The sequence below is a fragment of the Watersipora subatra genome, chromosome 1, assembly GCF_963576615.1.
Source record: "Watersipora subatra chromosome 1, tzWatSuba1.1, whole genome shotgun sequence".
NCBI lineage: Eukaryota > Metazoa > Bryozoa > Gymnolaemata > Cheilostomatida > Watersiporidae > Watersipora > Watersipora subatra.
The window spans coordinates 2,202,760-2,311,808 of record NC_088708.1 but is presented as its reverse complement, the minus strand read 5'-3'; the positions used below and the strand labels follow the sequence as shown (position 1 = coordinate 2,311,808).

Sequence of the window (109,049 nt, the reverse complement as noted above, 5' to 3'; positions counted from 1 at the left end):
AACCATGTGTTTGAGCTATCCAAGGGCGAGTTATCCATGTTTGACTGTATATATATATATATATATATATATATATATATATATATATATATATATATATATATAATAGATAAGTGGTCAGGCCTACTGCTAACAGCACTCTACGCTCTAAAAAGTGCGGAGTGTTATAACTAACTAGAGTGTGGAATAGGTTAATTTTACTTATCTTTATTCCAGATTGATGTTTTATTCTGGGGTCACGACAGGTCTGTTTCGTTCTGGTGCACTCTTCAGGTGACTTGCGTTAAATTCAACGCAAGTCACCTGAAGAGTGCACCAGCACGAAACAGGCCTGTCGTGACCCCAGAATAAAACATCAATCTGGAATAAAGATAAGTAAAATTAACCTATTCCACACTCTAGTTAGTTATATATATATATATATATATATATATATATATATATATATATATATATATATATATATATATATACATGATTCTAGAACGTATATATAAAGCAACTATGTAAGTGTGTATATATGCTTCAATTATATATATACACTCAATGTACTAAAATGTTAAACAATCCGTTAGTCTATTCATTGTCTTCACTGCAGATGCACTGTCAATACCGTCACTCGTCATGACTTTGGCCGCATTTGTAAAAATATTCAATTGAAGAATTGTTGCGTATTGCTCTAGGTTCAGGACATAAATAGCAAAATGTACTAGGGCCCCAATCTGAAGGTCCCTTGACAGAAAAAAGGCCAAAGCAGCAAACTTCTAGATTGTTGCAAGCTCAAAAGCGATGAGGAGGCTTTGTGTTGGACCTAATTATTCTCAAGTCTTTCAAAATTACTTCTCATTCCAGAGCACTCTAGTGGAGCTCTTGTCCTGCCTGTTCCCAAGTTTCTCCTCTCCGCTCAATAATTATATTTAGGGTTAGGATAACGAGAAACCGTGAGAAACTGTGGACATGAGTGACTTTGCTACCTTCTGGGAGAGCCTTTGAGGAAAGTGAGTACATTAGACTAAACCTGGCAGGAATAGTCCTTGCCCAATAGAATCGCTGTTGATATGTAGTGACAATATATAATATAAGTGAAAATATATATGCAATTGATTGACTGAAATATTGGGCAGCAACATCTGGAAGAAGCGACTTGTAAGATGAAAACATGAAATCTACAGACCCAATAAGCCATGATTCTAGTTCAAATAAATTAAACCATTTTTTACTGATTATTAACAAAGACCAATGTCTGGGCATCCAGATAAAGAGAAGCAGATGACATCCCGTTGAAGAGCAAAAAGTGACAAATGCACTCAAATATTACAGAGGCACTTATCTGGCAGGCTAAGTGTATGTGACACTGACAGGCTAACCAAAACTGCCTGCATTAGCGGAAGAATAGCTCTTGCTTTCCATAATAACCATCTCTCCGCCTGTCAATCACCAACCACAACGCATTCATGACACTTACCCACAATGCATAGCTTGTATGCTAAATCTCCTATTGAGTGTATAGAAAGCTATTAGAATAGAGAGAGCTCCCAACCGATCGTATTCTATTACAATCACATAAGCTCCGCGGCTACGGACAATGAGAGGCAAGGTTGGAGAGTATCCCACTGAGAAGCAATCTAGTCTGACTGCTTGCATTGCCGTTACTGCTAGTGTCTTCTGCATTAGCTCCTAATACACTGCGTTTACTCTTTACAGTTGATATCATCTTTCTTCAATTTACTTGCATCAGCAACAATCGAGGTGAGAACATTTATAATAAAGCATTTCATTGCTGTCACACGTGTCTACAATTTGTTGTTGAGTTCGTCTCTCGGCTATATCAGAACTGATACAATGCTCTCGATATTCAATGCGTTCAGAAAAAGACTAATTTTGTATAGAGCAATTTAAAGCTTGCGTTAGAAGCTGGAACAGTTTCATATTATTCTGGTGTTGCTGGCGGCGTGGGTATTTCTGGCAGTGCAAGCATTGATGGCAGCCTGTGTATGACTAGCTGACTAGATACTGCTGGCGGCCCAGGTACTGCTGGCAGCCCAAATATTCCTGGCAGCCCAGGTATTGTTTGTAGCCTAGGTATTGCTGGCAGCCCAGGTATTGCTGGCAGCCCAGGTATTGTTCGTAGCCCAGGTATTGCTGGCAGCCCAGGTATTGCTGGCAGCCTAGGTATTGCTGGCAGCCCAGATATTGCTGGCAGCTTATGTATTGGTGGCCGCGCAAGTGTTACTGGCAGCCTAGGGAGGTATTGCGATAGCGCAGATATTGATGTAAACCTATATGTGGATAGCAGATACTGCTATAGTCCTGGTACAAGGATTGACCGTATCACTGGTAAAAATTAAAAACACTCATAATCTTCTACATTTGTTATTCTGTATGCGCTGATGTCGATGTAGCTTTATTCACAATTTGAAAACTGTTTCGAGAGAGATGAGATAGAAAAGTGAGGGGTGGAGCAAAACTAACCAATCATTAAGCGGAACCAGATGGACAGTGTCACAGCCTTCTTACCACGAGCTATACGTTACTGGTAATTTTGAAAGGGTAAACAGGTGCTTGGCTACTATTCCATTGTCAAGCATGGCAAGTTCTCAGTTGGATGGATCTAATTTCAGTGCAAGGGACAACTGCACTTATGGTACAGGACTGATAGATGTTGCAGCTGACAACTGATTATGCATCTCATCAGTAGTTAGACTCTGGTACCAGGACATCTACAGCCACAGTGTGTAGAGACAGCTAGTTATATACTCTGGTACCAGGACATCTACAGCCACAGTGTGTAGAGACAGCTAGTTAGATACTCTGGTACCAGGACATCTACAGTCACAGTGTGTAGAGAGACAGCTAGTTATATACTCTGGTACCAGGACATCTACAGCCACAGTGTGTAGAGAGACAGCTAGTTAGATACTCTGGCACCAGGACATCTACAGCCACAGTGTGTAGAGAGACAGCTAGTTAGACTCTGGTACCATAACATCTACAGCCACAGTATGTAGAGAGGCAGCTAATTAATAGTTGCTGTAGTCACTACTAAAACTTGCTCGTGCATATTAGGTTTGAGCCAAGAGAAGCAACGTAATTACTTGGATGTCACAAGCTAAAAGTTGTAATTAATTGTCTGCCGGGTTTGTTCTATTGTTTCTCAGGGCTAGCTTTAATAACGTTTGGAAATAGATTGAGGTGAGAGCATCTGAAGTATTAACGTTGATGTATGTTTTCGGGAAGTTCACTCTTACAGAAATGTGTGTTCGAGATGTGTTTTGGCAATTTAGACGTTTGTCATTAGCAAAGCAACTATAGCCTTTTTCGGTAGTTAAAGTTGTGAGAGGAATACATGCCATTAGAATAGCATTTTACTATAGTTATATTGTAGAAGCTAACTGTCGCAGGTGTGTCTTGTGTGTGATACAAATTGTATTGTGCCCTGAAGTTTGTTATAATGCGATATTTAAGTTTGGACTTAAATATTGATGAGTCTTGTTAGGTGGATCAATAATTGCACGTCTCAGTGAAGTAGGGAGAAACAAATGATATACTCGAATGAGTCGAGACTCACTGTCCACGCTGTCCACGCGCGTCCTAGCAATTAACCGTTATATTGTCAAGACTGCATATGTGACAATTTGCCCAACTCTCCCCAGTTCCACTGGGAGTTATCACAAACATGCCTTAGCCGCTAGTGCATTGCTGAGACATTTAGGTAAATGGCAATGCTCTAAAGCTGTCCGTATTTCCGATACCCTTTGTTACCAATACCAATTATTTTTTAAATGTTGTTCTTACATATGCAACACTCGTTTGTCCTTGTCTTCATTTGGTGCTGGCTGCAATTGTGTTTAGCGTACTAAGACCGCCTACACAAAAACCTCAAGGCCTTTGTGCTTTACCACCAAGGTAAAGCGAGCTGTGACGAGACCAAACTGTAGAGGGGATGAGCTATATGTAACTTTGTTTGGTAGGCAGACCTTGTTTGGACAAAGACTTCCACTAGCACAGATATCCTACAGATTGAAGTTGTTTCCCATGCTTGAGTGCTGCATGCGGAAACTCAAAATATATCCAACCTAAATAAAGAGTTACTTCCCTCAGATATGATAGTTGGATATTTGCGCTGTCACCTGGGCCAACTCGTCGCACTTCTGCTGGTCTTACACACATCAGGTAAGGTTTGAACCTGCGGGTTGTAGAAAATACATATTTAGTATTAAGAAGGTCTAGTTGCAAGCAACTGCGCGTGTAAGTTTGTTTGCTGGAGAACTTGGCATTGTTACTGAACTGTTGCAGACCACCGGCGGTGTGTCACGGCTTTGAAAACTCACAAATAAATCTACTGTTACCGTAAAAACGCTTTAGGCAAATATTTGGGAAGAGAAAGTGACACTAGGGTTAATATTTGCTGATGGCAAGTTAGGGCTTTAAGTGTAGCCAGGCAGTGTAGCCAGGCGTCAGCCCATCTCCTTGATTGAATAGAGCAAACCTCAATGGCATATCAGGTTCCAAAGGGACTACACATTCCTTACAATAAGGATTTTGAGTTTATCTTTAAATCAAGGCTGTTAGACTCGGCTTGCATTCTATGAGAAAGATTCTCAGTTTAGTTTCACTGACAAAAGTGTGAATATCTCTTGCACCGGACGATCTTTACGAGAGAAAGAGATAAGTTTGAGAGTGCGAGGAAGTGTGGTAGCACCAACGAGGACCTCTGGATATCTGTAGTCTAAACCCTGGCGGAGTGTGATAACCTCCTAGCCATTAGTTCTTATCATACTTGGCATGGCCAACCCTCGTGTGTATTTAATCAAGCCAAGAGTTTGATAAAAATTAATATTGAAAATTAACTTGGCCTGGTCAACAGCTTGTTATCGAGTCTTATTAATTATCAGGTGACTGCTAGCTTGTTGAAGCGAAAGTTTATCCGCATGCGCAGCCGTGTAGATTAGGGCAATCTATATTGCTTGCGTATCAACTGCCAGTCCGTGTTGGCTAAATACGCAAATATTTGCTCAGTTTTCATCAAATCATCAAATCAAGCCTGCGTGTCGTGTGAGCTGTGAGCAAATTTAGTGAGTGACTTTCGTCTTGTAATGAAGCTGATAAGTTGAGAGAGAGAGAGAGAAATGAAAGGAGAGCTGTAGTCACTCAGCATGCCTTATCCCAAGTAGCAATTAAGGGAAGGAAAGCCTATCCTCGTGTCAGCGGCAGATTATCAACCTTATCCAGAAGTCAATTCTCACCCAGACTAGGCATCAAGTATACCCCCTTCCAATGCTAAGATAAAAAGGCTCATAGAGGCCTCGTTCTAGTCAACAGTAGCTCAGGCTTTGCTCTAACTACACACGAGTTACTTGAACTCCCAGTAATAATACATAATCATGAACGGCCCGAGGCACTCTAGTCAATCCGTTTTAAGGACTATTGTAGAGTTGGGAAGCTGAATAGGGAAGATGTTATGAGACAGCTTAAGGAACAAGTTTAGTTTGTCGACATTATGTCTTGCAGAGCAGTCGCTACGGACACATGCAAACAAAACCTGCAGTCCATAAACAACTTCATTTTTATCCTCAGTGACTGAACAAACAAACAGGCTTAGGAAAAGCGTCGTCATTATCTTTTCCTTTTCATGGAGCAACTGCATTAAGTGAGAACAGAAATTTCATTCACGTGGCTATTTAAGTTGCATCGACTGTCGGATTTGTCCATCTTAATGCTAGAGTAGATCGTACTGGCAAAAGATCACTAGATTTCTCAGGAGGCTCTATCAGTACTCTTTTGTAAAAAGCAATAATATTCTTTTAGAATGCAGCCAGGAGAAGAGACCAAGCATCATTCAGAAGCGAGTTGGAGAGAATGTGACGATGAGATGCCCGCAGACAAAACCAAACAAGCTCATTCAGTGGGAAAAAGACTCATCGCCAGTTTTTGACTATGAAGCCATACAAATTAGACAAAATGGAGAGCTTCGCATCAGCAGCGTTCAACTGTTGGACCAGGGACTCTGGAGTTGCCGCTGGGTTGGTGGATTCGGAAGTCAACCGTGGACAAACTTCTCTCTTTTTGTTTACAGTGAGTTCGCCGAACCACGGGCCTTGTACTATATCTCTAATGCTCCCTGCTAATAGCCAACATTATTATGGCCCCTATAAAACCATTGATAGTCTGCCCACGGGTATGGCCGACATATGCGCCGACATATGCACCGCACCGGTATATCCTATCGTTGATGTACCCTAACACGTAAGACTTGATTTTGTAGGCTAGCGGCTCATCCATTACTTTGTGCCTTCCTGGTATTTTGAATAGAATCTAATGAGCGAGAATCAATGAAATAGAGATTTGCTGAGCTGAGCTAATATTGTTTCCTGCATCTGAGCCACCGCAAAATGAGGGTCAAGTCATAATTCATTTCTTTTTCAATTGCTTCATATAAAAAGTGGAAGAAGCTTTTGCTAAAACCTTGATATTACACGCCTGTCACTCTCGACGCTGGAATGTCTTGCTGGCGCAGTCACTCATGCCATCCCTAACTGATCGATTTTTAAAAGCATATGACCAAAAATAATGCCAATGGCTGGAGTACGAATCATCAGCATGCAAGGGATAATTTTTTATGTTTGAAATGCTATAACACTCATTGCTTATGAGTTTACAAGACTCTAGAGTTTGCTTGTTCATTCGGTTTTAGATGAGGACATCAGCACATTCCCAGCAAACCCAGTTCTGCCCACACGCACCGCTGAACCTAGTCGTAAGTGTCAGCTATATTCGGAGCTAACAGTTAGATTATGTTAGTTATGTTCATTATCAGCTCATGGTATAATATTTAAAACCTTGCTGCTCGTAAACATGCCATTGTCTCACTTAAACATGCCATTGTCTCACGCTGCTACACTGTCCAGAGCAATAAATCGAGAAGCGAATAAGACACTATCACGGTATGTAATTGTAAATTATATGAGGGTGAGAGCTGGCTAGGAAGGTCGAGATACAGAAAACTGATGCTGCACCCCTGCAGACATTGTTCACTCACCATTACATAGCATGAATAAGCGAAGATTTAGTTAGGCTCACGTTTCTTCTACCATCACCATGAGTGAAAGGAAAAAGATTACAAGCGCTAATAAGCGCTGAGCTTTGTCAACAAGCTGTTGCCATTGTGTAAACAAACTCCTTCGAGTCTACTAATGACTGCCTTTCATAACCCCTTTCTCCTTGGCCTTGTCTTATTTCATCACACAGTTATTCTTTCCTAAAGGCTGGTTCATACTATATCGCCGATTGTCAGCGTTTTCCTTTCGGCGTTCATCGTCGATTATGTGAATCGTGAACCGATATCATCGAAGAAGCAACGCGGAAGCGTCAGGAAAGTTGGCAGCTGTCAAACTTTTCTGATATTTTGCCGAGCGTCAACGACCGCAAATGTAAACCATTTCGGCAATAGTAATTCGCAGTCGCGGATAGTGTGATTTATTTCCGTTTATGATAGTTGCTGCAAGACTAGTGTTTATTTCCAGCAAGAGAACAGCGAGAACAAAGAGATTTTTTTCGCGAACATTTAAAAAGATAAATGGAACACTACATCACGGAGTATTTCCTGATACAAACGGGATGGGTTTGTGATAGCGTGAACACGGTTATCATCGACGATCACCGAAGTTTTGTGGCATCAACGCTGAGATACAGCGATATAGTGTGAAACAACCTTTAAACTCAGGCCAAACACTCGTGAGGCCAGCCAACCTGCCGTGTTCGCTGAGAGAGTCTTTGCTGAGAGAGTGTCTAATTAGTAAGAAGCACTTTGAAATGTACAAAGTAGTTTGCCCGCTGTTAAAATTGTTAATTGATGTCTAATGAAGGCTATTAGCTGATCTTGTCTCTGCCGCTGTCATTATCAACTGGCTGGCAGCCTAATCAAAGTGCAAATCAATGTGGATAGAAGAGAATAAGGAATAGCCAATACATTAGTGAAATAAACAACACAATTACTATCAGTGATAGCCAGAGTGTTGAACGTTTGTAGACAGTACAGGAGACAGCCAGATTTATAGAAAAGACAAGAAGTGTAGGTTTTTAGATGATACAATGGTAACGCTATCAATTTGCTGACCCGAACTTAGGGCGACTAAGAACACTCTGGTTTTTAGCGAATAAATAGCTAAACCTGCTTTTTTTATTTTTTCAAAGGAAGGAATATTCCGGAATAATTCTTTGTTGAATTGAAGATGCCAGACGTCACTTTAGCTTACACCAGAAGTTTGCCTTTTACCTATTTTACTTGGCCAGTTTAGAGAAAAACTGAATTTCAGCTGTCAAACATGACAGCATCATCATAGCTCAGTCTTCAAACCATGGCAGCATCATCATAGCTCAGTCTTCAAACCATGACAGCATCATCATAGCTCAGTCTTCAAACCATGGCAGCATCATCATAGCTCAGTCTTCAAACCATAACAGCATCATCATAGCTCAGTCTTCAAACCATAACAGCATCGGCATAGCTCAGTCTTCAAACCATGGCAGCATCATCGTAGCTCAGTCTTCAAACCATAACAGCATCATCATAGCTCAGTCTTCAAACCATGGCAGCATCATCATAACTCAGTCGTCGAACCATGACAGCATCATCATAGCTTAGTCGTCAAACCATGACAGCATCATCATAGCTCAGTTGTCTTCCCTTTCACAAAATCGCTGTTAAATGCCCTCATCTATCTTATGAAAATTAATAGAACTAACTTGTTTTTCAGTTTTGACCAGTCATAGTCAGTTCAAAGTGATAGCTTGTTGTATATTTGTGTAAATGAATAAAAGTTTCTCTGTATGGCACAGATTTTAATGCATACTAAAATAAATATGTGCAAAAAGCCATGACTCTGTTTAGGAGCTCCAAGGTTCATAGAAGACCCTCCAGGACAGCGAGAAATAGAGTTTGCGGAAGGAACGAGTCCCAAACTGAGATGTAGAGCCGACGCTGTTCCACAGGCTGAGATCGACTGGACGAAGGACGGTCACTATATCAATTATGACAGAGAGAACATCGTCAAAGAAGGCTTTTCCATAAAATTCCTCAACGTTATGTCAGAGAACGAGGGACGATACACGTGTAGAGTGTATAACGCTTTTGGTGAAATTTCCTTTACCTATACTCTCACTGTCACAGGTTAGCAGCTGGTATAGCCACACAAATATTCTTTGTTCTCCCTGCCAGGAGTCAACAGTCACTGTATTGAACCTTTAGTAGTCAGAGAATGTTTTCTAGAAACACTGTGTTGACCCGTCGGTTTGTGAGTGAAAAAGGCTGTCGCTAATCTGTGGGTTGAAGTGCCGAGAAAAGTTTAAGCAGGGATTAACAGTCTGACAGGAGAGGTCTTGTGGTCCAGCCCGGGATCTTTTGTATACTCACGATAGCCATTGTTTACGATTTGATTAGAAACACAAATATTATCTGCTGTAAACATTACTGTCTGTTTTCTATGACAAAAAACCGCTCGACTCATCCAGTGACCAGTATAATTTTAGCAATATGTGTATTTCTCATCTGATAAGGACATTGGCAACTCTGGGGATAAAATAGCAATAGTTGGCAGCTCTGGCAGCATGAGTTTGATTGTTGTTAGTTAAATCATAATGCATAGAGCTGCCTCGTCTTTGGCATTAGCTACACACTAGCTCGCTAGCAATTGATAATGAACCCGAACTACAAACCACAAAAATTCTTTAATACACAAAACATTCTTCTCAGTTTGCTGTTATTGCCTAAACTGAAAACCTTTCCTTGTATATCGCGCATGATCATTATAGATCCCAACTTACCAACAGCAAAGGTTATCCCCCCCTATCCACTAAACACATCAGTTAACTATGGATCAACAGCTTCCCTAGAATGTAAAGTAAGAAGCAACTCGCGCCCTACCATCATGGTAAGTAGCTGCTATACAGTGAATATTAATGTTTCTATAGAGCCACTCAGTTGTCCCGTACCATAATTGTAACTTTTCAAGTTTGGTGCTTTATTACATGTTTCATTAACCGATAACATTTCTATTGTCTTTACTGTACTCAAACTTGTAGAAAAGCGTTATTCGTATCATAATAATATAGAGTAGGCCTAAACCATAAAAACTGTCTCTAAAGAGTACTTAAAAAAGGTGTGACAATCTATGCATTTTCTGAGCAGACAGCTTCAGTTAGTTTAAGAGTAACTTACTTGTGAAACAATTTATAACCAAATGACAAGCTTGCCCTTTATCAGTAACAGAGGTCAATAAATAATGTCAAGTAGCTGACTCCCTTCTCAACTAACTTCACATGATTACCGTACCAATTTGTTGTCAGACGCTTTAGAAGAACATCATTCAAGATAGCCCAATAAAATACATGGGAACAAAGCTCAGCATTAGTGTGATTATGGATGTGCCATCATCTAATGTAATTCAGGTGTACTACGCGCCATTGATGACCAACAACTTTTTCAACAGAGTTAGACAAGTTACACATCTGTATAAAGTTGTTAAATTGAGAAAGGTACATAATAGTATTAATAATGATATTAAACTTTTATACAATCAGCAAGGTTCAAGTATGTTGCAAGCTTACAGCTAAATGAAAAGTTAAATTAATCAATTCAATTGATTCCTCAAATTATAGGATTTCATAAATTTGCGAAAGTCTATTACTCAAAATTGTAATAATGAAGTAATATCTTCAGAGCATTTTCATAGCTGTGTTGACTAGCTTGTCCAGGTGGAATATTGCGATGAATTTGTTTGCTGCTGAACAAATTATAAATAATCCACAACCTCACGCCTTTTTCCACCCTCCAAATATATTTACCCTATCAGTCTACATGAATACTTACTTTTTCTCCAGAAGCATTTATCTATGGAGAGGTATGGAAACCTATAGTAATTATTTGATGCAAACACCCCTTGGTAAAACCATCAAAATTTTATATACGGACTGTACCTTTTAAAAATTAGGAACAAATAGTATATTACCTAACTGTAGTTAATTTTTATTTATCTCTAGCTTCGTTGCCATAGTAATTCTTGCGCCTTCCATTAACATCATTATCAATCTTAGAACGCATAGCTACGGAATTAAAGCTATATATGTAATTATATAGTTATATACATACAATGAATTAGAGTTTATAGTAAATATTATATTAAACTAACAAAATGCGCAATAAATTTTCATTTTTGCTTACTTTTCACTAATTTTCGTTTCACTCACGCAATATCAAACATTCACGAAACTCGAAGAATGCTGAATTGAGAGAGCGCTCGAGCATCTTATTTTTTCAGGCGTTGTGGGAAGGATTTTGGCGAATATCATATCTTCATGATTCCAATGTATTCAGCACACCGACCACTAAATTTGAATTTTGAGATACATTTTGTTGTTGTATGGCAAAACATATTTTGTAATGAGGGGATGAAAAACAAGCTGCACATCGTAAGGCGAAAAATCTGTAAAACAGGTAAATTGTAACCCAGAGGTATACTGTATTTCAAAAACATGTCAGCAAAGATTGCTCTGTTCTTGCAAAACCACACTAGGCAGCCAACTTGGTTTTATGCAGATTAATTTGTTTGTTAAATAGATGTCAAATGAATAGACATGGTTAGCTCGTATCTGGATACAATAGCAAAGGATTAGTAGATACAGCAGTTTTATCACTGATCCGGTTGTGTGGGCTTCATAAAGGTTAATAGATGGCTGATTTTTTACAGTGGCTGAAACAAACCTATAGTGCACAGTACAGCGTTGAAATCCACAACAAAAAATACAACATCATAAAAAACGAAACGATGCGTGTCAAGGATGAAGGCATCTATCTCAATGTACTGCGGATTCCAAGTGTCAGAATGGATGACGCAGGTGTCTATGTCTGTCTGGGTATCAACACTGGCGGAGGGTCTGATAAGCGAGAAGCTGTACTTACTGTCATCAATGGCCCAAGTAAGTAAACTTTAAGCTTATAGCAACCGTGGTTTGGTTGACATCTTATACTCTCACCACTAAAACATTTTATAATCAATGACATGCTAGTAGCAAGAAAATGCAGACCAAATAGGCATTCTCATATCTGACTTGGGTCTTCAAACAAAAATTGGATGTTTGAGTATGACATACAAAAAGCAATCTCTAGATTTCAACGGTGATATTCATGGGCACCAATGCTGAAAAGGTAGGCGGGTGCATTAATGGTGGAAGACTAATTATGCATCATTACTTCAGATTGTCTTCGTGTCCATGTAACTTATAAACATTATAAACATCCCTTCAGAGCGAGATTTTGCAAGAGAAGCAGCATCAACTACGTTATGAAAGGATTATTCCTTCGAGATTCAAGCTACCCATTTGTATTTCGCTTTAGTAAATTGTGAGTGAGAAACGGTTGAGTAAACAAGCATGGGTGGAATTTAACATACATAATCTGATGGAATAACATTTGCACACATTATTCATCAATTACAATGATTATAATATATTTGCAATTGGCTGCTCAGCTGCCTTAGCCACAGCATTTTCTTTGGCTGCAAGTAAAATACCTCCACCTCTCTAGGCCTTCCGTTGTCAACCAAGGGCGGTGGTAAGCGCTAGAGTTGCCATCTTATTAATTTTTATTATGCTAATTTATTTTTTGCAGCCATGGCTACGACCATCCCCCTTCCTGTTACCACCGACGACTCTTGGGAATATATTTTTGGATCACCTTCGGCAACACTCGCCGTGCTCATAGCTATTCCAGTAATAATAATTCTCATTGTCACCATCGCTATAATATACGGACTGAATAAAAGGAAAAAAATGAAGAGAGGAATTCGTCGTCCTCCGTCCAATATGAGTGATCACGAGGTGGCTGCACCTCTCAACATGAATGTTAATAACGGCTGCTACTCCGGTCAACACGCCGGTGCGGGCACAGGAAGCTTTAATAAGATTCTACCACCTTCGAATGAGCCACGCTATATGGACAAAGGCTACCAGCCACCATCCTATAGGTCCAACACCCCTCAACAATATGCACAATATTTCCAGTCAGATGGCAGCTATAGGTCATCTCTGCATCAGCCACAACAGGCTCACCATCATCAACAAAGCTATTTGCAAGACATTCCAGACAGTGACAGTCACTTCTCCAGTGTTTCTCACACACGACCACAATACATGAACAACTCAAGAAACCCATACGATGATCGAGACATACATTCTGATCCAGCCGCTAGCAGAACGGGTGGCCATCACTGTCCCCCACCTCCTCCCAGCAGCTATTACAGTGAACAATGGTAAAGCTAGTCATGCGCCAAAGGACGCCTTTTCACAATCACTGAAACAAAACCACTTTTTTAGTCAATTTATAAGTTACACACATGACTTGTCATGTGACTCTCATGCTATATAATCACTCTTTCCAGGTCTAACAATCGCCGATGTATTTTTTTCTTTTATTGAGATGTATTTATGCTTGATTGTTGCCTAAAGCCAAAGAATATTAGTTAACATCGAACCACGCCGTTAGCAGGTTTGGTTTGATGATCTGGTTAGACAATGGACTAGCTTTAAAGCTACTGTTGCAATAAGTAAAAGGTCAACGAGTAAAAGGTCGAACACTCTGAATCGTCTGATAATAACTTCAATAAGACTGAAGATGCCTTTGGCAACAGCAAAGCATGATTATGACCTGCTGTTGGTTGTCTATGCTACTTTCATCTCTTTTACAATAGTCCATGTTAAATTTTTGTTGTACTGGTGATGTAAGCCATTGTACCTCCTTGCTTTCATCTTATTCTTTAATGTTAAGAGTTAAAAATAATTTTATGAATTAGAAAGCATGAACTCTCACAATCATGTAAATATAGAAGATATATCTGAATGGGCTAGAAAGACTTAGATGTCAATAAGTCGGAGATTACCCGCTGTTCAGGTAGAACTTATACAAGGAACCTGCTTAGACACAGCTAGAAGGTGAATTGAAAGTGGCAAAAATATTTCAATGAGAAACAAAGTCAAAAACTAGCAAAAAATACTTTGCAACAAATTGACAACATACTAAAAAACTCCAACTTAGGATATTTAGCTTGAGGACCAAAAGGAAGCTAATTAGAGGCAGCACAGAAAGTGGTACGGCAGCAGACACTAACAATCATTACTGATAATATGCTTAGGTAAATATGAGAGATGACATCTTGTCATTTTCATAAGATAATTTATTGTATTATCTTTCAATAACCTGTAAGCAACCTGTAAGCGTGTGACAGCTTCTTTACAGTCAGCTCTATGAGTCAGCCAAAGTATAAATAATCATTTCCTTCATCATTCCAAGCAATCGCTAGCTGACTCTGATTGCCTGCAAACATCAACCAGCAGTGACCTTTCTTCAAGTGAAACAACTTCTTGCGGCGGGCCCGATATCAAGTGAGCAGGGGTAGCAACTCCTCTATAATCAAGGTGGTGAACTCATCCGGCGACAATTTCTAAAATTAGAAGAGCCATAAATTATGGAGAAGAGAGCCACACCTATTGACATGAGTATTGTGTGACGAGCAATTAATCAGTAAGTCTCTGGCCGGGTGCTCGAGTCTATGTCCATGCCTTGTCAGACTCTATCACTCCTTCATCAATATGCATATATAGAGGTCTGCGAACAACGAAATACGTAGTCCAGCTTCCTTACAAAGGCCTCATATCAATCACCCCGTAGCCTCATCTCAAGCGCACTGACAAGTGCAAAAGTGAAAATTCATACACGTAAAACTTGAGCTCAAACCCTCGCTGAAAGTATTCCGCAATCGACATCCAGCCAACCATACTAGAAGAGAAATCTAGCGATTAATTTGCTAGTATTGAGGCTAGGATGTCAGTGGCAGTTATGACTGACATGAGTTTCCATCCCGGGTGCATAACCATTAGCTCATCACGCCTTCTCAAATCGGGCAGCCATGTGGCAGAAAGAAGAGGATGAAGGCAGTGGGCATGAAATGTATCGGCCATCTCTATTGTACAGTTACATAATGTCTTGCCATTGACCATGGAATGCGTGACACTGACAGCGCATGGCAATCAGCCAGCTACTCAAGAACTGCTCCATTCACTCCATCTGTTTGTATAGAAGAGTGGCTTCAGCTCAGACTCATTGAATGTGTCAAGCTAGCTACTGTCAAAAGTAATGCAATAGCTATTTAATTTTTAAGCCACCCGGTCACACAAAAAACTGACAGATTGAGTCAGTAGAGATTGGCCCATAATATGGTACTAGGTGAATGCCTGGCGTTACATGGGTAATAGAACGTCAACAGGTATCGTCAACTGTGCTAGTTATTAACCCTAAAAAGTACTTTAGATGTGAGTATCTTAACTAATGAAATGACTATTTGCCCAGTGCATAGCTCAATCATTAACTTCGCCGCCTCTAGAGCCGGAGGTACCTCTAGATCCGGAGTTACCTCTAGATCCGGAGGTACCGAGATCAAATCCAGTGCCGTGCGGATCTTTCATTGCTAGATTTTAATAGCTACAACTGGATACACTGTTTAAAAAAAGAAAAACAATAAGATTTTTATATATATTTATATATATATATATATATAGATTAACCAAATAGGGTGCAAGTATAAAAGAGTTGTAACTAAAAGGCATAGATTTGAGCACAGAACCAGAGATTGAGTGATACTTGGTTCTAAAACTGCAAAACAACAAGATTATATTTTAACATCACACCTTAAGAGATTACAGATATTACAGACATAAATAAATACTGAGCAAGACGAAGTGATCGGTTTATGAGTGTGAGGGCTGACATGATATTTCAGATATGCTTGACAACAAGTTCTTCTGTTGAGTCATTTGATGCTAAGTACTTCCTTTAACAACGCATTGTAGTGAATGCGAATTATGTGACACACCGAGGTTACTGCTGAGCGTCATCATGTTTGTGCAAAAAGGTGGCTTTTTCTGAGCTCCAAGTTATTAAAACTGATATGTATATAAATTAGGTGTTAGGAAGCAAGCGTGATTAGAGCTGTTGAAATCAGACAGTTCGTTACATCATCCTTATAATGCCAACCAGAGTTTATCTCGTATCACAAACTTCTTAATTTACATTTAAACCTGAGCCACACTGAGTGCCTACTGAATCCTGTTCAAGTTACATCACTGCTCAGTCGTCATGAAGTTATCTTCACATACACATATATCAAGTCTTTATGAATTGATATATGTGTATGCGTGTATATCAAGTCTTTATGACTTGATATGACTGCCGAGACTATCACGAAATGTTTAACAAAAAATTCGTGAAAGTCATCACAACGGCTAACTTTTTTGAGCTAATCATTTTTGTTTGCAACCAGAACTGTAAGTTTGCATGGTATAGAGAGAAGACATGTCTTTCATGGAACAATGGACACGATGGACAGCTGCATAGACTGTATTATTCACCACGGTCAGCCATGAGGCTTTATAATGGAGAAGCTTTCGGGTACACCTTTCCGACACATAGATGAATATTAACCTGTGTGTTTATTTAAACTATTTGTATTATCAGGACTTGAAATAAGAAGACATTAAATTAATAGAATATTACGAACTGTTAAGTATATTTTAAAATGTTAAGAATGTTTAACATCCATTTTTATTTAACAAGAACAATATTACTTTCTACCCACAGAAATCCCGAATAAGTTCGCATTAATCAAGCAGGCGGAATTGTTGAGCTGTGCATGCAGCGGACATGTTGATATTTATGCCACGCCAAAACTGCATTCGGACGGCATCCAGCGCGTACCAAGACGTATTATTGTTACATGTAACCAGAATTTCAAGTACTCGAGCTTGAACAGGCCGTAGACGAGCAACGAGCAAATGGCTTATACAAATGATGAGATACAAGCGATACCAGGCTTTTACTTTCTGGCTAAAATCAGTGTGTTCAGTGTCAGCATACGATATTATATTTATATATATAATTATATAATTGAGGGTGAAAACACAAATTTCTGGTCAATAGCGTAGTGTTGTCAATAACACTGAATCATTTTATGTGCTGTTTATTTGTCTTGTCAGCATACCTTCCCTATGCAAATGATTCATTGTTTACTACTCCGTGATGTCACCTTACTATTTATAAATACTTCCTGTTATACTACCATCGATATACAAGTGCTGCTCTGTGTTTGATAAAATATAATTATTCCTACCACCAGACTAACATACTAAGCTCTCTGCAAATATAACAACACAAGTATAACAATTAGTAGAAATCGTAAAAGCAGTACAGCCCCCCCCCCCCCCCCCCCGTCCGTGATAAAAAACAAGCTAAGGTAAGCCTACATACCGATTCACAACGCGCAACGTTCATGAGAATAGCTCTGTCTATGTGTCATTATCCATGTACCTCTATTAAAGTTTAACGATGGCCTACACCATCTAATATTCTCTTAATTAAAAGGATAGACTAAGATCCATGTAACAAAAATACAGATTAGGTAACATGTTACCTTATTATTAATTTAGCTAAACTACCACAACAACAACAACGACAAGAATAAACTACCTCTGTATAAGATATGAAACCCCTGGGCATAACGAATTGTTCACAAATGACGAAAGTAAAAATTACCTGCAAACTGACAGTATGGAGAATAAAGTAACTATTACTTTGACAACAAACTATTTTTATAGCAATAAACTATATAGGCTATGAATTTCTTTAGTGAATTTCTCTTTACTTTGTGGATTTGTGATTTGTTTTACAAAATTTGAGCATATTTACTTGGGACCATTATTATATAGGCCTCCCAGTTAATCAATGGATAGCGTGAATAATTAGTGCATACATACTAAGAATAAATATAAATAAAGAACTAAGTATATCGCAAAACCTCTAATTGAACGCCACCTTTATTTGACAGCCACTGTAGGAGAAGGTTGAAAAAATTGAAAGCCATCCTTTAATTGAATGCCACTTTTATTTGAGTGCCACTTTGACATTCTTTGATTTTTACGAGCCCATAAGAGAAAGTGATCAGTAGAAAAATGTCCATAAAATCGTTCTATTAATGAATCGGTCCGGTTACATATATAACAATTAATTCTTTCGTTGTTTCTGTTTGCATCGAAGTCCGTTTTTTAACTGACTTTTCAGTTTTTTCATTACAATTTTGAAAACAACACCTTAGAAATAATTAATAACTATATCAGGCTAATAGTAGTTCCTTGTTTAATGCGATCTTGATACTTCGACCTATGTGAAAAAAGGTTTATATTTACGATGTTATATGAATGACTAGTTTTAGGCTTACAGTTGTGCTTAGCACCGATGGGACTGAAAGTATCATTATTTGTGCGAAATACAACGCGTAAAAGTTTTGCTCTACTAAAAAAATTGTTTGGACGCTAATATCGACTAGTTTAGCAGTGTAGAAGAAGAGTTGAGCTCAGAAGACTAACGGAAGGTATTGAAGATCAGAAGACTTAACGAAAGGTATTGAACAGCCGCAAAAAGATGAAATCATTCCAAGCTAAAGCAACAATCAGAATGCAGCTGGCCAAAAAAACGATGTAAACATTTATGTTTCGAAAATGTTAATTTTTGTTTCTGCATATATTGTAAGTATGGTTTGTTTATATTACTTGTTCTTGAATATATATTTGTAGCCTTTGATAGATTATTATATAACTTATAAATTTGCAGATTTATAGCATATTAGTTGATAGCATCCTTGCAGGTATCTGAACTCGGCTTACAATGGATCGACGCTCATAACTTCTCTTCTATAGTAAATAAAAAGCCAGTTTATGCTGCAAACTGTAGCAAACAGCATTGTTAAATATAGTTATAAAATAAACTAGAAATTCCCATGTCATACAGCCCACGACCAAAGTGATAATGGAAAAAAGAAAGGGTACTGCTGGTTGTTGAAAAAGTAGTTACAAAAGGTCAGAATTCTACAAAAGTAGAATTCTTTAGTTAGATGTTGTAGGCTTCGCCTAAAACATCTACTAGTAGTTTAGTTAGATGTTGTAGGCATCGCCTACAACATCTACATCTTTAGTAGATGTTGTAGGCTTCGCCTACAAACGTAGGCGATGTTGTAGGCTTCGCCTACAACATCTACTAAAGAATTCTCTAAATCAGATGAGTTGTTGTTATTATTTTGAGTAGTGTGTTGTTGAACATTAGCATTTGATGTTGGTGGTTGCTGTGAGGACCTTCTATTTCTCCTCCTCCGTAATAATTGGGAGACATGTGGATGGCCACTGCGACGACGTGGTGTTCTGAGAGGTTGTATGTCAAATTGTTTTGAAATGAAATTCAAAAGGTCAGTTATGCAAAACAAAAGGTTGTATAAAAATCAGACCTAATCTACTACTATTTCAAACCTATGTTTTACAACAATAAAATAAATATTAATTCAAGCTGTAGGCTTAACCTACTGTACGTAATTTAACTAACAACAGCAATAATGAAATATGTTTATTATATTTCTGAAATGCAATATTAAAAGTAAAATGGCACGCTGCCGTGTAATATACACAGTTTGAAAGTTGCGTTGGAAAGTTGAAAGTTGGTTGTGTTGAATGTAGAATGGTTTTGACAGTGATATGTAACAGAAAGCAAGCATTAGCATTAACGCGTCTGGAAGTTTTCTGGAAACTGGAGTGAAATAAAGAAATATTCTTGTCACAAAGGAGCATTGTAGTTCGGCCATAGCTTGTAGATAAGATGTAAAGAAATCTGACTAATGTTGTAGATAATTTAATAAAACCTTCGGTAATTGGACAAAAAAATTAGGCTGATAAGCTGTGTACCAAATTTTCGTACCTGTAAATCGGTCTACGCCTCAAACGGTCTATGTTAATTAAAGAAACCTTCGGCAATTAGACAATGCAATCATTATATAATACTTCGATGTTGTAAATTCTAATGATTATTCTTATAATTAAATATTATAATAATTTTTTTATAAAATCAAATAATTAATTCGAATAATAAAATCGGCAAAAAAGAAACAATCACTTTTCAGTACTTCTAAGTTAATTACAGAAACCTTCGGCAATTGAACAATTCCATAGACTGGTGAAATGTGCACGTCATTCTCATGAAATTTGGACGACTTAATAGTTGTACTATCTGTCGCACGGCCTAACTGGCGTTTTGTTGGCAGGTCTTAATTTTGATTAAAAAAGACTTCTCAAGTTTCTATTTTGATTTTAGGCCGAATTAATCTGTCTATTTACATGTATGTATCATCCGATCAGATGAGTTAGTTTTAGGATTTTGCGGTAACCTTTCAAAGACTTGGTAACATATTTATATAGGTTTATATGTGTTTTGTATCATTATTATACTTGAACGACTCTACACAAAAATGGTTAAATTTGTTGAACAAATTTCGGTACAAGGGTTTGGTAACGCCGTTAACGGATAATTTTTCGGGAGTTGTATGCGCATATGCATTTATCATAAATCTCCCAACCAATCGCTTCACTCATGTTTGGTTGTGGGAATTTTTTTGGAAAGCTCAAACAAATTGCAAAGCAGGGCACAGATTATAGTATTATCGTAGGTTAATTGTTAGCAATAAATATCAACTGATAGAGATATTTCTCAGTTCTCAATGCATAGCCTAATTATTTAGAGAGCTAAGATAAGTTGGAGGTATGTTAGCAGATTCCCTGCATATAAAAGGGTTAATGTCGCTCCAGCCGAAGGAGAACGCAAAATATAAACGACATTCGCTTCACCCGTAAAAGGGTTAAATTGATCTTCCCAATATTCTGACGAGCTATTTGAAAAATACAACGCCAGCCTCTATTTGAACATCACCTCTAATAAAGTGCCACTAAAGGGAAAATGGTTGAAACATAGATCGCCGTGGGGTTCAAATATAGACTTTACTTTATGGTAGCTAGTATATTACGTTTGGTTGATAACCACAATGACTAAAGAAATAGACTGGCTACTATGACGCAATATGACTTAGGGCAGCATCAATAACAGCAATATATCAGCTACCACTCGCTCACCACCGCCTATTGTTGTGCATACACCTTTACATTTGCATTTATGCTTTATACTTTGCTATTTATGCTTTATACTTTATACTTATACACCTTTATACTTTGCATTTACCTTATTTGTTAAAGTTACAGTTTTTAAGTAGAGTTATTCCAGCCGCCATTTCTAGATGACCTTGTTTATTGACCATGACCTTGCAGGAGCTTTATGCCTGCTATTACTCTAACTAATAATATTTTAGGATTCCTTTAAATTTAAGCATGTCTCTGATCAATTTCAAGCAGCACCTGTAGGCTTCTAATAGAGAGTGTTCTTGTGGTTAAAGATGCGGTTGCATCGTAAAGGTCGATTTAATGGACTTAAGATCAATAAAAGACTAAAACATCAGCTACAATTTGATGTCAATTTTGTCTTTGTAGACTAACCCTGTCCAGAGATATATGCGTTTGAATGAGGCCATCTTTTAAAAAGCTCAGATTACAGCGGGTGCTTTATTCGTGACGTAACGAGTGATACATCTGAAAAGAGTCCACGAGCGATAAATATAAGATCGCTTCATAAGCCAATCAGCAGCATGAAATTTTTATATAGGTCGTAATAAATGGTATCACTCATAAAATGCGTTGTCTGTGATCTTAAAGTAAGGGATTTTACTCTATTATTAACATCGTTACTTTAATGAATTACTCGACTGACACGTTTTATTGACGAACAACAAAATTGTAAAAATACTTCCAGTTCCTGCAAAGGTGACTCGTAGTTTTCTGAGCATCAGGTGGTAAAGTTTGGGACAGACAGCTTATAGTTAGAGCTGACAGGCGTCAGCAGCGTTATGCTACAGAGGAAGATAGGAGAATGGAGGTAAATTTATCTTTTACTTTGAGTCTCCTATTATAGATATACTGTTGTGTTTACATTCAAAAAGGGGAATTTTTCTGTTTTTGTTTATCTATTATTTTTAATCAATAAAGAGTTCATCATCATCATCATTACATTCAGATTATATTTCCCTGTTTGAGGCTATAATGTAATTTCCTTCTTTCTAATTCATAGCATCTAGCAATACAATGGCTTAGATTGATGAATATACTAAAGATAATAATTTTAGTACTCAAGAATACATTTTCTAATTAATAAAATTATAACTTTTTGCTATCACCAATCATCGTTTTATAATTTTTTATCGTCTCACCTAGCTATATTTGCTTCCTTGCTTCCTTCCTATGCACCTTGCTATATTTTCTTTCGCAGTTTTAGCTAGTAAATTAGATTTATGATTAGACTTTAGATGTTCACTTCTCACTTGCAGAAGTTAGGAAAATTGATCAATGCACATCTTTAACTTCCAGAATCAAAGCTTCGAATCGTTGGCTTGGCGTACTTATGCTTCTGTTGAACATTTATTTATTTTTAAAATTACACTCGCAATCTATCTAACTCCCAATTTGAAAGCTTTCAGTAGATACGCGTTAGAATGATATATCTATGAATGACATATATTTATTGCACTTGTTTTATTTATTACAGGATGTATATGTGATACCACCAGCGAAGCGGCTTTGTCAGTGTGGAAACTGCCATAAATGGGAGCGAGAGACTTGAATGTGTACTGCATAAACCATGGTGTTTTGTTTGAGTTTGCTGCAGTAGATGAATTTGTCTTATTGTATGAGCTGAAACTATGTGAGTGGCCCCGACTTCGATGGATATTTTAAATAAAATCTTTATGCCAAAATGAAAATTTCTTTGCTTGTAAAAATTATATAATAAAATAATATTGTTGAAGATGATGCAAAACATGATTTGCAGAACATTGAATAAATCATAGCCCGGTTGACACCTGTGCTAAAATCTTGTCTGATAGATGGATTTATGAAGTGTAATCAGAGCTGTATCACAGGTACTTTTGCATAGCTCGACCATTTGTTTAGTAGGCCTACTTGAATCAACTAATCAAATGTGACCAGTGAATTTCTTTCTACAAATTGATACCAATAATGACTCGATAATGTTGACTATACAATGTACATCACTTTTAGGGATGCAGTTGGTTTTGCCACATATTCTTTTCAAAAACGCAGCTTGCTTATTTTTATGGAGCCTTAAGGCGTGGTCACGCGAGCACCGAACCGAACTAAATGACGCAAAACGACGTCACTTTCAGCTGTAAAAAGTTTGGCCGAAGACATTTCTAGCCGAAATGAACCATTTCGGTACTGCTCGAAATTTCGTGGCCGAACCCTTGCTCTTATTGGCTGGTTAAAGTTCTAGAATTCTAGCGAGCACGCGTCACATTTCTCCTTATGTGTGTGTGAGTAAAGTTAAAAAAGAAATGGGACGATACTTTTATTTCATTAAATAAACAACATGAAGCAATTTACGACAAGGTTCACCGGGACTTGTGATTGTGTTGCATAAATGTAAGATGTTGCACATAAGTTTTGCATAAATGTAAGGAAATGGTTGTGATTTTCTTTCGTGTAGAATATAAGTAATGTGTTATATTCATCCTGATGAAGTATCGTTGACTGATTTATTTATGTAAAACCACAGTACTATGATAAAGACTGTTTTTGTTTGTTGTGTACTCAGCATAGAAAAACATTCATTATGTTAATAAAAAATATAATTATGTTGATGGGAAGGGTTGGCAAAATCTTTGTATCGAGTGATTTATTTTGAGCAGCTGAACGATCTTCTGATAAATCTGCTGTGTAATTATAATTCATAATTGTTCCTCAAATTTTTTTGTTTACAATAGAAATATTTAACTCAAATACATAACAACTACTAATGAAACCGTGTCCTGTCTCTATACGTATGGTATCTAGGAAGCGGAGTGACTTCGGATGCCGTGTGACATGTGCCACGAATCGAACCAGCCTCCGAACCGATCCTACGTCGGTTCGGTGCTCGTGTGACCACGCCTTTATAGTGCCCCGCATTCCATGTTCTCGAGTTGTTGAACATGTTGAAGTTTTACAGCACATACCATAAGTCCTCATGCTCAAGCCGAGCGGCTTGTGCTCAAAAACAGATGACTCGCGAAGGAAAAAATAATCCTCGAACAAGCCGTCTGTGGTATCTAGCTGCCCTTACCAACAAGCCGCATATGCCCACAGACCGCGGCTAAAGACTGAGGTTTTGTCATCTTTGACACCTTTGGGAGTGAGAGTGTTGAGACGGGTTTCGCTATGCCCCCGTCCTCTTGAATGAGAAAACAGGCTATGTCAGTACATGTGAAAATAATTTTCTTTTACTTCCAAGTCCGAATTAAAATTCCTGAACCCTAGCATCAAGAAGTTACTTGCCATGTCTCAGCTAGATTTTTATTGCGCTGTTGGAGGGCTTCATGTTTATGGAAAGATGCTGGTCAAGAATGAAAAGGTGTTAATAACCTATGACTGTGGTAAGTTAAACATACCTCATCATCTTCATAGATAGAAGTTTCATTTGGAACTTAAATTTATTTAAAGAAAAATACCAAAAAACAACACCCAAGAAATTTAATGTCATGAATTCAAACTAAATAAAATCTTCACTGATAATTTGAATAAGATTGTGAAGTTAGCTTATCCGGTTTGCCTTTGTCTGTCGTTCGGCTGAAAGAAAAATCCCATATTTTAATGAAAATTAGAAGAAAAAAAAACATACCGGCGATAATATGATGAAATAGAAATTAAATAAATGTTCGAAAAACAATCTGGTCATTTCGCAGTTGAGAAGCAAACTTTTCTTTAGTCTAAAGTATTCCATAAACATGACCTTGAAAATAAACGAGTAGGTCGCCAAAACCCCCGTACATAAAAGTGTATCATGAATGCGATTCAATGATTATAACGCGGAAGCTGAACAAAGACCGCATTTATGGAGAATACGCCCTGAGCCCCACATAAGTTTTTAAAAAATGGCTTTAGCCGCGGTCTATTACCTTGAACCAGAAGCCGTGCCCAACGACAAGAGGCGCGGCTTGAGCATGAGGACCTATGGCACGTACATAGTTTATTTTCTATTAGCTAACGAGTGCCAGTCAGTGTACCATTGTTAATATAACCAGATCTACGGTTATGCTACCGTAATACTAATATATTGCACTTTATATTCTGATTCCAATTTTGAACTCGGCAGAAGCCAAGTTCTTCAAATCGGTGTATAACTTGAGCGTTGTAAACTGGAGTTCCTGGTAAAAGCAATAAGTTCTATTTTTACAGTACATACATACATAGTTTAATTTCTATTAGCTAACGGGTGCCTATTGATGTACCATTGTTAATATAACCAGAACTACGGTTATGTTACCGTAATACCAGTATATTGCACCTTATATTTACAAACTCGAGTTTGTAAATATAACTCGGTTCATCAACTCGGGGCACTTTAATCCGCCATATATTTTACTTAGTAACTAGTTTCCGGTGTGGTAGCGACGAAACTGTGCCGATACAAAGACTTTATTCTACATAGTTTGATTGACATAATCACTGTAGACCGGTAAAATCGGTAGTCGGTACTCAGATGTTTACACAGCATTTAGAGGAAGCTAATATGACATGCTTTTAATTTCCTTTATTTGAGGCGTACGAGACATTGATAATAATGTATCTGTAGCTGGATTTAAAAATTTTTTATAGAAAAAAAAATTATATTTAAAATATTATTTTATTATATATTATATTTAATTATTTATATTTTATTATCTTATTATAACATGAGCAAATACAAAATAAAATATATGCAAATAGAGCCCCGTAGGATTAGACTTTTATCGCAATAGCCGATGTGAATACGAGAGATAGAGACATGTTGTATCACGCGTTACATCATTTTGGGCAAGTCTGGGCATGTTTTTTGGCCTGGGCGTTTTTACCGCGATCAATTCTTATCGATTTTAATATTCAAATATCTTGACAATGAGATCGACTAACACAACAAACAACATATCAACTGATAGACAAAAAAAACTTTCTTTTAAAGTCAACTCAAATTTGACGCAACCACATCTTTAAGTAGAATATCCTTTGATTCAATTGCTCTGTAACTAGCCTTGTTATGACTGCAACTGTACCTCATACATAATATCAGACTATGCCATGGCTTGTTGTTCTCACACAAGTTCTGTACCGGAGCATATGTACAGTTCTTTTACAAAAAACTTTCTGTAGGGATTTGCAAAAACACCTACAGAAAGTTTTTAATAGCATGTAGGTTTTAAAAACTGGCTTTTAAAACCTACATACTATAATAGGTTTTTAATACCATATTAAGTAGGTTTTTCATAGCATATTCAACGCTGCATTTTAACATGAAGAGCCCAATTGGAGCGAGTTGCATAGCTACATCGAGTTCGCTCGTAATGAAATATATTACAACAGGTGACAACAGGTGACAACAGGTGACCATTCACAAGGAATGAGCTCTAAGCGTGCCATATAAAACTGGTAAACAACTCATCCTCGCACCTCCAGTCGCTCTGTTGGTTCAAGTGTGAGCTTGCGGCAAAGAGCCAGCAGGTCCTGTTGTGATAATCTCATCAAATACTGTTTGATAGGAGTCTGGTCTGTCTTACATTCATCCAGCCAGATAGCATTGCCCGCTGTCTTCCCGAGTTTCTCACCATTATCCGTTACCACTAAAGGTACTGTGATTGCTAAAATAATAGAAATGCCTGATTGTGAAACATTAAAGCCATGAATACATCAGACAAACAGCTCTCAGTGGTTCCCCTAAACAAATAATATTTTGGAATACCCTACACCTGATAAATGAAATACTGCTGCAGCAACGTTTGGTTTGTGGCATTATGGCAATTGTTAGTCTAATTGGTTGACATTGTGGAGCTGTTTGATCTTGAACTCAGATCTCACTTGAGTCTTTTCTCAGCCAAGGAAAAGGGATATGCAGAGCGGTTTCCTGACGTGAGGTCAGTTAGACTGGTTACCTTACTTACAGGATGCTCGACAAAGAAATATGTAATTTGGTGCAACTAATAGGTGGTCACAAACACGGAGATGTCAAGACGAGAGAAAGGATGAGAAGTATTTGCGCAGCACCTGCTTGTCAGTGCCAAGTCATGATCGCTGGATCGTTCGAGAGAGCTAGCTCCAGCGTATTATGCAACAATATTTCTAGACAAGAAATCTCTTTAGCAACAAGCAGCAGATGGCTGATTAATTGCCTCGCGCATTCAACTAAAGCAATCTATCCGTTGACCCAAAGCCCACCCAGAGCGAGATAAACACACTACAGTCTACCAATCGCTTATTACTAAAGCCATAAAGGTAATGGAGTGGCAGAACTTTACAGGTGCGTTACAGCGGTCAGACGATTGGCAGGCCACAGCACCTTTCCATCAAAGATCTTTTATTTCTTGCCAATGATTTGCCCATTTGAGAGAAAAGGAGGGGGAGAGAATGAGAGAGTATTTTATTGCAGTAAGAAATGGATGTAGTTAATTGCTATACAGGTTTGTTGTGAAAATATAATGTTCCTGCAAAAACCTTGGAAAAATTGATACTTGCCAATGTTTTCCGCGATCCAAATTTTTTCACCCTATAATTATTTAACACTTTGAATCCTAACCTTGTATACACAAACAAGTCCCCACCACATACCACCTCCATCGTATTCACAAAATTCAATTGACTGTAAAAACACCTAGGATAGCCCTTTTCCTTTTGAATTGAATATTATTTTAAAGCTCCAAGCTTGTAGAACTCAATAGAAAAAAAGAGTAACTTATATATATATATATATATATATGTCTTTACTACACCTATATACATATATGTATGGTAATAGGTAAATAATAGAAACCGACCATAAAGAAAAATACCCATAATAAACCGTCAGTAGCAACATGAACCATTGATACTCATCAATCTGATAGTTGTAAAACAGAAAACAATTCCATAGATATGCTATCAGTCAGTCCATTCGCACATACTCACCAGCTAGCAGGGGTCGGTGTCGCAGTTTTCTCCACATGTATGTGTAGCCATCCTCCATGTTGCCTATCTGATCATGACCACCAACCTGAGAGACGACAGCAGACCGTTGATTACATACAGCCAATAAAATAAGGTGGGCTCGGAGAGATGATAAGAGAAGACAACCGTTCTGAGCTGTGAATCAGTCTGACAGTAAAGGGCACTATAAAAGTTCGACTAATAAAACAGCATGATGCAAGGCCTTGGTGAGGGCAAGATGCGAAAACAAGCGCATGCTGTAATTTGTATCATTACATAATGAGAGAAAACAGTGTTTACAAGCTGGCCTTTGTTACACCATCAAATTAGAAATATTATACGATTCTAGCGAGTGCCGATATGAATTCTTGAAAATGGCATCTTTGATAACGACTAACTGTCTTAGGGTTATTAGATTCTCCTTTGACCTGTAGAGTTTCAAGCTATCATATGACAAAATGAGTCTCATTCAGTTCTTTTATGCAGATAGAATTTAAATGCTGAAACCCAAGACAGTTCAATCTAACAAAAAGGCGCACTGTTGCTATTCTATGACGTCTGAATCAGGGGCAATATAACTCTAGCATAACAAAGACAGCAGGTGAAAGTGCTTGCCACTAAGCCTCTATAAAAATAATCATTCTCAAGCACTTACACCCATCTATGTGCTTGTGATGTACTCATACCTGACCCTGTGCTAGAGATGTACTCACACCTAACACTGAGCTAGTGATGTACTCATATCTAACCCTGAGCTAGTGATGTACTCACACCTAACCCTGAGCTAGTGACGTACTAATACCTAACCCTGAGCTAGTGATGTACTAATACCTAACCCTGAGCTAGTGATGTACTCACACCTAACCCTGAGCTAGTGACGTACTCACACCTAACCCTGAGCTAGTGATGTACTAATACCTAACCCTGAGCTAGTGATGTACTAATACCTAACCCCGAGCTAGTGATGTACTAATACCTAACCCTGAGCTAGTGATGTACTAATACCTAACCCCGAGCTAGTGATGTACTAATACCTAACCCTGTGCTAGTGATGTACTAATACCTAACCCTGAGCTAGTGATGTACTAATACCTAACCCCGAGCTAGTGATGTACTAATACCTAACCCTGAGCTAGTGATGCACTAATACCTAACCCTGAGCTAGTGATGTACTCACACCTAACCCTGTGCTAGTGATGTACTAATACATAACCCTGTGCTAGTGATGTACTAATACCTAACCCTGAACTAGTGATGTACTCACACCTAACCCTGTGCTAGTGATGTACTAATACCTAACCCTGTGCTAGTGATGTACTAATACCTAACACTGAGCTAGTGATGTACTAATACCTAACCCTGAGCTAATATTGTACTAATATCTAACCCTGAGCTAATATTGTACTAATATCTAACCCTGCGCTTGTGATGCACTTATACCCAACCCTACACATGCTGCATGCTTTCATATAGTACCATTCTTAGGTCCACCGAACCAAAAATCTATGTTATTCTCCAAGCACAATGAGTCTTAGCTAAAGCAATGTATAGCGCACATCATAAGACCGGTTCATATAAAAACGGTTTCAATTTTGTACCGCAGGTAAACCAATAGAACCTGAATGTGGACATTGGCGTAGGAGACCACCAGTCAGGTACCAAAACCCAAAATGTTGGGCTTGGACACTTTTCATACAGTTGGACCATTGTGAATATTGACTGTGTCCAGCAGCATTCCTGTAGATGCGGTTACAGTATATTTGTTCTTTCAAAATGAACTTCAAAAATTAAAAAAAGTTTCCATAAAGAATTATTGATATTATTATTATTGATATTATTGCCACTTGAATTTTTCTATAGATTATAATCTTTAACCGAAACCCGAATAATTATATATACTAAATTTAGATGAACACAGACATCTGTAAATGAGTGTCTGACAAATTAATACTGTGCTCATCTGAATGTCAAATAATATTTCTCTGTCATTAAGCTATTGGCAATGGATATATTGAACTATTCTGCCACAATACTGCCACAATACTGTCAGTATACTGCCACAATACTGTCAGTATACTGCCACAATACTGCTACAATACTGCCACAATACTGCTACAATACTGCCATATCTACCATCTATGTGACATAAATGCAAATTAAAGTTGAGAGTAAAACAAATAAATCCAAAAATGAGGCAGGAGGATTATCTCGACCTAAAGATTAGTTGCTGACCTTATTATAGTAGTCTGGATTAGCGGTATGACAGAGCAATTGAAAGAAGACCCTATGCTAGCGTATGCTTACTTGTGAACAAAATTACTTGAGTTTAATGATGTTAATGTGAATGAGCCCTTATAGTCAGCTATCATATTAAGTCCACAGATTGACTTGATAGTTTATTATGAACATGCATCTAAGCATCCGCAAATACCGGATGGGAATAATCCTTTCCACACTGGCCGCTCTGCACCAAGACTGATCAACGACAAACTATTAGCCTGTCTCAAGGATAAGAAGAGAGGACAAGAACCGAAAAATATCCGCTAACATGGCTTTCTCCACCTCTAAAATTGAAGTGACGAGTTATCCTCTTTCAAAATACTTTGAATGGCAACATGTAAGTGCTTTGAGCATATCATACTAATTCTTGTTAGAGACTGGGCAACAATTGTTAGAAAAACAAAGGAAGGACAACTACGCAACTGGCTGCAAACTCCAGGGTTGTTAGTGTAATCAAACCTCGCCCTACAAACTTAATCCGTTCCACTAATCACATTGTATGATGGAGAGTATGTATATCATACGTATATTGTACGTGTATAGTATGTATATTTAATATAATTTGTTCCACAACTCAAAAACTTAATATTATATATTCTAGTAATTATGTATCGAAAGAAATATATTATACGAAATCGTGTAAAAACTAAATTATAAAAGCTAAATAACTAAAATAATGAGTTGTTATTGTTACTTTACTGTAGAGACATGACACCATAAGCGTACACTGGCTGATACATTGAGTAGTGACAAGGATATGCAGCATAACGTTAGATAAGATGATGGTTAAACTATCTTATTCTACATTATGTATTATCTTTTATGTAATATATTTATCTTTATAACCTGCCTCCTCATGTTCAGTTCTAAAAGAGCAATGCTTTGAGAAACTTTAAAAATCATGTCAGGAAATTCGAATGTTGAGGTGATCTTACGTAAAGGTTTAATAATTATAAAGGTCAACGAGTACATCAATATCCCTGGTAACTTGCCAAAATTCCAGTTTCACTAATTGAACCAAACTGTTGCTACTTATACGTTTTAGATTTTTGTGAAACAAAAGTTATGAAGATCAAGGAACATTGGATAAATAAGTGACCTTTTGTAGACGGGCGATGAGAAGATGACAGATGTGAGAACTTTGACACACTGCAACAAGTTTTTTATAAAAAAATTAAAAATAACCGAATAGTTTTGAGAGAAGCGGATAACAAATATTGTAATTAACAGAGAATGGCATATATGTAATCTCTCTCCGGCTCATGAGTTCTGTAAGCCTAGAGAAGGCATGTTATTTAACAGCAACCATTACAATGAAGAGGTAAATCTTTATTGACGAAACCCGACATGTCACAACACCCTTGATGTCTAGGCCCTCACGACATGAATATGCATGCAAACCACAGAATTGCATATCTATTGCGAGGTAGTCTACAGACAAGAGCGAAAGACATAGATACGATGACGGTTACGCACCTGCACTGTACACCCGTATTTCTCGTGCAGCTGGTACCAGTCATAGGCCTGTAGCGCCAGATAAATGAACTCAGAAAATCTCATGTCAGACTCTTCAGCTTCCAGTCGGGATTTGACTCTGTATGGCATGTGTTGGCATGTGTTGCAAGCATGCATAATTCATCAAATCTTTCTTAGAGGCAGACAAGAGAAAGGGGGATGAACACAATCCAGTAGTATGACATTTATAACACTCACTCACCCTTAATACATACGCGGTGGCTGAAAGAGGAGAGTTGGTCATAGTAATCTCTGAACATACAACACTATACAAGGCTTGAAAATAGATCTGAATCAAGTCCTCATTGTTGAATTCAATTGAAACCAAGCAGATATATAACTCATGAACTTGAGTAGAGTCAGCCCCAGCAACTGCAGCCAGTGGGCAAGAGGTGGCCAAGAGGTGGGCAAGAGGTGGGCAAGAGGTATGCAAGAGGTGGGCAAGAGGGGGTAAGAGGTAATAAGAGGTGGGCAAGAGGTGGGTAAGAGGTAGGCAAGAGGGGGTAAGAGGTGGGCAAGATGTGGGCAAGAGGTGGGAAAAAGGTGGGTTAGAGGTGGGCAAGATGCGAACTTTAATCTAAAGCTCTTCAGAACCTCAAGGAATAATGTCTTACAAGTTATCATTTAATATCTGGTTATTCTAGAACTTTTGGTTAGTTATCATGATGTCTATAAGTTTAAGATGAAATAATTTACGTGCTAAAAAATCGCTCAACTCCTAACAAATGATGAATATTGCCTCAGACAGAAAACTAAAAACTAAAGGTAAATTTTTATCATTATTGTAGTACACTAAACATCAAACAGTTTTTATGAATGATATCTTTATAAAACTTTCTTTATATATGCTAACTATTGGTCAGGTAACAGACTTTATAATTGCTAACTATTGGTCAGATAACAGACTTTATAGGTGTTAACTATCAGTCAGATAACAGACTTTATAGGTGTTAAACTATCAGTCAGGTAACAGACTATATAGGTGTTAACTATTGGTCAGATAACAGACTTTATAAGTGCTAACTATTGTTCAGGTAACAGACTTTATAGATGCTAACTATTGATCAGGTAACAGACTTTATAGGTGTTAACTATCAGTCAGATAACATACTTTATAGGTGCTAACTATTGGTCAGATAACAGACTTTATAAGTGCTAACTATTGGTCAGATAACAGACTTTATAAGTGCTAACTATTGGTCAGGTAACAGACTTTATAGGTACTAACTATTGGTCAGGTAGCCGACATCGATACTAACCACTGCAAGTGCTGTGTAATCTAGCCTCATTTCTCCACTTGTATATTGTTAGGGAAATGAATCAATTGTATCAGCTGTGATTATAGCAAACATTCTTATATTGTCATTGTAACATTACAACTGTAAGAAAAGCTTGCAACCAATTAGTTGCTGTTATTAATTAATAAAACATATGTACATGTAAATATTATATACATGTAAATATTATGTACATGTAAATATTATGTACATATAAATATTATGTACATGTAAATATTACATACATGTAAATATTATGTACATGTACATAATATCATGTAAATATTATGTACATGTAAATATTACGTACATGTAAGTATTACTTACATGTAATATTATGTACATGTGAGTGATATGTACATGTAACTATTATGTACATGTAAATATTGTGTACATGTAAATATTATGTACATGTAAATATTACGTAGATGTAAATATTACGTACATACGTACATTACGCTATATCCACATATACGGGATATAAAGGCAACTACAATATAATAGAGGAAACTTGTGAGAATATATTATAACTATACTAGTGAGCCAATTAATAGCAGTCAAATCCAAACTTAGTTTTACTTTGAACCAGAAAATAAATAAGTTGTGGCTCATTGAGAGTTGTAAACCTTTACATGTCATATTCCTATATCCTTCAAATATTGAGAGGAAAATTCCTGTAAATACTGCAGGAGTACTGAGGTGTTTTTGCGATGAAGCCACAACAAAAATATAATGAATAAAACCAAACCAGCCTAAATCAGAATATTCTTCGTTGGAACTAGTAAAATTCTTGTGCTATAAATGTAGCTTCTTTAAATATGGAGATGAATTAGAATTTTTAAAGCGATTTGTTTTAAATACTGCAAATGTTTATATCCAGGGACTTCTAATATTTTGAAATGGCTCTCCAGCCATAAAGAGATCAACTCTGTTTAGAATACATGCTTCGTCTTATGGCTCAACTTTTGATTGGCTTCTGTGTAAAGCAATGAATGTACACAACGTTGAGTATTATTTTGCTATATGAGGGAAGATTTGAATTAAAATTCAGGCTTTTGGCAAAATGATTGAAAGCTGGGATGCATAGAAGTGGACATAGAAGAAGCTAAAGCATGGTTCACCTAGGGCATCATCTGAACCTCACTCAAGTAATGTTGCAGTCAATTGATTTGGGAAGTTATGCTCACATACACACATAAAATGGTTTATTTGGCTGTTCAGCCTTTGAACTACATAATCTACATAGACCAGCCTCTAATAAAGAGTTTAGTGCAGCTAGATAAGTGAATGTCTTCACGATCACTCAATTTTAAGATATACAACTTTTTTTCACATCCAAAAGTTCATTTACATTTTGTAGATTTGGGATGGTTTTTATAGCCAAACAGAGAACCTCACAGACATTTCAACATACCAAGCTAATAGATTGAACATATAATATAGTAAAACACTGTGAAACACAGAGGCAAGGCAGTACTTTTGCAGAGAAAGATTTCGTTGTTATAGTACGCTAGAACTCATTCCTATAGTTTTGCATAAAAAATATTCAATCCTAAGATCCTGAGTACAACTCTATAGCTTCCTGTGAGAATGAGACTTATTCAAAAACTACGTAATGTTTGACAAAAGGGAAAGTGAACAAACGACTAAGCAGCCTCATGGACAAACCTTAGAAAGTTGCTTGTTAAACGACCTATTTGAGCATTAGCTGCCAAAAAGGTTCCTGTTAAGATGCTGCCTCAAATAACCTACCTTGAGAGACTAAAGAAATTTGTGGTTAGAATGTGAGAACGGAGAAGTAGTAATGTCCAGTCAAACTTACATCGCTCTATCCAACATGTCGTTGAGTTTAAATTCACTTGCGACCAGCTCTATGAAATCCTCGACCATCAGTGACTTGTACCAGTCAATATTGTTGAGCACACTAAAACAAGCATGTAGAGTGAGGATAATTTTAGACCTGAGGCTTAGTTCTTATACGGTAAATAACTTTTATGCGTTCTAGCCTATAGTTTGTTAATTGAAATGAGACTCCAATGCTAAGTGGGTTTGCAAGAAAACTAATGCCATGTGAACTGTTGATAATAAGAGTACAGGAACATAGGCTAACCTTAGATTGCCAGGGTCAATGTCATGTCTAGTTGAATATTGACAGAAGATATGTTTAAGCTGTGTTTGAATTGCTAAAGCATTTTTTTCTATAGCTTCATTCTGGGCAGCCATTCTGTTTTCCTTTTTCCCTGTCGGATCTCCAAACAGAGCTGTCGCACCGCCCACCTGCAACATGGGTCAGATCAGGTCATACATAGACAATGAAGATTCATGCTTATCAATACAGCGCTTCATTTTAATATGCCCACATGTCAATGCGTGTCAGAGTGACATGAGACAATAAGTTTATAAAGTTAGTCTTTAACAATCACACATAATACTCATGCTTCCCTGGCATTTCTATTTAAACTGGTTTCTTTTTAGAAGTCAGGTGACTAAGGAAGAAATATTCCAAAAAAATGCAGGGAATATTCATACCAAGGCTATCACATGGTGGCCTGCCCTAGCCAGGTTCAGCAGCACAGAGAGGACAGTCATGTGACCAAGATGAAGACTCGCTCCTGTTGGATCAAACCCACAATAGATGGCACGGGGGACACTCAGAGTTGAAGACATCACGTCTAAGATTCTAGAAATGCAAATTAATTTCTTGCTAAGCACCCGAAAAGAATGAATATTGTTTCTCAAGTTGTTTCTAGGTCTTTCTAAGACTAAGTGCTAAATGGAAACCTCAAAAATATGTATATTAAAATTTAGAACTGACTTAGGCAAGTGATTATAACTCCAAGACTCCTTGAGACGCAGATCAGGAGTGCGACGCGGGACTACGATTCTTCCAGCACCGACTTTCTTTTGAGGGATGGTCAAAGATTGGATCATTCCACGGCTTATCATCTCATGTATGTATTTCATTTTGAAGTTGCTCACTGTCAATAGCATCCACAAGGTGGTGAAGGTGGGCAAGGATAGAAATTATGGATAACAACTCGCAAGGATAATTTTGCTTGCCAATTAGGTGTCACTGTACGGATACAAGATATATAGACTTGAGTGAGAGAGTAGGCCTACAAAATGATAAAAACACTGAAATCAAATACTAGTTATTCTGAATTTATGAAGATTTAATGACGAACAGTAAAAATATTAGTTTTCTAGTGATTTCCTATTGTTATTAAATACACCATAATAGCTGCTTGCCGACCTGATGTATGAAGACACACTTTGTTATTTTAATACAAGATGTCCACTTTTATGTATGCAAGTTTGTGGCATACATATAACCTGCACATACCACAGAATGCATTATGTTGAATCTAACTGGAGCAGGAGATGAACACTAGGGGTTGAGGACAGCAACAGGCAATCTTACTCTAACAATCGCCTTTCACCAAAAGTGCTTGATGAGCTTGTAGCAAACGCTCTGTGAATTATTGTCCTATTAACAAAATCTCTATGAACCCTCACTTATGTTAACAGTATCTCTAGGAACTATCTCCTAACTTAACAATATGTCTATGAATTGTCATTAATATTAATAATATCGTCTAGTATAATCGAGAAATACCTATGTATGCATATGCAGATTTTTTTAACTGACTGACCATTACCTGCCCTTAGCCAACCATTACGTGCACTTGACTGATCGATACCTGCAATTAGCTGACCAATACCTGCTCTTAGCTGACCAATACCTGCCCTTAGCTGACCATTACCTGTCCTTAACCGACCATTTCCTGCTCTTAGCTGACTAATACCTGCTCTTAGCTGACTATTACCTACTCTTATCTGACTATTGCCTGCGCTTAATCTGCTCTTAGCTGACCATTATCTGTCCTTAACCGACTATAACCTGCCCTTAGCCGACCCTTACCTGTTCTTAGCTGACCCTTACCTGCTATTAGCCGACCATTACCTGCTCTTAGCTGACTATTACCTGCTCTTAGCTGACCATTACCTGCACTGAGCCGACCATTACCTGTTCTTAGCTAACTATTACCTGCTCTTAGCTGACCATTACCTGATAAAAATGAAATATCCATATCTGTAAATAATAAATATAATATGGTGAACTGATGCACTTTTTTTAACAAAATGTGAAAGTATAGAAACCAAAAAATACAATATAAGATTAGTTTGTGTATTTTATAAAATATAAAAGTTTTCTCCAATTTCGCATCGCTTACTGGAAAATTTCAAAGCTGCAGTTTCACATCAGTGAAAGTTTCACTTGACTGTAATCTAAACTGGCATTTACCAACTGAATGGGTGAGCTAAAGATAAGATAAAGAACAAGAGGCCAGTTGCAAAGGATGTAGCGGCATATACATGTGTGTTTTAACTATTAACTCCAACAGACCACCATATTTCTACTGGGCAAACTAAATGTAACAGCAAAAACGCAGATCACAAACTGTTTTTGTATTTCTTATTCATATTTCTACATTATGCTTATAAACTGGCGTATGCCAAATCTAAAATGCTAAGAGTAAATGAAACTAGAAGGAAAAATAAAGCCTGCTTCACACTGAATACTCCTTGAACTTGAAAACACCAATTTTATTGACTGAAATGGTTAGAATACCTGGCTTTCTATTCTGAAATGATATGGGAGTTAAAGTGCCAGTTTATGAACTTGCTGAACATAGTGTTTAAAATTTTTGTACAATGCTGTACCAATGTTTGCAAAACCAGCAGGGTCAGTTGATCCACAGTATTAACTTCATGCTAATGTGCAGTTGCAATGCAAATGCAGCTTTAAGTTTTGAAGACCGCACATTTGCAATGTGTATGCATTGCTGGGCGTCAGTGAGTGCGTCATGGAAGTACATGCGCAGTAGATCACACTCATCAAAGTGAGTAATTTGCAGTAAAAGCGCAATTACAATAGCAACAAAAGTCTACTGCACTTTTAACGTTGCAATGTCCTACCAAAAATACTGGGTACTACACTGCAATCACGCGGTGCAGTTCTAATGCGTCACAGGCCTGCTATCAGGCTAGAGAGTTGACTCCCCTTTTATATGTAAAAGGGTCCACAAATTTGAAACAAACACACTACTTATTATATAATAAATCTAAACCATACAACCATACCCACTGAATGATCGGTTAAAATCAGGTTGCAAATAATGAATCGTTTATAACGTTGTTAGTGGAATAGCCATTCTGACATTCTTTGAGAAATGATCGAAATCGGCTTGATATCAGAGTGTTCCACGATTATTACAACTGTAACGGGCTTCTGCTAATACCACTCGACCTGAAGGTCAATTAAACCAAATCGCGCACACCCGTTTCCTCCTTTCCAGAAGAACGCACACTATTACTGCGATTTTGACTTAATATTGACATATTTGCGAATAAATAACTAAATCAGCTGGCATATTTGTTGTTTAGTTTTTGAATTTTTGACGTTTTATTTGCATCGTCACCAATATGCAAGTAGGCAAAAAAGCAAGGAAGCGTTACAGATGTCTGTGTTTACCAATAAGTAGCATTGCGAAAGATAAACAACTTTGTCTGTCAAAATTTTTAGTAATACAGTGTATGCTACTTAAATCTTTTTCTAACTAATGCGTTATTAGAATGATGAGTCAAATAATTTAGCGTTGTGTTGCTTTTATAGACAGAAAATTGCTTTTAGAAATCCAGTGCAAATTATCATAGAAGTCCGAAGATTGCTTTCAGTAGCCAAGTCTAAATTGACCTCCCACTTCTTAGAAAATAATAAGGAAGCTATAGTAAATCATGAAAACTTCTCACTGTTAGCCCTTTGAAGAAAAAAAAACAGAAAAAGCATATTAAATCATCTTGTGCCTTATGGTCTCTAACGGCACCCATAGTCTCATGAGCTCATAATTTATTGCGGAACTATTTGGGAATTTTTTCTACATTATAACACTGCATACCACGGTTAACATTTGTAAAAAACATTAAATGTAGGCTTATTACTAGAAATTATATATTTAAAGGTGTCTTGAATATTCCTTCTATATGTTTGATGCTGGTGGCTACACAAGCGCTGATATATTTTTTTCATTATAAATCAAAGTTTTTTTGTGTAATTGTTTTAAATGATTATTATTAATAAATAAACCATCAGAATTGACTTCATGAGAATAAAGTCAATGGAATGGAAACATTATTCATGCGGATTAAATAGTCATGCATCAAGTCACGTAAAAATCAAGCCAAACTTTACCAAACTTAGCCAGCCGACCCAGAATATAGAGATAACAAATATGTTGAAATGAAAAATTTGGTCTGAATTAGCCTATTAAATATTGATGTCCTAACTATTTTGTCAGGCGCTGTAATACACTGGCTCTAGTCCAGACCAGAATGCATATGCTCTAATATATCTAATTTATCTGAAAACTAATGACAGGTAGGTTTAGGTAAATTTCCTTTTACGACTATTGCAAAGGATAATCGTCTTGGATTTATAGTACTGTACCTTATTTCTATTTTCAAGGCTTAAAACAGCCTGTCTGAGTATAGTATTCATATCTGAAGTATAAAGTATGTTAACATTAGGTGTGTGAATGAATCATAATTAAGCCATAGCCAGACCTAAGGTAGCGCTACCAATTCCCATAAACCATGAAGGGAATAGTTTTTGTCTTGATATAAACAATTATAAATATTACTGTTCATGAAACAATTTATCATTGCAAATCAGTACATAGTTCAAGATTTAAATACTACAGGATGTCAACAAGTTGCTAGCAGATGTTTCATTGTTACGGGTTTCCTTAGAACAGCTATGTATGACTTTAGCAACCAATAGCAGTGAACTACCATGGAAACTCCATCAAATATTCTAAAGTTTGTTCGTCAAACCAATGATGAAATGGATATAAAGCACGACCACCTCATAACTGAATTAGAGTCATCTGAAGGACACACAGCTTCTACATTGAGGTATTACCATTGCTGCTCCTGTTCATACTGTTTAAAAAAAGCACTAATAGTACTTCTGCGTACGCTGTCATCAGATGTTCATATTGCCACATTTGTTAACTACCAGTTTCTCTAATTACCAACATCATAGCCAACAGATAATTCAGAGTAATGTGAATTACTAGCTGTTTGTCAGATAACGAATACCAGATAGACTTTAACATGCAACTATTCACTTGTAACTGATGTTCATGTTGTATCAACTATGGCGAATATACGGTTTAGCAAAGAACTATGCAAACATACAGTAATATTTAGCATGACCAAAGTAACCAATCTCATTTTTTATCTAGAACAATCTATCAGGATGGAGAGCATGAGGCTTTTTTAAAGAAGCTTGAAGCAAGGATATTGTTGCAAGACAAAGAGATAGAGAAGATGTGTCACAGACACTACCAGGGCTTCATAGATGCTGTTCGGGAGTTGCTGCAAGTCAGAGGTCAGGCCAACTTGGTTAAGGTATGAGTCTGAATTGTATTTAACCAGATTTTAAATACTGCAAAAAATTATGAAAAACGGTTCAATTAATTATCAAAATTGGTCTTTAGATTTGTTTCTTAGATGAACTAACAAAGAGAGTCACTAATATCTGACAATAGAGAATGTACCGTATCACATGTGCGCGAGTTCTGACATCTAGCATAAATTCCATCTTACGTCTGTGACATAATAGGTTTCATGAAGTGAAGTAGTAGTGCAGCTAAGCTAGTTTTTATACTCGATCTAGTGTTATGTTTGTTGCCATGTTGGTCACTAAACTATTGTATGTAAACTAGACTAGATGTATTGTAAGCGGTTGATGTTGTGCAGGATGAGATTTCACAAGTAGACAGTGAACTACAGGCCTCTAGCAGGCCACTAATAAGCAAAGCTGATGAGCTGATAGCCTGTCGAAAAACACAGCGCAATGCCTGCTCTGTTGTGGAAATTTTGGAACTAACATTACCAGGTATGAGAATTGACTTTATGGTGGCGATTCAATTTTAAGAAGTATGAGAGGTCACCTGGTTAATTAATCATGCATCAAGTCCCATAAATGTCAAGTTACAACTTCGCAAACTTGTGTCTCTTCTGTCAATTACAGGCTGTGAAAGTACATATATACAATCGAAGGAAATCTAATCAGCTGTATACTTGGCTGATTATAATACAGCTAAAGAGTGAACGTGTATTTGCTACTTTTGTTATTTTACAATTGTCAAGACTCAGGCCTGAGAATACAACACCCTGCGACTGTTCAACCAAGCAATTGTTCTTTTTTATTTGTTGTTATTAAATGATGTGCGCTTGTAGCATTTGCTAAGAGAAAGGATAGTTGGTAGCTAGTTATGTTGGTAGTATTTGCTGAGATATATGATAGTTGATAGCTAGTTATATTGGTAATATTGGCTGAGAGATATGATAGTAGCTGGTTATGTTGGTAGTATTTGCTGAGAGATGTGATAGTTGGTAGCTGATTATGTTTGTAGTAGCTGACCTTTTCTTACACTTCTGTTTTGCTATAGTTTTAGAAATGTATGCAAAGCTGCAGGAACAGATGAAAGCCAAAAGGTATTCACACCATTCTATATTTTTCTGTTCAACTCTTTTTTAACTCCTACAAGAGCAAGCAATCTTAGAATAGTCCTTGTAGAGCACCTTCAACCAGGCAGTGACATAACATCTCTACACACCCGATATAGTCCTTGTAGAGCGCCTTCAATTAGGTAGTGACATAACATCTTTACACACCCGATATAGTCCTTGTAGAGCACCTTCAACTAGGTAGTGACATAGCATCTCTACACACCTGATATAGTCCTTGTAGAGCACCTTCAACTAGGTAGTGACATAACATCTTTACACACGTGATATAGTCCTTGTAGAGCACCTTCAACTAGGTAGTGACAACATCTCTACACACCTGATATAGTCCTTGTAGAGCACCTTCATCTAGGTAGTGCCAACCTCTCTACACACCTGATATAGTCCTTGTAGAACACCTTCAACCAGGTAGTGACATAACATCTCTACACACCTGATGTACTATCCCTACACATTTGCAATAGTGTTCTTCTACACTTGATATAGTCTCTATACACACCTGATATGGTCTCTATACACACCTGATATAGTGTCTCTATACACACCTGATATAGTCTCTATACACACCTGATATGGTGTCTCTACACACCTGATATAGTGTCTCTATACACACCTGATATAGTCTCTATACACACCTGATATCGTGGTTTTCTACTCATATAGCATCTGACTTAATATAGTGCGACATATTATTTCTAGAGTATTTCCTTGATCATTTTTCGGTCGCATTATGATGATAAGACTACCTCGTGCAGGTACTACCCAGCCCTGAAGACCCTTGAGCAACTCGAGCACACATATCTCCCTAGGATATCCCACTTCAGGTTTACTCAGGATATGTGCTCAGCCATTCCTACCATCAGAGCTCAGATCAAAGATGCTTCCATGTCAGACCTTAAAGATTTTCTTGAGAGTATCAGACGACACTGCTCTCGGGTGGGAGAGGCTGCAATGATTCAGGTTAGCTGATTAACCCTTGTGTATATAGTGCACATAGTGCACTGTTATACATAGTGCTCTGTTATACATAGTGCACTGTTATACATAGTGCACTGTTATACATAGTGCGCTGTTATACATAGTGCACTGTTATACATAGTGCTCTGTTATACATAGTGCACTGTTATACATAGTGCACTGTTATACATAGTGCGCTGTTATACATAGTGCTCTGTTATACATAGTGCACCGTTATACATAGTGCACTGTTATACATAGTGCTCTGTTATACATAGTGCACCGTTATACATAGTGCACTGTTATACATAGTGCTCCGTTATACATAGTGCACTGTTATATCATACACTGTATGCATGTAGTTGAAGCCCACTGAACTATATATTTGTTTGTAAATTCTTTTGTAATGCAAGTTATATATCTCTGCAGACTGCAGTTAGAGCCAAAATGGATGTTGACTTGGCACGCAAAACACTAGCAAAGAAACAATCAAGCAATCCTTTAAATCCATTTGCAAGTCCTGAAGCGAACAAGGATGAGGAAGAGGTTAGTTAGCTATTTTTTGCCTTCTGCACACTACTCATCGGTAACAGTCAGAACATCGGAACTTAGTCGGATGATAGATTACATGAAGGACCTATAAGTAATGTTTCATGCGAGCTTCAATGCTTGACTCTGTATCTAAAGCAGTCTGCGGAGTATCTAAAGTAATCAGCGGGGAGTTAGCACCTCCTGGTAGTTAGCTCCTGGTAGTTATTTCAGAGCTGATGAATCCACACCATAAAGAAAGTGTCATGTAGTCTTTTGTTATTAATACCATACTTGTTGTTGTCACACCATATTTCATTTTCCAATGCTCTCTGCCACGACAACTTCATGTATACATGTACAGCTCTCTTTGTACGGTTAAAATTGACAGTATTTCCGATGTATTTATATGAAAGAACACATACTGTGCTATAATAATGATGAGACTCGTAGCTGCTCGCAATTACAATCCTACACACTCTCACATCCTCGAAATATCTTAAAACATTCAAGATACAATTTTAGTCTTTTTAGATTTAGAGGATCATGTAAAGTGCAATATTTCCTTTTTTGTATCGTATACTTTCGCCTCACTAAGTTTCCGCGCTGTTATCTTTGTTTCATTTTTTGAGAGCACAAGCAGCATATATTTACCCTATGTACTGAAACTCATTCTGTCATAACTGACTATTTGTCACAGCCTGTCACTTCTACACCTTATCTTGTTGCTTTTTATTACCAGCCACCCAGTCCACAGGACCTTGTAGATTTCTCTGCGGTCTACCGATGTCTTCATATTAATTCCGTGCTGGTAAGTGGCATAGCACATATGGCGATTTTGTATGTTTTATGTACACAGGAGCAGAAAATGTACAGAGGTCATCTATATAATTGTATAGAGAAGCTGTATATGTATAGAGGCCATACGTATAATTATGTGCGCAGGGCAGCATATGTACAGAAGTCATTTGTATAATTAAATACACAGGAGCTGTATATGTACAGAGGTCATTTGTATAACTATATACACAGGCGCTGTATATGTAAAGAAGTCATTTGTATAATTAAATACACAGGAGCTGTATATGTACAGAGGTCATTTGTGTAATTATATACACAGGAGCTGTATATGTACAGAGGCCATTTGTATAATTAAATACACAGGAGCTGTATATGTACAGAGGTCATTTGTGTAATTATATACACAGGACCTGTATATGTACAGGGGCTATGTGTACCATTATATACACAAGGGCAGCATATGTACAGAGGTCACATGTAGAGTTATATGCACAGGAGCAGTATGAATGTACAGAGGTCATGTGTACAATTATATATACAGGGACAGCATATGTAGGAGCTCATTTGTATGATTATATACACAGGGGTAGTATACGTACAGGGGCCTCGCGTTTAATCTTATACGCATAGAGACAGCCATTTCTATTAATGATTTTTACGCATCTTCTTTGAGTCAGCGTATGACTTGCAGGGAGCGAGGGACCAGTTTGAGTCATACTACCGCAAGCAGAGGCGGCAGCAATGCGGTCTTGTACTTGATCCACCAGCCAATATGGGAGAGAGTCTCGATGGATACAAGAGTTATTTTCACAACATCATCGGGTTAGTCATACATACATGTATCTACATTAGCCATTTGCTATCTGTACTAGTCATGCATATCTGTACTAGTCATACATATCTGTATTAGTCATACATAACTGTATTGGTCTGCAAATACCTATCAGTTTAATACTTACTTTAGTTTGTACTTTCTCTTGTCTGTGTGTAGCGGGTATTCGCTGTGTTGTACATCCATACTTGACAGCTCACATCAGGCTCTTTGACCTTGGGATCTAATGGCCACCTAATAGATTGTTTTTACCTCATTACAATGTACTTCATCGAATGTGCTGGCTTTGTCTCTGCATTGTTATACGTGTGCCAAAGGTATATGGAGTATCTACCACTTTCCACCATCATCTGTCGAGTAATTTAGACACAACCTTCTTTTGAAGGTTCTTTGTGTGTGAGGAACACATACTGAACACAACCTCAGGTCTGGTCACTAGAAACTACATGGATGAGCTGTGGGAGAGGGCTGTCAAAAGGATTGTTAACCAACTGAGGACTTACTCCGCCTATTGTACAGATTCATCACTCAACCTTAGCATCAAGAATACCATTGTTCTCTTCAGCCATTGCATGAAGGCAATTATATTTGTCTGCTCTTACTGTTCTTACCATTCTGTAGAAGCGCTCTTACTGACCAAACAAAATGCTAGTTCATTCCATCTCCAAACTTTCCTCTTTCACACATATGCTCGCCTATGTTCTAGGGCTATGGGTTTGTGTTCTAGGGCTACGGGTTTGCTGTTACGCAGTTCTACGATCTCCTAAAGGAGGTAAGGGATCAGTACACAGAGATTCTTATGCAAAAATGGGTTCAGATTTTTGGAGAAATATTTGAAGCTGATGACTACACGGCTATTTTGGTACGAGAAGAGGAGGAATACTATTTTGTAATCTCCAAGTTTCCTTACATTGACGAGAAACTTGAAAAGGTTGGTTTAGACTTAGCAGTTGTTGCTCCTTGCCCCTACATTTGACAGCTGAGCAATGCGTATTATATTATATATAAAACAACATTCCCGAAAACATCAATTACTCTGCTTTTTCAGATTGACAACTAAATAATCTTATTATTGTCCCGGTAAATCATTCATGTTTTTTAGTGATTCTTCAGCTTTCTTGGCACTTAGAAAACTTGAATCCATTCTGATTTGTTTGGCTATTATCAGAGATGTTTTAGCAAGTCTGTCTAGCCCTAGTGGCTGTGTATCCGCAGTTGCTATATAGCTATATTTGTTACATTGCTATAATTGCTGTAGAACCATAACTGATACCAGTGAGAGGGTGCTGTACGTACAGACGAACCTTCTTATTAAAACTTAACTCAGAGTAGACCACAAATCATATCATTATCATATCAAATCATTTGATATAATTACTCATAAAATATTACCTAGCCAAAATTTTTGATGTTTCAAGAAATCAGAAAGGAATGGTGTAGTTGTCTAGCATGTTGTTTCAAAAAATCAGAAAGGAATGGTGTAGTTGTCTAGCATGTTGTTTTTTAAATGAGAAGTTGCCATATTTCAAATCAATACTACATACTTATTTTTCGATCGTAACCTACCAAACTAGTCAGAAGACTACCGATTGTAACCTACCAAACTAGTCAGAAGTAACCTACCAAATTAGTCAGAAGTAACCTACCAAACTAGTCAGAAGATCGTAACCTACCAAACTAGTCAGAAGTAACCTACCAAATTAGTCAGAAGTAACCTACCAAACTAGTCAGAAGATCGTAACCTACCAAACTAGTCAGAAGATCGTAACCTACCAAACTAGTCAGAAGTAACCTACCAAACTAGTCAGAAGTAACCTACCAAACTAGTCAGAAGATCGTAACCTACCAAACTAGTCAGAAGATCGTAACCTACCAAACTAGTCAGAAGACCGTAACCTACCAATCTAGTCAGAAGTAACCTACCAAACTAGTCAGAAGTAACCTACCAAACTAGTCAGAAGATCGTAACCTACTAAGCTAGTCAGAAGACCAAAAAATATTCCTTCATGCTAAAACTCCTTTGTAGACAACATTTTTGTTTCTCCTTCTGTGGCAAAGAGATTTTTGTGACTGCCAATTCTAGGTTTGGCTTCCTTCAATTCTTATTCTTTCCGCTTGAATATGGATATGATAAATTTTGTGGAAATTGGTAGTTGCGATCTCTTGAATTGATGACATTCGCATCATATCCAATAAGCCTAGTTCATAATGTATGGTAGAGCTCTTTTGTCACTAATCTTATCTTACTGCAAACCTTTTGTGCAGCCAGGTTTTGAAGGAAGATGGGCGCTGCTGCCAGTAAGTGGAAAGGCACTTACTGGCAGCGCTAGGTAGTTTAGAAACCTTGAAGACTAGTATATGATAGCATTTGATCTTCAACTGTCAGCCTCATATATATATATATATATATATATATATATATATATATATATATATATATATATATATATATATATACATGTATATATATATATTAGATTTAAATGTTAACTCGTTTGTAGAATACAGCTGCGTGAGATTTGAAACAAGCCTATAATCTATATATCTCAAAGTTTGTCTTTTGTTTGCTGTCCTCAATATGTCCGGCTGTAGAGATTAAACTCTTGCAATGAAAAATCTCAAATGTACTAAAATTGAACTCGCGACAATTGTGATTACAAGTATGCCAACACCCGCATCTAACCACAAGGCTAAGCTGTTCTTATCTTACTTGGCTTATCTATAGTATACTTATAGCGATTAAAGTTATATATGTACATTTTAATATGAATTAATATTACCTTTTGCATTTGTTTTTTGAAAATTTTTCTTAAAAGCCATTTCAAAACGCATTATTCATTTTTTTCATTTTTAATTTTCAAATGTGCTATTTCAATTATAAATGTTTCATTACAGCGCAACTGTAACAGCACAATTTCAATCTTCACTTTCCAGTTATCGCAAATGGCAATCGCTAAAAGTCGTAAATCTAAAACATATTCACATGAACATTCTCGACTAGGAATTGCCTGTACATTCTCTTTTGGGTCAGCCAGTCAAAGTACCCTCATGCGCTTCACTGATGTATTTAATTTCGATATCGCAATTTTACGTTTGTATCAATATCGTGGAGTACCAGTATCGTCTTATTCCAAATTTTGACGAATAGCTTCTGTAGCAACAATAACATTTTTTATACACACACTTCCACATACTCATTGTTATAATTAATTCAACATTCGTGACTTTTATTTTGTTTTATCAGTTCGTTTTAATTATATCAGCATCGAGGCTCATTTCATTGTAACCATTGTAACAAAACAGACTAGTTAGCCATTGCTAATTATTTCACATTTAGACACCTTTACATTTGTTTTAGTTTTTCTCCTAATTTATTTGAACTGCACAAAACACTTTTCTCATGATATGAATTTTAAAAGTTATGATGAAAAATGGGGGATATTTTAAATAAAAATAAATTTTTAATGCAAAAATTTTTTATTATTGGGGCAATGCTGGGTATTCATCTAATTTAATATATATGAATGTGTTTGTGTGTCCGGACCTTCACGTCTGTCCAACATCTGCTCTGCAACCATCCTCCACGCTCTAACTAGCTATAAACCTAACCAAATGTGCCATTGTGCTTTAATTAATAAAAAATTGCCTTAACCTGGGAATTGTGGTTTGAGTTCCGTCGAGGATCAGATTTTTTGTCTTCATTAAATTATTATCTTGTTTCAATTCTCGCAATAGTACGAAACAGTCATAACCTCGACATACGAATGTCTCAACATACGAGAAATTTGAGATACAAGCAGCATTTTGAGCAAGTTTCTTTGAGATACAAGTAATCTTTAAGATAACAGCCAGTTTTCAATGGCCACATATAGCCAAGTTTTAAGAACAGCATCGCATGGTTTTGCTCCTCGAATCAGTTTGCAAAAAAGTCAGTCCAATAATGGTCGGTAGTAGTTGGTAGCAGGCGGTAGCAGTTGGTAGTAGTTCGTAGCAGTCGGTAGTAGTCGGTAACAGTCGGTAGTAGTCAGTAGGCAGTAGTTGGTAGTAGTGGGTAGTAGTTGTTAGCAGTTGGTAGTAGTCGGTAGTAGTTTGTAGCAGTAGGTAGTAGTCAGTAGTACAGTGGAACCTCGGTTCTCGAACGCTTCGGTTCTCGAACGCTTCGGTTCTCGACCAATTCGGTTTTGACCAAAAAATTAAGATTTGTTCGTTTTTGATCTCGAACATAAATTCGGTTCTCGACCAGACCGGAGCGTGCGCATTAGAATTAAACATTCAGAACAGCTCCGGAAACAGCATGGAAACACTAGTTAACTGAGGGAGAAGCAAGTTACGCTTCATAAACTCTTAACAAAAAGGAAAGAACCGTCTGGGACGTCGTAGGAACCGTCTGGGACGTCGTAGGAACCGTCTGGGACGACGTACCTCTACCGAAGAGATTTGCTAGGGAGACAACTCCTCCAGTCGAGTAACCCTAAATTGTTTTGGAGGTTTCTCCTTCAAAGATATGAAGTAGACGTGCCATTGCTGTTTATATTTTCACACAGTTTCTGATGTAATTGATGTGTTGCATTTTTTGCTGTTTCATTATCAATTTTTGGTATTGTTTCTTGACCCAGAATGTTTTCGATGTTTTAAGAGCAAAACATACGATATTTTTACTTTTGGTTTTCTTTTTTCATCATCATAAATAGTAAATCTTTTATTAAAAATAAACACGATCTATATCTACCCATTTTTATTTAAAGTATGTAGTACACAGTACAGTTTTTGGTGTAAAATCTTAAACAAATACTTTACTGAAATTGTTTTCTCAACTTGGAACGGATTAAAATTTACATATATTCTAATGGGAATAATTGTTTTGGATCTCGAACAATTCGGTTTTCGAATAATCTTCTAGAACAGATTGTGGTCGAGAACCAAGATTCCACTGTAGTTAGTAGCAGTCAGTAGTAGTCAGTAGTTGTTGGTAGTAGTCAGTAGTAGTCAGCAGTAGTCGGTAGTAGTCAGTAGTAGTTGGTAGTATTTGGTAACAATCGGTAGTAGTTGGTAGAAGTCTGTAGTAGTCACTAGAAGTTGGTAGCAGTCAGTAGCAGTTGCTTGAAATTAAATAAGCTGATTGTACATGTAGGTATAGTGGTTTACACTATATCTACAATATTAGCTTACAAATTATGTAAAAAATATTACATTTTATCTAGGAGTGTTTATATTGTGGTATTTATTAAACTGCATGTATGCAAGTATTTACATTTATATTTTTATATATCGTGGTCATCTATAATATGGTCATGGTGGTCAGTAGTCGTGGTCATCTATTGCTATGAATTTGAGTGTGTCGTAAGCAAAGGCCTATAAGCCTTAAAAGTAGGTGCGGGCCTTTGCTGCCAGTTTCTTGGCTGTATAGGTTTGTAGTTGAAATTATTGAAACTTCTGGATATTGAAACTGCTGTTGGAAAAGAGTTTAAGGGTAGTAAATATCTGATAAAGGTAGAGTTTTAGTTAAAGTTGAAAGTTAGTGGGTTTGAGTACATGGACAATGCATTACGATGGCATGAACTGGTTGCTATGCAGTTAGTTATGTCTGTACGTGTAGTGTGTATTCTAGCACTTAGTACTGGAAGGATTCCAAGACAAGATTTTCGTGATGCGATGTCTTTGTAGGAATAAAGTAAAACACCCTTATCATACATGCTCTGATTTGGTGATCTCTATAATTGTAGGCTAAGTTCCCCAAGCAGTTTCCTTTTTCTCAGATGGTACCCAGGGTGTATGGCCAGTGTCGTCAGTATATCTACTCTTGTCTCAAGTTTTGTGAAGGTATCGCACGATTCGCTTTCTCTTTTCCGATTCTTGATAAAAAGTGATATTCAAGTAGTAGCTCTTTAGCTTCTCTCTTCTACTATATCAACAGTCTTCCCATTTTATAGTTGCTTTTAGTGACACGCGGTCTGGTTAATTCGTTTAGCCAATGTTCTCTCTACATGAACTTTAGAAATGAGATCATAATGAGAATTTTTTTCAAAACAAGTTGAGTCTTAACCCATCTGTTATTTTGTCAGGCCTTCACTTGAGTCACACTGAAATAGATGATATGATCAGAAAGTCTACAAATGTCTTGCTGACAAGAACGCTGAGCGGCGCTGTCTCCTTGCTTCTAAAACAGCCGAGCCTTAGTCTCCTCCAGCTCATCCAAATAGCTGTCAATATGAACTATCTGGAGAAGTCTTGCGATTTCCTTGAAGAGTTCATATCTAATACAACTGGGTGAGCATGTTTAAGCATGTGTAAGCAGGTGTAAGCATGTGTAAGCATGTTTAAGCATGTGTAAGCATGTTTAAGCATGTGTAGGCAGGTGTAGGCCGGTGTAAGCATGTTTAAGCAGGTGTAAGCAGGTGTAAGCATATGTAAGCATGTTTAAGCAGGTGTAAGCAGATGTAAGCATGTTTAAGCATGTGTGAGCATGTGTAAGCAGGTGTAAGCATGTGTAAGTAGGTGTAAGCAGGTGTAAGCAGGTGTAAGCAGGTGTAAGCATGTGTAAGCAGGTGTAAGCATGTGTAAGCATGTTTAAGCAGATGTAAGCATATGTAAGCAGGTGTAAGCATGTTTAAGCATGTGTAAGCATGTGTAAGCATATGTAAGCAGGTGTAAGCATGTGTAAGCAGGTGTAAGCATGTGTAAGCCTGTTTAAGTATGTGTAAGCAGGTGTAAGCATGTGTAAGCAGGTGTAAGCATGTGTAAGCATGTTTAAGCAGATGTAAGCATATGTAAGCAGGTGTAAGCATGTTTAAGCATGTGTAAGCAGGTGCTCAAGTACCAATTAGTATGGTCTGCGCTACTAACAACTCTGCTTGCTGTTTCTGCGTTCCTTATCTGTTAGCAAAGATATCTGTTTAGTTTGAAAAGTACTCTATGTAGTGCTGAGAAGGACAGTGTGCACTCGTCCCGTCTCAGAGGAACCGCCATGTTCAAGGACGCAAGAAATGATGCTGAGGAGCGAATTTATAATCAGATCAATGAGAAAGTAGATTCATTCTTCGAGTTAGGTAGGTTGGTTTGAGCAGGAGGCGAGTTTAGTCACCAATTAAATAACAGACAAATAGATGGTTGTCTTACATCCGGATTGGTATCATACCTATATTGGTTCTATAATAACAGACAAATAGATGGTTGTCTTACATCCAAATTGGCATCATACCTATATTGGTTCTATAATGTATGCATTATTGTGTTGTTGGTAAACCACTTTTGTTGCTGTTTATTTAATCTGTTGTTTAATTCAGAAATCTGTTGATATCTACCGTATATTATAGCCGAGTATGAGTGGAACTGCTCCGACTCTGCAGGCACAGCGAGTGATTATGTTATCGACCTGATTGCATTTCTAAGATCAACTTTTATTAGCTTCTCACATCTTCCAGTAAGTAAACAGGGAAGTAGGTTACTCTATTTGAGTCTGTTTACTACAGGGAGGTAGGTTATTACTCTATTTGAGTCTGTTTACTACAGGGAGGTAGGTTACTCTATTTGAGTTTGTTTACTACAGGGAGGTAGGTTATCACTCTATTTGAGTCTGTTTACTACAACAGGGAGGTAGGTTATTACTCTATAGCTGGTAAGAGAAGCAGATATAGCATATAGCTGGTAAGAGAAGCGGATATAGCATATAGCTGGTAAGAGAAGCGGATATAGCATATAGCTGGTAAGAGAAGCGGCTGGCCCGTGCATCTAGTTGTCTCGCACTGAGTATGAAGCAATGATATCTCGTGTAGTATATATGGAGATCTTCACATTTAGATCGCATGGCCTTTATTTTCACAGTTTAAGCTTGCGCAAACGGCATGCATGTCGGTATGCAAGCACATAGCTGACAGCCTCAAACTGCTTCTAATGGATGAGGAGGTGACACAGCTGTCTCTATCATCCCTTCAACAGGTCAACCTTGACTTGGTGCAGTGTGAAAGTGAGTTTTGCGCATTGGTCTTCTTTTCTTAAGACTTTTATGCTCTAAACATCGATTAATATTGCATGCTATCTGTTACTCTGGTCTTTCACATTGAAAAAATGATGTATGTGATGACATCCATAACCTACAGTTCCTTTAATTTGAGTAGGTCTTCTACTTCATGATTTGTGATGGAGTCATCTAGTTCATAGGATTAGACCGATCTACACTCCTACTTGTTCACTCTTTCATCAGTTTACCTCTTTCTAGTTTATAAAAAACAAGTTGCGGAATTAAATTGGTGAACTAAAACTTACTCAAGCACTTTCAGGTGATCGAACAATGTGATTCCGCTAGTAGACATCTCTAATCGAATCATTTGCTCACAGTTAATTTGGATAGTTTGGGTAGAGTCCCACAATGATTTTCTAAAATCTAATTTTATTGTATTATTCCCTTTGTATAATAGAAGCAAAGCTTCAGGCTATGTTGTAGGCCTATAGATTGAAATACTTGTTATCAAACGCACATCATACCATGATTTAGGTTTTTAATTTTTTTTAGTTTTAATTCTTCATTTTCTCTGATAAGTAGCAATATTATCCCACGACCAAACAAGCAGAGCGAATGTTTAAGAGTTTTATGATAAATGCATGTACACACAACTCACGAAAATTATTCATCAACAACGTCGCAAACCCTTGTACTGAAATCTCATCAACAAATTTAACCATTTTTGTGTAGAGTCGTTTGAGTATAATAACGATACAAAACACATAAAAACATATTTAAATATGTTACCAAATCTTTGAAAATTGTCGACATATTCCTAAACCTTACCCATCTGATCGGATTATACATAAATAAAGAGATTAATTTGGCCGAAAATCGTTATTAAAACTTGCCAAGCCTTTATCAAAATTAAGACCGGCAAACGAAACGCTGAGCGACAGAGAATAGAACCATTAAGTCGTGCGCATCTCACGAAAAAATAACGTGCACACTTCACCAGTCTGTAGCATTGTCGAATTGCCGAAGCTCTCTGTAATTAACGTAGAAGTTCTGAAATATAATCGTTTCTTTTTTGCCGATTTCAAAGTAATTGACATTTTGGACACTTTTGAGTACTTTGGTATTCTAACTGATGTCCAAAACAGCGAAAGTAAAGGAGATGACGATGATATTTTTTTGTAACGATTCTTATGAGATTATTACAATATTTGATTATAAGTTTAGATGACTATTGAAGTGTTATAGTCACACTAACAACATCGATGATGGGCAGTATGTTACTGTTATTATTTTTTCTAAATAGTTTTGTTAAATAGATTTTCTAAAAATCTATATAAGTATCACAACTCCTTGATATTGTTAGCCATGACGTTTTGAAATGTAAACAAAATTGTGCATTGGTTTTCTATTATTACTGTATTACTATATTAATAATATTGGTTCTAATAATATCAGTGCATTTTACTTTTAATATTGCATTTCTCCTATTGCAGGGGTAGAGATATAAACATATAATATTTTCCTTTCATTATTGCTGTTTGTTGTACATAATAACACCCACACCCAGTACATTACAGCTACCATTGCAGTTATCCTATTGCACTGCAGTGCCATTTGACTGCTAATATTGCATTTCTCAACCATCAGTACCCTTTCTTTTTTCCAATATTACTTTGGTCGTGGGCTGTATGACAGGGGAATTTCTAGTAAGTAGAAATATAAATAATTTCAACCTAATATATATGGAGATGGAGACTACTCTTCTATTTCTATAAGTTCTATTCAAATTGCTAGAATAGACCTAATTCTTCCCATCTTATAGTGTTTGCGAGTTCTGAGCCAGTGCCCGGTATGAATGACGGTACACTGCTCATGGCTTTTGCCGAACTAAGGCAGCTGCTCGACCTTGTAATCTATGCTGACTGGAACTCTTATATTGCTGACTATGGTGCTGAGAGAAACAAGTATGCAAGAGTGCAACCACAGACTCTTCTTGCCATCCTTGAGAAGTAGGTGTCAGCTTGCTATCTCATAGTACTATACTGAATGTTTATTCAACATAATAGTACTATACTGAATGTTTATTCAACATAATAGTACTATACTGAATGTTTATTCAACATAATAGTACTATACTGAATGTTTATTCAACATAATAGTACTATACTGAATGTTTATTTAACATAATAGTACTATACTGAATGTTTATTCAAATTTAATAGTACTATACTGAATGTTTATTCAACATACAGTAGTATTCTAATAAAGTAGTACATGTATGTTACCAACTGTATTGTTGTATCACAATATCTCTGTATATCGATTTTGAAATTATCGCTGTCATATATTGAAATATTTTTTTGGGTCAGGTAAGAACCATGGGAGGCCCTGGTGTTAATGTGGTGTTAATGCAATGCTCGTGTTTTGTAGAATGAGGGCAAGCAATCGAAAAGCAAACAATTTTTTGGACTCATTTTCTCGTTTGAAAAAGCCAGAGAAAGACAAACAACAGCTGCTAGATATGGTGATAAAGCGAATTAGAGCCCTCCAGCCATGATGCTTATTATTTTCTCACACATGCTTTTATCACCTTAAACATAATTATATCACTTTATGCTTTACTCTCTGTGTATTAATATTTTTATCTTATATTTATTTATAACATAAAGATTCTATCGAAACATGAAATGTCTTGTATATAATATTTTGATACACGCAGTAAGCTGCCTTATTCCCGCATTGAGCATCTCATGGAGAATCAAATACATGTAATGAGAGCTGCTAATAAGAAACCCTGTACATGATGATACCCGCACAACTGCCTACTGTTACACTGTACATGATGATACCCGCACAACTGCTTACTGTTACACTGTACATGATGATACCCGCACAACTGCCTACTGTTACACATTCAAATCTGTGGCATCACTGATTGACCTGTTCTATTTCAATCAATTTGTTTACCTAGTGACTCTCTATCTGTTTTATCTATGGATTCTCTATTATCAGTCCCTTTTATGCCTATTGAAAAATAAAGGTACTCTATATGTAAGCATTAGATAGTATGTTGTGCATCATAGGTTTATCAGTTTGCTGTTTACCTGGTTTTTTAATCAATATCTACCAATTTGATCACTAGCAACTGTGCTGAACCAAGTCTTAACAAAAATACTTTTAGCAAAAATCTTTTGGTTGATCAACGGCTAGTTGGGTAATAATTTTAACCTAGTACTTTTGGAGTATTTTTATCTCATAAGAAAAAGCTTTGGAATGAAAAGCCTGGATAAGTGTGATCACTGGCATCACCACTGAAGCGCTAAGCCATTGATTTTCTAAAGCCTTCGTAGTACTGTAGGAACGGAAAAAGAAATTTGTTTACGTCATTAAAGATAAGAAATAATTTATCTAGGAATTGTCAACAGCGTTTCTAGGTAAGAGGTATTTCATTTGCATGTGTCCGCTATTAAGGACCTCCCATGAATGCTGCTTTAGCAGTTAGCAGATCATAAGCATTCGGTGAGGTGAACAAAAACTTAGAGAAGACTGGATCAATGTCAGTGAATAGCACAGAGAGCATAGCAGACGATGGCTGTCTTATACCAATAGAAATGAGGAAATGGCTGGCAAAGGCGTTTGGTAGGTTAAAATAACCAATTATTCTTTCGGCTGCCCTGTTTACCTTAGCTAAACAAACTAGCCTTTAACCGTCTGATGCCGACTTATAATTTACATGTGAAATAAAGAAACTAAAGGGAAAGCTCTACATATTGGGAAAGAATATCTACCAGCATTACTTGTTGAACTAACTTTTAAGGCATGCACTGGTTGGGGATGAATGAAATTGTTGTCAAGAAGTCTACATTACATGTACGGACAATGTACATTACATTTGTAATTGTACATTGTAGGTATAAATTTTGGATGTAACAAACGTTCATGAAGAGTTCTTTTTGCAGAAATGGCGCCAGTTAACTTTGCTCCTATTCCACCAACATCAAGCGAGAAGAGCATCTTTCTCAGCATCCTAGGTTTGATATTTTTCATTGGACTTGCAGCAAACATTCTTCTCATAGCTTGGATTACAACCGGCAAGCCTAAACGCACGAGGTGTGTCCCAGCTCACTGGCTCTATCCCGCACTCTATTCTCTAATGACTGCCTATATCTGGAGAATTTACTAAAATGCTAACATGTGATTCTATTGCTTGCAGAATAGATGCCTATGTGATATCACTGAGTATAGCGGACCTTGTGCTTGCCTTCACCGTCATACCCATGCAAACCGCTCTCTTACTAGTTGACTTCAATTGGCTCTCCTTCCCGACTAACTCAGCATTGGGTGTGTGCAAGGCAGGAGTATATTTTCAGACTGCCTCTATATGTATCAGTCTACTCACACTGGTCGTCATCGCCATTGACAGGTAAACAGATTCACATTCATCTCTCCTACGTCCGTTTTATCCTATAGAAGGCTAACAAATATTGTCACACAATTGAACACAGCAATCCCATCTCATTTGGCCGAACTCTACCTCGTACATCGAGAGATGATCATGGCTCTCATTCTAACTTCTTACAGCAGGAAGGAAAAATTGCACTTATCACATGTGTGTCAGCAGCAGAAATACTTTATGCATATAAGATTCTAATTGTTTTTTAGATATTTAGCAATCTGCCATCCACTATTTCACTACAAGCTAAAGGAAAAGAAGAAAGCTATATCAGCTTGCAGTATGGTAGTTATATGGATGATTGGACTTCTAGTAGCCATCGGAGATGCCTACACAGTGCGACTATCGCTCTCTGCAAATGATCTCTCTGCTATTCTGGAGTCCGGCTCTGATGAGTACATCAAGCTTTTCAAGAGCGTAAGTTCACTGCGAACTCTTTCCAAAGCGTAAGTTCACTGAGAACTCTTTCCAAAGCGTATTTTCACTGAGAACTCTTTCCAGAGCGTAAGTTCACTGAGAAAACTTACTCAAAACGTTACCAATCTGCTGCTACTGATAATCTTGGTGGTATACTAGAATTGTTGAGCTGCTCTTGTCTCAGATGTTTTTCTGGTAGATCACTATAGACCAAATAGGTCCTAGAATGAGGAATAACACTCTCTTATGTTTCTTGTCAACAGCTCGTGTTTTTCACTCATCTTTTAAAACTTGGTAACCTGATTACACAAAGTTGAAAGTCAAAAAAAGTAAGGGAAGTATGTGTGACTTATTTTGAGCAAATTAGTTCTATGAATCACTGGTTGAATCACAAATATTAGAGCATATTACAAAATAACACGCTTTTGTAGGAGCTATTGTTTGTGCCAGACCTGGCCTATTATGATGAGACGGGGGAGTTGGTACCCGGGGTGAAAACTGTTGACGGACACTGTCAAGATCTTGACATGTTTTCTGCCTGCAAGCCAAATAAGCACACCTCGGACATTGTATTTTTTATACTCATGTACATCATTCCTCAGAGCATCTTCGGCTTCTGTTACATTAGTATTAGTCATCAGTATGTATAACACAATATTCATACCTATATCTATTTCTCAAAGTTTGTATATTCGTTCGTCGTTGTATATGACCATCAAAATCTTGGAATAAAGAACCCGTACCACCAAAGATTTGATCTCCGACCCTCCCATTCACCAGTCCGACGCCTTACCAATTCAGCCACACGAGCTTAATAGGTCCCTTGAGCGATGTATGTTGGTATATGGGAGCAAATATGCTACCGCTTTCCGTTATGACGGAGTGTCATGAGAAGCGGTAGCTCTTATTAGTTAGCTTACTCAAATTATCCAATCGCAGTGTTTCAGGCTAATAACTAGTGGCAGGCAACTCTCATTGTTTATAAGCTGAATTTTAAAACACAGCCAACACCGGGTAGCACAGCTAGTCTATATTGATTTCTCAAAGTTTGTCGTCGTTGTATATGTCCAGCTATAACTATTAACATCTTGGAATAAAGAATCTGTATTGCAGAGGATTTGATCTCAGAACCTCTCGCTTACCAGTCCGACTGCCTTACCAATTGAGCCACATGAGCTTGATAATTACGCCAGGCAATATATGTCGCTATTTGGGAGCAAATACGCTACCGCTTTCGGTCACTACGCAAAGTGATGGCTTAACGTCACGGAAAGGAGTAGCTCTCATTAGTAAGCTTACTCAAATTATCCATTGGCAATGTGCCAGGCTAATAGCGAGTGCCAGGCAACTCTCATTACCTTCATTGTTTATAAGCTGATTTTTAATACCTGGGCAACGCCGGGTAGCAAAGCTAGTTATATATATAGTACTTACTCATGATTCTGATGTGTCCTTCCTACACATGAAAGTGCATGATGAAAAGGTGGTTATAAGCCGTAGGTGACAGCTAAATCCCAATGTCAAATCTCGGCTTCTAAATTGTATATTGCACTGACATTACCACGGTTAATACTAAAGTCTGAGTTGTCTCCTATCGAAATTTGGCAATTAAAATAAAATTGTTCAATTTCTAAAGTGAGGAAAGTTAGCCTGTCAATCTTACAACAGGTAATTATGCAACGGAATTAGAAAAGCACATTTTTCACCTGCTCTTTGAAAAGGTGAGCTATTGTGCAAAAAAATCTGATTTGTAAGAAGATTTCATTAGAGAGTCACGACTCTACAATCACAGTATTTATAAAAGCATTATTCAGTTACCTTATGGCTTTGCTACAATACACATCTGTGTATTGTAGCAACGTGTGACATGTGACACGTTGCTACACCATGTGACAAACTCTCTTTACCGTTTTAGCCTGTGGATACGAAAACCTGTGAGTGACTCGAGTCAACTGTCCGACCAGCACTTTAAAATAAAGAAAACGGCGAGGAGAATTACAGTCATAATGATGATCATGGTCATCATATTTGGGTAAGACATAGTCCTCTGCATCCGACATGGTGCATTGAATGACTGAATGTATCGAATTGTATCCTCACCACTTATTACTGATGTAGTTCAACACCCCAGCGATATTACTTAGCTATTGGCAAAGTTGGCACCGCTTCAGGCTGCTCTCATTCATATGTTTATGAATATAGGTTGCTGTGGCTGCCCTACTGGTCCAAAAAGATGTATGATGTATCCGAAGCAAAGACAAAGAGAATCAATGAGAAACCAGCAGTATTTGAGGTTGTGGACATGGTCTTCAACATATGCACATACATTTGTATCCTATCCTCTCCGATAACGTACTTGATCATGGATAGGTGAGCTATCTCTCCCGCTACACAGCTAAAATTGTTGTTAATGAGAACATTTACAGTGCATGCATAATCTGGCAGCACTGCAAAAGTCTGTGTTAGTAAAAGGATGTAAATTAAGTTGAACTCAATGATAGAATGCTTCACCATCATTATGTGCCTGGATTTATTGAGACCTACAGAAAAAGAATGCTTGTTAAGACCTAGCATGTACTTCTGAATGTTACAGAGACTTTCGAAAGTTGGCCCGCATGAAGAGACAATTTTGCTGGCGGCACGCATCAAACTGAGAGCTACTTAAGAAGGAAAATGTATAACTCGTGCACCAACTCAGCCCCGTATCCGCACTTCTAAAAGTTGAATATCCTCAGTCTTAAATACTATGTTAAGGTTGTGTGAAAACATCAAAGGAAAGCATGGCATTTACTAAAAAAACAAACACCGTTGAATAGCCAGTACACTATTTTGTAAACATGTTTGTAACTGTGCAAAACCTTAGCATATCGTTATATATTTTCTTCATTTGCTTGGCGCAGCTTTCATTTTGCTAATTGTCACTTCAAGCTTTCGTTTTCTAATTGTGTCCAAAGTATACGTATAATAATGATAGGGCTAGCTGTTTTTAATTGTAACACCATCATCTGTGCAACGAAACTAAAGAATGAAATAATGGGATAATACAACAACTGTTAAAATAAGTGAGAAAAAATAATTTAAGGTAAAAAAGTATTACAAAAGTATACGAAAGAGAAGCTGTGTATAAAGCGAGTCTGTTCAGCTAAGAAGCCATACCTAAATCACTTACTAGCCGCTGAGCACCATCATGATCATGCTTGAGCCACCGATATCAAATCTTCATCGTAATGTCTGTGACATGTGCAGAGCATTGAGCATCATGGCAAAGGCTGCCCCCTCTAAGTTGGCACCTCTCAGATTAGCTTCTTGAAGGTCGCATCCTGTGAGGTCACAATTTTCTAAGTCTGCACCCGCGAGCACCGCTCCTCTGAGGTCGCAATTGCGCAGCTTACTGTTCTTTAGCGTAGCGACCCTAAGGTTAACTCCTGCCATGTGACTTCCCTCTAAGTTGACATGTTTAAGATTAGCACCTGAATAGATATGGAATAAGATATAGGTTTAAACGCGTCCCGTCACACAATCCTAAAGCAATCAAGCGCCGAAAATCATTTTTTTAGGCTCAACAAACCTGTTCAATTATCATAGATATATTATGAAGTGATGTTTTAATTATCATAGATATATTATGAAGTGATGTTTTAATTATCATAGATATATTATGAAGTGACGTTTAATTATCATAGATATATTATGAAGTGATGTTTAATTATTATAGATATATTATGAAGTAACGGTGTGTCTGTTGCCAACAGATTTTTTCCTCCTGTACCTAAGACAGGCCTGTGCAATTTGAAGTGCGTGGACTAAATCTCCAATTATATAAATTATACAAAATGAAGTTCATGTGACAATTTAGTTTCATAGAATAAACTACACACAACAAAAATTAATGGTCAGCATTGACTAGGCTCGTGAGTACTTTTGTGGTTTAGTTTTAGTTTAGGGCTGCCTTTTGGCAGATACACAGAGTTGAACTCATTTATTATCATGTACTAAAAATAACTCTTTTATGCTGGTTTACAAATGCAGCTGTAACATTGAGAAAGACTAAACCAAACAATGAAGCGGCCATCGCAATCTGTGGGTTGTGTATACAATGGTATGACAATTCCCAACTTACACTGGTAATGGAAGGTTTTGGGACACGTGATAAATTTTACTAAGTTTTGCCAACTTATAAATTAACCAAACGTCAACCTAAGGAATAAAACCTTTGACAGTGCAAATCTTTACTGTCAATCAACCATTTTGTATTTGCCACAATCGATTGTTGATAGAAGCTTGATTTCACATCAATATCAGCTAAATCAAATCTAGTTAGTTTGTCTGACTCGTGCCAGTGTCTAGGCTGAATTTCATTCATCGTCATTCACAAGATGCATACACAGACATTTGTAGCGATAAATTAAGAATGAAAGTAGAGATAAGTAGAGATAAGTAGGGCAGCTGCCGGAAACTATTGAGCAATATGGAAGAGAAGACGACTATCTAATGAAAAGTAACTACTAAAGATAAAAAACATATAGCTACTAATGATAAAAGGAAACAATCCAGCTATACCTTCCATATTTGCTCTGCTACCCGCTGGATCTTCAAAATTACACCCCTTCATTGAGGCTCCTTCTAACTGGGCACAAAGAAGCTTTGCTCCCATCATGTTGGCTCCCTGCAATAAGATAATTCTCAAAAAAATTGCAATAATACCTAATAGCAGCTATAGGTAGGCAGCTTCAGGAAATAACAGCACCTTTCATCAGTCCACGTAGACATATATAGTAAATGTTGAAAGAGGTAATTTGACTCACGTCTAATATAGAGTTGCTCATCTCAGCCCGCTCAAAGTTGGCATTGGAAAGATTGGCTCCAGCCAAATTCGTATTGACCAAGTTGGCGCATTTAAAGTTGACAAACCGCAAATCCAACTTGGACAAGTCAGCCCCAGAAAAATTGAGTCCCTAGAAAAAAAGCGGGCCCGTCGAAACTGCCGGATAAGTGAAGATAAAATTTTGACAAGCACAGAAAACAACTACGGATCAGGAAAAAGTAGGAAACAAATTGATGAACCTTTTTGAGAAAAAGAGTAGAAAATGGTTAAGAGAAGAAAAGTTAGTGGTGAATGAATAAAATGAAAAGAGAGTGAATTAATGATGCCAGGGGAGATAATCTACAGGGGAGATAATCTACAGTCGTAACTGAGATAAGAATAAGGATAGTATACGGAGAGTTAAGAATACTATAAGTAGGTATAAGAATAGAATACGGAGAGATAAGAATAAGAACATTACAAGGAATGATAATAATAAGGATGCTGTAAGAAGGGTGACAAGGAATGGGTAATACTGTTGAAGGTGGACATCAGGCTTTACCTGACATCTCAGCTCACAGCTGGCTGGAGTGGTCATGAGTGAGAGAGACATCTGTTGCCGGTTAATCGGTGTATAATCTGTTGGCTTAACATTCATCTGGTGAAAAACAAAGACTTGAGAACAAACGTAATCAGAGCAAAGCAAAATTTATAAATCTTTAAAATGTCAAGTTATACAAAAAAGTTTCCATACGCTATCATATACCTCGTTTCCATATGCTACCATATACCTTGTTTCCATACGCTATCATATACCTTATGTTTCCATACGCTACCATATACCTTATGTTTCCATACGCTATCATATACCTTATGTTTCCATACGCTACCATATACCTTGTGTTTCCATACGCTATCATATACCTTATGTTTCCATACGCTACCATATACCTCGTTTCCATATGCTACCATATACCTTATGTTTCCATACGCTATCATATACCTTATGTTTCCAAACGTTAACATATACCTTATGTTTCCATACACTACCATACACCCTATGTTTCCATGCGCTACCATATACCTTGTGTTTCCATACGCTACCATATACCTTGTGTTTCCATGCGCTACTATATACCTTGTGTTTCCATACGCTACCATATACCTTGTGTTTCCATGCGCTACTATATACCTTGTGTTTCCATACGCTACCATATACCTTATGATTCCATGCGCTACCATATACCTTATGTTTCCATACGCTACCATATACCTTGTGTTTCCATGCGCTACCATATACCTTATGTTTCCATACGCTACCATATACCTTATGTTTCCATACGCTACCATATACCTTATGTTTCCATGCACTACCATATACCTTATGCTTCCAACGCTCTTTTGGAACTTGAGGAAAATAATAAAAATGGACATACATATACATAAAGAAACAACTGATCCTTTAGTTGTACTTGCGTGATGCACGACAGTATAATCTAGTGCGACTAACTAGTTCCAGCTAAGAAATGCAATAAATAAGACCTGATTGGCTCATTCAAGCAGCTCACTTGAACTAGCTGTTCGAGCTGAGGTAGGATGGAAGTTATGCCAAAAAACTTGGCTTCCTCTAACACACCCGCAGGATTGATGGAGTCATCTAATATGAGCTGGCCATGTCGAAGGTAGTTTATTATAGGCGCGGCGTAAAGGCCATTTCTATCTATCAGATATGCCCCAGTTTCATCAACCCTGCTCAGCCATGTGTTGTCTGTAACCGAATGAAAGCAATAAGACTCATCAATACAGAGAAGATTCGTGTGCTACTTGTGAGACTCTCGGCTAGTGTATATTAGCCAATACAATACAGTACAGTACAGATGTGATGAAGGCAAATAAACATGATCAGAGACAGTATGTCTATGGAATATGAAGGCTGGTATATATGATCAAATACAAAATAGCATAATTGGAATGAAGCCTGGTGAATATTAAGTGTGATATCTTGACAGTTGAAGGCTTAAGTATGGACAACATATAGCTGACTAGGCACATATTAGTAAGACCAGCATTACACTAAGGATACATAGACTATGTTCAAGGAAGACGGATGACTAAGGCTACATAGACTATGTTCAAGGAAGACAGATGACTAAGGCTACATAGACTATAGACTATGTTCAAGGAAGACGGATGACTAAGGCTACATAGACTATGTTCAAGAAAGACAGGTGACAGGACAGATCAGCGGACAAGCGCCATATATTTTGTTGTAGTTATACTAAAGACAGTAGTTCCATGAGATCAATGACTAAACAACAAACATGATACAGTCAAACCTCGACATGCTTAAGTTCATTCACTTCAAGATTCTATTTGTATGTCAAAATCATCGGATGTTGAAAAAATATTCCCATAAGAATATATTGCATTTAATTTGTTCCACAGCTGTACGATCATGATAAATATCCCAGGTAACTTCACATAGCAATAGAACTACAGAACTACTATAGGAAATAAATGTAAAAATCACAGTAATTTGGAAGAAACTAAACAAATAATAAACAAAATATTTTTCTGTCACTTTGCTTTCACATTATAGACAAGCACATGTACATGTATGTGCAGCTTGGGAAATCAACCATCAATTATAGAATATGGTTGATGCATAAGTAGCCTTGATCAAGATATAAAGCTAGTCTAGATTAAACTACATGAACTTTACAATAATGTAAAGGTGAAAACACAGTAGGTGATATTTAGCATGATATCGCGCTGCGTGGCGCTAATCTGCGCTAGAACTCGTTCAGCGAGCCTATGCAAAGCGATAACGCTAGACATTCTCTATCACAACTTTATTGCTAGCGAGATGCATTTCGATTGGTTGGTTTTTCACAGAATGCAATTTTATGGCGGGTAAATATTTCTTATCGATGTTCACCAACGTACAGCATCAACATTTTGCTATTTTGTTATGATTGAAACATCATGAGAACAAACACTGAATTGTTCATAAATTTAATAAAAGCACTCCCAGTCCTGCACAGCGTAACACACAAAAATTACAAAAAACCCAGTTGAAAACCAACATTTGGAGTCAATCGTTGCGCAGGTTGACTATCTTGAGAAGGATTAATATTCAATATATTAAATATAAAAAACTACAATAAAGTAAACTATATATAAAAATTGTAAAATATTACTATTAAAAATACAAGAATCGTTTTTCCTTATGTCTTCTTGTAGTGTACAATCCGTGAAAGTGAGATTAACAAAAGCGGAAGTTGTTACGTCGTTGCCTAGATGGCACCATATTGACTTAAATTTATTAACAACTCCGAAGACTAATGATACGGAATTTTATTGGCAGTTTGTGTGTGCGCTCACTATATCGCTTCCTGGTGAATCACTCAAGTGCGTTTAGGCACACGCCAGCGATATCTCCGCCCTTCTCATGACAAAATCGCCTTGTGTGTTTGGACCTTAACATATTGATATTTATTTTGTTTTAATTTTTGATATTCTTTATATTCTATTTTCAATTATCACAGCCAGCCTCTCCTCTTTCACTTATTTCAGGTTCTTTTCGCTGCATAACTTCTGCTTTTTTTCTCGTGATAAATACTACATATAGTACTAGCCGAATGTCCGGCGTTGCACGGGAAATAAAAACAAGCTTATAAACAGTGGCAGGTAACGTAGTTGCCATTGGCTAAGTTTCTCTACCCAATGAATTTGAGTGACTTAAGTTAGTCTAAATCTTTGCTACAGTAAGAGCTGTGTTCGTCAGTCTGAAGCCAGCTAGTGCTTATAATTGTTACCCGTCATGATCTCTCACACAATCATGATCATCAAGCGTGCTAGCAGTAACCAATAGTATTTTCAAAAATGCTGCCCAAGTATGTGCTCAATTATTTTAATTACACGATTACAAGGACAGCATAGTGTATTGGTTAGCTCACCTGTCTGCAGCACTGGTGGTTCCAAGTTCAATTCTTGTTCGAAGCAGATTTTTTGTTCCTAGATTTTAATTGCTATAACCGGACACACGAATGACAGACAAACACCGAGATTTATATATACATGTATATACATGTATATATGCTCCCTCTCTTCGGTTTGGTTGAGCACTCTGTGAGATGTGTGACACTATTAGCTTTTGTGCAAAGCTCATCACTTCTGTGATTTGAGCACTCTGGTGTCAGCACATTGACTTTCTTAAAGTCTGTGAGGCAACTTAATAGTTTCATAGCAGGAAGTCAACCCTCATTGGTAATGGGATTTGTGTCCCTTGCCTGAGCTCTGAGCTGCACTGATGAGGCTTCAATAGCCGAAACAGTACTGTCAGTAGCATGAGTATGATATCATGATATCATGAGCATGATATATCTTATTCTTATATTCTTATATCTTATATATATATTTCTCAAAGTATGTTTGTGTGTCGTGTGTCTGTCTGCATTTCGGCTATAGCTATTATTAGAATAGCCTAGCTGGGCAACAATGCTGACACAGTGTCATTGCCTACCGGCATTTGAAGCTTACTAACTAGGTTAGCGGAATTTTCCATTGGCAATGTGCCAGGCCACTTGGCTAGGGCCTGCCACTTGCTGGTGAGTTGCCTGCCAGCAAGTGGTAAGCAAATCTCATCACTTCTCATTGTTTATAAGCTGATTTTTAATACCCGGGCAACGCTGGGAAGCACAGCTAGTATATACATATATAAAAACAAATAGACGACAGACAAACACTTATATTTATATACATGTATATATAGACTACGGTATATACTCAATTATAAGACGCACTTTTTTGACTTGAAAATCAGCCTACATTTCACCTGCGTCTTATAATCGCAACATACCACGAGGGGCCATGTGTTTCTATGAAGCAGCACCGATTATCAGGCCACTGCTATACCGTATACCATGTACACGAGAGGGGACGGACACTGGGTAGACGGAAGACAATCGCAGCGATTTTAACTGTTTTTAACTCCACTTATTGCTCGCAAAAATGTCTTCAGTCAACAAACGTAAGATGATGCGCCGATGAGCAAAAAGCGCCGATGATCGAAAAATCCTTCAATGAATGTTCTATCAGTAACAACCTCAACGGAACAGAAGACGACATCCTCTAGACTGATCAAGTGAACGACACAAATGAAGACACTGATGACGAAAATGAAATCTACGATGATGTACTCACCGAGGAACAAGCCAAGAAACGCCTTGAAAATTCATTTGATGAAGAAGAATTCCACGGCATTTGAAAATAAACATTTGTCACTTTATTATGTATACAATTACTTGTAAAAATTGCAATGAATTTCATATTTCTATGTCTGAGTGAGGTGATAAATAAATGGAATTATTTCACGTTTTCGTAGCTTTTTATTATTGAGTCAAACGGACGCCTTTATAAGGAAGATTAAGAATGATTGCTCACTTCCAAGATAGTCACATGACTGACAAGAAAATAACAACCAGATTCGTTTTCAAAAGATTTATTCATGACAAACAAAAACAACACAAAAACAGCGCATGTGAAAAGATTTATTGATTCCAATTACGGTACAAAATTGATTGCCGGCAGACTTCAGTTGAATTTACTCTAGCGTTAAAACTTACCTGTCAGTCAACTGAGCCCTCAAAGTGAGAAAACAATCGATTGATCGTGCGAAAATTTCACTTGTGAAAAAATCAATTGAAGTGCGTCCTATACTTGAATTACCCTTTATTCTCAATAATTGGCTGAAATTTATGCTGCGTCTTATACTAGGGTGCGTCCTATAATTGAGTATATACGGTAAGTCTTCGGAGAATTAAAAAAAAACGCAAAGATGATTGAGTTTTATTAAAATCTTTTGATGAATTTCTAAACAAAACGTAGTCCTCTTTTACTACTACAGTCACTTGTGCTAATTTTCTTGAGATCCATGACTTCAAAAGTAAAAACTGTGACGTTTCAGATAAAAAACAATCTGCAATGTCCTGCCGTGGAGACTCAACAACAGCAAATACTGGTTAACGCCAGATGCCATGCTTGCCCCAAGGTAGGCCTAACAAGTCACTGCAGGTATAACGATTGTTACAAATACTCAAAAGAAAAAAGCTGAATGAATCGGAAGAAAATAATTAACTACAGCTCGAAATGCTTAATGATGGAACCTTTTGTTGAGCAGACAGAAAAAGTACTAAAGGTGATGAAGGAATAAAAGATTGATATAACACGTATTTTATGAAACAAAGGGCACCAAAGAACATAGAGTCATACAATGAAATTATGCCTACATCAGCAGATGTAATAGAGAATGAGTGAGCTGAGCTATGAATGACGATATCGGGGCATCTATTACCAGCATTGAGAGTGTTAACAGTAGAATTATAAAGCTCAGTGTGAAAACAAAACATCAGAAATGATTCAAAGGTAAAATATATGATAATATGAGCTCCAGCAACAACGACCTTAAGTTGAGAAGAACGCCTTTTATGGTAGAGTGCAAGAAGAGGTAGACACCTGTCAGTAGCATAAAAGAACAAATTATAACCATTAAATATTTCAATGGCAATGGGGATAAATAGGAAGATATGGAAACAATATTGAACACTTTAGTATAGAATACACAAATGAGGAATGAAACGCTATTTTAGACCTATGTGCTTGTAATAGTGTGACAGTCATAAATGCACATGGTATGAAGCCTGGTATGGTATGAAACAATGAAACATGTGAATACATCAAGAAAATGATTGACCTTTCTGTATGCAAGATATTAAAACAGTGAGAGACGTACAAGCAATACCATCAGTCTCTTTGGACTGCGATCTCGGATTGGTGGTAATGAGAACAATGTTCTTGACTACCAAGATATAACCGATACAAATACCAAAATTATCAACAGTTGTAATATGAAAAGATAAACACAAATAACATTTCTAGGGTTCCTCAATAGAGTTGGGAAATATACTGAGGAACTCATTGAGCATGTTGAAGCGAGTTGGACTAAATAACATTGGACATGAATGAAGTATTTGAGGAATCTACAGGATACTAATACAGAAACAGCAAAAAGAAATGTAATCTTTAGAATGGGGCTGCGAAAAAAAGATGAAGGACGAATCTGAAGCTTTCAAACTTCAAAAAAACAAATCAATGACAGAGAGTTTATGAGAGAAAGCAACAAAGCAGAAGAACAGGAAGAATGAAAGCTGGTAGACCACGATCTGGAGGAAAACATTCAAAAGAACAAAAAATGATATTCCATCTAGCCAAAACATGCAGACAACAAAGATAAAATATATTATAGAAAAGGTATACAAAATCAAAAATCTTAAAAGGAGAGAGATTAACAGATCAGCAGAGAATAAAAGAAACAGAAAAACCAAAACAGAAAAATAGAGGAACTACTTCAACACACTGCGTGTGTTCCTTGGGGGAAGCGGGATGAACTATCAACTACCAAATCTAGCCATCAAACAAATTTTGAAATAAGAGATGCCAAGCCGCCATCAGTGAAGCAGAAGAGACAATTAAAGCATTGATACCATGAAAAGCGCCAGAAATCAACTAATATCTAATGAAATATTACAACTAGGATCCACTCCTTTACCAATAATTGCAAACTATTCACACAGGCATATCAGCCAGAACAGATGCTATCTAAATGGAGGTAAGCAGTTATATGCGCTATGTACAAATTGTATGAAAACAATCTAGCTAGTAGGAATTATTGAAGAGTTTATTTACTAAATCATATTGTGAAGCTTCGTGGAAGATGAAAAAAACTAGAGTATTTGACGGGGAGCCAATTGGGTGTATGGCCACATGGGTTTAAACACAACAGAGATGCTGTGGAATTTATTTTCAACAACAAATGTGTCATGGACAAACACTTGATGTATAACCAGTCACTCTTAATAGGTGACTGGTTACTCTAATTCTTAAGTTGAGAAAAAGCTTCTCGTAGTTCCTAGGGTTAGTCTGTGGAAAATGCTAGAACTTTATACTGCTCCCTAGCATCTTCAAAGAACAATTATAAGAACATATGAGTTGAGCAGTCGCTCCTTAGTCTCTATGGGAGAGAGAAAACAACTTGAGGAAGAAAGGGTAGCATACTTTCTTTGCTGCTTTTCATTATGTACTATGATCTTGTCATTAATGAAGTAGCAGATACCCAGCTGTTGACCAGGATCCTGGCCCATGCTGATACCTCAACTGGATAATAAGGAAGAGTTCCAGAACTGTCTAATGATGTAGTATGACTGCTTCAAGAGATAACGTAAAAGAACAGAGATACACTAGTAGTGCTCAAAAGATCCCAACCAACAACAAATATCAGCCTTGAAGACACTGATATGAAACAAGTAGCTACTTTGAATATTTCAGCAGTTTTCTGTCTAGGAATGATATGTTGAATGTTAAAATCAACAAAAAAATCAAACAGTATTCACACCTTGAGATTTCTCTATGTGCTCTTCAAAAGCAGACATCTGCTAGTAAAAGCAAAAAAGATAATACATTATGTCTTGAACATTACAACTGATACTGCTTTATGTAGGTAAAATGTGGAACAGTAATAGGAACAATATACGGTAAGTAAAATAATAGGAGCAAATATGGAGGTAATCCGAATTATCAACAGAGTAACTACGTTGACCACAATTCACATGTCAATGCCACACGGGTACTTCATCCCTTCCTAACTATACAGTGGTGAGGGAAAAAGACTCATAACTACACAGTTGTGAGAAAATACTCATAAGTACACAGTAGTGAGGAAAAAAGACTCATAACTACACAGTATCGAGGAGAAAAGACTCATAACTTCACAGTGGTGAAGGGAAAAGACTCATAACTACACAGTAGTGAGGAAAAAAGACTCATAACTACACATTAGTGAGAAGAAAAGACTCAAACTACACAGTAGTGAGAAGAAAATACTCATAACTACACAGTGATGAGGAGAAAAGACTCATAACTACACAGTAGTGAGCGGAAAAGACTCAAACTATACAGTAGTGAGGAGAAAATACTCATAACTACACAGTAGTGAGGAAAAAAGACTCAAACTATACAGTAGTGAGGAGAAAATACTCATAACTACACAGTAGTGAGGAAAAAAGACTCAAACTACACAGTAGTGAGGAGAAAATACTCATAACTACACAGTAGTGAGGAGAAAATACTCATAACTACACAGTAGTGAGGATAAAAGACTCATAACTACACAGTAGTGAGGAAAAAAGTGAAGTATGAAGCACTGTCTAATATATGTGAGACACCCGTAGAACCAAACTGTGTAAAAGATCACTCACAGCGTAAGAATGTACTAAAGGTTGATTTGCAACAAAATTCACATTACAGTTATTTGGTATCAAAAGGCTCACCATGTCTTACTCTACTGTGTTGTAGGTGCAAATCATGTGGAAATGTGATTACAAGCTCTTAAAAAGCTCAAAAATGAACAGTTAATCGCAGCCATCACGAAAACGTTGAAATTCCTTTATTTCGACGACGTACTCAACTCGTCACGGTTATTGTTTCGACATGTGATGTTATCACGTGGTTGTGCTGGTTATGATGTTATCAGCTTGGTCTAATCATCTAATCGTAATTTGATCATGTGATCCATGCTTCCTGCCAAATAGCGCGAATAATTTCTGCAGCATTTTGCGACTATCACAGGTGACCAACAAGCTCTTCATGTTTATTAGAAGATGATATGTACTCCTTCGAGCTAAGGTTAAAAATTGAAACTAATTTTTAGGCTCGGCTTTGAGATATCAGTGCTCAAAGTGACAGCATTACAATGATAATGAAACAGACGCGTAAGGACAATAGACATGGTTGTATTGAATGCATGAAGTATATTTGTAAAAATATTTCGAAGAATGAAGTTGCACAAAGGTATAAACAGAAGCACATCGTGCTCAACTAGGTCCCATTTGAGCCGTTTTGGAGAAGGATTCCAATCTACGGCGTTTGCGTGATGGCTGCGATTAAGTGTTCATTTTTGCGCTTTCAAGAGCTTGTAATCACATTTCCACATATTTTGCACCTACAACACATCAGAGTAAAGCATGATGAACCTTTTGATACCAAATAACTGTAATACGAATTTTGTTGCAAATCAACCTTTCAGAAAATGCATGTTGGAAAATTATGTCGAATGTTGAAGCAAGTGTTTGATCAAATTTTATGTCATATTATACTGAAAAATTCATATATTACAACAATTATCAGTCAGGGTTTGACTGTAATTTTGCGAGTCAAAATGTTCTTACCGTCAGCCTGTGAGAACATTCTGGCTAACATGCTTCCAGGTTCTTTCGTAGTCAGTGTATCTTTTGTAGTAGTAACACGGTACCCTCCAATATTTAATGTTATCCACTCCAGGTTTCTAGTTTTAGCTAAACAGGTGCGTCCTACAGTGAGATTTGCTAAATACATAAGCTGCATGAAAGCACGAGTGCTGAGAAACAGATAAAGGATGTAGAATATTGAGATGTAGAATATTGAGATTCACCTTCAAATAGCTCTGTTGCAACAGCAGCAGCGTATACAACATCCTCATCTCTAAAATGGCATCAAATGACACTTGTTATGAGAATGTCACACAAACATCATATATTCTAAATACAACTATTAGCTATCTTCAAGTTTTCTACAATGGTTAGCATACCTAATCACCTGTATGTCCCTGATAAGAGCACCATGATTGTTGAACAGGAGGGAAATCTTGGCTACATTCAGCAGAATGGCTATGTCCTTCATAAGCTCTTCGAGTGAGGAATGACACAAAAGCAATACCTAAATAACAGAACATTAAGGTCTCGGCTCGCGATGGTAGAAAAATGACACAAATTATCACACAGAAACCAGTTCACTTTTATGAGTTCTATTGTTTGCTGGTCATTTAAATCACTCAAACCGTTGTAGAAGCTGATCTATGAGTCAAACAAGTGTCATATGTACATGCGCAAGACAGATTTAGCTAAATATCATAGCATTAATAAAAAACAAAAAATTTGGTGGACTTACACATGACACTGTGTGATCTCCGTTCTTAAAAACACTGATTCTGCACTTGTTGAATTGAGTGGACTCCATTCTCAATCTGCATATCAACAAACAAAAAATAGCAGCTTAAATGCTTACTGAATACCAATGTAAACGAGTAATGTCTCCAAACAACAACAGAACACACTACACTATTGGAACCCAACCTTTGTCTAGATTGTGTAGAATATTTAGGTATGCTACTACTACTGTTGCAGATTGCATTTTATTATTATTTCGGCATATTACTGTTTTGCATAGCAAGTCATGTTTACTACTAATATATTAGCGGGCATGGGCAAGGCCTTCTTTGGATTGGCCATGCCCAAAAACGACACACAAGTTATTACCAAAGAGTAATGTTAAACTTTACCCTGAGTGTGGGGCCTAGACCACTTAACCTCACTTTGCATATCATAATTACACATGGTGCCTGAGTGCAGTAAGGTTGGTTAGAGCGTAGCGAGTGTGTGGGCTATACTTGACATTCAGTCTTGGACAATTCTTTTTGGTCAGTCCAGATGGAAGCGCATCACTGACAGCTAACATTACTACTAGTGGTGGGAATGACTTGATTTAACAATGGCAAGGCTGTTGAGTCCTGAGTCGTTGAAGAAGGGCAATGGCCTCCCCAATCAATGAAAATTTTTTAAAAGAAACTTTGATTTATTCATCACAGCATCAGAAAATACTCGAGCAGACTCGGTCACAGTAGCTCTTCTATTGAGAACGATTGGCCCTATGGGTCAGGACATATTTGCCTCATTCACATGGACTCAAGCAACTAATAAAAATGACTTTGAGACAGTTTGTGAAAAGTTGGAGGAATACTGTGCAGCTCGTATAAATATGGTGACAGTGACGCATAAAATAAAGACGCCTAAACAGAGTAGGCTTTCAGTTATGAGTTTGTGACAGAACTTCATAACATAGCAAGGCTTCGAAACTTAGGTGAACTATATGAGCACGTGGTTCTGCAGGCTCTCATTCTACAGGTTCTCATTCTCAGGGTTTGCAGGGTTCGCATTCGCCGCCAACTGTTTGGAAAGTCTAACATAACTCTGACTGTGGCATTGGACATATGCTGCTCTGTTGAGAGTGCAAATAGAGATCTGATAGCAATCGAAGTTAGATTTGAGGAGCAAGTTAAGCTGGTAGCACATGGTAACAAGGAACAACAAAGTATTAGGCCGACTGAGAACCCAACAGGAGCATGTCAATGCTGTGCGATAAAGCACCTACCCAGGTCATGCCTGATCTATGGCAAGCAGTGTTGAAAATGTGGTAAAATGAATCACTATTCAATTTGTTGCACGTCTAAGCGGCAAACAAAGGAAAAAAGGGAAGACAAACTTGAAAGGGAAAAACCCCACCCAGCTAGTACTACTTGGAACTACTCTTCGGATGAAGAGCTGAGCATCAGTCTGTCTATTAAGCAATAAAAAAGAAAGCTCCTGGTCTCTCTTGATGTTACCACGGGGCAACGGAAAACAGTTTTGGGTTTTTAGCTGGACACCAGTGCCACATAAAACATTTTGACTGAAAGACTTAAGATGGTTAAGAAAACCAAAACTGTAAAAGACTACAACCCAACTGATTTTCTACGATGGTTCATGTACGCCACTGGGTTGGTGTCTCCTGGAAGCTTAAGCTGGAAGCGGCCATACGCATGAACTTAAATTTCTGGTAATTTGCACTGCTCAGCGCAGCTTGTTGTCGATCACAACATGCTTAGATCCAGGGCTCATACACCTGACACAGCAGATTAACCTGGTATCTGACGCCGAAGGTGATGTTCTACTGCAAGGGTATAAGGATGTTTTTCAAGGACTCAAACTTCTGCCTGGTAAATACAACATTGAGCTTGATGCTGCTGTGAGGCCAGTCCAGGTACGCCTACGAAAGATACTGCTGACGATGAAAAAGGATGTCATGAAAGAACGAAGCAGGCTAGAGCCATGTGAAGTTATAACAAAAGTAGATACCCCAACCAAGTGGATCTGCCATATGCAGCCTGTCAGAAAGCCTAATGTGACAGTACGCATCTGCATTGATCCATAAAATCTGAACAAAGCCACCAAGAGGAATCACATACCCATGCCAACCCTTGAAGACATTGCCTCAGTTGAATGCTGCAAGATACTTTTCCCTTTGTGATGTTGCAAGTGGTTTCTAACAAGTCAAATTATCAGATGACTCAACAGAATTAACCACCTCCTGGCTCCAAATGGGCGCTACAAGTACCTGAAGATGCCACTTGGCATATCCAGTGCACCAGAGAAATTTCAGAGAAGGCTGGCTGACACTCTTGTGGGACTGGAAGAGGTAACAGTGGTAGCTGACGACATACTTGTATATGCCTGAGACAGGAAGGAACATGACTACAAGACAATGAGGTCTGCTGGAATGTGCCAGAAACGTGGGTCTGAGACTGAACAGGGACAAATGTAAACTTCTTGAGCACAAACTGCCGTACATTGGCCATGTGCTCACGTCAAATGGGCTGAAACCAGACTCTAAAAGGTGAAACCAGATTCTAAAAGGTGGAACCATTTCCAAGATGGAGCGACCAGCATCACCAGAAGGGATTAGGAGCTTCTTGCGACATGTGACCTACATGTCAAAGTTTGGTCCAAATCTATCGGCAGAGTCGGAGCCTCTAGGATTCATGGTGATCAAGAAAGATTTTGTGTGGAAAGATACCCATCAGGAAGCATTTTTTAAACTGAAGGAGATGCTCAGCAAAGTCGAGACATTACAGTACTTTGATGTTAAATCATCAGCAGTCATTCAGACAGTTGCAGCAACGGCCAGTGTAAGGGCAGTTCTTTTACAGCACAAAAAGCCAGTGACATATGTATCTCGCTCATTAACCACTAGTGAAACGCATTATGCTCTTATAGACCTAGAAATGCTCGCTATCTTGTTTGCAATCACCAAGATTGACCAGTTCGTATTCAGAAACATGGACGTGACAGTACAGACGGACTACTAACCTTTGGAGGCTATCGTTAGAAATTCTGTACACAAAGCAACCAGATGGGTTCAAGCTTTTCTGCTCACTTTGCAAATGTACGAGGGTTTAAAGTGCTTTGGAGACCTGGAAAAGAGCAGCTAACCACAGACATGCTGTCTCGAGACTCACATGGAGCCCCCCAGTGGCACAGGTGGCCCACTCAGACGTGTTTTTTGTGGCAAAGGCTCCTGAGAACCTACCTCTCCTAACTCTAGAGTATCATCACCTATGAAAAGCAACTAAAAATGACAATCATCTGCAAGGGCTAATCTCCTAGATTTTGGCAGACACAGGGACCCTTTTTTAGTCGTTGAGAGCATTTCACTCGTTTAGAGATGAACTTATAGAGCCCTTCTCCACTATGTCGAACAGGGCTTGTATTCAAAGGGACCAGAGTTGTTGCTCTGTTGGTCTCTTCAGAGCACAAGAGAGTTGGTTTCAGCTTCCTCCTGTTGGGTTCCGCAGATTGCAATATAGGAAGCGATGAGTTCAACGCGCGCGCCTTGCTGGTTTCAGCAGAGCCCTAGTGTGTCGCTCTTAAGAAAATAACTTGGAGCTGCCTAAAATAAGCACTGTACCCACCACACTCTAAAACAATTTTATTTCAATTCATTGGCTTTCACTACTTATCAAGACGTTTAAGGAGAAGATTGCCAGTTATCAAAGTGCATGATGAAATATATATACCAAACACAAGAACATAAAAAATTGGTACCATAGCAGTGGTACGAAAGAAAAAATTTTCCTAGCCACAAAAAACACACATCATCAAAGCTTCTTGAGCACACAATCAGTGAACTCAGAGGAACACCAAACCAGACAGCCAGTGTGTTGTCAGCAACATACCGGTTGTCTGGTTAGGTACAAAACAGCAACAGCAACATGTTGGTACAAATGCACGATTAGTCATAAAACAAGTCTAACATGATAAGATTCTTCCCTAGGACTTGATAAAGGAAAGAAATTATTCCCCTAGGAAGAAGTCGCTCGATGGTTCTACTTCGTCAATGGTAAAACAACAGGAGCTAATGTAAAAAATCATCAATCTACATATACACTTGGAAACAAATTTTTCTATTAAAAATGCAAGCAATAGAGTTTTCACATAATTTAGTTATGCCCAACACGTATTTTACCTTTTGAGCGACAACGGAATAAAACGCAAAAACTTCGTCGAGTCGCTCCCATTGACTATGGCTACTCCGTTCAGTACTCGAATGCCGAACTATCGGCTCAGCGGCGATCGTGGGTTAAAACGTCCTAACTATTCGCCGAGACTACTACAAATACGTGTGTATTGGTAAAAATTGGAGTATCGAAATTTTATGGCAAATGTTATCAAGCAAACTGTTAACAATTGTCGTTGTCGTACTAACTAGAAAACGCTTTAGATGAAACTAAATAAAATAACCTTAATTATTCCGTACGCAACATTTTGGTCTAAAAACTAATGACTGGTTACTTCTTACGTTTGCCAGTCTTTTGAAAATGTATTCTTGGTATCATGTTGTGCGTATATGCAAATTTATTTATAACGTTAGCTTATTAGCTAGTAGTAATGATAGTAAATACAGTTTTTGTTTTGTCAGCATCGTAACAAGGGTCGATAAAACCTTACTACATTCCTACTACAATTCACAATACTTATTGATCCTACTCAACTACAGAGTTTGCAAACACGTAGTCTACTAGCTCGTGGTATTAATGACCAGGCTTCCTTCTTACGGCCGATTTCCATCAATTAACAAATAATATTGCTGGATTGTTTTGTTACGCTGCTTCATATGATAGCAATCTGTAGAATACGTTCAATCAGTGTACTGTCAGCTATGTACAAAATTCTGACAGGTCAAGTTACTCCAGTATTCAGTTTTTTTATGCAAACGGGTTTGGAGAGGCAATGGGCTTATAAAGTTCTAGTTGTTAAAAAGATTTTGAAGCATGACATGTGTAGTATGATTTTAGGAATGAGTAGTGAGCAGCAGTATCATAAAGTGATATAAAGACTCTGGAAATCACAAAATGTCTGGCTCATCATCACCAAAGGATTTGACTGGCATCGATGAAAGTCCTAAAATTGATAAGCGGATAAAGAACTTTTCTGCTAATCTAAAAGCGCGAGCAAAGGCTGATGCCAGGGCAACAGAGCAAGTCCAAAGGCCAACTTCATCTACTCCAACCAGTTTTAATAGATCTGATAGCGCAGCTTCAACTATTCGTCCTGACAGCGTTTTAAGTTTTAGATCTGAAATTCCTAATGTGAGTAATTGCTTAGTTTGAAGCTAAATATTCTTTTGTCTTCAACCTTTTATTCATAGCGTAGATAGTATTTTTTTAACATTTTAGTTTTTTAGGTTAAACAATCAGATTTTGGAGCTTTCCGTCCTGAGAGTGCCTCTATTTTACCTCCTGACACAGTAACGACAATTCGGCCTGACAGTGTAGCTGCTGTTCATGGTGCTGGCCAAGGAGTTTTTCGGCCATTTCAGGCTCCTTCAGGTCCAACCGCCAGGTATACAAAAATGGTTTATTCCTATGTCTGATATTGTCAAAAACTTGATGTGTAGGCCTACTTGTAATGGGGCGCATTATATGGTGATTATTATGCCTGTAGCTCCCACCTTTGTGTTTTGGAATTATTATGGCCAACCTGCACTTAACAAAATATCATATACTTCGAGTGTATGGCGCCTTACAGTGCCTCGCGTTGCGCGTTCACAACTCGAGTTGCACAACTCGAGTTGTGAACACGCAACGCGACTTTTCAAAAGTAAGGTGCAATATATTGGTATTACGGTAGCATAACCGTAGATCTGGTTATATTAACAATGGTACATCAATAGGCACCTGTTAGCTAATAGAAATTAAACTATGTATGTATGTACTGTACAGTAATACTTCAACTTACGAGTGCTCCAACGTACGAGAAACTTGAGATACGAGCCAGCTTTCAAGCAAGTTTTAGCACTAACATACGAGCCATGTTTGAGATACGAGCACTTGAGTCAGTTGCCAAGTATGCCGGAGGTGTTTTATGAGAACAGCATCACTCTGTATTTTTCAACTGCTCAGGTTATACTGTTGTACCGTGTTTTTTTGTGCACGATTTTTTGTGCAGAATTATGTGAATTAAAAGTACTGTGCGTAGACCAAAGGTTTGCCAGTAAAATGAAAGATATTACAAAGAAAAAGCAAATGATAACAGTCGATATTAAACGGAAAAATATTGAAAAATATGCGAAATGTGTATGCGTGATTCAGCTAGCTCGGCAATATGACAGAAATACATTCATAATTATCAAACAGAAGGATTATATTCAGGGCATTTAGTTCGCAAAAGGACTAACCATAGTTTATAAACGGTGCAGCGATCTTCACGACCGCTGATGGCATTGGACAAACAATTGGCCGGTGACAGCGTAACTGAAACTGCTATGTGAAAAGGCCGGCGCTATCTATCCAAACTGTTTAATAGACATTCGGATAAGTTGGCTAATGGTCGTGCGTTAACCATTTGTGGCGACACCTGTGTTCGTCCTAATCGCAACATGTTGCAAGGGCGACAAAGGCAAACGTCTTTAGATAGGTTTATCTTAAAACGGCCGGCTAGTCGTGAAAGCGATAAAAAGGAAAAATTTCTCGCTAACCAGCGAGAAATTTGAACCAACTATGAACGCCGAAGAAATTTTAATTACGTTTAGTTGAAAATGAAAGTTTGCTTTTTGGTTTGCTTGTAAGTTTGTCTTTTAACACTTTGATAAAATCCAAATTTACCAAAGTCACCTGTTGTAACGAAGGATAACTTATATCTCCCTCCCTGGCAAATGCGAGTGTTAACTGCTATTGTATGTATTTAATTTTTCATTTTAATTAATCACATTTCCTTGCATTATTTTTTATTTGTTGCTTTTTGAAAGCATGTATACGTAAGGACAATAACCAACATGTTCTTTCTGTTACAATATCTTGTTTTGAGTGTTTTATTTGCTTTTTTTAGAGTATGGAAACCAATCAATATATATTTAATTGTTCTATATATAAATGAATTGCACCAACATGCGAGTAAATTGACATACGAGCTCAGTCTCGGAACGCATTAAGCTCGTAAGTTGAAGTATGACTGTAAAACTAAAACTAAATGGCGAATTATAATGTGCCGAGTTTGCAACTCGAATTGCAAACACGAGTTGTGTAAATATAACTCGAGTTGTACAATTCGAGTTGCACAACTCGAGTTCATCAAAACCCAAGCCGAGTTCTTTCAACAGAAACTCGAGTTCAACAACTCAGCTTGAGAACATCTCATCATTTCATTTTCTCTAATTATATTTTCTATATGGAATTTATTTTGGTCCATCATTAAACGCCGTTGAAATAATTTCTATGTTCATTTTCGGTGTTCATTCAGTTTCTTGTCAGGTTCTAGAGAGATAGCTCTTTTTTCATTTGAAAAAGAAGTGACCCAGCTCCCTCAAAGATTGTTTTTTAGTTTGCTTTTTACATTCTACAATTGTTTGTGTCTCTTTATATTTATAGAAATAAATATGCACAAATCTCGCCAATATATATAATTTAAATATGTATATATATTTAAATTATTAAATTTCTGTAAATGAGACACCCCAATTACTCACTTTGCTTTTTTTACAAACCCGTGTTAGTTTTGCGTAACACAACTCGAGTTCATCAAAAACCCAGGCCGAGTTGTACAACACGGCAACTCGAGTTGCGAACACGCAACGCGAGGCACTGTAAGGCGCCATATCGAGTGGGTTTAAAGTTGAAAAAAGTTAACAAATCCATTATAGGTATTTTGTCTGTTTAGAACTGTTAGTTGTTTTGAATTACTTGATTCTATGCAGAACTCAATTAGATTCTTTCTCTGAAGGTTATGCTACATTGAGTATTTCATAGATGATGTTTTCTGTCTCACATTTTGTCTAATGTAATTTTAAAGACAGTCTACAGCTCTGCTGTGATGTTTGCAGGTTTAATATTCAATACCAGGCAACCTCAGAGACTGACTGGGAGGCCAAGGATGAAATGCGGCAAAGAGAGCTAGAAGAAATGCGAGCGAGAGCTGCGCAAATGGAAAAGACAATGAGGTGGTGGTCCGACTGCACTGCTAATTGGCGCGAAAAGTGGAGCAAGGTTCGCAATGAAAGAAATAAGGCAAGAGAAGATTGTCGGCAGCTGAGGTCAAAGCTCGAAGTGGTCGTAAAGGAATGCACCAACCTAAAGAGAGGAAAACAGGATCTCATTGCAGAGATTGATAAGCTTAAGGCAGAACTAGAAGTGAATCTCATCAAGGTAGTCAGCTATAGACCAAGACCAGCTATAGACTGTTGGCTATGGGTGGGAGTGACATGTAGTTATGGGTGGGAGTGACATGAAGTTATGGGCGGGAGTGACATGTGCATAGCTATGGGCAGGAGTGACATGTAGCTATGGGTGGCAGTGACATGTAGCTATGGGTGAGAGTGACATGTAGCTATGGGTGGTAGTGACATGTAGTTATGGGTGGGAGTGACATGAAGTTATGGGCGGGAGTGACATGTGCATAGCTATGGGCGGGAGTGACATGTAGCTATGGGTGGTAGTGACATGTAGCTATGGGTGAGAGTGACATGTATCTATGGGTGGTAGTGACATGTAGCTATGGGTGAGATTGACATGTAGCTATGGATGGGAGTGACATGTAGCTATGGATGGGAGTGACATGTAGCTATGGGTGGGAGTGACATGTAGCTATGTGTGGGAGTGACATGTAGCTATGGGTGGTAGTGACATGTAGCAATGGGTGGGAGTGACATGTAGCTCTGGGTGGGAGTGATATGCTGCCAGACCCTAGTCTTAATCTTACTAGTACATCCGTCATTTGCTCAAATGATAGCATTCAATAGTTAATATTGCCTGCCTATTTCTTAGTAAGGTAAACCGATAAAATCATTGCGTTACAAGATTATCTCTTTTCATACAGGACCCGGACAAGGACAGTGACAGCATGAGCACTGGCAGCAGTGTGAGCATAAGGTCACAACCGGATGAGTTTGCTGGCAATGACGACAGCAATGGCGAGGCAAGCTCAAGTCCGGAGAAGCAGGTTGCTGCCGGTATGACAGAGGCTAAGCTCCGAGAACTCACCAAGATTTATAATGCAGAGAAAGAGTAAGCATAGGACACTAGAATGGGCTAGATAAATGTTATTAAGGCTGTGAAAGCGCTTTATTTTGCATTTGAGCTTTTAGTGCGTTTCTATGTAGCTACTGCTTTTACTCAAAAGCTATTAAAGCCAGTTTGCAATGAAGCCCCCTAAATGTATATAAATGGGACACTCAGTTTAGCATACTAATACACACAAATATTTGTGAGGCTCAAACAGAGTCGGCATCATTCCTTGGTTTTTGCTGTCACATCGGGTCTAAAATAGCTAGAGTAATATTACAGGCTACTTTATGTGGCTTGATATTATTTTTGCAGGGAGAGAGATGGAATGAAGTGTAAGTTGGATGACCTTCATCTAGAGATAAGGTCCCTTAAGACAGAGTTGTCTGATGCATCAGCAGAGAATGCTCAACTACAGGCTAGAATAGACAGCTTGCAAGAAGTGCAGCAGCAGAGTGTCAAAGGGTTATCTGAGGACTATGATAGCTCTGACAAGGCTCAACATCAGGTCATGATGCTTCGGGAGCAGGTCAGTGTTTTTTATTCTTTTGGATGATACTGTAACACGATGTCCCACGCAATATTTTCTGGCCTTCGATTTAATCTTTTTGAGCCATTGGATCATATAAGCTATTACATTGTACAGGGTTGTTTGGCCAAGATGCCTGTTTATCTAATTGTCTTACTATGCCAGGGTTGGTTGTTTTTTCATCTTTCCAAATCATCAAAGTTTTTTGTTTTTTAACACAATCTTGTTCTATGCAGTTGGAACGGATGCAAGTGGAAAATGCTGCCGAATGGGCCAAACGTGAAAAGCTTTCAAGCCAAAAGCATTCTCTTGAGCGAGAGAATAAAAAGCTCAGAAGTTTGTTGGAGGATGTGCAAGGGGAAGCAAGAGACCGAAACAGAGGCCAAACATCCATCAAGGACCAAGATATCAAATCCCTGCAAGATGAGCTCACCAATAGAAATAGGGTATGGAGGTTTTGCTGGTTCTTGTAATATTCTGGTGAATATTTGTATTTTTGTGTATAGCATCATGATGAAAGTGTGTAAAGTGTGTGGGGAAGAAATAGGAAGTTGGGAAGGGAAGAGGGGAATTGAAAAGAAAAAGATACAAAGAGAAAAAAGTGGAATAGAAAAAATCAAGGTGGAAGGAGACAGGGGAAACCAGGTAGTGGAGAGATCGAGTGAGAGAAATCAGGAAAATCCAGGTGTAGGAGAGATGTGAGCTGAGAAGAGGCAGGGGTAGGCAGGTGGAAAAAAGAGGTGAATTCAGAGAGGGCATGAAACGGCAGGTGCAGAAAAAAATTGAGGGTAGGCAGGAGAAAGTAAGTGGAAAAGAAGGGATGGATAATAGGTAGAAAAGAAGGGATGGATAATAGGTAGAAAAGAAGGGATGGATAATAGGTAGAAAAGAAGGGATGGATAATAGGTAGAAAAGAAGGGATGGATAATAGGTAGAAAAGAAGGGATGGATAATAGGTAGAAAAGAAGGGATGGATAATAGGTAGAAAAGAAGGGATGGATAATAGGTAGAAAAGAAGGGATGGATAATAGGTAGAAAAGAAGGGATGGATAGTAGGTAGAAAAGAAGGGATGGATAATAGGTAGAAAAGAAGGGATGGATAATAGGTAGAAAAGAAGGGATGGATAATAGGTAGAAAAGAAGGGATGGATAATAGGTAGAAAAGAAGGGATGGATAATAGGTAGTAAAGAAGGGATGGATAATAGGTAGAAAAGAAGGGATGGATAATAGGTAGAAAAGAAGGGATGGATAATAGGTAGAAAAGAAGGGATGGATAATAGGTAGAAAAGAAGGGATGGATAATAGGTAGAAAAGAAGGGATGGATAATAGGTAGAAAAGAAGGGATGGATAATAGGTAGAAAAGAAGGGATGGATAATAGGTAGAAAAGAAGGGATGGATAATAGGTAGTAAAGAAGGGATGGATAATAGGTAGAAAAGAAGGGATGGATAATAGGTAGAAAAGAAGGGATGGATAATAGGTAGAAAAGAAGGGATGGATAATAGGTAGAAAAGAAGGGATGGATAATAGGTAGAAAAGAAGGGATGGATAATAGGTAGAAAAGAAGGGATGGATAATAGGTAGAAAAGAAGGGATGGATAATAGGTAGAAAAGAAGGGATGGATAATAGGTAGCAAGGAAAAGCAGCATGAAGAAGGTAGGTAAGATGAGCAAGTAGAGGTGATGATATTGCATTGTAACCTTCAGGAGTTCTCGGAGCTGAGGCAGTCCTTCAGCAAACAAAAGAAACAGCTGCAGGAAACGTCTACAGAGCTCAATCATTCTACCAGACGTGCTGACCAATATGAGCATGAGGTGAAAAAGCTGAGGGCTCGCATCGAAGAGCTCAAGGATGACTTGATCTCTGCTGAAAATGAGGTGATCGTCCTACTAGCTAGCCTGACTAATCATTGAAACTTATAATTTTACCTTTCTGAGCACCAGATTTTATGTTTCAGTTGAAGGTCTTAGCTTTCTAATGATATTCTGATAGTTCATTATGGTCTGCCATCAACTGCATTCTGATGATTTGTGTGTGTTCGTGCGTGTGTGTGTGTGTGTGTATGGTAGTTGTCATATGACATCCACTATTTTCACAGTCTGGTATATGTTCGATCAATTGCTTTTAAGGTCGACACACAGTCAAATATAGCACGTAAGTTGCAGAGGAATTGTGACAACCTTCAGGAATCAAGTGAGAATTGTCAAGCTCAAATGGCGCATCTGCAATCACGGTAAGTTGTTGCCCTTATTTCTTCTTATCACCTTTTCTACTCACCTTTCCTTTCTGCCTCTCCATTTTACCTTCTCCTTGCCTCTTCTTCCAGCACTTCTCCTTTTTTAATCTTCCACATTTTCCATAGCTTACCTTCATCCTTATCTCCCTCCTTGCCCCCCGTCTTCTTTCCCATTTGCTCTCTTTTTTGTGTGCCTATTTTACCGTTGTTTACACACCTTCAGACCTTCTACTTAACCAATCAGTGTGGGAATATAGTGAGTTGATACTTGCCGCAATGTGTAGTTTCTTATGGGTTTTATGGTTTATCAACTCACTACTTAATTACATACTGTCAGTTTATCAACTCACTACTTAACTACATACTGTGAGTTTTATCAGCTCACTACTTAACTACATACTGTCAGTTTACCAACTCACTACTTAATTACATACTGTGAGGTTTATCAACTCACTACTTAACTACATACTGTGAGTTTTATCAACTCACTACTTAACTACATACTGTCAGTTTATCAACTCACGACTTGACTACATACTGTCAGTTTATCAACTCACGACTTGACTACATACTGTGAGTTTTATCAACTCACTACTCAACTACATACTGTGAGTTTTATCAGCTCACTACTTAACTACATACTGTGAGTTTTATCAACTCACTACTTAACTACATACTGTGAGTTTATCAACTCACTACTTAATTACATACTGTCAGTTTATCAACTCACTACTTAACTACATACTGTCAGTTTATCAACTCACTACTTAATTACATACTGTCAGTTTATCAACTCACTACTTAACTACATACTGTGAGTTTTATCAACTCACTACTTAACTACATACTGTCAGTTTATCAACTCACGACTTGACTACATACTGTGAGTTTTATCAATTCACTACTCAACTACATACTGTGAGTTTTATCAGCTCACTACTTAACTACATACTGTGAGTTTATCAACTCACTACTTAATTACATACTGTCAGTTTATCAACTCACTACTTAATTACATACTGTCAGTTTATCAACTCACTACTTAACTACATGCTGTCAGTTTATCAACTCACTACTTAACTAAATACTGTCAGTTTTATCAACTCACTACTTAATTACATACTGTGAGTTTATCAACTCACTACTTAACTACATACTGTGAGTTTTATCAACTCACTACTTAATTACATACTGTGAGTTTATCAACTCACTACTTAATTACATACTGTCAGTTTATCAACTCACTACTTAACTACATACTGTCAGTTTATCAACTCACTACTTACTACATACTGTCAGTTTATCAACTCACTACTTAACTACATACTGTGAGTTTTATCAACTCACTACTTAACTACATACTGTGAGTTTTATCAACTCACTACTTAACTACATACTGTCAGTTTATCAACTCACTACTTAATTACATACTGTCAGTTTATCAACTCACTACTTAATTACATACTGTCAGTTTATCAACTCACTACTTAACTACATGCTGTCAGTTTATCAACTCACTACTTAACTAAATACTGTCAGTTTTATCAACTCACTACTTAATTACATACTGTGAGTTTATCAACTCACTACTTAACTACATACTGTCAGTTTATCAACTCACTACTTAATTACATACTGTGAGTTTTATCAACTCACTACTTAACTACATACTGTGAGTTTATCAACTCACTACTTAATTACATACTGTCAGTTTATCAACTCACTACTTACTACATACTGTCAGTTTATCAACTCACTACTTAACTACATACTGTGAGTTTATCAACTCACTACTTAATTACATACTGTGAGTTTTATCAACTCACTACTTAACTACATACTGTGAGTTTTATCAACTCACTACTTAACTACATACTGTGAGTTTTATCAACTCACTACTTAACTACATACTGTCAGTTTATCAACTCACTACTTAACTACATACTGTCAGTTTATCAACTCACTACCTAACTACATACTGTGAGTTTTATCAACTCACTACTTAACTACATACTGTGAGTTTTATCAACTCACTACTTAACTACATACTGTGAGTTTATCAACTCACTACTTAATTACATACTGTCAGTTTATCAACTCACTACTTAACTACATACTGTCAGTTTATCAACTCACTACCTAACTACATACTGTGAGTTTATTAACTCACTACTTAACTAAATACTGTCAGTTTTATCAACTCACTACTTAATTACATACTGTGAGTTTATCAACTCACTACTTAACTACATACTGTGAGTTTTATCAACTCACTACTTAATTACATACTGTGAGTTTATCAACTCACTACTTAATTACATACTGTCAGTTTATCAACTCACTACTTAACTACATACTGTCAGTTTATCAACTCACTACTTACTACATACTGTCAGTTTATCAACTCACTACTTAACTACATACTGTGAGTTTTATCAACTCACTACTTAACTACATACTGTGAGTTTTATCAACTCACTACTTAACTACATACTGTCAGTTTATCAACTCACTACTTAATTACATACTGTCAGTTTATCAACTCACTACTTAATTACATACTGTCAGTTTATCAACTCACTACTTAACTACATGCTGTCAGTTTATCAACTCACTACTTAACTAAATACTGTCAGTTTTATCAACTCACTACTTAATTACATACTGTGAGTTTATCAACTCACTACTTAACTACATACTGTCAGTTTATCAACTCACTACTTAATTACATACTGTGAGTTTTATCAACTCACTACTTAACTACATACTGTGAGTTTATCAACTCACTACTTAATTACATACTGTCAGTTTATCAACTCACTACTTACTACATACTGTCAGTTTATCAACTCACTACTTAACTACATACTGTGAGTTTATCAACTCACTACTTAATTACATACTGTGAGTTTTATCAACTCACTACTTAACTACATACTGTGAGTTTTATCAACTCACTACTTAACTACATACTGTGAGTTTTATCAACTCACTACTTAACTACATACTGTCAGTTTATCAACTCACTACTTAACTACATACTGTCAGTTTATCAACTCACTACCTAACTACATACTGTGAGTTTTATCAACTCACTACTTAACTACATACTGTGAGTTTTATCAACTCACTACTTAACTACATACTGTGAGTTTATCAACTCACTACTTAATTACATACTGTCAGTTTATCAACTCACTACTTAACTACATACTGTCAGTTTATCAACTCACTACCTAACTACATACTGTGAGTTTATCAACTCACTTCTTAACTAAATACTGTGAGTTTTATCAACTCACTACTCAACTACATACTGTCAGTTTATTAACTCACTACTTAACTACATACTGTCAGTTTATCAACTCACTACTTAACTAAATACTGTGAGTTTTATCAACTCACTACTTAATTACATACTGTCAGTTCTATCAACTCACTACTTAACTACATACTGTCAGTTTATCAACTCACTACCTAACTACATACTGTGAGTTTTATCAACTCACTACCTAACTACATACTGTGAGTTTTATCAACTCACTACTCAACTACATACTGTGAGTTTTATCAACTCACTACTTAACTACATACTGTGAGTTTATCAACTCACTTCTTAACTAAATACTGTGAGTTTTATCAACTCACTACTCAACTACATACTGTCAGTTTATTAACTCACTACTTAACTACATACTGTCAGTTTATCAACTCACTACTTAACTAAATACTGTGAGTTTTATCAACTCACTACTTAATTACATACTGTCAGTTCTATCAACTCACTACTTAATTACATACTGTGAGTTTTATCAACTCGCTACTTAACTACATACTGTCAGTTTATCAACTCACTACTTAACTACGTACTGTGAGTTTATCAACTCACTACTTAACTACATACTGTGAGTTTTATCAACTCACTACTTAACTACATACTGTCAGTTTATCAACTCACTACTTAACTACGTACTGTGAGTTTTATCAACTCACTACTTAACTACATACTGTGAGTTTTATCAACTCACTTCTTAACTAATGAGTTGATCAAACTCACTGAGCAATTAATCAAAGGGTTTCACAATATATGATCGAAGCGCTCGTCACTCAGTGGTGGCATTTTGCTCCTATTTAACAAACCATTTTCATCAATCCTGAGGACATTACTCCTTGCTCAAGATAGATATCTTCACATCTCTTATTTTGTCAGACTTTTTATCAAGTAGCACCTATGAATGAGTATTATCATGTTTCATTAGATGTTGATAAAACTCCAGGTTGTAGCTTAATGATGGTGTGATATTATACCCTCTGGAGTGGTCAGTGTGTATGTCAGCTAGGATCATAGTGTTTGGTATGTATTAGTTTGTTTTTCACTAATACCCCATTGCATGAAATTGAAGAAGGATGTACATGTATGTGATGGGGCTGTGCATGTATGTGATGGGGCTGTACATTTATGTGATGGGGCTGTACATGTATGTGATGGGGCTGTGCATGTATGTGATGGGGCTGTACATGTATGTGATGGGGCTGTGCATGTATGTGATGGGGATGTACATATATGTGATGAGGATGTACATGTATGTGATGGGGCTGTGCATGTATGTGATGGGGCTGTGCATGTATGTGATGGGGCTGTGCATGCCGGCTTCATAAACGATAATAAAATGTTGAACGTATTGATAATAGTACGGAATTGTTTAACGTAATATGAATTGGTACAGTGAGGTATGTATCTATGGAGTGAGGTATATATCTATGGAGTGAGGTATGTATCTATGGAGTGAGGTATGTATCTATGGAGTGAGGTATGTATCTATGGGGTGAGGTATGTATCTATGGGGTGAGGTATGTATCTATGGAGTGAGGTATATATCTATGGAGTGAGGTATATATCTATGGAGTGAGGTATGTATCTATGGAGTGAGGTATATATCTATGGGGTGAAATATATCAAATCAAGTGTGTAACAAAGCACAGTGTTCAATTATGCTATCATAATAAAATACAGTATGAATTGTTGTAGAGCCTTTCAATAGCACGGTTGGTAGAGCTATAGCTAAAACACAAACGCCTAACCTACACTAATTAAATTTTCTTTCAGCGAGCTGCTGCATGGCTTCTTTGGTTGCTATTTTTTAGCTGTTTTAATCAGTGATGTCATATTTTAGTTTGTACAGTGTTATGGTGAGTGACCCAGTTCTGATAGGGAGTTTGCGGTGAGTGACCCAGCTCTGGTAGGGAGTTTGATCACTATGAACATTTGAAACAAATTGGATGTGCTTGCTCATTGATTTTTTAACCATCTCTGAACTGTAATTTTATGAAATGGTCCTCATTGCGAAGACAGAGGTACCTCAACTTCATAATCTCGTCTTACAAAACGACAATTAATTACTGGTATTTGCTACTACTTTTTGTATTGGGTTGTACTCTTAGGGTACATACATTAGGGTTATACATGAGAAATGCATATGCTGCCCAGTTATTTATATGAAATAGTCCCAGACTTTATCTTTTTGAATACCTTCATGTCAGTCTAACCTAACCGAAAGTTCATGCCCCTGCTAAGGTTCTACAGCTGTCTCTTGTTTAAGTGACTGGATCTTATATCATTGTTAGCAATCTCTCTGTACTCATTAAAACGATCTTTTGAAACCAGCAGAGCATTAACAGATAATGATTGTTTTTATGGCAGCTTCAAAGTTCTCTTTAGTTAACATTACCAGGTGACCTGTTTATCCAACAAATTCATCTGCAAATAATCACTTTCTAACAAATGCGCAATTCAGTATTAGCTGCTGTGGAATAGTTGCTAATGCTACTCCAATTCTTCTTCTCGTTTCCCCCTCCCCTTTCTCTCCCCCCATTCTTTCTCCCCCCCTCCCCTTCTTTCTTTTCCTTTTTCTCTCTATCTTTCCCCCTTTCTCTCTCCCTCCTTTCCTCTCCCGTTTTTCTCTCTCCCCCCTTTCTCTCCCACCCCCCTTTCTCTCTCTCACCCCTTCTTTCTCTCCCTTTTTCTCTCTCCCTCCTTTCTCTCTCTCCCCCTTTCTCTCTCTCCCCCTTTCTCTCTCTCCCCCTTTCTCTTTCTCCCCCTTTCTCTTTCTCCCCCTTTCTCTCTCTTTCCCTTTTTCTCTCCCCCTTTCTTTCTGTCTCTTTCTCTCTCTTTCCCCCCTTCTTTCTCTCCCTTTCTTTCTCCCTTTTTCTTTCTCCCTTTTTCTCTCTCTCCCTTTCTCTCTCTCCCTTTCTCTCTCTCTCCCTCTCTCTCTTTCCCCTCTTCTTTCTCTCCCTTTTTCTCTCTTTCCCCTCTTCTTTCTCTCCCTTTTTCTCTCTCCCTTTTTCTTTCTCCCTTTTTCTTTCTCCCTTTTTCTTTCTCCCGTTTTCTCTCTCTCCCTTTCTTTCTCTCTCTCCCTTTCTCCCTCTCTCTTTCTCCCTTTCTCTCTCTCTCCCTCTCTCTCCCTTTCTCTCTCTCTCCCTTCCTCTCTCTCCCTTTTTTCTCTCCCTTTCTCTCTCCCTCTTTTTTCTCCCTGTTTTTCTCTTCCTTTACTTTTTTCTCTGTCCTTCTCCCCTTCCCACCTCCCCTCTCTTGCTCTTTCTGCCTTTTTCACCAGACTCGTCATTTTAGGATAAACAGTTATAAAGCTAAACAGGAAGTAGCTATTTAATCATTTGATCATCGTAGAACCAAACTATGTAGAGCTGCATAAATATGTACCAATTAAGAAAATTGCACCTACACTGCCAAACACAGCACTGCAAAACAGGAACTGCAAATGTTTACTGTTGGAAATTATTTTATAAGCCAAAACAAATATTTGCAGGTCACATCATTGCTTTACTATGTGTTATGAAGCATAGATATGCTACATGTCAATTGTAGCTATATTCCATGTCGCATACTAGAGCTACACTGCATATCACATAACAAGACTATGCCACAAGTGATATTCAGCAAGTTTAGTAACTTTCTTTGCAGCAAGCTAGACTAATACGTATTAGAGCCTTGTGTATTATATTTCTGTCTGCCTGACAAGACAACTCTAATTTCATACTTTAAATCCTTAGCAAAAATGTTCCTTTGTGACAGTTAGGAGCTACATGTAGCTGTTTGATGTCATGATATTTTTGTCAAGTACCTATCAGAACATTACTCATCATATACTACTTATCATAGTCGGTAGGCATTCTCTAGCTGTTGTGTAGTATAGCTCCAAGCATATTGGCTGAAGTAATCTCCTGGTTTCTGTAGGATGAAAAGCCACGGTATAACTGATGGCACAGAGTCCCTCATACCTCCCTTGCCAGACATCTGCCAAAGCTCTGATGAGGATGAACCCTCTGAACATATAGGGAACTTGTAACCTGATGCCTCTGCAACCCTGCAAGCATTCTCTCTGCGCCATGAATTTACAGTTTTATATTTGCAAACAGTGTTGCTCAGTGATGGATGCAGAGTATGTTGTGTAATGTTGCCATTGGCGGTCTTTAAAGGTTCCGTGAAGGTCATTGAGGTGTCTTACAAGGTTTTCAGATAGGCGCAGGCCATAGACAGTTAACTGTTTGTCCAGGTTATTGTTTCTAGATTGCCATTAACGATTAGCACTCTGGGTTTTGCTTGCTCGTAGCTCGCCGCTTATCCACTTGTGATTTGCTATAACTAGTATGCCCCAAGCCTTTTAAAGTGCAGTATTTTTTTGCCAGCCGGGCATTGGCTGAGTGCACGCTCTGTATTTATCACACGTTCCGTTCCGCATGTATCATGTGTGTGCACTTACTCAGGTGCAAATGAGGGCCGCAACCTTTATAAAAGGCCTTTTATTTAGCTCCTTTTTTTTAATTTTATATATTATTAACTTATGATACATTTTTTGCTATTTTAGCCAATCAATGTAAAGCTTTCTACAAGCTTGAGAGGTACAATTTTTACTTGTCAGTTGTGTATGATGGGACGAGGTTGGTCCAGTTTGGTGACAACTTTGTTTTATATTTTAATTGTTTAGGCATAACATTAAGCGTTAAAAATATACCACCCAAGCATCAGAAGGAGTTTTTTCTCTTAATGGCCCTTAATTGTGTTCACTAACCCTTATTCGCTATGGGTTTACTAATCCTAATCCGCTATGGGCCCGCTAATCCTTAGCCGTTGTATGTCCACTAATCCTCACCTGCTATGGCAAATGAAGCATACTTACCAATAGTTTGTATTTTCATCGCTATGATTGGTTCATGAAAGGTTTACTAACAACGATGTGAAAGAATAATATGGCACATATACGGGCATGTTTAAAAAGTTAACCTTTCTTAAATTTACAGATCATCACAAAGTTATAGATAGAAGTTAATCAAAAACGCCTCGCAACCAAATGAGGTTTCAAGTAGCTGTAAGCAATTAATTACCTGTTGGCCTTAGATGTACTGCGCCAACCCGTGTGCTATGCCCTACTGACAAACAAAAAGAAGACAACTCCTTTTTAAGGCATATTGTAGCAAAGAAAACTAATACTTTGTTTGTCAAAACTAAGTTTCAAAGTTGAAGCGTAATCTTCACAAATAAAACTACTTTTATTTCTAACCTGCAATTACTAGAAATGCCTGAAAATCAAGGACTCTGGAGTTACCACCAATGTAATTATGGCTTGATGTACTTTCCTGCTGCCATTCTGACCACAGATGGAACTTGGACAACCCGCTAGTAAGTATCTAAGCAACTTGCAGAGGTCACTTTCTGTAAAAAAACTAGTGAACAACAGTTTGATTAAACTATTAAAATAGCTTACCTTCAAAACTAGCGAATACCATTTGGGATAAAACAAATTTAAAGCTGTTTTAATAAAAACAAGTCTTTTTAAATTTTCAGTTCATTGCTAAAGGCAAACTTTATCACATAAAATAAAAAGTTGTCTTCTTAGTCTATAATTTAATTCGACAGGTTTCCACCATTGAGGCAACTTTTTCACATGTTTTTTATGTAGCTGTACAGGATCTTCGTGGTGTAGCATATCTACAGCTCTTTTATAATCTACGTGTCAGTAGGAGAACAATGACAGGCGCTCAGGCCTGGTCTTGCTGAGCTTGTAGCCTGTAACTCTATCATGCCCTGAAATGTCTGTCCTGACGCAATCGCTTCTTTAATTTGATTGCTTACAATCCTTCCTTGCCCTACTGTTTGCTTGTTAGGTTGCAAGAAATAGCTGCTGATGCTGAGAGCTACAGTATGCAGCGCAGTTCTTTCGATCGTTAGAGAACATTTGTTCATGGCTGCTTAGGAGAATATGGAAGAGTAGCTGGAGAGCTTCATACGCAATCTTATCCTCTTTTATTCGCCGCTTGCCCCACTTTTCTCCACTCCTTTTCACACAAGCATATACAACTATTTAGTATATGTATAGATGGTGGTGCTCAGTGCAGCTTGTCCATAACAGTAATAAAACCGAACATGCTGATGAGAAGAGGTAGGAAGAGAATAATGGCAAGATTTATGCTCCTTCATTGTTTAGTTAGTTAGCAGTCAAGGAAGGACTTGATTGACTGCGAACTAGGGGAGTAGTGAAAGTCTTTGGAATTCTCTTTTGTCATTTATTGGATGCGTTCTATAATCCGGTATTTTAAATTACTGCTGAGTATTTTATATCTCTGAATGTCTCCAGTAAAATCAAATGTTAAAAATATGGTACAAGTTAAGAGCTGTAAATTTGTCACCTGCGAGGCTTGTCATCTTTGTTTGTTTTATTTCATCAATAATATATGAATATATACAAAAAATAAAAATTAGACAACGAGCATCCAGAGAAAGGTGATGATGAGACCATGTGCGCGATAGCAAAAGTTAGTATTTAGCGTGGACCTAGGTGGCAGATTACAGGCAAAAATTAATTAAAAATTGTAGTTAAAAAAATTATCTCAATAGCCATGCCCTTAAGCTCCTTTTAAAACCTAACGAGTTTTGTATACTGTGAATAGAAATAGAGTGTTCCATAAAACGGCTTCTTGATAAATTGTTCTTTTGTGACCAGCAGCGGAAGATGACTTAGGTAGAGGTAAGTTGAGTTTAGAATTTTGAGTGAAATAGTGTTGTGAGAGATGAGAATATGATGAGGAAAAGGTATGAGCTTTAAGCAAAATTCGAAATTTAGACAGCTGACTGACATTCAAAATGTTGCATTTTTTAAATAGATCCCCAGTCAAGAAATAAAAAGGTTTCTTGTTAATAATGCGAACTGCTCTTCTTTGATAAATAATTTTTCAAAATAAATTAATGGAGCATTCCCCCAGGCTTCAATACAATATAAAATTTTTGAATTGATCAAAGAGTTATAAAGCAAAAATAGAATATTTTGTGGTAAATGAAAAGATAATCGGTACAATAGGCCACTGAGTGGACGTAATTGTTTTAATAAGCTTTCTATATGTAATTTCCAGTTTAAATTGTTGTCAATAGTTATTCCAAAAAATTTAACCCTGTCTGTTTTCTTAATTGTATCACCATTTAAAAAAAGAGACTTTTCATTTAATTTAAAATTGTTTTGATAGCTCTTTAAAATAATGTAATTTGTCTTAATGTTAATAGTTGATTTGTTTTGTTGACACCGTTTTGTAAGTTCTATCAAATCAGTGTTTATAAGGTTAATGTCATCATTTAAGTTTTTTGATTTGTAAAATAAGCTAGTATCATCAGCATACAATATAGGCATTAAGAATTTTAGGTTAGAGCATAAGTCGTTAATATATATTAAACGTTGATGTTGTCATCTACAGTCAAGCTTATCATGTTTACCCCCTGTCCAACTGGTCTACCTTATTATTCTTTATCTTCTATAAACCCTTGCTCATATCAAACAGTTTTTAAAATAGCCGTTTCATTTCGTCTTCTCTACAGGCAGCTGATACAGTATTAAAACATCCAACTATAGTGACCAACTAAAAACAAAGTTTGTGGTAGCTTCTCATTTTATAACCACTGTTTTGTTGGTTGGACTGTATTTCCAAGTAGTAAGAGCGCAAGCTGGTGAATAATCTAAAAACAAAGCTTCTCTGAGTGCTTAGCCACAGGTATTTCCTTCTTGTGTACTCTTTTCTCTAGTCGCTGCTGCTGCGTGTCTATTCCTGTACTGGTGCAAGGAACTCAACTCCGTGGGAACCTGCATCCATAGCTCCTCGCTTTTCATACCTCGTCATTATGACCATTTGCAGTGACCATTTACATCAGGAATGCCTGATGGGATATACATGCACGTTGCTGGGACTTAAATGCCTCAAGTTATTACCTTACTATAGACAATAGGGTCTATCTCGTGGTAACCGGTGACCACAACAGACAAGTACTCCTCATGCGTGAGCAGCGTATAGACGACCAGGGGTTGACCCCTGTTATCAAGGATGGTTACTAGCAGACAGGTAACTGCTCTAATCTGTGTCTGCAGAAAAATGTGTCGCTGTAACCGCTAGTTGTTCGGCTCTAAACTGATGTGTTCAATCCTTAGTATGTACCTCAATAGCACAGCAATCCTTAGTATGTACCTCAATAGCACAGCAATCCTTAGTATGTACCTCAATAGCACAGCAATCCTTAGTATGTACCTCAATAGCACAGCAATCCTTAGTATGTACCTCCATAGCACAGCAATCCTTAGTATGTACCTCAATAGCACAGCAATCCTTAGTATGTACCTCAATAGCACAGCAATCCTTAGTATGTACCTCAATAGCACAGCAATCCTTAGTATGTACCTCAATAGCACAGCAATCCTTAGTATGTACCTCAATAGCACAGCAGTCCTTAGTATGTACCTCCATAGCACAGCAATCCTTAGTATGTACCTCCATAGCACAGCAATCCTTAGTATGTACCTCAATAGCACAGCAGTCCTTAGTATGTACCTCCATAGCACAGCAATCCTTAGTATGTACCTCAATAGCACAGCAAATCATTTGTAGACAACTCTAAAAATTCTGAAGCTTGGCTCACTCTTTTCCATAAGATTAACTTGTGTTCATTGCAGCTATGGAGCCAGTTATCATATCCTATTTTTATTACTGTGATTATTATTGTTGTTGACATGACAATCAGAAATTCATTTATTATTCTATTATACTTTACTGTATTGTATTGCTTTAGTGACTTTTTAAAGTCTAAAAAACAACTTTATTAAGTAACTCTTTTTCAAGAATGTCTACTCTACCCACAAATACCTCTTGAAACCCAAAAACCTAATAAATTAGTTTGTATGCAACTTCTGTTTATAGCCTTTTATTAGTAGGTATTGAAAGATGACTATTTATAAACCTTTGGCTGTGGTAGCAAATAGGAAATACCTGTGATTCTCTTTTACATACCAGTCGACAGGAGAAAGTGTGATTATCTTCTTGCTACAAAACAGAAATTTCTTTTCATTCTATTAACATAATTTACTCATAGAAGAGCTAATAGTGATAGATTGTGTTGATAGTGACATACAAGTTGTGTTGATAGTGTCAGACAAGTTGTGTTTATAGTGACAGGCAAATTGTGTTGATAGTGACAGACAATTTGTGTTGATGGTGACAGACAAGTTGTCTTTATAGTGACAGACAAGTTGTGTTGATAGTGGCATACAAGTTGTGTTGATAGTGACAGACAAGTTGTGTTGATATTGGCAGACAAGTTGTGTTTATAGTGACAGACAAGTTGTGTTGATAGTGACAGGCAAGTTGTGTTGATAGTGACAGACCAATTGTGTTGATACTGACAGACAAGTTGTGTTTATAGTGACAGGCAAGTTGTGTTGATAGCGACAAACAATTTGTGTTGGTAGTGACATACAAGTTGTGTTGATAGTGACAGACAAGTTGTGTTGATAGTGACAGACAAGTTGTGTTTATAGTGACAGGCAAGCTGTGTTGATAGTGACAGACAATTTGTGTTGATAGTGACAGACAAGTTGTGTTGATAGTGACAGACAAGTTGTGTTGATAGTGACAGACAAGTTGTGTTGATAGTCACCGGCAAATTGTGTTCATAGTGACAGACAAGTTGTGTTGATAGTGATAGACAAATTGTGTTGATAGTGACAGATGAATAGTGTTGATAATGACAGACAAGTTGTGTTGATAGTGACAGACAAGTTGTGTTGATAGTGACAGACAAGTTGTGTTGATAGTGACGGGCTTTTTAGAAGTCTATTCATCCGTAATGGTTCTACTGACAGTTTGAACAGTAAAAAGGAAAAGATGCTGACTGGCAGATGCACCTTTCTAAAGAGAAAGTGAAATACTCCAGCAAAATGTTCTTATACACTATTTGAGTCAGTGTAATGAAGACATATGCTTTTGTACAGACTCATTGACAATTCGCTGTGAGTTTCAATGGAGTTGTGTACCCCTTCATCTCACAATGGCCCATTTATATACATCTGCTGATAATATACTAACTTATCTTTCTGTAACTTAAAACCAATAATAGCAACTGACGAATATTGCTGTGACATGTTTTCCATATTCTGTAGCTGCTATTTATCTTTGTGAGGCTATGCCATACTTCAAAAAGCAATAAATCAAAGTTGTGATAAGTAATAAGTGATGATAACGGAATGACTGTAATATGTAACTGACTGCTAGGCTATATAGCTGATGATGTTAAGAAGTGCTTTCCTGTTCATCCATAAGCAGGCAACTCCCTACTTCATTTCAACTTGTTGCTAGTTGCTAACGCGTCATGTTCATTACTTTAGTACAATAAGTCAGCTGTACAGCTTCTTGTCTTTCATGATTCACATATGTTGGTATGCTAGATAGGGGATTCTTAGGCTCCAAGGAAATGCCTTCATCTGTCAGTTGAATGTTGCAAGGAACTCTGCTCTGGTTCTCTTGGTTCCATCCGTATATCCGGTTCTAATTGGTCTCTGAGTATTCTTCACTAGGCTATCTGATAAAGTTGTTCCCACATGCTACCTCATTTGTTTCTGCAGTTGAGGCCAGAGAGTGGAGCTCACTGCTTGAAAGATGTACTCAGCTTCAGAGGATTCACAGGCAGCAAGAACAGTTGGTCAGCTTAGCGCTGTGCCGGCAGCGCCGAGAGGTGAGATGGGTGAAGCAGAGTACCGTCAGGCCTACCTTCGCGCCGGAAGGCAACAAACTGGGCTATATTCTGATGCTAATATGAACTGTATGGTGTGGCACAGGAAATGAGGAACTGTACGGTGTGACACAGGAAATAAGAAACTGTACGGTTTGGTACAGGAAATAAGGAACTGTACTGTGTGGCACAGGAAATAAGGAACTGTACGGTGTGGTACAGGAAATAAGGAACTGTACGATGTGGTACAGGAAATAAGGAACTGTACGGTGTGGCACAGAAAATAAGGAACTGTATGGTGTGACACAGAAAATAAGGAACTGTACGGTGTGACACAGGAAATAAGGAAATGTACGGTGTGGCACAAGAAATAAGGAACTGTACGGTGTGACACAGGAAATAAGGAACTATACAGTGTGACACAGGAAATGAGGAACTGTACGGTGTGACACAGGAAATGAGGAACTGTACGGTGTGACACAGGAAATAAGAAACTGTACTGTGTGGCACAGGAAATAAGGAAATAAGGAGCTGTATGATGTAGCACAACAAATAAGGAACTGTACGGTGTGACACAAGAAATAAGGAACTGTACGGTGTGGCACAGAAATTAAGGAACTGTATGGTGTGGCACAGGAAATAAGAAACTGGTACGGTGTGACACAGGAAATAAGGAACTGTACGGTGTGACACAAGAAATAAGGAACTGTACGGTGTGACACAGAAAATAAGGAACTGTACGGTGTGACACAGGAAATAAGAAACTGTACGGTGTGGCACAGAAAATAAGAAACTGTACGGTGTGCTACAGGAAATAAGAAACTGTACGGTGTGACAAAGGGAATAAGAAACTGTACGGTGTGGCACAGGAAATAAGGAACTGTACGCTGTGGAGCAGAAAATAAGGCCACAAGCTTTAATGATTTAGGTGAGCCCTAAAACCTTCCAAAAAGTACTAGGGGTAGCAAAATTATAAATAAAGCTATTTGGCTTCTCATAGTCACCAATCTTCAAACTTATAATTATATTTTTTGGAAGGTGAGGTCAAGGTTAGGTAAGCATTTAGCAATATACTGAGTCTGGTCAGTTCAGTTGTGACTACATGCTCAGTCTGGTGAGTTCAGTTGTGACCACATACTCTGTCTGGTGAGTTTAGTTGTCATCACATGCCTACTCTAGCGAGTTTAGCTGTGATCTCATGCCTACTCTGGTGAGTTTAGTTGAAACCACATGCTCTGTCTGGTCAGTTCAGTTGTGATCACGTGCTCTGACTGGTCATCTCACTTTTGACCACATGATCTGTTTGGTCAGCTTAGTTTGGACCACATGTTCTGTCTGGTTATTTTGACCACATGCTCGGTTTGGTCAGTTCACTTTTGACCACATGTTCTGTCTGGTTTATTTTGACCACATGATCTGTTTGGTCAGCTCACTTTTGACCACACGTTCTGTCTGGTTAATTTTGACCACATGCTCTGTTTGGTCAGCTCATTTTTGACCACATGTTCTGTCTGGTTTATTTTGACCACATGCTCTATCTGGTCTTGTAGTAATTTGAGTTCTTAGGGGCTATAAAATCTTATAGCACCCAAAACTTGTGATGCCTTGAAATAGTCATCATCTCTAGCGTTGGTTCCAGATTACAAATCAAAAATGAATATTTATATACCATAAACATGAACATTATAGCGTTGAGCAAAAAGTTTCGTGCCACAGCTATTTGAGGTCGCTGATTGCTACACAAAAAATGATAATTGCCCTTTATTACTAAATTATTTCGGAATTATTCAAAGCTTTTTTATTATATTATTGTAAATGGATTCTTCTGCCAAAAATGCTTTTTATGTCTCTGATAGATGGGATGCACTTGGTGTGTTGCACTTCCTTGAAATGGACTCATCCAAGTACATAAAATTAGGAAAGTTGACTGTGGTGACATTTAATTTTTAAAATATATAAGCATCACTTAAAGTCCTCTTTACCCACATTGAATATATTTTTGCGCATTTTAAACATTGTGTCTCATTCTCTAACACAAATTTGTTCAATTGGACTCATTGTCATTATCATACAGAATATCACACAGATGTAATGAGCGTGATAATAGTGATAGTGCATATGCCTAAATACTGACTGTAAAAGTATATATTAATCAAAATAGAACAGAACTTAGTTCATATAAACTAAATCTGAATAATATATACGGTAACTAAACAACACTAATGAATTATACCTTTACGATGTGTCACAGACATATTTCTGATTTGTCTTCTCTTCTTCATGCTCCGTGTAACCAGTGTGAAAAAGAGAAATAGGGTAGACAGGTCTTTAGGTGAATGCAAATTTGTTTTCGATGGCTTCAAGCGAGAAGGCGGATGAAGTTGCTGACCTGTTTTTTAACACAATCGGAGTACCTTGTTTTAATTTTGAGTATGGCAACTACTGTGTGGATAATAGCAGCTTTTTGTTCTGCGACCAATATGAGCTCGGAGAGACGGTCCCATTCAACTATGTTCTTTCTGATATTTGGGCTGAGCGGAAGAAACGTGTCAGCCTAAGGCCTTGAATGTCTAAAATGAGGCTAGAGGTTGGTTACAAAAAGCCTTGGCCACACTAAAACAAACAGTCAAACAGATACACAGACTGATACACAGACAGACACACAGACTGACAGACACACAGACTGACAGACACACAGACTGACAGACACACAGACTAACAGACACACAGACTGACAGACACACAGACTGACAGACAAACAGACTGACAGATAAACAGACTGACAGATGAACAGAAAAACAAACTTCAAAATAAATACTGTCATGATGTAAGTTATATGTTATTTATTCACTAATGAATGCTAGTTTGCAAATATAAAACAGAAAGTGATTTGTTTCACCTACATGATGCATGCAATAAGTGAACATACAAGCAATAAATCTAAAAGAAGTTTGACATTGTTTCAATATTTAGTCTTCAACTTAGCCACAAAGGTGCTTCACACCTGCTGCTGAAGCAGGCATGTAGCACCTTTGTGGTATCGTGACAAACTCTAGATGACAAATATCTATAGTCTAGCTGAGAAAATTCATGAAAACAGAAGTGATCTCTTGTTGCCTTGTTGCCACTCTAATTGATCACAAAATAAATTTTAGGAGATGAAAAATTAATTAGAAATTTTTTTAGTTTAATTAAATATTTGACTCCACCTACACAGTTCTTGGTCAGTGACGTCACAACTGGCAAATAGTGGCTTACAAAAAGGATGTTACAACCTTTATGAAGACAAGACAACGATGAGTTGTGTTACACATGGAATGCTGGGAAGCTCAGCAACAAGTTAAAAGACACCTAAACAAGTTGATTTAGTGATACGGAATTACTCTTTTATTATATGTTGCTGATAACCTAACTTCTTTCACCGCAGTATTGTTTGTATTTTGTTTCATCAAAAGTAACCGAGGAAAAGACATAAGTGAAAACAATGGAGGTTACAATAACATAAAAAGCATTTGAACATTCGTGTAAATGATGAAGCCAAGTGCGTAACATCAGTGCAGCTAGTTGATGCGCTGGCCCTCACGTTGGCGAATATAAGCAGTTAAAAGTACTTGGTAAAATATAAAATTAATGATAAGATTTGTATTATTTTGTTTTATTCATCTTGGTTTTTGGAAAAATGTTCATTAGCCAAAGGTATTCCATTGAAAAACACTGAACTTCAGCAGGTAGGATTAAAGGATTAAATCAGCTCTGAAGCAAAATAAAAGTTATAGAATTGCGAGTTTGAATCCCGCCACAATGTAATCTTTTTTTAACTTCCAGCCATTGCTTCAAACAGACAGACAGATGGACAAACTCTCATTATAGCAAAGATCAACGCCTACCCGAAGAAAAAGTGTTCAGCATTTACTAGTTTCATATACTGCTACCAAGGATACATTTAAATCATAATAACAGTTGTATAAATAAATCAGTCATTACTTTAGTTTTGGTAAGCAAAAATAACACAAGTAAAATAACTTGTGCTGACTGATAGCTGTAAAAATATCAAAGCTAAGATTTTGCCAACTACCTAGTCAATCGCCCTTTCTCTGGCTGCAAACCTGCTGGTATAGCAACTCATAAGCTACCGAGCAATAGAAACAGACTGGAATAGGCCCACGATGGATGTAGCTGTAACTCTGTAAAGAGGTGCAACACTCTTAACTGTTCAGCAGGTGATACAACCATATCATTCTTTCTTACACCCTTATAGCTAATTAGACCATTAATCAAGTAGATTATATACACCTTTTGTAGCTACTATTGAGTTATACAACTACTACATGTATGTATATCTGACCTTTAACTTTGCATCTCCTAGTAGAATGCACTGAGAACAGCTACGCCGAAGCCTTTCATAATATTTAGTTTACTAAACGGTTTGTTGTCTATTTTTTCTATTTTAGTATCTACATATGCTATAAAACCTTTTTCTCATATAATATATGCACACTCTAATCTATTTCTCATATAATATATGCACACTCTATTTCTCATATAATATATGCACACTCTAATCTATTTCTCATATAATATATGCACACTCTATTTCTCATATAACATATGCACAATCTAATCTATTTCTCATATAATATATGCACACTCTATTTCTCATATAATATATGCACACTCTAATCTATTTCTCAATGAATACACATACTGCAGTATTTGTTTTTGCATGATAGCTCTAGCTGCACCTCAATGAAAAAAGAATGTCACTAGCACTTGAGGACATATGATCCAAAGCGAACGCATTAAGTGACACATTTGTTGACATTGCACTTTCTATAACAGTTATACCTGTCAAATTAGCAGTAAGCCAGCATAGCTTGTTAGCTGATATGAAATGGCCTGGCTTCATATCATTACTGATATTTCTTGGCAAGTGACATTAATAGCATCCTTTCTTTTACTATGGAATTCCCTTTTAACTCCGTTTCCTTCCTCTGCTATGAGCTGCATACGTTTTGATTCTTTCAGTCTTTTGGCATTGTTAGCAGCGCCTTCTCACCACACGCTTGAAGACTTTTTAATAATCTGACTATGAACTGACAATATCAAACCACTGATCCAGTGCTTGCCAGCTATAATTAGCTACTATTTCTGCCATCACTGTTAATCCCAATTAATTACATGTACATTCAGTTTAACTAGAAGTTATCCTCTCCTTTACACATCTAGATCTTAGAAGATATTCTGTTGGCTATGGTATTATACAAGTCTGTTGTTGTAGGAAATCAAAATTGAATATAATCTGCTAATGTACTATGAAACTGATGACAATGAGGATGTTATTACTCACTATTTCATCGTCATTTCTTTGGTAATCAATAAGAATTTTTTGAATACCATAGCTTTGGCCCTGACGATATTTGCTCTTGCTTCTCAAATCCTCTAGCTTAAATAAGAACATGAAATCTTAATATTTCCGGTAGCTCTCATTGCTTACCTTTCACTAATCAAATTATTTCAGAGATATGTGGCTAGTATCAATATCATATTTGGCAAGAAGCCATCTTGGCAAGATGCCGAAATGAAACACGAAGTCATAAACTCACAAGACATGGTATGACAAATTTTTGGACAGATTTATATAAAAAATATACAATCTCTATACATAGATACATACAAAGATACATTAAAAAACAAAATAAGTTAGATCTATATCTGTAGTTGGAGAGATCGAGGGATGCCCGGTTTACCCAAAGAAGGCATCTAGATTGCTGCTAGAGTCACGTTCGACGCAGCCTTGCATCTTGATTTCAGCGAGACCTCTAGAGGCCGAGTCACATACTGAAAACTGAGAGTCTGATGAGATGGCGTAGCAGTTACCAGGCCATGACTGCAATAAAATAGAGCACGTGTAGAAATATTATTTATCAAATACAGAACATGCTTAGTTGAGTTCCTTGCATATGCAACTAGACTACTTCTTGAGACACATAACAAGACACATTGTTTTGACTAGACTCGTGGCAGGTTGATATTACAAGATCTCAACAAGAAAGGAAGTATAACAGACAGGCAAGCTTAAAGAGTGTCAACGCAATTGGCTACTTACAATGGTTTCAAATATTCTACACTCTCCAAAAGAATCCGTCTTGTTTGGTGAGAAAGCTGCCCTTCGTGCTTCTGTCGTTTCCAAAGATATGAACATTTCAAATATTTTTGATAGGGGTACTTGATGAGAAACTCCATCTATGACGACGGGACGCAGAGGATTCGCTGCTGACCTCTATAATGGTAATACGTAATCAGATCAAATGAGTGAATGTTACATTAGTCTAATTTTGCTTATGGTTTTCATGACAAACACAGAAAGTAGTTTGTCTCTTGCTCCATTGTAACAAACTCACCTTATGTCGTTGGCTGGGACTCAATTTTTTAAGAGGAGCTGTTGACTTGATGAGTCTATAGTCTCCTGGCACTGGCACAAATTCTCCATTGACCTTAATGAAGACCTCAAGGGCCTCGCTGAGAGAGACCATCAGAAGAAGCATGACGGAGAAAATATACTTTCCAGACATGTCTCTTTGTATGGTGTCACTCGGTAAATTTCTTCACTCTGCTACATGTAAAAGAAGCATGTAAATAAATTTGTCGTGCGTGCGATAGATGTCTGAGCTGTTCATAAGTTAGTAGTAAAGTGAATTGGTGGTTGTAGAATATCAATAGGCCATGTGAATAAATACTTGGCTGAACATGCTCTAGGTCTATGAACATGCTCTAGAGGTCTATGAACATGCTCTAGAGGTCTATGAACATGCTTTAGAGGTCTATGAACATGCTCTAGAGGTCTATGAACATGCTCTAGAAGTCTCTGAACTTACCTGAAGAATATCTTGCAATCCTGCGTGTGAATATAATGATATGATGGTAACTGAGATCCCCGCCTCAAGTGTTTCGTAGGCTCAGCCTCAAGAGTTTCGTAGGCTCACGGTTGACAGTCAGTAAGAATGAACGAGTGAGTTGTGACTGCACATTTACGAGCCTGCCTCTTATATATAGCTCCTGACAGATTTTAAAAATGCCGCCTGATTGGTTGGCGAGTGATACTAGAAAGAAATTGCCACGGCTTGCATAAGAGCCAACAGTGTATAAACATGAAGCACTTTGAGAACGCAAATCTAAAAACATACTTTTGAGCAAACACGGCAAAAAATTAATGAAGAGTGAATCACCTATTTCCTCTTATTAGCTAACATCTCCTGGAAGTAGATTATCCCTTATTAGCAAGGCATAGGATGTACAGATTACTCGCAACTTTGAATGGAAACAGAAAAAGAACTTACATCATCATGCGATAAAATGCATAGATCTAGCAGCTGGTTACCCTATCAAAAACTTTGACAAATTCCTTTTAAAATGTCTGCTAGTCGAACTCGTGATAATATTTTTGACTGTTTAGGGCTGTATGCTGTGCGGAAAGAAACTGAGATACTCAAAAGAAGTCATCAGTATTTGTGCTATTTCTTCATAGAAAATATGACAACTAGTTTCAGCTGCATTTACCCTGGAAGCACACCTCTCCAGTGATGAGAATGCTTATCTTTTCATTAATTTTTATCTTGATCTTGCTCAAACAATACTGTTTAACATTTATTTATGCTGGATTCAATATAGAGGTTATCTCTAACAAGAAGTCTATACTTACCTGTTGAGACATGTCTACATGTAGTCTGCGTGTAGAAGGAAACTCATAAAAGCACTAGACAAGTATTTAAGAGGAAGTTCAGTATTGAGAAACTTCGCTGTAACATGGCGTTTTGTAGCGTCCGATGCCTATTGCAATGCCACTGAGAAATTTGAAGCAACTCGACCCTTGTAATTATATTACAGAGTGTAGCGAGTGACATTCCATACTTCATCATGCATTCGTATATTCCTTGTTTGAATAAATGTTTAACATCTGTTAACAATTTTTTGTTGATTAACACATATTTTGTTGCTTATATTTCAATGGTAGTTGCAATTCTTGGAAGGAAAAGAGATTTGAGAATTTGAGAGAACATTGCTTAAAAGCTGCCATTCCTACAGGTCGAACTTTTTATTCAATTATGGCTTAGAATGATTCTGTCAACTGTATTCTGTCACAACCATTGTGCGACCGAATACAGTTGGTATGATAATAATTTTTATGCGTAAATCATGCCGCTTGGACGTAGTTGCCTCAAATGTGAATGACTCAGCATTCTAACGCAGAATTATTTTTTAGCAATTATTTCTACCAAGATTAAATATGCAATCACTTTTGTTCAATCAAATAAGAAGAGAAGGAACGATTGATGACGAATTTTGGGCATGGCAGTTTTAGGGGTGCCATTGCGCGCACATTGATAGATGAATTGGTAGATGCCATGCTTGATAAAGTAGTATAGCATTGGTATATGCAAAGGGCAATGTTCATGTACACAGAAGCGAAGGTCTGCGTACAAGGTGTGCGACAAGGAGGCATAGAAAAAATGACAAAAGAATTATTTATCATAGAAGGCAATAAAATTAAGTAAAATAGTGTAATATTTACAAAAGGCAATTACAACCTGGCTTTGCTTGTATGAGCAATTTGCTAGCCCACTGCTGGTCAATATTATACTGAAGACATGCGCTGTGCAGGTTAAAATTGTGCTAGCAAGAAATTCTTTCTTCACGCAATGGGAAATTATAAACGTGACCATAGACATAAACCATTCTTAGAGGTTATCTATTAAGAACCCATCAACACATGCTCTGCTTTCATGAATAAGGAATTTAAACAGCCAATCTTTAGATAATCTGGCTTAAATAGGTGATGTCGATATGATTATATACAACTGCAGCTGCTTCCGATCGATATTTTGCAAAGACCCCCAATTTTTCTGTCTACTTTCACAACAAAAATCTTGTTAAAACCTGGTATTTGGTCGAGATTACACAAAATTATTATTGAAACCTCAATTCGTAATGTTATGTACTGATGTTAATGCAATAGAAATTTGTGCTATCAACTAACCTTTAACAACAGCAAGGTTTGCACTAGCTAAGTTTATAATATTTACATGCTTATAATTTGGTCAAACCTGTATTAACAGATTTCTTTTAGAATCAGCAAATTAAACAATAAGAACATCTTACTAAATATTCCAATAATCCAAATGGTGAATGTATATTGCTTACATTTTCACATCTTACATATCTGATGTCTCGTTACTATTGACTGCAGCAACTTCATCACGTCCGAATATTTTATTGTAAGTATATTGGAGATACTATATAATTGGTCTAGTCTTCCGTGTTAACACTTGTTATTTGGTACCTAGTTTCTTCGCTAAAATGAAGGACAAAACCTGACGACGTGCGCACAGCTTCATACGCCATCTCAGGGACATGAGTGCTCAAGCGATCAAGTGCCCAATACCTCAACTGGTTTGACACTGTTTATAAAGACACTGTTTATAAAGAGACGTGGTAACCTAGAGTCAGTCTGGCTAGGTGAGCAATACAAACACTTTCATCTAAATTGTAAGCCGCGAGACATAGAATAATTA

At 37.4% G+C, this 109,049-nt stretch overlaps 7 protein-coding genes across 12 annotated transcripts; 4 read left to right on the top strand and 3 right to left on the bottom strand.

Moving 5' to 3' along the window:
* The first annotated feature begins 1,558 nt into the window (after window positions 1-1,558).
* LOC137386750 (fibroblast growth factor receptor-like 1) lies at window positions 1,559-13,891 on the top strand. 2 transcript variants are annotated; one of them, XM_068072916.1, is made up of 8 exons: window positions 1,559-1,749; window positions 3,972-4,173; window positions 5,809-6,075; window positions 6,695-6,757; window positions 8,891-9,169; window positions 9,811-9,929; window positions 11,745-11,973; window positions 12,665-13,891. In XM_068072916.1, the coding sequence occupies exons 2-8, from the start codon at window positions 4,104-4,106 to the stop codon at window positions 13,306-13,308; spliced, it is 1,671 nt and encodes a 556-aa protein (XP_067929017.1). In that variant the 5' UTR covers window positions 1,559-1,749; window positions 3,972-4,103; the 3' UTR covers window positions 13,309-13,891. The 2 variants fall into 2 exon arrangements, with proteins under 2 accessions (XP_067929017.1, XP_067929090.1); XM_068072989.1 differs by lacking the exon at window positions 1,559-1,749 and adding an exon at window positions 2,982-3,000.
* A 119-nt stretch (window positions 13,892-14,010) lies between these two features.
* LOC137386881 (tyrosine--tRNA ligase, mitochondrial-like) lies at window positions 14,011-38,294 on the bottom strand. The gene is made up of 9 exons (XM_068073113.1): window positions 38,220-38,294; window positions 35,890-36,052; window positions 35,604-35,754; window positions 35,185-35,351; window positions 34,897-34,998; window positions 31,759-31,876; window positions 27,985-28,069; window positions 26,497-26,684; window positions 14,011-14,492 (listed from the first exon to the last, which is right to left on the bottom strand). Exons 2-9 carry the CDS (start codon window positions 36,036-36,038, stop codon window positions 14,430-14,432), a joined length of 1,023 nt encoding a protein of 340 aa, XP_067929214.1. The 5' UTR covers window positions 36,039-36,052; window positions 38,220-38,294; the 3' UTR covers window positions 14,011-14,429.
* Window positions 38,295-38,552: 258 nt separating this feature from the next.
* On the top strand, window positions 38,553-55,756 carry LOC137385690 (exocyst complex component 6B-like). The gene is made up of 18 exons (XM_068072216.1): window positions 38,553-38,567; window positions 39,906-40,049; window positions 40,382-40,547; window positions 40,899-41,037; window positions 41,594-41,639; window positions 42,428-42,632; window positions 43,059-43,175; window positions 43,900-43,968; window positions 44,650-44,780; window positions 45,176-45,368; window positions 45,518-45,721; window positions 50,514-50,610; window positions 50,853-51,057; window positions 51,709-51,836; window positions 52,104-52,210; window positions 52,612-52,753; window positions 54,570-54,756; window positions 55,178-55,756. Exons 2-18 carry the CDS (start codon window positions 39,928-39,930, stop codon window positions 55,302-55,304), a joined length of 2,385 nt encoding a protein of 794 aa, XP_067928317.1. The 5' UTR covers window positions 38,553-38,567; window positions 39,906-39,927; the 3' UTR covers window positions 55,305-55,756.
* Window positions 55,757-57,128: 1,372 nt separating this feature from the next.
* Window positions 57,129-60,342, top strand: LOC137385843 (tachykinin-like peptides receptor 99D). The gene is made up of 6 exons (XM_068072416.1): window positions 57,129-57,136; window positions 57,410-57,617; window positions 58,049-58,257; window positions 59,533-59,649; window positions 59,820-59,987; window positions 60,211-60,342. Exons 1-6 carry the CDS (start codon window positions 57,129-57,131, stop codon window positions 60,269-60,271), a joined length of 771 nt encoding a protein of 256 aa, XP_067928517.1. The 3' UTR covers window positions 60,272-60,342.
* Window positions 60,098-77,675, bottom strand: LOC137385768 (BTB/POZ domain-containing protein KCTD9-like). Of its 3 annotated transcripts, none has more exons than XM_068072316.1 (10): window positions 77,632-77,675; window positions 73,462-73,537; window positions 73,103-73,230; window positions 72,947-72,996; window positions 72,705-72,860; window positions 63,990-64,189; window positions 62,984-63,079; window positions 62,423-62,572; window positions 62,178-62,283; window positions 60,098-61,087 (listed from the first exon to the last, which is right to left on the bottom strand). In XM_068072316.1, exons 2-10 carry the CDS (start codon window positions 73,528-73,530, stop codon window positions 60,837-60,839), a joined length of 1,206 nt encoding a protein of 401 aa, XP_067928417.1. In that variant the 5' UTR covers window positions 73,531-73,537; window positions 77,632-77,675; the 3' UTR covers window positions 60,098-60,836. The 3 variants fall into 3 exon arrangements, with proteins under 3 accessions (XP_067928417.1, XP_067928419.1, XP_067928420.1); XM_068072318.1 differs by having other exon boundaries at window positions 72,705-72,845; XM_068072319.1 differs by lacking the exon at window positions 77,632-77,675 and having other exon boundaries at window positions 72,705-72,845; window positions 73,111-73,230; window positions 73,462-73,525.
* Window positions 77,676-78,465: 790 nt separating this feature from the next.
* LOC137385767 (coiled-coil domain-containing protein 102A-like) lies at window positions 78,466-93,457 on the top strand. 2 transcript variants are annotated; one of them, XM_068072315.1, is made up of 10 exons: window positions 78,466-78,754; window positions 78,850-79,007; window positions 81,484-81,805; window positions 82,476-82,663; window positions 82,976-83,189; window positions 83,426-83,635; window positions 84,898-85,068; window positions 85,321-85,424; window positions 90,457-90,473; window positions 92,680-93,457. In XM_068072315.1, exons 1-9 carry the CDS (start codon window positions 78,518-78,520, stop codon window positions 90,467-90,469), a joined length of 1,617 nt encoding a protein of 538 aa, XP_067928416.1. In that variant the 5' UTR covers window positions 78,466-78,517; the 3' UTR covers window positions 90,470-90,473; window positions 92,680-93,457. The 2 variants fall into 2 exon arrangements, with proteins under 2 accessions (XP_067928416.1, XP_067928415.1); XM_068072314.1 differs by lacking the exon at window positions 90,457-90,473.
* Window positions 93,458-105,094: 11,637 nt separating this feature from the next.
* LOC137385770 (uncharacterized) lies at window positions 105,095-106,484 on the bottom strand. Of its 2 annotated transcripts, none has more exons than XM_068072321.1 (4): window positions 106,356-106,484; window positions 105,882-106,093; window positions 105,587-105,760; window positions 105,095-105,367 (listed from the first exon to the last, which is right to left on the bottom strand). In XM_068072321.1, exons 2-4 carry the CDS (start codon window positions 106,050-106,052, stop codon window positions 105,224-105,226), a joined length of 489 nt encoding a protein of 162 aa, XP_067928422.1. In that variant the 5' UTR covers window positions 106,053-106,093; window positions 106,356-106,484; the 3' UTR covers window positions 105,095-105,223. The 2 variants fall into 2 exon arrangements, with proteins under 2 accessions (XP_067928422.1, XP_067928423.1); XM_068072322.1 differs by having other exon boundaries at window positions 105,882-106,090.
* Window positions 106,485-109,049: the final 2,565 nt, after the last annotated feature.

Coding starts and splice junctions, on each gene's coding strand:
- LOC137385770 (XM_068072321.1), bottom strand. CDS start 106,052: ATGTCTGGAAAGTATATTTTCTCCGTCATGCTTCTTCTGATGGTCTCT. Junction 105,761..105,881: donor GTCCCAGCCAACGACATAAG/GTGAGTTTGTTA, acceptor TTACCATTATAG/AGGTCAGCAGCGAATCCTCT. Junction 105,368..105,586: donor GTAGAATATTTGAAACCATT/GTAAGTAGCCAA, acceptor ATTTTATTGCAG/TCATGGCCTGGTAACTGCTA.
- LOC137385768 (XM_068072316.1), bottom strand. CDS start 73,530: ATGGAGTCCACTCAATTCAACAAGTGCAGAATCAGTGTTTTTAAGAAC. Junction 72,861..72,946: donor TGCAACAGAGCTATTTGAAG/GTGAATCTCAAT, acceptor TTATGTATTTAG/CAAATCTCACTGTAGGACGC. Junction 63,080..63,989: donor AGCTCGAACAGCTAGTTCAA/GTGAGCTGCTTG, acceptor GTTTTTCACCAG/ATGAATGTTAAGCCAACAGA.
- LOC137385690 (XM_068072216.1), top strand. CDS start 39,928: ATGGAAACTCCATCAAATATTCTAAAGTTTGTTCGTCAAACCAATGAT. Junction 43,176..43,899: donor CGAACAAGGATGAGGAAGAG/GTTAGTTAGCTA, acceptor TTTTATTACCAG/CCACCCAGTCCACAGGACCT. Junction 51,837..52,103: donor AGATTCATTCTTCGAGTTAG/GTAGGTTGGTTT, acceptor CGTATATTATAG/CCGAGTATGAGTGGAACTGC.
- LOC137386881 (XM_068073113.1), bottom strand. CDS start 36,038: ATGAAATACATACATGAGATGATAAGCCGTGGAATGATCCAATCTTTG. Junction 34,999..35,184: donor ATTGACCCTGGCAATCTAAG/GTTAGCCTATGT, acceptor TGCTTGTTTTAG/TGTGCTCAACAATATTGACT. Junction 26,685..27,984: donor ACACCGACCCCTGCTAGCTG/GTGAGTATGTGC, acceptor CTATTATTTTAG/CAATCACAGTACCTTTAGTG.
- LOC137385767 (XM_068072314.1), top strand. CDS start 78,518: ATGTCTGGCTCATCATCACCAAAGGATTTGACTGGCATCGATGAAAGT. Junction 81,806..82,475: donor TAGAAGTGAATCTCATCAAG/GTAGTCAGCTAT, acceptor CTTTTCATACAG/GACCCGGACAAGGACAGTGA. Junction 85,069..85,320: donor TGATCTCTGCTGAAAATGAG/GTGATCGTCCTA, acceptor ATTGCTTTTAAG/GTCGACACACAGTCAAATAT.
- LOC137386750 (XM_068072916.1), top strand. CDS start 4,104: ATGATAGTTGGATATTTGCGCTGTCACCTGGGCCAACTCGTCGCACTT. Junction 6,758..8,890: donor ACGCACCGCTGAACCTAGTC/GTAAGTGTCAGC, acceptor GACTCTGTTTAG/GAGCTCCAAGGTTCATAGAA. Junction 9,170..9,810: donor CTATACTCTCACTGTCACAG/GTTAGCAGCTGG, acceptor TGATCATTATAG/ATCCCAACTTACCAACAGCA.
- LOC137385843 (XM_068072416.1), top strand. Junction 58,258..59,532: donor TACATTAGTATTAGTCATCA/GTATGTATAACA, acceptor TTACCGTTTTAG/CCTGTGGATACGAAAACCTG. Junction 59,650..59,819: donor ATCATGGTCATCATATTTGG/GTAAGACATAGT, acceptor TTATGAATATAG/GTTGCTGTGGCTGCCCTACT.